The sequence below is a fragment of the Nelumbo lutea genome, chromosome 4, assembly GCF_056320005.1.
Source record: "Nelumbo lutea isolate HS-2025 chromosome 4, American lotus-T2T, whole genome shotgun sequence".
NCBI lineage: Eukaryota > Viridiplantae > Streptophyta > Magnoliopsida > Proteales > Nelumbonaceae > Nelumbo > Nelumbo lutea.
In genome coordinates this window covers 91,729,119-91,843,285 of record NC_142687.1, presented here as the reverse complement: position 1 = coordinate 91,843,285, position 114,167 = coordinate 91,729,119, and the positions used below count along the sequence as shown (strand labels likewise).

Below are 114,167 nucleotides of genomic sequence, written 5' to 3'. Positions count from 1 at the left end.
TCGGTTGTGGCCATGTGTTAGTTTCCTGTTTATTTGTGATAATTATTTAGCTAGTTAGCCCCCTGAATCTCAGATCGTCTGGTTTTAGGCCTTTACAAATAACAAGTCCGATGCTAGATCTCTAACTTATTTGGTGATGCAAGATACACGCCCGATCATCACCATGAATGGGTAGCCTAGCCTATCATGCCGTCATCTGGTAGGAGTTTTGGAGGGCTAGAAATGAGCTCCTTTTAAAGGAAACTTCGTAGCCCAGTTCAAATCCTGCATCGAGCCATGACACTTTTAAGAAAGTTATTTCCAAAGGTTGTTGCCGACTGTCATGGTGAGAGCTTTAGAGGTGGCGTTTGGTGAAGCCGTAAAGAGAAGAGAGATACAGAGATGATGATAGGCAAGAAGCCAAGAAGAGAACTGAGAATTCAGAGAATGTTTACTAGTTTAGATTTCGAACTTGAAGAGACAAAGAATAAGAGAGACCGAGAGAGTGAAACAGATAAGTGAGAACTAAGAGAAAAGAGAGAGAGAGAGAGAAAGATGGCTGAAAGTTTCGATTTTCGAAGAGGCAAACTGGCAGTCACCAATTTGGTAGGCAGTCTGAGACGTTCAGCCTTTCTCTTGAAACTTTTCAATTCGAATTTCAATGGTCGATTCGGTTAACCACCAATTTTTTAAATGGTTAACCAAAATCAAACCGACTGATCCGATTAACCAATTTTTTGTTCAATTTCTATCGGTTTGACTTTTTAGTTTTTTTTTTGGCTCACCCCTACCAATCCCATCTAAGGGTGCAACTTGCCAACTTGGGCAGGTCGGGTCCGATTGAGGGTATTCAGGGATCTTATAAAGCAACTCTCAGGCTTGGGCCATGCCTAGCCCCATGCTAAGCCCGAAATACCAATCTATGCTTAATTTAATATGATTTCAGTCGGGATCAAGTTGGGTCGAACAGGACTTAGCCCCAGTTTTGTTGCGCTCGGTCAAGTTCAAAGACCAAAAATACACAGGCCAATGCAGCCCCAATGAATAATTACGAGTAATGAGTAGTGGGTCTCGTTCTCCTCTTTGGGGTGATTATGGTTAAGCAATTATTGGAATAAGTGCACATGTAAGCAATTATATGAATTTCCGGAAAGCACTAAATCATGCATGTTTTGTTTGACGAATAAGTGGTTTAAGACATAAGCATTTATTTTTCATTACTTATTTGTCTTTAGAAAGTCCTTTTTTAAATCAAATATACTTATTTTAAGTATTAGTAAGTGTTTATGTCTTTTGTATGTGGTAATTATATATGATAATAATAATAGTAATAGTATATTCAAATTTTTTATAAATTTATAAATTTTTTATTTTTTATTATTAAATTGCAAAATTAAAATATGATTATATAAACTTCACATCCAAATATGTGATAATCAGATTGAGTTGTAAAGTTTCAAGTATCATTTACAGGTCTACTTGATTGGTTAAACTCTTCTTTTTGTAGTGTTTTATCTTCTTGGTGTATATTTTTTCTTTTATTCATTTCTCTAAAAAAAACATAAGATTTAAATAGAGTGAATTGAATAAGGTGAAAAGTAGCAATTCAACTTACAACTTAAACCTTATAATTAAATAGGGAGTAAATTCAAAAATGAGTATTTTAGTCAAAAGAAAGTTTCACAATCTTATTCATATTTTTAATATTAGTGTAAATATAGAATTATAAATGTGTTCATTTTTTTGTATTTTTTGTGTAGAAGTAATTTTGATATATCATACTTACTTTTTGTTTAATATGATAAATATTTGATATTATACATGTACCTTTTTTTTTGCAAAATTAATGTATTTTTTATTTTTATATTTTATTAATTATTATTTTTTATTTATGGTATTAAAGGTTAACACATTTAACCCAAAAGTTGAAATATTTATTATTAATTTTTATATTTCATTTTTGGTCAATTCTAAATTATGTATTTCATAATAAAAATAATGTGTTTATTTCACATATTTTTTAATTTTATTAATAAAATATCAAAAGTGTGTCTAATTTTTTCTACATTTTTTATAATTTTTATATTTATTTCTATTTTAGAATTTTTATTACCAAACTATGACTTCGTAGGTTGATCAATTTGATTCGAATTGTTGAATTGCCTAACCATCACTTGGATAAAAAAATGGTTTTTTTTAGTCAGTTTTAAAATATATGGGTTTAGATTGTTAAAATATTGACTTAGATCTAATTATAGCATTTATTAGTGAAAAATAATTTAAAAATATAGGATTTAATAAGAGAAAATGAGATTTAGTATCTCTAAGTATAATACTTAATAAGAGGAGATTAAATGAGGTGGAAAATAATAATCGAAGTTATATTTTTAATCCTTACAATTAGAGATGGATTAAATATACAAATATAGGCATTTTAGTAGTCATTGAAGCTGACATTAAAACTATAATAAAATGGCTTTTATACCTTATAGAGGGTAATTTTAGTCTAAAAAAATTTCATTTTGCATCAACACTTTTATATGTAGTATAGGTTTGTTAGATTGTAATGTTTGATGAGCCACTTAATAAGTACTTATATTTGTGGAAATGACATTTATATATAACGATAAAGAATTGCCCAAAATGAAGGGAAAATGGAGAAAAAGATGGGAGATTCATGTAATTGGAACGATTTTCCATCCTAGAGTCACCAAGTACCATTTCTACTTCACGTTGAAGCTCGATCGTCTTCTTTGAATCAAGGGAACTCGACAAGTTGCCTTTGTAAGTACTTATATCGAAAATAAGCATTTATTCACTCCTTTATTTGTCAAACGCAAATAAGCGCTTAATTGCCACTTATTGTGGGGTTCCACCACTTGTTCTAAATACTTATTCACGTAAGTACTTTAAAAAGTTATACTAAACAAGGGATGAATAAGCTATCAAGTTTGACTTTTCTATGGCGCTTTTGATAAAAATAGTGGCTTTTTTCTAATTTTTTGAAATTAAAGAAAAAGTTTATTGCACTTCCAACCTATCTTAGCCTGCCACATAATTTTCAAAATACATATACTATCCCATTTAAAAGAAGTGTTTTTTTCACCAAACACTCATAAGCACTTATCCTATAAGCACTTGTTTATTCAATAAAATCTCCCAAATGGGGGCTTCTTGATTAAGCCATTTATAAATTTGGGATAGCAAATCCAATGAGAGTTTCTCTATAGTGAGTCATTCACTAATAGATGCATATAAAAGAAGAGTTCCCTTTTGTTTTGACGTTACTAAGGTGTATTGATAAATATATTTAAATAATTACATTAAAAAAACTTTGACGAGGCACCAATATTTGATCCTAGCCGTTTGCAATTGTGCATTAGGAACATCTTCATACTTGTATACTTTTATTCATAGGAAGATATTCTTAATACATGTCTACAAGTGGTTGTGAAGATGGTGTGAGGACCAAATCCAATTTCAAATCCACTAATGTGGAACCCCACCCTTGCTTCATGAATTTAGCATCATTTTATATTCCATGGTACTAGAAAAAACTTGTTCTTCTGCCATTGCTATTAAGACTTCCAAAACAGAAAATTTTATAATTAAAATAGAGATTATCCATTTTTATATATTTTTTTAAAGGTATGAGCTCACTTAGGGGTGGCAAATGGGTGGGTTGGGTTGGGTTAGGTGTGGGTAGAATATCAACTCACCCATATTGGCCCGCTAACCCATTTCCCACACATGTTAGTGGGTCAAAGAGGGTCACAACCCATTATGTCCTTGACCCACCCTAACCCACCCATTTGACCCTTGATTCCAACTAAACTTTTTTATTCTAATTAAATAAAAACCTAAAACTATATATTTGATTTTCAACTAAAAACATAAAAGCTTCATTTTTTTTCAAAAAAAAATATACAAAATAAAACTCATAAATAACACAAAAAATGGTAAAAATATATGTTTAATGCAAAACATCAAAAGCTGTAGAAAAATACAAGAAATTACATGAAAATTCAAAAAATGCAAAATTTTTCAAAAATTTTATAGAAAACTATACAATATATTTCAACTAAAAATACATGAAAATATATAAAAAGTTCAAGAAATATTTTCAAATATAAAATACATAACTACACAATAAATATTGTATAAAAACACCATAAATTATAGTAAAGCAGGAAATTGAAAATAAATAACAAAAATATAGAAAATGAAGAGAATAAAATATAAAAATTATAGAAAAACTCAAATTTTGCAAAAAAAAAACATAGGTTTCAAAATCATGGCTGCATTTTGAGCCACAATTTCAGTTTTCAATGGTCCTTGGGCGGGGATGAATGTCCAAGAGAAGGTGAAGACAATAAGGGGAAAAAGAAGAATAAGAGAGAGAGAGAGAGAGCATAACTTATTTTGTTCGTTAGTAGATGAACTCTACGCTCTAGTTGTTGGTGAGGAAGATGACGTGATGAGGATATAAGAATGAAAGGAGAGAGAGAGAGAGAGAGAGAGAGAGAGAGAGAGAGATAACTTATTTTGTTCGTCGGTAGATGAACTCTATGCTCTAGTTGTAGGTGAGGAAGATGACGCAATGAGGATATAAGAATGAAAGGAGAGAGAGAGAGAGAGAGAGAGCATAACTTATTTTGTTCGTTGGTAGATGAACTCTATGCTCTAGTTGTAGGTGAGGAAGATGACGTGATGAGGATATAAGAATGAAAGGAGAGAGAGAGAGAGAGAGAGAGAGCATAACTTATTTTGTTCGTCAGTAGATGAACTCTATGCTCTAGTTGCTGGTGAGGAAGATGACGTGATGAAGAAGGAGAGAGAAAGAGAGAGAGAGAGAGAGAGAGAATAGCTTGTTTCATTCGCTCGCAGATGAACTCTGCACTCTGGTCGCCACTACATTTCATCCATCGATAGATAAACTCTAAAGGATAATTTGACCCTTTTTCCCAAATCCCAACCCTCTTTTACAAACCTAGAGAGAGATTGAGAGAGAGAGAGAGTATAGCTTGAATTAATTAGTTAATGACCCAATGGGTAGCGCAAGACCCAACCCCACCCCGAACCTAATGGGTCATTCGACCCATATTGACCCACCACTAGAATGGGTGGGTTGGGGTCAAGATTGCGAGCCCTAAGCTCACTTGAGCAATTTCCCCTTTTCCTCGTTAAGCATAAATGACCCCCTTCCCCCTTCCCTTTTATTAATGGAAAGGAAATGAAGTTTGTCTACAACTCAATTCATTTTTCAACTACTACTGAAAATGCTATCATTGAAAATAGAAAAGCGCATAGAACAATGATTTTTTGGGTTGTAGGGAACATTACTTTGTGTAATGGTAAAATCTCGGGCTGTCAAGTATGACCACTTTGGGCAAAAATGCCAAAGGCTACGACCTTATCCAATCTATGTCTCCCAAGACAATAGATAGTTGGGACCAACATTGGTTGGTTACAATTGGTAGTTGATCACCCAATAGCTAAGATTGTTACTTGGTGTTCCTTCTAAAAAGGAGGTGTGAGAATGTAAGTTCAATCCAAGTGTTTTTTTCCCTTTTTTTAATAATCAATGGTCATCATTAATAAAAAATCGCCTTGAATGGTTCATAAAACAAGTATCAACATTCCCTACACCCAAAGGCATTGGTTAAACCACTTAATTGCAAAATTAAGCAAGTAGAGTCATCTATTGTCCTTGTGATGCTATATTTCTTTCCTATATAATGTTGATACTTGTCTTGGTTTTTATCAATTTTATAAAACAATTGTAACGCCAATTATGATGTATGGAGCAAAGTGTTGAGCAATCAAGAAACAACATATTTAAAAAAATGAATGTGGAAGAAATGTACATATTGAGATGTATAGGTGGAAAAATTAAAAACGATACGACAAAAAATGGAACCATTTGAATTAGCATAGGAGTAGCTCCAGTAGATGATAAAATGAGAGAATGTACTCTAAAATAGTTTGGCCATGTGCGTATAGGATCATCAACAACACCCATAAGAACAAGTGATTTGTTGCAAGTTGAAGGGGCTAAAATAGGTTGACTCAAAAGGGTATGGGTCACAATAGTAAGGAATGATTTAAACATCCATAACTTAACAATATATATGACCTTAAACACAATATAATGGCAAAACAAGACTCATGCAACCAACCCCGTAAGTATAAGGTTTGGGTGATGATGATGATATTTTCTCTCTCCCACACAAGGATGAAGCAAGGGGAGGCGGAGGGGAGCCATGCCCCCCCCTCATGTCTTCATGGCTTTACCAAAGCCGGATATGCTCACAACAAAAAATTTGTTTCAACATATACGTTCCAAGTTTCAACATGATTTCTTTTGCACTTCGCAAGTATGGTGGGTCCTAGTCTCATAGAGAGATGTGTGGATATAGATCATGTTGTGAGCAGACCTGTAGGCACCTTGGCAGAGCCAGGTCAAGCCAAAGACCTTGACACGAGGGGCGACCTCTCATCAAAGTCCATTCAATTCGATTCAAATTCGACCACTTAATTATTTTAAGTAATTGATAAATATATAACATAAATATTTTATTTATATAAAGTATATAAAGTATATAAATTGTTTTTATAATTTAATTATTTTATATATTATATATACAAATTAAATAATTGGTTGAATTTGAATATTTATCGAATCGAATCAGTCCATATCCAAATTCAAATCCGATTAGACATTTGATATGAATAGAATATCTGAATTCAACTAATTAGATATTCGAATTATCCTAATTCATTTCAATTATGTCAAATCTTGAATTCGAAATTGGATTTTTGAATAACATTAACACCCCTACTTGCCCGTGTATTAATTTCTACTACCTTAGCCTTTTCTATTTGTAGTCCCAAGTTTTATCCCTTCTCTCAAGTCCATGCATCCGTTTGTTGCTACATGAGTTGATATCAGGCATTTCTAGTGATACCATGACACAATCTGATGTTGTCTGATTTGTGGTGTCCCGAACCAAGGACACAATCAGATAATCTTGCTAACTAGACAAGACCAAGGTGGAAGGATGAAGTTGTACATTGAAGATATCTGCAACCACAGAAAGGCTTAGAGGCCCGATGAGTTATTCCCCGGATAGGCACTCCGACACTTAAGTCAATACGACAATAGGGTCAGTCAGGACGAGCGGAATAGAGTAGTGTTGGTCCAAACCGATGAAGTAACAACAAAGGGTGTTGGGTGAGTGGAGAGTCAAAAGTCCTTTACTTTGAGTTGGGGGTGCCTATTTATAGCCAAGCATTCATATCCTAGTCAGATTAGGCTTCTAGGGTTGTTAGGATGAAGTTATCTGTCAAGGTCTTCGGAGGATTCCCCTTTCCTTGGCGGAGTTTGCTTCCTTGTCCATGTGAAACACTTCTCTTGATCATGCTCTTCCATCACATGGTTTCGGAACCTGCCACACGGTGTCCTCGGCCAGCTCGAATACCACCTGAATAGGTATCAAAATTAATATTTTCAAATAGATATCATTTGGTGTGTTGTGGTCACTATTTTGAAATCTATTTGTTTCTTTCTTTTGGATTTTTGGATTAAAGGAGAATAATTTTAGAGAGAGACAGAGGATCAAGGGAAAAGTCCTTCCTTTTTTCCCCTTGAACAAAGCAAATGGTAATCTCATTTTCTTTGTTCTTATTCTACTACATTTGGTGAAAAATACAAAAATCTCCTCAAATCTTTTATAAAATGTTTACTCTTGGTATCATGTTTCCTTCAAATGGTATCATTCTTCTCCAATGAAGATGGTTTTTTTAATACCTAAGATGGGTTTCAAACGAATTTTGGAAGAGAACTTGAGGGTACTTTAAGGTAATTTCTAAATAGTAGGGGTAGAGTAAGTTAATTTCCTAAAATTTAGAGGATTAAGGGAAAAATCCTTCCTTTTCTCCCCTTGAACAGAGCAAATGGTAACCTCATTTTCTTTGTTCTTATTCTACTACATTTGGTGAGAAATACAAAAAATTTACAAAAATCTCCTCAAATCTTTTATAGAATGTTTACTCTTGGTATCATGTTTCCTTCAAATGGTATCATTCTTCTCCAATGAAGATGTTTTTTTTTAATACCTAAGATGGGTTTCAAATGAATTTTGGAAGAGAACTTGAGGGTACTTTAAGGCAATTTCTAAATAGTAGGGGTAGAGTAAGTTAATTTCCTAAAATTTAGGGGTACTTTAAGAGTTCTTTGTTTAAGTCTAGGTACCAACAAGTTAAAGGTTTTAATGATGTCATGTTGTATTAGCACCTTGAAAATTGACTGGACTCGGAACGATTTTCTCTTCGAGTACAAATACACTAGATCTAGAGTGTATCCTCTACCTATAGCACACATGCTCTTTCACAGTAATTTTTTGTACTTTGTGTATCTTCTCTAGTGTTAGAAAGTCTACTTATTTCATGTAAGAAGTCACAATTGATGGACTGCAACTCTTTATAGACTTCAACCTTGCTTGTGTTGAGCATGGGCTCTTTGTCGACTAGTAATAATATATTATGGTTTTAAATGCATTGGTGCCACAAAATGCAATATAGGATAACTAAAGTAGAAACCCCTACAACATAAGATCTCCCATGGTAAGAGTTCGACAATGATATTGAGAAGATATGATACCTGAAACAACTTATGATCAATCATTTGGTATCACAAATGTTAAACCAATCACAAGGTATTTTTAAAAATTCATGGATGTATTTTGATTGGTCAAATATCTTCGGGTACCATATCTTTCTGACATCATAGATTTCCCCCATTGTAAATAATGATTCACCTATTTTTTCATCTAATAAGTCCATCTCTTCTTTTAGATTGCACTTGGTTGCTTTTCATATCCAACAAAACCATCTTAAACAAATATTGGCATTTGAATTGGAATGAACAATGAAGATTGCTTTGTATAAGCCTCCCTCAGATGGATCTAACCAACAAGAAGTTTTTCTATTGTTTCCCCAATAGGTATACATTTTATTTGTGGTCTATAATGTAGATCTAGTGATTGTTCTGCATTGTTTGACTCTAATCCCATTTTTTGAGTTTGTCGTTTGATGAAACATGGTTTAATAAGGCCTTGAGCAATTGATTTCTTGCAGGGCCCATCGTGCTCTAGTCTTGTTTGTATTTTTTTTCTTTGTAGAGCCCAATTTGAATCAGATATATGCCTTTTTTTTGTTGCATACTCCTCACCTTTTTCTATTTTTATTGCTTGTGCTTTGTTTGGAACTCAATTTCAAACAATTATTAAACTATGGTAGCATGACATTTAACATTTACTTTAATGGAGATGCCCAAACACTTATACATTTATGCTATGCTTTACCACATTCACAAACAAACAAACAAAATGAGTGCAAAATGGGTATGGAAATCTGGACCCACTTTGCATTCTCCCGAATCATAGCCTTTTTGCATCTGTAACGTACATAATTTCGTTTGCATCACTCATCACCACCAAATGTAGTCATATAATCAAAACACACACACAAGATTTTTATAAAGGTTCAGCCAAACCTGGTCTACATCTCCCTAAATATACTACTTGAAAAGCCATTACAACCAATAGGACTTCCCATGTGCCTACAAGACCTTGGATAAACTTTCAAGTGCTATCCCATTGTCTGAACATCTAGGTCTTTGCCTACCTAAACTAGTAAATTTTTTAAGTCTTTACCAAACCTTAATTTATCTTCCAAGTCCTAATCAATCCTCTATTGGGGTTCTTAACCTTGAACACTGCTTGTTACTATTGGAAGGGTTAAAATTCAAAAGCTTCAAAGCTGAACTTGTTAGGGTTGTTGACCAAATTTAAAAAAAGTCAATCGAGCCTGAGAACTAATTTCTTGGTATTTGAAAAATCCGAATGTTCTGGATCGAATTTGCACTAAACTAGACCATATTTGAAACCCAAACTTAATTTTAGCATGCATGATATGGAGCCCAAAAATTGCAACTCCAATAGTGGTAATTCAAACAAAAAAAGCAGACCTACATCAGCCTCCTAATTGAAGATGGTGCAGCTAAAAAACTAAGGCCGATCATGTAACACTACATCAGCCGATTTGGACTCCAATTGGTGGAATTTGATGCAGCTATGTGAACCACTTCTTCTTTTATGCTTTTTTTTTTCAAAGTACACAACATAAATCCGATAGAGAATTAGTCCTCGCCAATGCTGGTCTGAACTTGGGTTTTTGGAAGCAAGGGAGAAGAGAAAGAGAGCAAGAGTGTAAAAAGCGATGTATCGACCTCTCCCTTTTAACCCTTTATATAGAGCTCTCTCCAAATGTGATTAGGTATTGATCCAAATCAATTTGGATTCAAAATTAATTGTAATAATATAATGGAGTTCCATAACCATATTCGATCCAAATCACATGACAATGTGACTTCATTAATTAGTCTTACTAGTAATGGGTTAAGGCCCATTTCCTTTAGTAATTCACATACATAGGCATTGCAAGGCCTCTTAGGCCTAAATAGTGTATAGCTAGGATTGGAAATTTTGATCCCAATCCACCCACCTTGGAACCAACCCAATCCACCCATTCTACTGGCGAGTCAAAGGAAAATGGTCAGGGTGGGGTTGGGTTGAGGGTTACCCATTGGGTCAATTTATGTGGGTTGAGAGAAAATTGGGCAAAAGATGTTAGGGTTCATTGTTCTCAAGTCTCTTCTTCCCTCACTTTGTATCACCGCCAGTATCCACTCCTCTGTTGAATAAGATTGATTGATGACACAACAAGCCCTGAGGCAGAGCATCGCCATGTTTACTCCAAGCTTCAATAGTTCAACTCAGCTAAAAACTCGCGATGATGATTTCCCTCCTCTCTAGTCTCTCTCTCTCTCTCTCTCAATCTTCTTCTTGGATTCTTAAAAAAATCCCTATGTGTGCTTGATCCAGATCTCGACGGTAAACATGGCATTTTCTATTTATTGATTTTTTATGAAATATATAATTTGCACCATTTTCTATAATTTCTTATTTTTAAAAAATAGATTTTTCTTCAATTTTTTTGCTTATGATTGGTGTTTATTGAAATATATGATCATTGAATTTATTTTATCAATTTTTGTTTTTTGATAGAGTACATTCACTTGTTCTACATGTTTTTTTTTTCAAATTTCAGTAATTTTTATACTTTCCCATTTTAGAGTTCTATAATTTCCATTATTTTTATAATTCCTATGCTTTTTCCATATATAATTTTTATTGTCTTTGATCATTTCTGTTGTTTTATGTGATTTTTGTTTTATTAAATTTATATATATATATATATATATATATATATAATATTTGCAATTTTTTGTATTTTGTTGAAATTCATTTGCATTTTTTTTCTGAATACTTGTGCAATTTATTGTAGTTTCCTGGATTTTCTATAATTTTTGATGTTTTACATAAATTATATATATTGCCATTTTATGTGTTTTTATACATTTTTAGTTTTTATTTAAAAATGAACTTTTTATAGTTTTTTAGTGGAAATATATATTTTTATGTTTTATGAAATTAGAATAGAAAAAAAATGCAAAAAATGAAAAGTATATTTTGAATTAAAGGGTCAAACGCGTAGGTTAAGGTGGGTCAGGTGACCCACTAACATGGGTGAAAATGGGTTATTAGGTCAATATGGGTGGGTTAATACTTAAACCATACCCAACCCACCCATTTGCCACTCCTATGTATAGCATGGGACCCACAAAGGTCTCACATAAGTCTATATGGGTTAGCCCAAGTTTGGAAAGAGACAAACTGAATTTACTACACAAGGGTAACGAACCCTTGAGCCATTTAAGTTGGTCTCAACTTAGGCCCAACACTTAAGTCTAAGTGATCCTTGGTTTCAGCCATCTTATGAAGTCTACGTACGGTTAATGGATTAATATGAGATAAACACATTAGGTTATAAGACCTATAATGGTCTCTTGCTCTTAACCTCTTATCCCTAAATGATTAAAACATTACTCACATGGAAGGCCCCTTCCTAGATTGCAAAATGTAGTGTCACATCCTCTACTTAGATAGATTCCAAGATAAAATCTTTTACAAACCTTTTTTAGAAAATGACATAATATGAGCATAAATAGGGGTGTCCTTGAAAAACCGAATCGAACCGAGAATATTGAACCGCAAAATGCGGTTAACCGAACTGGTTGATTCGATTTCGGTTTAGAATTTTTGAAAAATCAAAGGACCGATTTGGTTTTCGGTAAACCTATAAAAAATCGACGGTTAACCGACCAGACCAGCATATATATTTATATGTATATTTTATATATATTTTTAATATACGTCACATATTTTCTATGTATTTTATACAAATATATATTCATTGTATATAAATATATACTTATATTATATCTATAATGATCTATTTACAAATATATTATATATTTTTGAAATATTTATAATATATTATATACCATTTATTATTTATAATACAATATTATACATATATTTATATAATATATATTATAAATATAAAAAATCAAAGAATCGAACTGATAAAAAATCAAAACCGACAGACCGATTAACTGGTGATACCGGTTCAGTTTCGGTTTGGCGAAATGAAAAAACCGGTACCACCGGTTTAGTTTACAAAAAGGGGCCATGGTTTGGTTAACCGAACCGTGGACACCCCTAATTATAAATACACTTCGCAAAACTAATTTCAAATACAATTGAAATTGGTTGCCAGCAATTTTAGGTTTCCATCAGAGATAGTATAAACGTTGATATTCACTTTGTCTAACAAAGGGGTTGATCTTATCACGATGATCACCCACTTAGGTAATATCCTAAATTATTTCAACATACCTAGGTATTTGACCCTAAGTGGATCTCATTGGTTGGTATATCAAAAATAGCTTAGTTCAATACCTAGGTTATACCATAATATTCTAGTTTTGCCCATTTGTCTCCAAGGTCAAGGCATAACTGAAAATTAGTCCATGTTTAGAGATTCTCACAAATACAAGCACATCTACCTAACATACAAGATAACACTGTCAACACTCTAGGTTCAAATGGGGCATTCCTCATCCCTGAAGCATAAAAGTTTTCTTTCTTTTAGCTCATGAGGAAACCAATAGATAAACTTTTTTGATAGCACATGATTCCCTGTGATCTTCCTTGCCAAACCCTTTGAAACTTACATGGTAGTCCTCATTTATCCTTTTCTCATAGATATTTATAGGAAAAATAATATAACCATTTTTTTATCATTATTTGAATGTTAGAGGTTCATCGATGATCTATGTTGAAGTGCTGGCTATGATGATTGGCTATTTTGAAGTCTTATGCTTAGGAGTCCCCAAGATGCAAGTAGTGGAGTCACATTCCCTAAGTATCATTGAAGACATTATCCATACAAATCATTATATTAAGAAACAATGGCTTTTCACTTTCCCATTGTTCAGGACATTCTATAATTGACTTCAAATTTTGAAAGTATTTTGTTTTGCTATATTCCTAGAGTCTCAAATTATGTAGCCCACACAAAAGCCTCTATTGTTCTTTAATATGGTTTGTTTTCTGTTAGAGCATCGTGGCTTTGTAATGGCTTGTGCAATTGTTATAAATGCTTATACTTTTACCCAAAATAATGGAATTCATTAAAAAAAATTAAAGAGGGGGTTTGATTAGTCACAACTCTTTTAGAATTACACCTTTACAACATCATAATTTATCTCTTGTAATATCAAATTCTCTTTAAGGCTTAATCCAAATTGTATGGACTACATTTAAGGCTCCGTTCATTTTCTAGTTTTTTAAAGGGGGGAAATCGATCAATGGGATTGTGGTTCCCATTGATTGCTTTCCCATATTTATTTTCTGGATTCATGTGCGATCCTTAGAAAAATCACTTTCCCTAGGTATCACTTACCCGGATATGATGTGGAGAAGCTTGGAAATAAATACATGCAGCAATTGGATAGGAAGGAACTACCCAAAAAGGAATGAAAGGATGAAAACACATAGTCCTATGGAAACACTCAACTTTCTCATTTGTTTCTTTTTTTGAGTTTTCTAGTCTTAGTAGAGTTCTTATTTGTTTGTTTTCTTTTAGATTAGTTAGGAAAGGTGTAGGAGTTGTCTCATTTCCTATTTGTTTCCTTAGGAATTTGTTCCCTAGTTTGAGTAAGTTTGTAATTCAAGGCCTATAAAAGGGACCCTAAGCCTTTGTTTACAGGCAATGAATTTCAAATACAATTTCTTTAGAGAGTCTCTTATTTTCTGGTGCTTTACCAGAGTTTCAACCTAGTGGATTATAGGTCTTTTCTTATCAATGTGTAGGTTGCATGATATCAAGCTCAACCAGGGTTTCCATCCTGCGTCAATTGGTATCAGAGCAGGCTATCCAACTTGTTTCATCAAAGTTCTTCAATACCCTGATGGCTGGCTGTAGAGAAGATGTTTACTCTAACAATGAATGTGGAGTAAAAGCTTTATGGGATGTGTTGGAGACTCAAGAATGTCAAACGAATGAAAGGTTGGATCACACATCTGAATTGTTAAAGGAGATACATACTACACTTATAGGTTTCGGCCTCGGTAATAGAGGATGTGAAGATAGAGGTAAAGTAATGCTCGTGAGAGAAATCAACTTGCAGAGAGATGTGCTCCTGTTTGTAGGAAACAACAAGTTTGGGAGGATGATTTTGACGATGAAGGAGAGTTTGAAGAGCCTTATGAAGCAGTTAGGCCACAAAGAGTTGAAGAATACAAGATCAAAGTTGAGATTCCTACTTTCAACGAGAGTCTAGACATTGAAGGTTTCTTTGATTAGTTGTACAAGGTAGAGAAATTCTTCGACGTTATGGCCATAGTAGATGATCGAAAAGTTCCTCTTGTTGCTTATAGATTAATAGGTTGATAGGAGCTTGGTGGCAACGCCATCAAGAGAATAAGGCATCGCAAGGGAGGCATCCCATACGACAATGGCATGTGATGAAGCAACTATTGAGAGGAAGATTTTTGCCTGTAGATCATGAATAGATTTTGTTCCAACAATTTCAGAACTGTGCGCAAGGCAAGCGAACGGTGGCAGAATACACCGAGGAGTTTCTGAGGATGCAAACCCGCTGCAATCTCAAAGAGACAGAAGATCAACAGACTATCAAATATATCAATGGCCTAAGGTACGCCATACAAGATAAATTGGGGTTGCAGACTATATAGTTTGTTGATGAAGCCCACAATTTGGCACTTAGAGCAAAGAGGTTGCTAGCACATCAATCAACAAGTAGAATAGAGAATTATAAGTGCACTCAAGCAGAGCCACATAAGTTTTCTACTACCAAGGATAAGCAGCCCTGAGTTGCTAATCAAACCCGACCATTTGGGGCATAACATAGAAAGACTCAAGTAGGGGATGGCTCAAAACCCTAGGATGGAGCTTTTACTAGTAGGACCAATAATAACCCTTATACCAAGCCAATGCTTAATGGTCCTTGCTACAAGTGTGGTGAGTATGGCCACAGATCTAGTGATTGCCCTCTACGAAAGGGTGTTGTTCACATTGGTAAATGAGCAGGATTGGGAGGAAAACAACCATGATCATGACATAGACTTGGACGGAGGTGAATTCGATGATATGGTCAATGAAGAGGATGGTGAACCAGTTACTTGTGTGCTGCAGCAAATCCTCTACACACAAAAGAATGAGAAAATCTCACAGTGGTGGAAGATCTTCCAATCCAAGTGCTCAGTCAACCAAAAGGTCTATAACTTGATTATAGATAGTTGCAGCTATGAGAATTATGTTTTCAAGGCACTAGTTGATCACTTGTAGCTGACAACAGAACCACATCTAGTCCCTTATCAGATCAGGTGAAACAAGAAGGGCCCTACCATTAAGCTGACAAAAATCTATAAGGTTCCTCTCTCATTGGGTAAATTTTATAAAGACATTGTCATGTGTGTGTAGTAGATATGGATGCATGTCATGTGTTGTTGGGGCATCCATAGCAATATGATGTTGATTCTACACATACGGATAGAAAAAATATGTATGTGTTTAGATGGGAGAACAAGAGGATTACTCTTGTACCAAAGGGAGGCTCACCCAAAGCTTCTAAAGTGGAGGGGTAGTCTTTCATTTCAATATCTTCGTCAGAACTTGAAATTTTCGTTGATATCAAGGAGGCCAAGGAGACGTTTGCTTTGGTGATCAAAGGTGAGGTAGAGCCTGATCGTGAAGTTCCAAAGTAGGTGCAACCCCTATTGGACGAGTTTAAGGCCCTAACTATGGAACCAGATCATCTACCCACTATGCGTGACATCTAGCATCAGATTGATTTGATTCTTGGTACCACCCTACCAAATCTGTCGCATTACCGGATGAGCCCAAAGAAAAGCAAGATCCTAAGAGAGAAAGTGGATGAGATGCTACACAAAGGGAAAATTCGAGAGAGCATCAATCCATGTGCAATACTGACATTATTGACACCAAAGAAGAATGGAAGCTAGAGGATGTGTGTTGATAGTCGTGCCATCAACAAGATCACCATCCAATATAGATTTCCCATCCCTTAGTTTGATGATTTGTTGGACCAGTTGGGAGGATCCAAGATGTTCTCCAAAATTGACCTGAAGAGTGGATATCATCAAATCCGTATCAATCTTGGTAATGAATGGAAAACAATATTCAAAACTAAGGGGGGCTTATATTAGTGGTTGGTGATGCCCTTTAGAATGTCTAATGCTCCTACTAATGAATCAAGTATTCAGACCCTTTATCAACAACTTTGTAGTGGTCTATTTTGATGATATTCTGATCCATAGCTAATTTGAGGGAGAGCATATACAACATATACGGGAAGCACTGGTAGTATTACAAGAGAACGAGCTCTGTGTTAATCTAAAAAAGTGACACTTCATGACCGACAAATTGATGTTCCTTGGTTATATAGTTGGTGCTGTTGGGATACATGTGGATGATCAAAAGATCCAGGCTATTCAGGATTGGCCATCTGCAAAGATTGTGATGGAAGTATGCAACTTTCATGGTTTGTCCACTTTTTACAAGAGATTCATCCAAAATTTTAGTAGTATTGTGGCTCCCATCACCAATTGTTTGAAGAAAGGGAAGTTCAAGTGGACAGAAGAGGCTAAAAGAAGCTTTACTGAAATTAAGGAGAGGTTATTTTCTGCATTAGTACTGGATTTATCAAACTTTGACAAAGTCTTCAAGCTAGAGTGTGATGCCAATGGGGTTGGAATCGGTGGTGTTTAGTCTCAGGAAGATAAACCAGTAGCCTACTTTAGTGAGAAATTAAACGAGGCACGACAAAAGTGGTCAACATATGAACAAGAGTTGTACACAATTATTCGAGCTCTTAAGAATTTGGAGCATTATTTGATTTAGCAGGAGTTCGTGATCTATTCAGACCACCAATTATTGAAGTATTTCAGAAATCAACATCACCTCAATAAGATGCATGCCAAGTGGGCAACTTTTTTAGAGTAGTTTCATTATATTATCAAGCACAAATATGGCGCTTCGAACCATGTAGCTTATTTATTGAGCAGATGCTCCACTCTTCTCATCACTGTAAGTAATGAAGTTGTTGGATTCGAACGCTTGAAGGAGCTTTATGAAATCGATGAGGACTTTGGCAATATATGGGAGAAACATACCACCAAACAACCTATGGGTAATTTTCTTGTACATGATGATTTTCTGTTCAAGGAAAACAAGTTGTGTCTCCCTAGAACATCCTTACGGGACAAGGTGATTCGTAAATTACATGTTGGAGATTTGGGTGGCCATCTTGATAGAGATAAGACAATTAATAGCGTGGAAGAAATGTATTATTGGCCTCAACTAAAGAAGGATGCCGGAAATTATGTGAGGAAGTGCCCTATCTATCAAGTCATAAAGGGGCAATCTCAAAACATAGGTCTTTACATGCCACTGCTAGTGCTATCAAAACCTTGGGAAGATTTATCTATGTACTTTGTGTTAGGACTCCCCAAAACTCAGAGAGGAGTAGATTTTGCATTCGTGGTAGTCAATCGGTTTTCAAAGATGGTGCATTTCATTCCTTGCTACAAGATTATTGATGCAATGCATGTGGCAAAATTATTCTTCTAGTAGATTGTGTGCTTGCATGGAGTGCATAAGTCCATTACCTCAAATCGGGATAGTAAGTTTATAGCTCACTTTTGGTTAACTTTATGAAAGTGGTTTAGTGCTGAACTTAATTTCAATAGCACGACACATCCTCAGACGGATGAACAAATTAAGATAATAAACAAAACTCTAGACAATTTGATTAGGGGCATTTGTTGTGACAAGCCTAAACAATGGGACAACGCTTTGGCTCAAGCAAAGCTTGCATTTAACAACACTGTTCATAATTCAACGGTGATATCTCCATTCTCCATCATCTACATGAAGGAGCCCAGTCATGTTTTAGATCTAGTAAAGTTGCCTAATGTTTCTGGCATGAATGTCGCAACTGGAGCCATGGTTGAACATCACCAAGATACTGTAGTAGAGGTGAAGCAAAAGCTAGCAGAATCCAACACCAAGTACAAGGCAGCAATTGACAAGCGATGACGAGCGAAGGTATTTGATGTGGGAGACTAGGTAATGGTGTTCTTGCATAAGGAGCAGTTTCCTATTGGTATCTACAACAAATTGAAGCTGAAGAAGTACGGTCCCTACCAGATCTTAAAGAAAATCAACGACAATGCTTATGTTATTGATCTTCCTAAGAAATGAATATCTCCAAAACCTTCAATATTGCTAATTTTTATGAGTACTTTCCATCTAATGGTCCATCTTAACGAGAAATTAACTCAGGGACGAGTTTCTTTCAAATGGACGGGAATGATATGGAACAACTTGCAAATAAATACATTGAGCATTTGGATAGGAAGAAACTGCCTAAAATTGAATGAAATGATGAAAACACACAACCAAACGGAAACATTCAACTTTTTTATTTGTTTCTTTGTTTTTGTTTTTTTCTTATTTCATAATCTTAGTAGAGTTCTTATTTGTTTGTTTTCTTTTAAAATAATTAGGAAAGGTGTTGGAGTTGTCTCATTTCCTATTTGTTTCCTTAGGAATTGGTTTTATAGTTTGAGTAAGTTTGTAACTCAAGGCCTATAAAAAGAACCCTAAGCCTTTGTTTACAAATAATGAATTTCAAATACAATTTATTCAGAGAGTTTCTCTTATTTTTTGGTGCTTTACTAGAATTTCAACCTAGTGGATTCTAGGTCTTTTCTTATCAACACGTAGCTTGCACAATATAAAGCTCAACCATGGTTTCCATCTTGCGTCAGGATACCACCTAAGGAAAAGTTGATAAAACATGATGGGACAATTTTGCCCATTCTAATAATGACTTAAATAATCATTATATAATTTACTTGAAGGATAAAATATAAAAACCTCCCCTAAGGTTTCACTTTTACAAAATCCTCCTTTATAATTACCTTTTTATCAACTAATGAAGACTTTAAAGTTACAAAATTACCCTTACAACTTAATTGGGCATCTTTCAATATAATTCAAAATATTAAATTTGCCCTTCTAAAATTCATTGGATCTAAGAAATTTATCAAGTAAAATTACTTTACTCTTTTCAATCCAATTCAGTGATTTTTTAATTAAAAGTGAAAATTTTCTTTTGGGGGTATTTTAATAAATTTTCATATGGATATAAGATTAAGACGGGTACTTTCGAAAAACTAACACACTGAGCCAACGTTTTCCCTCTGAAACAATACTTTCAAAAAGGAAGGTAACTGCAGGTTTTGAATACTACAGGGGAAGTTTTTGTGAAATTGAGAGTTGATGGGAGGTTTTATGATTGTCAGAAACCTCCTAAGGGGAGGTTTTTATATTTGACCCTTACTTGAAATCAAAAGAATACATGTCTTAAGCCATCTAATTCATTTGGCAGGTAAGTGCGAATAGTTTGGGTCTAGAGTTTAATAAATAAAACCTGAATCTGAATTCAATGGTAATTTAAAAATCGGATGACAGAAAATTTAATATTTCGAAGTTTCCCGACAGAAATGATCTTTGACGTGAAACTATTTAACAGTGCGTCCAGAATCCAGTTGTTGCTTAGCCTTGCTGGTTCATAACAAAACTAGGAATTAAAGCACGACATTACCATGCTTTTCATTGCAATAATCACGCCCATAAATCCGAAACCATTTACTATCAATGCATTTAGAGGTGCAATTAATCTCAGAAAAGTCAGTGAGGGTTCCCCCGGATCCCCTGCCCCTGTTTCTCTCCTTTCTCTCCTTTCTTTCTTTTTTTTTTTCCTCTTTTTCTACTTCCATCTTTACAAATTTCAGTAGCATTAAATACGACCTCAACAACATGTCCGTGGCAATTTTAGAAATAAAACAATGCATCGATGCAAAAATAATTGGTTAACCAATAAACAATCCATCCTTCTCTACTCAAACTCAGCTACTCATCTCCCTCTGTTTGCGCCTCCAACAGTCAGCAGTTGATAATTTCACATGCAACCACGTTCAACGCTCTCGCTCTCTCTCTCTCTCTCTTGTCATCCAAATCCAATCACCCAGGTCCCTACACTTCTTTGACTGAACAGATCACCCCATCGGCGTATCATGGCAAAATTCATACGAGTTCCATCTATCTTGCGCAGAGGGCGTTCAGTATCACGTGGCCCAGCATCAGATCCACGAAGTATTGGTGCCCGATCTCACCATCCCTCCACTTCAGCTTCGCCGGCGCCCTCCCGTAGTGCACACCGTCGTTGCACCGGTTATCGTAGTGCCACGGAAACGTCATGTCGAAATCGTCGATCACGCCCGATACGATCCCGACATCTTTCAGCTTTTCCAACAACACCCCATTGAACGCCTCCATCTTATTCGGGTTGAACGCCAGCGCCCTAGCGTACCCTCCCGTCGCAACCGTTGTCCGGTACACCACATCCGGCGCTCGCTTCCCTCTCTGCTTCACCGATTCAATTACGTCCCTCCAAAACCCCGCCGCGTACTCGGCTCCTTCTGTGAACCTTCTAAGGTTCTTCCAGTGGACGCCGTCGTGGAGGCCCGAGTTCATCACTATCGTATCCGGCACCGTCTCTTCGGAGAAGTATCGCCTTAAAAGATTCCGGTAGTCCTCGTCTGAGAGCGAATTCAGGCCCTCGTAATTCTGAGTTTCGTTCCAATGGCCGTTGAAGATGCTCGTGATCCGGACCGATTGAAGGCTGTTCTTTGGGTTCGTGAAATTCAAATCGAATCGTCTTGGGACCGCACTGATTTCCGGCAAGTCGAGAACGAAATTCAGTAGGTTCCGTATCGTGTCTACATGGTTCGAATCGCCCCAGAAGAATAGCCATCGGTTCTGCAAGCATTCCCATGCGGAAGCTGGAGTGAAGATCCGAAAGGCGCAGTGGGTGGAGTACACCCAACCATTACTCTCTAGCAATCCCAATGGGCCTTCACACCACGGCTTCTCGCAAGGGAAATCGGGGTTCAGGCACCGGTACCGCCCGTCGTCACTAATCTCGCAGGTGTCGTTCTTGCCGTGTCGCGTCCACCGTCCGGACCATACGTCCCTGGAAAAGTCGGATTTCTCGCAAGCCCGCAGTTCGGACAGCTGAGCTTTCCGTCTGTAGAACTTTATTGGAATTCGACGTATCTGCCTGTCGTAGGCGAATCGGGCCGGTGAGAACCTGAGCCCCTCGAAGTGTCGGAAGAGGAGGATGACTGTCAGATTGTACTCCCCGGTGTATTTTGGATGGACCTGAATAGAAAAAGAATAAGAGCCATTACCGAGGTCTTTCACTGGCGGTCGAGATTTCCACAGCTCGCCGGAGAGGTCAGTTTCAAAATAGTCCCCACCCACGCAACGTGGTTTCCCGGACTCGTCCAACGCCTGGATAACAAATTCATGGATTTCTCCAGCTGATAGTTCCACCGCCGAGTTTCGATCATCCAAACCAGGGATTCTGACACCAACCGTTTGTGAATCTTGACAAGTTTCACGTCCTGAAGCTGACCATCTTGAGAGGAGATTTGACGTGAAGTTCGGCTCTAGTTCCGCAGAGATCCAACGTATACCGAGCGGAGCCGGCGACTGCGTCAAGCTCATCAAGAGAGGCTTACCGGGGATGGCGGTTGCGTTCTGTTGACCGACCATTACCGATTGATCGAGGGAGATATTGTGGCTGAGATCAACCGGCGGAATGTGGGAGCTGAGGAGAGTCGGATTTTCATGGTTTTGAGTCTTATTAACCGCAGCCTGAGGCCTCAGGGCTAAATAATCTTCCTGGTTCCGCCAAAACCTGACGCTGTCTGTGATCGTATATCCGTCAATGCTCCAAATGATCAATATCCCTAAAAGGATCGTCCCTGTTAAGATCGGGAAATGCCTCGGAGACCACGTCTTGGGCCGGAAAATGGGATGTTGCGAGGCGTAATTCACTCCATTCTCCGGCATCTTAAACAGAGAAGATAAATAAAGTAAAGTTCCATCAAATTATTGCAATTCACCGTTCTAAACTCTCTACAGTTTTATGAACTATTGCCAAGGCAACGCACATTCCCTATATATATATATATATATATATTTATTTATTTATTTATTCAAGGAAATAAAAATATATTAAAACCCATGAACTGGAGATGAACATGAACTTACCTTGGCAATGGCAGATCCAAGCTAGCTGAGTCACAATTCACAAAAAAGACAGAGGAGCATAGCTAGCCACTCGCACAGTCGTACTTCCCCATCTCTCCCCGTTGTTGTGAAATGAGCTTGTTCTAGGGCTTCAGGCTGGGTTTGCTCTTTCCTCACTGGTTTTAATGAATTTTGAGCTTCGGATTTGTCATATGAGCATTTTCTAGGGCGAAAAACTGCGTTTTCGCCCCGAAGCTACCATCTGCAACTCGTTCCTCGATTTTTAAAATCGAGGATGGTTACTTATAATTAAACAAAATCCAGACGAAACTCAATCCTTCTGAAGATTAATTGCACCTATAATCTAACGACAATGAAAAGGAAAAAGAGAAACGAATATCTCAAAAATCTTTGTAGAAATCAGAAAAGAAAAAGAGAAATGAGGGCTCCATTTCTGGTCAGCAATGGGGAAAAATAGTGAGGTATTAAAAAAGGAAAATCAGACTAAAATAGAAGTTCGTTAATCGAAAGGAAAGAAAATAGAGGAAGAAATCGAGGGAGAGAAGAATGGAGAAGCTCGACCAGGGAGTAGATGTCTCTGGACACGGACCAGCGGAGATTCGGGGAAACACAAAGACAAGGTGCTTTATTGGTTATTATCATAATCTTCCTAAAATAGCCCTACCTTTTAATCTAATGATTCCAATGCCTCCAATAATGAACAACACAACAGTGACAAACAACACACGGTCTGACGCCACGTGTTCCGGTTATGGGTAATTACGTCTTTCCAGGACAGCGCGTGATCGTCTCCAACATCATGCCGAGTGAGCCACGTGTCAGAAATCGAGCGAGGAATGGTAAATGGTAGAATTAGAGTTGGGTTTGGATCCGAAAGTAAACAGACATCTATGTCGGGGCGCAATCCGAACCGTGAAAGTTCAACTTCTAAAGTACGAAGATTGTGTGCCTCTCCACTTCTCCGGTTCTGAGAGTACTCGGGTCGGGTCATACTTAGAGTGTGGAGACGTCGATTATTGTGGGGAATTCAATGGGTGGAGCGGTTAAACTTAACCGGGTGGAGGGTTAATTTTGCTAGATATGTAAATGGATCGGATATGATCGGATTCAAATCATGATATATCTAAATCCGATCCGATAATTGTAGGTCCGATCCAAAGATCCCATGGCATCGCACACGCATTGATTTGGAATTGAATTCAATAAAACGTCAAACATCTGAATCTGATCCATCTGATTTAATTTTTAAAAGAATTAATAAATTATTAAAAAATATAAAAAACAAAAAATAAAAATAAATTTCAATTATTTTTCATCATATAAAAAAAAGGAAAATGCAATATATTTGCACCCCTAAATTTTGCCTGCAACGTCATCCGGCCAATTATCTTTGGCTTAAATGTGGGACCCATTATATTTATTCCATCCATTGATCTCTTGCGGATCCCGTGGCAGATGTTTCGGTACATCGAATAATAGCCGAGCAATTGCCATCCTCCGTTGTCTAGGCGAAATAGACGTCGACGCCGTCACGCAATTGCCTTGGTACCTTGAAAGCTTTCCAACTCAACACACGTATTGAAATGAGAGAGTGAGAGAGCGCATTCATCGGCTTTAACGTGAGAGAGCGCATTCAACAGAAAAGCAATGTTTAGAAAATCAGACTGGATTAACAAGATTGATCGATAGTTGAACCATGATCAGGGCACTAGTTGATTCAGCAAACTTGCCAAAGTATGATATATATATATAGATTGTTCAATTTGATCAAAACTACCAAGTCAGTCCATGCAAATGCATGAGGTGGAATAAAAATTTGGTTTTTAAGGTTGGCAAATATCAATTATGACATTAATTTGGCCTTTAATCAAATCCAATTCATCTTATTTATATTTTTTTTTATTATGATATAGGGCCTGTTTGATAAGTCTTTTTGGAAAGATCTTCTCATATTTCTAATGGTCAAAAGATACATTGAGCTTTTGCACGAAGATCTAAGCAGCCCAAAACTAGTTTGATGGATACACGTCTTCCCGTGTCTTTTTTTTTTTTGCGAGAAAAAATGTGAAAAACTTCATTTGAAGCTTTCCGAAATCAGCCCAAAATGGGCTTTTCACATCTTTTCGGCACTCCAGCTTTTAGTGGCTAAATCTTCTACAAACCAAATAGAAATAGACCAAAAATTGGTCTGCTCATTTTGTAAACAACCGAAAGGCTGTACAAAAAGATATGCCAAACAGGTCCATAATTAAAAAAAGGCTCAAATAGATTTAAGAGGAAATGAGGAATTTAGGTTGCATTTGGTATCAATGCTGTTTCTAGGTGAAATGTTTATACTTTGAGAGGCTGTTTATACTTTATAATTGAAATATGTATACCTTAAAATGCATGTGTGGGGAGGTTGTTTCTAGAAACATCGAATTGACGATCAAGTAAAAATGATAATGTTGGCTGAACTGACTTTCATATGTGATGCGATAACATATTTCTCATGAATTAGTATCCATTAATACAAAATATTTTAGTTTTTAGATAGAAAAAGTAATGGTACCAAACATAATCTTAACAGGGAGGGGAGATGTTACATTGAGTATTGGAGAGAGAGAGAATGTGTGTATATGTATTTTAAGAATAATATTAGAGTAAACATGGGTTTTATTAGAGAAAATTAAGACTTCTTATATTCTATTAGAGAAAATTAAGAATAATCAATGGTTTTTATTATGACTCTTTATATTTATAATATAATAATTTAATTTAAAAATAAGTAACTACATTTATGAAAATTGAGAGGAAAGGGAGGTCCATGTGAGCATTGAGGTGAGAAGATTCTTGGCCTCCCTCTTGCCTCTTTATAATATGGATATAGATTACTATTATATATTCCCTGTTTTCATTCTTTACTGATAAGCTTCATTTGATTATTCATTATGAACGTAAACCATGGGGACCTCTGACTAATTCCCATACTTGGTTTGAACTGATAAACCCAATTGGATTGAGTGATTAACCCCCCCTTTGTAAGTTGAATTGGGATCTGTTCTTCACACAGCGCACCTCATAAGCACATCTCTCCATCTCTTCATGTGTTGGGAATATCTCCCGTAAATAGTAATACATAGGTATGTGAGATGTTCCTGATACATGGTGGGATGTGCCTGTGAGGTTGATGTGAGGTGCTTTCTATAAGGAGAAGATCCGGTCTCTTGTAAGTCTGCACTGTTCTCCATCAGTGGGCTGACTAAAACATTAAGAAAACGGCTCAAAGTTTAACTCATTAACTACATGCAGGGATTATAGAGTTATTACCCACATAGGGCGTGGGCTCTTGATTGGGGGGTTACTAGCTCTTGTTCAAGCTTTAATTTGGCCTGTGCATCCTCATCAGATTTTTACTCTTGACTATAATACATCTCTACCCATATAATGACAAAAGTGTGGATCAGTAAGTGTAAGACCATGCTTGGGAGTGCTTATTTTGGCCGGGACTAAACACTCATTGATGTTTGGAAAATAAGTCTAAAATAAATGCTTATTTTAAAAATAAACTTATTTTTTAAGCAAAAGATTTCCAGCTTTTTTAAGTGTTTATACAATAAGCATATTTTTTCAGTTTTGTTCTTCCAAAATTATCCCCAATTAAATTTTAAAATACCACTTACTATCCCTAGTTGAATTTTATAAAAGTACTTTCACAAAAGTAGTTTTACTTTACAAAAGTGCTTTTATAAAAAATACTTTCATAAAAGTGCTTTCATAAAGATACTTTTATAAAAGTACTTCCTTAAAAGTACTGTTATTAAAGTGCTTTCATAAAAGTACTTTCTTATAAGTACTTTTATCAAAGCACTTTCATAAATTTGAAAGAAAATTGATGACAAAATAGTTACAAGTGCTTATCGGAGAAAAAGACAACTAAACACCCAATATGAAATAAGTTCTTATTTTTTAAAATAAGCACTTGAAAAAAGTTGGGTGCCAAATGCAACTAAGTGCCTATTCAAATAAGCACTTGTATTTAAGCACTTATTTTTAACATAAGAACTTCCAAGCATGGCCTAATAATGCTTTGTAGCAGATCTCCCCAAATTAGGTTTTTAATCTGTTTCACCTCTCTAGGGCCAATATTGGGTAATGGCCCTTTTAGTTGCCAATCTGATACAACCCTCCTTGTTCCACTAAGATTGAGATCACTAATGTGAGATAACCCACTGTGATTTATTAATAATTTACATTTACAAAGATCGGGAGATTTGGATTATCACACATTGAGATATCTTTGTCTATTTGATTGAGGCCGGAGGCGTTGTTTGCAGAATTTTCTTGAACATCCCCTCCTGGTGCTCAGTTACTTTCTTCTTAGGGGGTGCTCTTTTTTCAGATTTTGAGAGGGGAAAAGTTGGTCAATGGAAATTTAGTTCCCATTGACCAAAAATCCCATGTTATGTTTTCAGATTTATGTGAGGACCAAGGAAAGTTTATTTTTTTGGTACCCATCTCCTAAGTGGGTAAGTAACTTTCCCACCTAGGGGAAAGTTACCAACACTTGAATGGGACAAAAATGCCCCTTTATAACTAAAATGGTTATTGACTTATTTACATAAGAAATGAAAGAATATGGATAAATACATTTACCCGGGTAAGTGTTTCTCAGGAAAAACTTACCCAGGTAACTACATTTACTTGGATAAATAATTTACCAAAAAATGAATAAGGCCTTAATAAATTTTATATTCCTATCAAACGGTTTTTAGTTGTAATGTTGCCAAACTAAAATCCACCTTTTTTATACTGACCAACTTTGAATGCAAAGATTGTATCAATTTTTTTGGATTCAAACATTATTCCCATTTTAAATACAAACACGTCTTGGAAGTTCGTAACTGCTGCCATTTTTAATACACAAATGTACTCTTATCAAATGCTTGTAAAACTAAACCTGTGTACATATATGTATTAAACCTCATTTGCACCCCAAACAAATGCAGCCTAATGAAAGCTTTCACCTTTTTAAACTTAAAAAAATGCTAATTGCAATTCAAATAGATTCATCAGAAAGTCCTAATTAATATATTTTAGTTGCTTATATCTCATCCAACAACGTGTAGTTCAGTCCGTTGCATGACATACATCCTTTGATACGAGGAGGTATGGGCTCAAACCCATTATTAGTATACAGGTTCTCTGTGTTGTTCTAGTAGTGGACCTTATGTGCACCACATTACTAACCCTACTAATCCATAGGTCTGCCATATAGCACCTTACCGGCCCCTCATGGGGTCAAAGTAGGGGTGCAAGTTAGATTCTGGATTTGTAACTTACAATTGCTCCGACCTGTGTCGTCCCAAAATTGAAACCCTACATATTTGCACTTAGACTGCATTTGGAAGCGATGCAAATCAAGAATCGATGTAATATTTGTATCGGTTCGGTTTTGTAGGTGTTTGGAAGGAGTGGGTAATTATGATCGACGTAAAACTCCACTGTGATTCAGTTTTGTATGTGTTTGGATGGAGTGGAGTTTTACATTGATAATTGATGTAAAACCTTATAAAGTAATTTTATCAGTGCATTTTTCAAAAAGCAATGGCCACTTTTACGGTTCAGTGTAAACGTTATCAGTGTATTTTTACACTGATTCCAAACGCAATTTTGAGTTATGTTTGGTTTGAAGGAAAAGGTAGGGAAAGGTATGGAAACCTAAACAACCAAACATAGCCTTGGCTGGCTCTAAAATTAGACTACATGGGTTGCAGCAATGTAATCTCTTTGATTTGAAGAATTTGCACTGTATCGGTCTTGGCTTTTGGGTTGGAACCATTCAAACTGTGATAAAAACCCAACTCGGAACCGCCCAAATTGCACCCTTAGGCCAAAACTGTATTAGAATTTAGAACATAAATACAGCAGCAGCATTAGCAGCAAAAGAAGAAGAACAAGAAGAATAAATTATAAAGATGAATTGGTGGCGCTTACACATCAGATTCTATATTCATCCACTGAACTGAAGGGACCCTCTTTGAAATGCAACCATAAATTATTAAGTTGTCATCTACTGATGGCAGAGAAAATAAAAATTTGCAACCAATTTGGATTGGAAAACGATTTCATTTTGAAATGAGCCATTTAGTCTGCATTTGGAAACAATGCAAATATGTAGAGTGTAAAATGGTTCATATAAATTGCAAAATTTGATTAGTTTTGCACTGACAAATTTACTTTCTTACCAAACAGACTTTTAACTGTAATGGATGCAAACATGAATTCCAATAAAGTATATACTTTTTTTTTTATTAGAAATCCACTTGAATGCAAATTTACTTCTTTTTTATGAATGTACTTTTACGTCTTATTACCAATGTAAATATGCATTGATTTGTCATTTGTCAATACATAAATATAATGTTACTAAACACAAGCAAAAGTGAACTAGACTGCAAATTTACCCTAAATTAGAATTTATACTCCATTTGTATCATTTCCAAACGCAACCCTAGTTTCATGTGTATAAAAAAACAATTTTATGTAATGGAAAGAAATTGATGAGAAGGAGGTTTCATTGGAACTACACTAACTTCTCTAACCATAACAAAACCCATACAGGCATGTCTGAGTGTTTGTCCAGCCCCGTCCATTTCGTGTCTGCACGTTGCTTCTCTCCTCCTGCCAATTTTGGAACGACCCATCCACTAAGCGCCCGTTTGGGAGGATTGATAGAATTGCTTTAGAGAAGCTACTTGAGATAAATTCACTGGAAAAATTGATTTTGTCTCTCATGTAAATTCATTTTCGGCTTTCCGGATTTTACCAAATACAGCTTCATGGCATTCATGGTGTTCCGGGTCTTGCAGCTCATGACATGCCAGAAAAGCCCTCCCACTCCCTAAATATTATCGGTTGATTCAGTTAACCGTTAATTTTTCTTTTAAGTTAATCCATACTGATCCACAAGTTAACCGAATTTTTTATTCAATTTCTTCAATTCAGTTTGGGTTTTGGGTTTTTGATCAACACCCCTAACAGGCACCAATTCAATTTGAAATTTATGCGGTGACTTAAAATCAGGACTATGAACATGAACTGAAGGGCTTATTGTTTTTTTTTTTTCGGGCTCTTAGAGCTTGCCATTTGCTCCATTGGGTAGATCTCCTTAGAGGTTTTTGGAACAGCACCCGAGCTCTTTGCAGAAACTTAGGGCATTTTTTGTCTACTAACAAATATATTTTCTTTATTTTTATTTGATTTTATAGATTTGTTATAGTTTTATACAAGTTTATTGAGCTTTGAATTGGATATTTAGATATACAAATAAATCGAATTTGAACCAACCAACGGCTGGCTTGTTGGTATGTTAGCTGGTTTGTTCCAGCGTCTCGAGGAATCAAATCCCACAACCAGCACTTTGGGAAAAAAAAGGGGCCGGGGGAAGTTATTAAAGGTGCATGACACTGAATAGAAAATCTGCAAACAGAGGGATGCAAACTGAACCGGGTAGAAAATCTGCATCGAGTACATATTTGCACTCAACGTGCATGATGTTTACCTCCAAGGATTTTGGACCGGTTAGGCACGATCTCCTAGAAATCTTGGATGCAGTGCGTGAGGCCTACGCTAAACAATGCCTATATAAAGGCACCAACCCCAAAGACCCAAAGAAGAGAAAAAAGAGAGGTACGCATGATTATTTACTCACTAGCATTCAAGCACTCAAGTATTCAGCTTGCATCCACAGTATAGTACTGACTTAAGCATCGAAGCGACCTCGCTGTTATGGGCCCGGGCGTAGGATCTCGTCACGGGCGGTCTGTGGGGAAAACTCCTTGCCTTCCCTTGCCCTTGGCTTTGCGAGTTGACCCTATGGTGGCGGATTGAGGGGTGATTTGATCAAGAGATCACCTAACTCTCCTTGCTCTCTTTCTTGACTGAAAATTCGATGCCTTTATTGAATAAAGTCAGCTCCTTAAATAGGAGATTACAAGAGGGTTTCCTTCTTGTATTCGGCTAAGGTAGTCCCTCTCTTATCACAACTTAAACTTCTATCGAAACTCAAACTCCTGCTTCTAAGGGAAACACAAAAATAGGGGATAAGGGAAAGGTACAGCCGGCGTTGGCACACAGGGCTGCTGTGGCCGAATAAGTGTGGGCCCACCCGGATGAGCTATCGTGTGGGCCCGCTCTACCGCTGGCGCATGCGTCTCATTTTGTTGATGCTGTGAGGTGTGTGCTGCTGCCGTGTGGTGCGTTCCGCTGCCATGTGGTGCATGCTGCTGCCGGGTGTTGTTGCCGGGCGGTGCGTGCCGCTAGGCGCGCTGCTGCCTGCGATTGTGACGCAGCGTGTTGCCGGGTGTCATGTCCGTAACATTACACCCCTCCTGGACAATGAGCTTGTCCTCAAGCTCGAGGTCAGGGTAGGCGTTGTGCAAGTCGGTCCAGGGAATCCAAGTGGCCTACGCTGATGGTAGTCCATCCCAGTCTACTAGAACCTCGAAGATGCCTTGATTGATGCGTGACCGGACAAAAGCTCTAGGTTGGAGGATGGGTCTGCCGTCCTTGAGAGGGGGTAGAGGAGGCACTTGCGTTGGGGGAGTTCCTATAAAAAGGCTTGAATAGGGACACATGGAAGACGTCATGGATTTTGCTGTGCTCTGGCAGTTCAAGTTGATAGGCAACCTTCCCGATCTGTCAAAGAACCTTGAAGGGCCCGTAGAACCTTGGGGTCAGCTTTTGGGGGCTCCGTCGCTTGAGGGAGAGCTGCCGGTAGGGCTGGAGCTTTAGCCAAACGAACTGTCCTGGCTGGAAGGTGACCTTGCGGCAGTGCTGATCGTAGGTTATCTTCATGCGTGCCTGTGCCTGCTGCAAACGTAAGGAGACTTCAGCCAGTAGGGCAACGCGGTATTGGAGGCTGCGGTCTACTTCTTCCAACCGTGTTGATCCCTGTTTGTAGGAGAGGAGATGAGGAGGGTCTCGCCCATACACCACGCGGAAGGGAGTCATGCCAAGGGACGAGTGGTAGGATGTGTTATAGCAGTATTCGACCCAAGGGAGGCAGTCCACCCAGCATCGTGATTGGTCCCCTACAAAGTAACGGAGGTACATTTCTATGGTGCGATTGACAACCTCCGTTTGCCTGTCCGTCTGTGGATGATAGGCGGAGGAAAAGGCTAGGGTCGTGCCCTGTAATCTGAACAGCTCCTTCCAGAAGGTGCTAGTGAAGACTGCATCCCTATCACTGACGATGGACTCGGGCAGCCCATGTAGGTGGAAGATGTGTGTGAAAAAGGCGTGGGCCACAGAAACTACGCTGTAGGGGTGGGACAACGGGATGAAATGAGCATATTTGGAGAAGCGGTCCACCACTACTAATAAGATGGATTTCCCACCGACTTTAGGCAAGCATTCAATGAAGTCCATAGGGATATCGGCCAAGATCTGCGTTGGGAGTGAAAGGGGATGCAGGAATCTTGCTGGGTGTAAGTTCTCCCACTTTTGTTGCTGACATACGGAGCAGTTCTGGATGAAATCCCTAACCGAGCCTCACATACCATGCCAATGAAAGTCTGCACGGACGCGGTGTAACGTCTTCTGCATCCCTTCATGGTTGGCATTTTGGATGTTGGCGAGGATAGTTGGATATAAGGGACAATCTGTTGGGAGATATACCCTTCCTTTGTACAACACAAGTCCCTCATGGATAGTCCAGTTTGGTTGGGTCGTGCCAGACTGCAATTCCTGCACTAGGTCTCTCCACATTGGTGATTGGGGCAACGCGTTTCTTAGGTCCTCCAGTAGGGTCACGCGGGGCTGGGAGACCACACAGAGGTGTGTCGTGTCCTCTTCACGCCTGCACAGCGCATCAACGGCCCGATTAGAGGCTCCCGCTTTGTGGTCTACGCGGAAGTCAAACCCTAGCAATTTGCTTGCCCAATGCTGTTGAGGTGGAGTAGTGAGCCGCTGCTCTAGAAGATATTTGAGGTTGTAGTGATCTGTCTTGACAACGAAGGGCCTGCCCCACAAATACGACCTCTAATGCTGGACGGCCTTGGCCAGTCCGATCAATTCGCGCTCGTAGGACAGTAGCTTGAGGTGTCGATCTGCTAGTTTGCGGCAAAAGAAGGCGATGGGGTGCTCTTTCTGTTGCAGTACTGCACCAATGCCTATGCCAGACGCATCACACTCCACCGTAAATTCTTGGTCAAAGTTTGGTAGTTGTAGCACAGAGGTAGTGGATAGTGCGTCCCTTAGGTTTGTGAAGGTGGTGTTAGCTGCTTCATCCCAATGAAATGCATTCTTCTTCAACATCTTGGTTAATGGGGCCGCCAGGAGTCCATAGTCCCTTACAAACTTGCGGTAGTATCCCGTGAGCCCCAAGAACCCGTGGAGAGCCCTAATGGTCTGAGGCTTGGGCCACTCCCAGATGGCTTGAATCTTGGAGTTATCTACCGAGACTCCTTCCCTGCTGACTCTATGGCCTAGGTAAAGGACATGCGGCTCTCCGAAGGAGCACTTGGTTCGTTTTAGGAAGAGCTTGTGCTGTCGTAGCAGCTCCAGAACTGTCCTTAGGTGACAAACGTGTTCCACCCATGAAGTACTGTAAATTAAGATGTCGTCAAAAAATACTAGGATGAATCTGCGGAGGTGGGGCCGAAATACCTCATTCATTAGGGCCTGGAATGTAGATGGGGCATTGGTGAGACCAAAAGGCATGACCAGGAATTCAAAGTGGCTGTGATGCGTTCAGAAGGCTGTTTTCTCCACATCTTTAGGGCCCATTTGGACCTGGAAATAACCTGACCTGAGATCCAGCTTAGAAAAGTACTGAGATCTGTGGAGCTCATCTAGCAATTCGTCTACCACCGGGATTGGAAACTTATCCTTGACGGTTCTACAGTTGAGCTCCCTGTAGTCCACACAAAATCTCCAGGTGCTGTCTTGCTTTGGCACCAACAAGACTGGTGAAGAGAATGGAGAGCGGCTGGGCCGTATGATTCCCTGTTCCAGCATCTCTGTACACTGCCTCTCAATCTCGTCCTTTTGTAGGTGCGGGTAGTGGTACGGCCTCACGACAATGGGTCCTGCCCCTGATATTAAGGGGATCCAATGGTCACATGACCGGCCAGGTGGAAGGCCCTTCGGCTCTGAGAACACGTCTGAAAAATCAGCAAGAAGCCTCTCCATCTCTGCGGTGTGCAAGGCGTCGCCATGGAGAGTATGCACCTATGGTTTTCTTGCTCTCATCTTGGTCCCTTTCCAGGTGACCCGTTTCCCATGTAAGTCAAACGTCATGGTTAAGGCACTGAAATCCATAGGATGGGGCCGAGGGTGATGAACCACTTAATCCCCAACACTATGTCGAACTCGTCTAGGGTCAGAAGAAATAGATCTGCGAGGAATGGTTTAGAATCCACCTGGATTTGGACGCTTCTACAGATCCCTGGACTGTGAACTCTCTCCCCATTTGCTACAGCCACCTAGAGCCGCGGTCTGTCTTCCATTGGTAGCTTCAGTTGGAGAGTAGCCTTCTTGCTGATGAAGTTGTGGGTGCTCCGTGAGTCAACCAGAATCCGTACCTATTTTCCTACCACCTGGGCCTGCAGCTGCATGGTTTGGGAGTTTTGGACTCCAGTGATGGCATGGAGGGAGATCTTGGGTTCTAGTGCCGCCTGTTCCTCTTCTTCCTCCTCTAGCTTGTCTACCAGGAGGCAGAATAACCGCTTGCAACGGTGGCCAGCTGAGTACAACTCGTCACAGTTGAAGCATTGGCCCTTGGCCCAGCGCTTTGCCATCTCAGCCCTGGATAAGCGTCTGATGGGAGGTGTTGTCGTGCTTCTACCCATGCTTGATGCAACTCGGGTAGTGTTGTTGGTGAAAGGGCGTTGTTCCCTGTTGGCAGCCATCGAAGGCCCTCCTGTGGTAGTCCTTGGGTTCGCCCAAGTCATTGCGATACGCCCCATGCTGGACAGCCCTCGGCTGATCTGCAGCTTGCGCTCGAAGGCTCGGGCCAGATTTATTGATGTGACCAAGTTGGGTGGGCTCTGCATCTCCACATCGACTCTCAAGGGTTCAGATAGGCCAGCTGTGAACATATCCACCTGCTGGTCTGGCCGAACCGAAGAGGCTCTGGCGAGAAGTCTGAAACTGCCGCTGATACTCCGCAATGGTCCTGGTTTGTTTGAGGTTAATGAGCTCCCCCAAGGGGTTGCTCGTTAATGGGGGCCCGAACCAGAGGAGGCAATACAACTTAAAATGGCCCCAACTAAGGCCTGGTTCTTCTTGCTCCACTCGGTAGAACCAGAGTTGTGCTTCATCGGTCAAGTGAAATGCTGCCAGGCTGACCTTGTCCTTCTCTTCCGTGCGATGATTGCGGAAGAATTGCTCACAGCGGTACAGCCATCCAAGCGGGTCACCGCTGCCGCTGTATGAGGGGAACTCCAGACGACTGTATTTGGGTATGATTGCTGCTGTTGGTGCGTCGTTCTGTCGCTCACTAGAGCCCTCTGTCCAATCTGGGTGGCGGTTGTGGTTAGTGGCTACCCCTTCAGGGCTCCCTTCCTTGGTGGAGAAGTATAACTCCAGTAGACGCCGAAGTTCCCTGACATCCTCTTTAACTTCTCTTACCTCCGCGTGATTTTCCACGAGACGGTGTTCCAGCTCGTGAACCTTGGATGATAGCTGCTCCATATCGCCCATGACGCTTGTCTCTGATACCAAAATGTTATGGGCCCGGGCGTAGGATCTCGCCATGGGGCGGTTTGTGGGGAAAACTCCTTGCCTTCCCTTGCCCTTGGCTTTGCGAGTTGACCCTATGGTGGCAGATTGAGGGGTGATTTGTTCAAGAGATCACCTAACTCTCCTTGCTCTCTTTCTTGACTGAAAATTCAATGCCTTTATTGAATAAAGTCAACTCCTTAAATAGGAGATTACAAGAGGGTTTCCTTCTTGTATTCGACTAAGGTAATCCCTCTCTTATCACAACTTAAACTTCTATCGAAACTCAAACTCCAGCTTCTAAGGGAAACACAAAAATAGGGGATAAGGGAAAGGTACAGTTGGCGTTGAAGCGCAGGGCTGTTATGGCCGGATAAGTGTGGGCCCACCCGGATGAGCTGTCGTGTGGGCCCGCTCTACCGCTGGCGCGTGCGTCTCATTTTGTTGCTGCTGTGAGGTGTGTGCTGCTACCGTGTGGTGCGTGCCGCAACCATGTGGTGCGTGCTGCTGCCGTGTGGTGCGTGCCGCAGCCATGTGGTGCGTGCTGCTGCCGGGCGGTGCATGCCGCTTGGCGTGCGGCTGGCAGCCTATGTAGCAGCGCGCCGCTGTGCGCACTGCAGCCTGTACCGCGGCACGCTACCGGGTGGTGCATGCCGCTAGGCGCGCTGCTGCCTGCGGTTGCGACGCAGCGCATTGCTGGGTATCATGTCCGTAACACTTGCCAGGTTAGCCACCCCGGGTTCTCTGATCTACTATTTTGCAGCTTAGTCCAACTCGCTGTGCAACTGGAGTTCGGATCATCTTCCACCCCGGGTTCTCTGTGGAAAATGCTACAAGAAGCTAAGTTCTCACCTTCTAAAAATCTAAGTCATTTTCATCCAAAAAGCTAAGATCTCACCTTTTAAAAACTAAAGTTCTCACTTTCTAATTTCCATTTTTTTTATGAACTCAAAGGCACTTTTGAGCAGCATCAATGCCCAGAATGAATACCGATTACTAGGGGACAAAAACACCTACGATGAACCTGGAGAACTCCCCCGTGACAAGCAAACAGGTTCAGGTCAAACTTAGCACCCCTAGTGCCCTAGATAAATACACCGCTACTGTATGTGAACGCCCCTCTCCCTGCGGTAGAGCCATCAGTGTCCCATTGGGATTGAAGCGTAGCAGTTCTATGAGATGAAGTATGAATTTTCAGATCTAAGCATGGGAGAAGCCCAATGTAGACAACAATAGAACATCCTCAACTCATCCTCAACAACAGTCAGCCAGGATGAGGCCTCATTAGCCATGTTTCGCAAGGTCGCCTCTACAAGACGAACTCTTCGTGGCTTCCGTAGGAGTCGGCGGCTAATGGACTGCATGGACGCCCTTGCAGGTTGAGCCTTCCAAGGCTCCCATGCGAGCTGGTGACCTAAAGTTAGTAGTGCTGCCCCCGTAGGTCTAGCTACCAGTGGCTTCTTGTAGGAGTGGATGACCGACGTCACTAATGAGGCTGATGCCGTGCAACCGTGGCCTTGAACTGCCGACTCACACCGTCAACAACATTATGCCCTCACAAGGGGGGCAAAACATGTACGTTGTGGTCTCGCAAGCACTCACCCAAGAAGATAATCCCACGGGATGACGTAGAAGTAGCCATGTGAGAAGTTACTACAGAATGACCACCCGCTTAGGCGGAAAGGTCAGGTCGCACGTCGGCTAAATAAGGATAAGGAGAGTGGACCGCGAGTCGCTCCCAGAGCCCAAGGGCTAAGGTGCCGAGCTGATAAATAACCACGGCACCGCATGAGACCCAGTCGCCTCTTCGGCATGGGCAAATAAAAAAGTAGCTTGTGCGTAGGTAGGACGGGCACATACCCTACAATGTCTATTCACTTCGGCGTACATTGAGATCAGGTTATTCCTTTTAGAGCCTAGCTCGTCAGCCCGACACTTCTTTAGTAATCCACACTTATCCACATCAGCTCGGGCATATACCTAGTCGCTTCTTCGACATGAGCAAAATAAAAAAGCAGTTTGCGTTTAGCCTCATCAGTGTGTATACAGTTTGGCACCTTGGGGTAATCCACACTTAGAAAACTTTTACACAATGGAGTGGAGGAAAACATACAACACATATTCGGCATACCAGTTGGGCACCATGACAAACGCAAACTTGGCTTATCTCTTCACAGTAGACCTCTACATCGGTTTTAGGCTTCGTGTCGAGCTCACTGTCTACTCTTTTGAGAACCAGTTCGAGTGACATTGCGTCAAAGTCTACCTAGGTGGAGCGACCTAATAAAGCAGTCACGCGGTTAGAACCCTCCTTTGAGGACAGCATGGTAAGCTTCGCTCTCGAGGTAATGGTTGGATTGCAGAACCCCTTGACGGTTACATCCCTAATAAGATAGATGTCCTTGGGGTACTTGCTTCACTTCTCCTCGAGAGGATGGGTTTGTTCTCGTGCCCCGAGAATCAAGATAGCGAGGTCCTACGTAAGGCAGCAAACGCTCGAACTATTCCAATCTGAGAAGTAAATCAGACCAATGCTTGCGACTACGAACTGATCGAATCAGTCATCTTAGGCCAGAAGGAGCAATCTCCTCCCTTCGCCGAGCTACTCTCAACTCGAGAGTGGGGGGCAATTGATGAGGTTGGATTTGACCCTCCAATGACATCATGACACATGGCATCTTTAAACAACTATTTGACACAGACACCACTAAGCAATGAATTGGAGTCTTAGATCGTGGTTTCTCTTCGCCTAGACCTGGCGACCTGCCTTCACCACCAACCTAACGACCTCGACCACAACTTAGGTCAATTAGAAGCACCTCATCTAGGACTGACCTGCAGCACCTTGCCACTAGTCGAAGTGACCTCAACGCAAGGAGCAACCTCCCTCAAGGGCGTGCCGGCTTGATTAAGGTCTAGGTGGCGACCTGCCAGACGTGCTCACTGACAAATTCGGCATGCATATCCTGACACTCCCACGATTCTTGGAAATTGGCCCACGTACCAAACGTTCCGGAGGGTGATCAATGTGCATGATGTTTACCTCCAAGGATTTCAGACCGATTAGGCACGATCTCCCGAAAATCTCGAATACAGTGCATGAAGCCCACGCTAAACAATGCTTATATAAAGGCACTAACCCCAAAGACTCGAAGAGGAGAAAAAAGAGAGGTGCACATGATTATTTACTCACTAGCATTCAAGCACTCAAGTATTCAGTTTGCATTCACAGTATAGTACTGACTTAAGCATCGGAGCAGCCTCACCGAATTAGCCACCCCAGGTTCTCTGATCTACCATTTTGCAGCTTGGTCTAACTTGCCGCGCAACTGGAATTCAGATCATCTTCCAACTAGAAATATCCATATCGCACACCATCAACTCCCATACCCAAAAATACTTGCATTGAAAAAACGCGCAATGAGATCTCAATAATTACAAGTGGGAAGCCATGTTGTTAGAACCGGGGCAGATGTTAAAGTGGAAGTCTCATTTGGACACACTTTAACTGGTGTAGTTACATAATACCCAAAAATAATGGTAGTCACATCATATATGATCTCCAGGGTCCAACAACGATGACTCGGACTCGCTATCACCGCTCATATATAACTGCCTTCACCGCTTAGCCGTTGTTGGACCCTGGACTCTGCCTTCAAACCGCTTAGCCGTTTTTCAAAATAAACTCAACAACTTTGGAATCATGACTCATCGACTCTATGATAGAGCTGGGCTTTTATAACCAAAACCTCACTCTGAAATGTTACACCAAATAAATGTTTATCTGAGAACAAATAAAATAATGTCTACTCCATACGACGGATTCAAATAGAAAATACAGGAATTGAGGCCGCAATTTGTCCAACCACTTACAAAGAAAAGATGAGGGAATTCAAGAACAAAAAAGAAAATATTAAAGGTGAATGCAAAGCTGGGGCTACAACATGAATTAAAACAAATATGAACAAGTATCATAGAAATATGGGAACGTCAATATTAGCTCCATGGATCATCCCAACCTTTGGGCCCCTCTCTTTTAACAAAGTCCACTATGGCCTCTACTACTTCTGCAACCCTGTTTGACAGGGAATGGTTCCCCCACTCAATTTCAACTTTCTCTGCTCCTCCCATGGCTTTGCACAATCTGCAAGAGACAAAATCACAGCATTACTGGCAGCTCACAAGTCACAAGATTGTTCCATGCCAAGGCCCATAAATTTGTGTACATGTGTTTGTATTAGAAACCATATTAATTAACTAAGAGTCTAAGACCCGTTCAAGGGACCATATTCTCGGCAGGTAGCACGAGACAAAATTGTTACCATGGATAATCCTTTCCAAATAACTTTTGCTCATATAAATTATATCCCACCCCACATTTATCATTATCTTGCAAGACTTGTGCAGAATTCTTACCGTTCCACTAATGCTTTCTTATCAACATACTCTGGCACATATTCATCAGCCATAGAAAAAATAACCTGCAATAAAAAACAGTTTACTCACTATTCTCAAATAAGGAAGAAGAACAAGATTCAATTATGGAAAACATGCTCTTTATAGATGAGAGTGCAAAGCTGAACATTGATGGTTAACCAAGAAGCAACTGCCATTAGGGACACATTTGATTTCCATCTTCTATTATTCTTACAACAAATATGTTGTCTTCTTGGAAAAGGAAAATAAGGAATTAAGAAATAGAAAACAAATACTCCATCCAACTTATGGACTTGAAGTCTCAATACAATATAAGCTTCTATTATGTGATAACCAAGAACTGCTTTCAAGATATGCTTACCTGACAAGGTGTGTTTGACATGTGTCCAAGTCTCATTCTAAGTTGATCATCACTAAGATCTGAACTGAACATGTCATCATCCCCCATATATGCACAAAGAGAGTGATACCTACAAGATACTCAATTTTTCAGCAAAGGAATAAGACAAACATGCACATTTAAGAAATGCACCATTTTCCTTGTGGCCGTTGATAGAGTACTACTTTGGAGATCTACATTGGAGCAAAGTTGAGTCAATTAGGTTAAGACATACATTAGGTCCAGCCTGAACCTGACCCAGCCCAGCCATCACATATACATGAGTACATGACATGTAAAAGGCTCAATCTGGCCCTAAATTACATGTGACTTATCCTGGTTAGGCCCAACCTGTCTCTTTCAAATATAAAAATGTATAAATGTATATGCTATAAAAAAACAAGAAAACAAGTACTAAAAAAGAACAAAAAAAAAAAATCCTAGGAACTGCCTCTCCACAAATTGTCAAGTGGTCAGGAATGAAGGTTTTTTTGTATTTTTAGATGAGAGCATTTTGGTTATTTTGCATTTGTTGGGGGGTGGGGGGGGGGGGGGGGAGATACTCCAGCTTATTGATCAAGCAGTTTAGGAGTTATTTATTTTTCTAAGTCGGAAATATGAGTGGCAAAATTGTAATTTTCAGTATTATTAGTTTAGGATAGAATTTGGCTGACCCTGAAGAATCTATATATGTGCATTGTTCTATGGTGGTTGATGCTAGAATGGTATTTTCTGCATATTATGCTTAAGGTGAGTGATTACTTTAAATCCTAAAGTGAGTCGGTGCCTGTTGAGTAATTACTGATTCTCAACAGGCATTACAGTCTGTTGCATCCTCGCCATCTGCAAAAAAGAAGGCAGTAAGGAGTTGGGATCCTCCTGAATTTGGTTTCCTCAAATTAAATTTTGATGGGAGCAGTTTTGGCAATCCGGGCATGGCTGGAATTGGTGGGGTTATAAGAGATGACACAGGGAGTGTAGTGGGGCTCTTTTCCGGCCCTACTGGGTGGGGGTACTACATTACAGCTGAACTAAAAGCAATAGTCTTTGGAATACAAAAAGCCATGGAGATAGGTGTGAGAAATTTGGTTGTTGAAGGCGACTCCTAAGTGATTATAACTGGCTAAAACAGGATGGAAAGATTCCATGGGTATACAGAAATGAGATCAAGAAAATTAAGCACATTACAAGGGATATCCAGTTAATAGTTCAGTGGACTCCAAGAGTAGCAAATGGGTTTGCAGACCAGCTAGCAAAGCAAAGGGCTAATAGGAAACACTGTTTCTGGGCTATGTTGTAAGAATGTAAAGCAAATATTGGGTGGAATGTTATTGGACATTGGGGTAGCCGAGGCTACCCAATCTATGTACTAATTCTCATACCTTTTATTAATAAAATCATTTTCACTGATTAAAAAAACAGGCATTACAGTCATCCAAAGCCCACAAGTTCTTTGTACCAATAAAAAAAGAAAAAAAGAAAAGTCCACATGTTCTTCATTAAAGGATTTTATTGAACATCTCTCTAAAGGACTGAAATTGATCCAGGCATGTTTTTCTTGTTGAGTTTAAATCAAAATCCAAATACTTCCCTTCTTGGCAGCTTTTGTCCTTTGTGCCAACCCACCATCAAATGTCATCATATTAGATCACAACCCATAAGATTCTATCGCCATTCATCCTACCAAAGTTCATCTCAAAGCTCTATTTAAAGCCTTGTAGGTGCAAAGGAACTCCAGAAATCATATCTGGTTTGGGCTCCCCTAACACCTTTTTCTTGTTCTTCCAACCGAAAAAAAAACACCTATGTTATTCCAGCGACCAGCCTCTAGACCCTGACATTCCAAGTGAAACAACAGGTCCCTCAAGTTCTTTGCTTCTGTTTCTGCACAGTAATACTAGTTGATTTCTCCCAAGGCAAGAAAATGAATAAGGATTTCTCAGTAGAAATCCCTCAAAGACACCATCATGCCTTTCTGGCACCGTTCCCTGACCACCATGAAAATTGATTCCAATTGCTGTTTTCCAATTATCAGCCATAGGTTTCCATAAATTGGCCATAACTTTGTTAGAACACATCCATTTGGATCTCGCTTAAAACTAAGAAAACTGGAATCTTCAGCTTCTCCTTTCTTTTCTTTCGCGTGCTTAAAATAGAATTGTTTTTTTTTTTTGAGAAAAGGTTAACTTTATTCGAAATAAGAAAAGTACATGAGGAGATGTACACAGGAATCAGATACTCAAAGAATTACATAGGCCGAAAACTATCACTGAATAAGTAATCCCTGTAAGCGCCAGATTTAGCTAGACTGTCAGCTACAGAGTTTAGCTCCCTCGGAACCCAGCCCACGTGAGCATTCAAGGAGGAGAGGATGTCTCTCGCTTCAGCCAAGTAGTGAGCTAAGGCCCAAGGCCCACTGTCAGGATTAGTGAGCCAATTAATGGTATTGGCTGAATCTCCTTTAATGGTAAGATTTAATAAACCCAGAGCTCTTGCAATCCTGATTCCGGTTAACGCTACCATGATTTCAGCCTTTGTTGAGGAAGCTATCCCAATCGGCCCACTGAAAGCCCAACTGGTAGTACCATCTCTTCTTCGAATTACGCCTCCAATACCCGCTGCACCTGGGTTTCCAAAAGCACTCCCATCAAAGTATTAAGTTGTCTCCCTTCCTCAGAAAATCAAAAACTGCAGGAAGTGTTGAGGTGTATGTGATTAGAGTGAAGAAAACTTACGGCATTTCTTTGGAGGTCAGCAAATGTGACACCTCTGAAATAATTTGAACTGGAAGTCAACAGGAAGCATTTGTAACAGATTAGAGAAATCAGCTCCTCACAGTTTTTTGTTTTATTGGTAAACACCCGAATTTTTCTCTCTTCCCAAATGCTCCAAAAGATAGCATGTTCAGCAGATTACCATAAAGTTTTCCCTCTTTTGCTTAAACCTCTTCCTGGCCATTGTCCTAAGCATTCAACCACATGTTCTGGGAAGACCCAACTGTAATCAAATAATGTTAGGAATAAGTTCCATAATTTTCTAGTTTCCTCACAGTGAAGCAGGATGTGGTTGGCAGATACCCGGCTTTAAGGCAGAAGCAACAGACGTGAGGAGATAGATAACATCTTTCGTGGTTCTTTTTCTGAAGGAGATCATAAGTGTTGATTTTCTTTAAGCTGGTCTCCCACAAAAAAAAAAAAAAAAAAAACAGACCCTGGAAGTGATGTGAGCACACCAAATTCTCTTGTAGGGGTACTGATCAGTGATTTGTTCTTCCCTAACTGAAGCCTTGAAGCAAGATTTGGTTGAAAACTTACCAGATGGGTGAAGGGTCCACACACGAAGGTCGGGTGAAGCCTTCAAGTCAAAAAAAAAAAAAAAAAACGACGAACATAAAATAAAAAACTGAGCCAAAGCCCAGAGATCGTGTTTAACAACGAACATAATCCATAAACGACACCATTCAACACGCTGAGTGGAAAAAAAAAAAACGCAACATGACATGCTTCTAGATATCCATTCCATCTCTATAAATTTATATCAACCACATCTAATCCAACTTAGCTTAGTTCCCAGTTCCCATTTCCCATCCGAAGGAAAAACCCAAATAAAAGCTAAGCTGAGAAAAGAAAACAAAAGAGATTGGAAAAAAGAATAAGAGAGAAATAAACAAAAAAAGAACGCCTATTAATCCTTACACATCTGAGAACTGATTATGGCGGAAAAGGCTCAGACCAATCCTTTGGCACCACCCGTGGGTCCAACGAAAATTGACGAAGAATTGGCATCTTTGCAGTCTAAGGAGGAGGTCCGTTGCAAGCGTAATATCAAGTGTTTTGCTTATATCCTTGTGTTTGCAATGCCAACGGTGGAGACTCCAGATTCCAGCGGGTGCTTATGGACTTGCAGCAGAGGAAATGGTATGGGAGGAATGAGAGAGGGGGAGGGAGAGAGAGAGGCCCGCATATAATTTCAAGTGGGACCCACCTATTATTTTTCTCTAAAAAGAGGAAAGTTCAAATGGAACCCACTTATATATTATTTTTAACATTTATTAATTATATATTAAATATTTTTATTTCATTTAGTGGGACCCACTTGCAAGTTTTCATTTTTTGAATTTAATAGTGCCACGTCAGCATTTCCTATTATCTTATTCATTATTTAACAGATAGTGAAACGGCCTCATTAACACTAGGTGTTATCTGCCTACGCCCTACGGTTGGCCTTTTTTTGAAGTCTATGGTCTAAATTGGCCTTTTTGTTAGTTTAAGGGCAAAATTACCTTTTTTGCATAGTACAAGGGTTGTCAGTTACAAGTTTAGAATCACCTTCAATGACTAAATTTGTGCTCAATTTTCTTTACGAAAAAATGTGTTCAATTCTCTTGCTCGTTGTAATCCATGATGTACTGTAAGAAGCTCAACCCTTGTAGAATCCAATAGCCAATTGGTCCTAAAATCAAAGCAATGACATGTCCTTGCACATTTCCAAAAGCTCCTCCCACACCAAAGAGACCCAGATTACCTACACTACTCCCATCAAAGTTAAGCTTGATAAAGCCCTCCTCAGGTAAATAATTTGTTAATGAAAACCAAAGAGTGGAAAAATTACAAACAGCCCTTAGGCAGAGTAGCTATTAGTACCCTACCTTGATATCACTATATCAATTACAAGCAAGCCCAATACATTTGAATCCTATTAACCCCTTGCTTAGCTAAAACATCAGCTAAACCATTTGCACTTCTCCACACCCAACATGTCTTTATAAACATACTCCTTGTAATCCACTCAATCTGTTTGGTCTCATATCTATATCCCCATACTGTTTCCCCACCATTTCCTATCCATTCAGTTACAACTTTAGGACCACCTTCAATGATTTAATTGTGCCATTCAGTTCTCTTGACCAATTGGTCCTGAAAACATAGCAATAATGTGTCCTTGCAAATTCCTTAATACACCTCCAACACCTGATGGACTCAGATTTCCAATACTGCTCCCATCAAAGTTTAGCTTGATGAACCCCTCCTTAGGTGGTGCCAATTGGGTATTAACTTTTAATTTCTTTGACGAGGATGCAGCCACTTCTCTCCATTTCATAAATCATTGTGTGTACAGGTTAAGAAAAGCTGCATATCTTTAACCCAGTGCACCACCCAGGCCATTATGCATTCAACGGTTGCTTCCTGACTTCTCTCCACCTCCACAGGTGGTGTCCATTGAATACAGACTTGTGGAAAATAATATTTTTAACAAGTATAAATGTGAAAACTCTCCTAGTAAAAATAAATGAATAAATAAATCTCAAAAAATTTATAGCATCTCTAAGGAAAACACAGGTACATATATAACAAGTACATACAAAAGGTTCTCTATCCCCAATAAAGAATGGTCAATCCAACCCCAAAATATGCAGTCCACATCCTTGAATTCTTTCAAAGTAAATCTCTATCCATCCAAAAGAAACAAATCATATATCCCCCAAAATTCTCCTCAGTGACCATTGTACATCATAAAAAATCCTCCTATTGTACTCCTTCCACATATTCCAAAAAAAAAACTTCGCTTTACATGATTTGCTACTTGACATTGAAAGGAAAAGCTCAGGCCATGAAACAAGAAACCACAAATTATCTGCTGACACAACTCATACCAACCAAGGATAAGAAAAACTTGTCATTTCAATAGCAAGCTTGCAATGGAAAAAAAAGAATCAGTTCATACTCTCTTCATTATATTTGCAAATGATATGCCGGTTTGCAAGCCAAGGTTCCCATTCAAGAAGCAAGCAAACACCTCATGCATTTTCAAATTTAAAGTGATCATGGACATTATTACTATCAATAATCTTAGAAGGATCTAAGTATTCAAAAGGAAAAATGAGAGGGGAAAAAGGATCTTGTTGAGTTATTAAGGGTCAAATGATGGTTATTTTAGGTACACTTAAAATAGCTTAACTCATCATCACTTTGGAACTTAATGAAGGAGATGAGAAGCATTGATAAAACATGGGTTCAAAGATCAGCTAATGGGTTGCTGATGCATTGGCAAACAAACAAACAAATAACTAATAGGGTACTTGCAGCTTTCTAAAGGACCATGTTTTCTAGACCACACACTAATTGAAACACAAATATCCATTGTATGTTAATATTTTCTTTTTCTTCCTTGTAACTTCTGAATCTTGTATACTTTAAGAGTCAAAACTACATTATGGAGTGAGTTCAAGCAAAATTTAAACTTATAGAAAGTGCAACTAAGTGTAGTAGAGCAACCAAATAATTTCTTACTATAAACAAACAAAAACTAAGATTTACCTTTATGTCTGAAAAGAATTTCAAGTTGCCTTAAAGTGGTAATCATGCTCATTAGGCAGGCAATAATACTGCAACTCCACATATCTACAATATTGTCACCATTTTACGTTATACCATCTCATGCACTCCACATGGTGCCAATAGTTCTCACTAGGGAATATGTCGATTCCAATAATATATTGCCTTGGTATCCACGAAAATGGAAATATTAGGAATACAAGCATGTGGAATACCATCTCATGTACTCAAGTTATGGCCTACTGCCCCGATAGGGTCCTGTGCCAGTTCGGGTATGGTGATCTCGGTGCCCAGTTTCTACAGTCCTCAAGGGAAGATGCCTTCTGGACCCGTCGTCATGATCTAGCATTCCCTGGAGGTTCTCGATTCCCTCTTGTAGGGTATGGGAGGGACGGAGGGTCCAAGCTTGTAAATCCCTCCACTTCGCTTACCTGTGCACGTTTTTCGGGGGTTTACAAATGTTCATGCAGGCAAGCCCTCGCCTACGTCATGTTACAACTCCCCTTGAGGGTCACGCCACAGACCAAGAGCAGCCGCCGGTTAGTTCCTCACTGAGCTCACCAAAAGCAGGATTCATGGGCGCCATTCGAAAGGGGAAGCGCCCCACTATTGAAAAGGGTGAAGGCAGCTGCCCTCCTACAGCGAAGAAACCTAGGTCAGCGAGGAGACCTCGCACCACTGTTCCGCCTGCACCGACTATGCCATGCGCCCTTGTGTCAGACATAGCATCATCCCGGGTTGGGGATGGTCAAGATAGGCACTCGCCACAACTAGGCCAACAGGAGGTAAAGCAAGAGCCCTGGTCCCTGCACCCGAAGTTAGGAATGCACCCGATACAGAGTCAGCGCAATCAACGGTGCCCATTCCTGCCGAAAAGGTTGTATATGTCCACGTCTTAGGCGGACGTGTGAAGAAGATGACTCCTTGTCCTCGTAAGAGGGAGCCTAAGAAAGTTGATCTAGTAAGACTTTACATTTTGCTGTATCTGCTTTACTATTGCTGCGATTATAATGCCTTTACTAATAGTCTTTTATTTTCGAGTGGAGGCTGAAGATGCTCAGCCTGATGCAGCAGCTTCACAAGCCCCACCTAAAGGTGTTGTGGGTGAGAGGGTATGTAGAACTTGGGCACTTGTGTAGTTTTCATGTTGCGATTAACTTATTGTGCTGATCATTTGTGGTTTACCTTATCACAGATGCCTTGTAATGTAGATCCTTCCACTGTACCAGTTTCACCAATCATCAGGCTACTGGTACGTAAGTTACAGTCATCGCAACCCCCTAGAGTGACTGAAGACCCCCCAAGTGACCCTGTGGGTGTCAAAGTAACTGAGGATGTCGTTGCCGATGACATCACCCAAGCATCCGTTGCGCGAAGGGAAGAAGCTCCCATAGATTTGTAGAGGGAAATCCCCAGTGAGCCAGTGGGTCAACTTGAGGTTGCCCAAGAAGGACGACCAGCTGACGTGGTACCTAAAGAGCCCGCACATGAGCCAGTGCAGTCTGCCATGGGGGATTAGGGACAAGTACTGGCCAATGTTGATCGCCAGAGAGAGCCCAAGGGAGAAGGGAGTGGCTGATGCTGAGGGTGTAAGTGCAGAACTATCCTTGCGATCCCCTTGTCAGGACGAGAATGCGGGGGTGGACACACTGTTATCGTGACAACTTGAGGTTTAGTCTTCCTCAGGACCCGTGGCCGTTGAAGCTCTCTCACCGTCAAAGCCATGATGCCTGAGGAAGAATTGGCTTATGCATGTGAGGAGCTTAAACGGTATTGTACACTCCGCAAGGTGCGCCTGTTGGACTATTCGATTGTTGATCTTGTCGCTATTCAAGGCGTTTCTGAGGGTGACAAGTATGTGGTGTCCGACTCTATGGCCAGGGCTACCTCTTTTGTCATACAGTAGGGTTGGCAGACTAACACGGTACTTCTTGCGGTCATAATAGGCGCTTCCCTAAACACTATTGCAGGTATGATGAATTGCATCAAAAGTCAGCCCCTAGAGGAGCTCTCATGGTCGATGTTCGCCCGCTGGTTGAAGACATGCGCTTCATTTTCGTTGATGGGTTTCCAACTGGAATGAATCAAGCAAAGGGTAGTTTGAATAGCGGGTTTCCGGCCATGACATTGCAGAACCGGCCGTGGCATCCTGGAACCAGCCAGGGTAAGTATGAGTGCGCCTGGGGTTGCTAGGGCCTTCGCATGGAGCATGCGACATTGTGGAACCGGCCACGACATCGCGGAACCAGTCGCGGCATCTGGAACCGGCCAAGGTAAGTATGAGCGTGCTTAGGGTTGCCAAAGCCTTCGCATGGAGCATGCGGCATCGTGGAATCGGCCACGACATCGCGGAACCAGCCACGGCATCCTAGAACCGGCCAGGGTAAGTATGAGCACGCCTGGGGTTGCTAGGGCCTTCACATGGAGCATGCGGAGGCATTGTCAAAATTCATCACACAAATTGCAGTCAGAGGACTTTCTAGCTGCCTTACAAATTCCTTTCCATACTCCACAACCATAGGTTTGAGGGGGTGTTCCAGCATCCCACCCATTGTTCCTTAGGCCATACTTCTCTATCATTTTTCTCCACAGATTATTTGGTTCAGTTGAGAATCTCCACAGCCAACTTCCCAATAAAGCTCTGTTGAACAACTTCAAATATCTTAACCCTAAGCCACCTTGTGATTGAAGTTTGCAGATTTGATCCCAGCTCACTAAATGATACTTGTGAGTCTCTTTCCTGCCTTTCCAAAGAAAGTTTCTCATCTTTTTCTCCATTTCCTTTGCCACCTCCGATGGGATAGGAAAAAGGGTCATAAGGTAAGTTGGAAGACTAGCTAACACACTTTTGATTAGTGTGACCTTTCCACCTTTAGAGAGGTACCTTGACTTCCAAGTTGAGAATTTTTTATCCGTCCTTTTTAGAACTGTACCCAGATAACTTTGGAAGTACATTTAGCTCCAAGGGGCAGACCCAAGTAGCTTGAGGGCAGGCTTCCCACTTTGCATCCCAATAGCTCAGCCTCATGAATATTAGGGACTTCCCCCATAGCTATTATTTCACTTTTTGTCAAATTCAACTTCAGGCCTGAAATAATCTCAAACTAGAACAACAGATATTTCAGGTTTATAATTTGATACTCTGAAGCATTGCAGAAAAGGAGTGTAGCATCTGCATATTGTAACATGGGGATTTTGGTCCCATTGGGCCTTACTTCAAAACCGTCTATAAACTCCAAATCTGAAGCCCTTCCCACCAGCTTACTTAGGCCTTCCATCAAAATTAGAAAAAGCAGAGGTGATAACGGGTCTCCCCGTCTCAGCCCTCTTGAGCTTGTGAAGTTTCCTTTTTCTGACCCATTTATTATTAATGAAAACCTTGAGGTTGAGATACAGACTTTAATCCAGCTCCTCCATTTTGAACCTGTTGAGTTGGGCCGATTTCTAGTTATTGGGCCCAGTTATTTATTTCTTATTTTTAAGTTATTAAGTTAAGAAGTTGTTGGGCTTTAGGCCCACTAGTTTATGTTTTTAAGTTGTAACTGTTCAGCTACTTACGTAGCCGCCCTACTAAGGGCATTCTAGTAATCTCTTATTCTTTTAAGTTGAGTAAATAATACAAAGAGAGGTTGGCGGCCAGAACTAATTCATTTCTGGTTGACATCCTACTCCCTTTCTTCTCCTCTTTTCTTCTCTACTGCTGAAACTCTTCACCTTCTTCTTCTTTCTCTTCACAAGGAATTTATCTAAAGCTGCAATAAGTGATTTCTACTTGGTATCAGAGCAGGCCGAAAGGTCCTTCAGCTATTCTATCATGCAGCCCTAGATCTGCCGACTACATGGTGATTTAAGAGGCTGGTCGAAGATCTCAGGTAAGCCCAGTTTTTGGATTTTTTGGTGGATCTATTTGCCCTATAGCTGGTCTAGGGTTTCCCATCAAAATCAGGAGAAATTGGAGAAAAGGGGGAGAGTCTTGTTTCTGTTGGACTTTTCAATTTTGACCTAGGAAGTGGCACCCTAATTTTTTAGGGTTCCTTGGAGTTTTCTGAGAAACAAGCCCGGGAGTGAAATGAGATCAGTGGGAGGAGGTGCCGGAGACCTTTTCGGGGCTGGAACCATTGCTACAGTTAAGTTGGATGGTTCAAATTACTTAGAATGGTCACAATCTGCAAAGATGACCATTGGTGCTCATGGGAAGTTAGGGCATATCACTGATGAAGAAGTGAAACCTGAAACTAACAGCTTCCAGTGGGTACAGGAAAACTATATGGCGATGACTTGGCTATGTAATTCGATGCTACCCCATATAAGTAAAAATTTTTTATGGGAAAATACAGCTAAGGAAATATGGGATGGGGTTGCAGAAACCTATTCACAAAGGGAGAATGTTGCTAGGACTTATCAGTTGAGAAATCAGATTTGTAGAGAACACTGATGTGGGCCCCACGGCTGTGGTCCCCACTGTGTTCGTACGACAGCATGTGTAACCTTTGTTAGTCATGTCAGTGTTAGTTGGTAATTATCTTAGACAGCTTGTTGTTATTTTAGTTTGTTATTTATTTCAGTCTTTTATTTGCCATGTAAGTATTAAGGGCAGTTCTGTCCTTTCCTACATTTAGTGAACATAACCTATAAATATTAAGAGAGTGGCGGCAGGATACTCATTCAATCTGTCCCTCCTTTCAAAACCATTGTGCACTTCTGCTTCTTCTCCTTTCTTCTTCCTGTTCCTTCTATTTTTCTCAATCCAAAATCAGTTGGGATTCAAGACTGATTGTAGTCTTGATCGACTACTTGGTATCAAAGCCTATCTAGGGTTTCTCATGTGAGTCTAGTCCAGCCGACCACATGAGAACTATCTAGCGCTGGAAGCTTACAAAGGACTGTTCGTTGGTTGATTCTTGGAGGTTACCAGAAAAGTTTAGCAACTGTTCGAAGACTTGTCGCGGCTTGCAGAGTGTTTTGGTAATCGGGAAGAACTAGAGGAGGTTAGGGTTCAGACCACGATTGAAGGTAGCAATCAGAATTCTCTGGGTAAGTCTTTATTTTTCCCTTGAGATTGCTGTCAATCAAGATAGGTTGGACCTATCTAGGTGGAGCGGCCGAACCCTCCTATTTTCTCTCAGAGGTGATCGCTTTTTTTAGGGTTTGTCATTAACCCTACGGCTAGACTTGAATGTGAATTCTCTTGTAAAGTGTGACTGAGCACTGTTTATGTTCTCACAAGGGTCTTCCTAACCCTATGATTGAAACCCTAATTCTGCTTCAGCCCTACAGAGTGCTTTCTAAGTGTGTTTCAGACCTGGTTTTGGCTTCCGAGCCTGTTTTGAGAGTGAGAACTGTTATCAGACTGCATATATTCAGATTGCCGATTGGTTTCAGATCAGATCTGAACTGATTTCATACAGTTTTCTGATTGTGATCGATTGCTTCAGTGCTGTTTTCTAGTGTGGAAACCCTAATAGTTCTTAACTACTGATTCTTGACCAAGAATGGAGTTCAAAAATCAGGGAGAAGGTGTGTTTGGGAACAGCAGTTCTGGTAGTATGTCTGAGACTGCGTTTCAGATTACAACTGTGAGATTTGATGGATCCAATTACTTGGAATGGGCCCAATCAGCCATAATGACTATTGGGGGAAGGGGGAAACTTAGCTATCTATTGGGCGATGTGAAAGAGCCTTCCAAGGAGGACCCAATGTATACCAAGTGGATTCAGGAGAACTACTTGGTTATAACATGGCTGTGCAACTCGATGCAGCCACATATCAGCTGAAATTACTTGTGGGCAAAGACAGCCAAGGAGATATGGGATGTCATGAAAGAGACCTACTCCCAACCCCTTAATGTTGCTAGGGCCTATGAACTAAAGTGTGAAGTGAATAACTTTAAACAATGAGAGAAACCAGTCTCTGTTTATTTCTCTACACTGAAATCACTGTGGCATGAAATTGACCATCTGGAGACTCTTGAGTGGGAAAGTCCAAAAGATGCATAGACCCATAGAAAGCAAGTTGAGACCAATAGGGTGTTTGAATTTCTGGTTGGCCTGAATTCAGATTATGACATTGTGAAACAGCAGATACTGACAAGAGACAGTGTGACCCTTTCTCAAGCATACTCCCTGGTGCATAGTGAAGAGACCAGGAAGAAGGTTATGATGCAACATCAGCCCTTTCCCCCAGCTCTGGCAGCAGTTAAACCTAAATCTGGGGGTGATACAAAAAGAGACATGAAGAAGGAAGACAAACGGGATCTGGTATGTGAACATTGCAAGAAACCCAAGCATACGAAAGATACATGTTGGAAGCTCGACCCTCATTTAGTCCCAGCAAAATTGAGGAATAAAAGGATTAATGCTCATATGGCTGTGAATACTAATTAAGCATCCTCGTTAGGCACAAAAGGCACACCCCTAGATACCTTAGCTGCTGTTCGGGCTGCCTTGACACAGTTGGAAAAGGAGGTTGGGAATTCGGCCCAGTCATCTCAGTCACCATCAACCTCTGCCACATCTGCATTTGCTCATTCAGGTACCCAGGCCTCAGCCTACCATGCTTCGGCTCCAGGTAATACTGAACACAGTTGGGTAATAGACTCAGGAGCATCTGACCATATGACTAGCTTGCCATCATTGTTCACTATTTATCACTTGTCTTCTAGTAGAGATGAAGTATCCATTGCTGATGGCTCTCTTGTTCCCATTTCTAGCAAGGGTGACATCAAGTTATCTGATACTATCTCTTTATCCTCTGTCTTGCATGTTCCTAAACTTGATACTAATTTGCTTTCAGTCAGTAGTATTACCAAACACCGAAACTATTCAGTAACCTTTTTCCCAGACCGATGTGTTTTTCAGGACTTGGAGACGAGGAAGGTGATTGAGACTGGTCGTGAGATGAACGGGATCTACCTGCTTGGAGAGAGACCTTATTGGAAAGAGCCAGTGGATAAGAAGTCTTTTGTTTCTCAGTGTGTGAGTCCAGTTATGCTTTGGCATAATCGATTAGGTCATTTATCTTTTTGGTCTTTGAAGAGTCTGTTTCCTACTTTATTTGAGTCTGTTGAGATGTCAAATTTGAGATGTGAGAGTTGTGAGCTTGCCAAACATTGTGGAACATCTTATTCCTTGAGTAATAAAAGAAGTAATAATTCTTTTGATATTGTGCATACCGATGTTTGGGGGCCATATCACCTCCCTTCTAAGGGTTGATGACAATACCCGTTTTTCTTGGGTCTACCTTATGTGTTCTTGAGATGAGGTTCCCACTCTGACCCAAAACTTTCATCAGATGATTTTAACCCAGTTTGGGGTCAAAATCAAAGTCTTCGGATCTGATAATGCAAAAGAATACTTGCTAAGCCACTGGCCTCTTATCTACTTGATCATGGGGTTATTCACCATAGCTGCCCTCATACACCAAAGCAGAATGGAGTTGCCGAGAGAAAGAATAGGCACCACTTTGGAGGTGGCTAGAAGCATTATGTTTACCTCCAATGTGCCTATCTGTTTTTGGGGTGATGCTATCCTCACGGCAGTGTATCTCATTAATCGGGTTCCTTCACGGGTTCTTGATATGAAGCCTCCGTTTACCCTTCTATACCCAGACGAGGAGTTGTTTACTATTCCTCTTAAAACCTTTGGGTGCACCTGTTTTGTTCAGCTTCTTGGACCTCATCATTCCAAATTTGACCCTAGGGCCTCCAAATGCAATTTTCTCAGTTATGCACAAACTCAAAAGGGTTATTGCTTCTATGATCCTGTTTCCGGGAGGAGATTTGTCTCGATGGATGTCACCTTCTTTGAGGAGGCACCCTATTATCCTAGGGTTTCGCCTCAGGGAGAGAGTAGTGAGAATGCGAATTTGGGTCTTTTTCCTCAGGGGGAGTGCAGTGAGAGTGGGGTTAACTCATCTGAGGTTGTTCCTTTACCCATACCATTGAGTGATGAAAGATGTACTGGTGAGGGTTGTCAGAGGGATCAGAAGTTGAAAGTCTATCACAGGCGATACAGGCAGGTTGATCTCGGTCATCAGTAGTCCAGGCCAGCCCCAGCTCCTTCTGCAGATCCAGATCCAGGTACTACAATTCCAAGGCCCACTGAGATACCTTCCACTGTTGCTACTTCCTCTCCTTTTTCGGATGACCTTGACCTCCCTATTGCGGTCCGTAAAAGGAATCGGCACTGCACCACATCCACAGCTCACTGCATTTCCCAGTTTCTATCCTATGATCACCTGTCTCCCTCTTACAGGTCCTATCTCACTTCCATTGCCGATATCCCTATCCCCAGAACAGTGCAAGAAGCCTTATCAGTTCTAGAGTGGAAAGATGCAATGAAAGTTGAAATGGATGCCCTTTTGAAAAATAATACTTGGGAGCTAGTTGACCTACCCAAAGGAAAGAAACCAGTTGGATGTAGATGGGTATTCACTGTGAAAAATAATGTTGGTGGCTCCATTGAAAGGTACAAAGCCCGGTTGGTCGCAAAAGGGTTCACTCAGAATTATGGTATAGACAACTTAAAGACCTTTGCCTCAGTAGCCAAGATGACCACTATTCGAGTTCTATTAGCCCTTGCAGCAAGTTATTCTTGGCCCTTGTTCCAAATGGACGTTAAAAATGCTTTTCTAAATGGAGACTTACAGAAAGAGGTCTACATGCAGTTGCCCCTTGGATTCTATGATACAGAGATAGGTAAGAAGGTTTGCCGACTGAATAAGGCATTGTATGGATTAAAGCAGTCCCCTAGAGCTTGGTTTGATAGATTCAGACTAGCCCTTGGAAAATTAGGTTATGTACAGGCCCAGTCAGATCATACACTGTTCATTAAAAGGGTGGACTCTTCTTTGACCCTGCTTGCTGTATATGTGGATGATATTGTAGTGACAAGGAATAATAGTAGTGAAATTGAGTCCCTCAAACAGCTCCTTCATCAAGAGTTTGAGGTGAAAGATCTTGGAGCACTGTGATATTTTTTGGGTATTGAGGTTGCTAGATCTAAACAAGGGATCTTTATCTCTCAGAGGAAATATGTTCTAGATATGTTGGCGAAAACTGGAAAGTTAGGTGTCAAGCCTGCCGATACACCCATTGAACAGAATCACAAGATCAGTGCAGAGGGTGGGGAGCCTCTTGAGGACAAAGCTATGTTCCAACGGTTGGTTGGAAAGCTCCTATATCTCTGCCTCACTCGGCCAGATATCAGTTATGCAGTCAGTGTTGTCAGCCAGTACATGCATTCCCCTAGAACTACTCATCTTCTTGTAGCAGAGAGAATATTAGCATACTTGAAGAGATGCCCAGGTAGAGGTATACTGTTCAAGAACAATAATCACATGAAGGTGGAGATCTATACAGATGTTGATTGGGCTGGGAGTGCTGATGACAGGAGGTCTACCTCTGGATATTGTGCCCTTGTGGGAGGTAACCTTGTCTCTTGGAGGAGTAAGAAACAAAGTGTTGTTTCCCGCTCTAGTGTCGAAGCTGAGTACAAGTCAATGGCTAATGGAGTCGCTGAAATCCTATGGCTGAAATCACTACTTGAAGAGTTGGGTATTGATTATGAGAAGCCATTGATGTTGTATTGTGATAATCAAGAGGCTATTAATATAGCTCACAATCCGACGCAGCATGACAGAACTAAGCATATCGAAATTGATCGACATTTTGTTAGAGAGAAGGTCTCATCACAGGAAGTGTGTCTCCCGTATATCACCTCCAACATGCAGCTCGCAGATCTTCTCACCAAGGTTGTACCAAGGAAGAAGTTAGAGGCAGGCCTATTCAAGTTGGGAATGACAAATATCTATTCCCAACTTGAGGGGGAGTGTAGAGAACACTGATGTGGCCCCCACGGCTGTGGCCCCCACTGTATTCGTATGACAGCATGTGTAACCTTTGTTAGTCATGTCAGTGTTAGTTGGTAGTTATCTTAGACAGCTTGTTGTTATTTCAGTTTGTTATTTATTTCAGCCTTTTATTTGTTTTATTTGCCATGTAAGTATTAAGGGCAGTTCTGTTCTTTCCTACATTTAATGAACATAACCTATAAATATTAAAAGAGTGGCGGCGGCAGACTCATTCAATCTGTCCCTCCTTTCAAAACCCTTGTGCACTTCTGCTTCTTCTCCTTTCTTCTTCCTCTTCTATTTTTCTCAATCCGAAATCAGTTGGGATTCAAGACTGATTGTAATCTTGATCAACTACTAGATTATTGCTACAAGGCAGGGAGATAGACCTATTGTTGTTTACTTTTCAGCCCTTAAAACCCTGTGGCAAGAGATTGACCAGCTAGAGACAGTTGTTTGGGAAACCGCAAAGGATGCAACTGCCTATCAGAAGCTCCTAGAGAAGTATAGGGTTTCTAAATTTCTTGGTGGCCTTAATCCCAAGTATGATATTGCAAGACATCACATTCTTTCCAGGGACAGTGTTACTCTCTCCCAGGCATATGCCTTTGAGTCAGGGGAAGAGAACAGGAGAAATGTGATGATGAAAAATTCTGGTTTTGATCAATCAACCATGGTTAGCACTGTAAGACCTAAACAAAGTGGAGACTGGGGTGGTAGTGAAATCAAGAAGGAAGACAAAAAGGATTTGATTTGTGACTACTGTAAGAAGCCTAAACACACAAGAGATACTTGCTGGAAGCATCATCCTCATTTGGTGCCGAATAGACTCAAAAACAAGAAGGGAAATGCTCACATGGCAGTTACTGGTGACATATCGGCCCCTCCCACTGCAGCTACTCTAGAGTCTGTTGCAACTGCTACAGTGAGGACCGAACTTGAGAGATATGGGCAGTTCCTAAATCAGAGGGATACAGTTCTAATTAAATAACAGGTGGACAGCCAGGTACAGGTGGTTCTGGTGGAGCACACTCTACTTCCTTTGCTCACACAGGTAGTTCACATGCCACTGCAAATTATGTTTCTACTACAGGTAAGGAGGGGTCTCCTTGGATTATAGAATATGAAGCTCTGTTCTGGCAGAGACAGTCTTCACAGCTAATGGATCTCATGTTCCCATTGCTAGGAAGGGGTCTGTCAAGATTAATGATTCCATTTCCCTTCCCTCTGTCCTTCATGTTCCCAGATTGAGTACTAATCTATTATCTGTTAGTAGTTTGACTAAGAACCTGAACTGTTCAGTAATTTTTTCTCCTGGTCATTGTATTTTGCAGGATTTGGATTCAAAGAGGACGATTGGGAGTGATTGTGAAGTGAATGGAATCTACCTTCTGGATGTGCTTCCTCCTCATCAGGGTCATCATGTCAGCAGGGATAGTGAGTCAGGGTCTGTAAGTCAGATTATGCTTTGAAATAATCGTTTAGGTCATCTGTCTTTTTCTTCTTTGAGTTTCTTGTTTCCAAAGCTTTTTGAGTCTGTTAATTTGTCAAGTCTGGAGTGTGAAGGTTGTCAACTTGGAAAACATTGTAGACATTCCTTTAAAGCTAGTAATAAAAGTTGTTCATCTCCTTTTGATGTTATTCAATCTGATGTGTGGGGACCTTATCATGTTCCTTCTATGGGTGGTTATCGATATTTTCTCTTATTTGTGGATAATTTTTTTTGATATTCTTGGATTTACTTAATGAGATCCCAACATGAGGTACCATCCTTGGTAAGGCAATTTCATCAGATGGTGCTAACACAGTTTGGGATACGAATAAAGGTATTCAAATCAGACAATAACAGGGAATATTTGGAAAAACATCTTGCTTCGTATCTGTTAGAATATGGTGTTGTCCATCAGAGCAGCTATTCCTACAGTCCACAGCAGAATGGTGTTGTAGAAAGGAAGAACAGGCACATTGTTGAGATTGCAAGAAGCATGATGATTACATCTATAGTTCCAGTTCGTTTTTGGGGTGATGCAGTTCTCACAGCAGCTTTTTTGATTAACAGGGTGCCCTCCCGTATATGGATTCAGCACCCCATTCAGTCTCCTTTTTCCTAAGGGGGAGATGTTCCATATTCCTCTAAAAGTGTTTGAGTGTGTTTGCTTTGTACATATTCTTGGTCCTCATCGTTTGAAGCTTGATCTGAAAGCAAAGAAGTGTGTCTTCCTTGGATATGCAGAAAATCAGAAAGGGTACTGCTGCTATGATCCAGCCTCTGGGAATCGGTATGTTACTATGGATGTCACCTTTTTTGAGTCCACATCTTTCTTCTCGAAGAATCCTTCTCATGGGGAGTGTTATGGGGAAGTGAGTGAACAATCTATCCCTCTTCCGGTTCCAGTTCATGTGCCCACTCCTGTGTCTGATCCTCCTATGTCACCTACCTTACCACCTCCTTTGCGTCCTGCTTCTCAATGTTACTCACGACAAAGACTTCACAGGGAGGTGGTTGATTCCACTACAACAGAACTCACATCACTTCCTATCAGTTCCTTGGAGACTCTAGATTCAATTACGGATTCAGGTATTCCTCTTGATCCCTTTACTGTTTCAGTTCCCATTGATTCTACTAATCCCATTACAGATAAACCTAGACCTTCCTATTGCTCTCAGAAAAAGGAAGAGAAAGTGTATTGCTCATTGTAATTCACAATATTTATCCTACAGTAGACTTTCTCCTTCCTACCATGCTTTCCTTTCCTCTCTTGACTCTGTGTTTATACCCAAAGGTGTTAGTGAGGCTCTCTCCAAACCTGAGTGGAAGACAGCTATGCAGGAAGAGATGGAAGCCTTAATTAAGAATCAAACATGAGAGATTGTGGATCTACCTGAGGGCAAGGAGACTGTTGGATGCATATGGGTTTACACAGTCAAATATAAGGCAGATGGAAGTATAGAAAGGTTTAAGGCCAGACTTGTTGCAAAAAGGTACACACAGACCTATGGCATAGATTACTTAGAGACCTTTGCACCAGTTGCAAAGATGACTTCTGTTCGAATACTTCTTTCTCTTGCTGCCACATACTCTTGGCCCCTGCTTCAACTTGATGTGAAGAATGCTTTCCTAAAAGGAGATATGCAAGAGGAAGTGTATATGGATCTTCCTGTTGGTTTCTACAGTGATGCTAAAAAGGGAAAGGTATGCAGAACTAAGAAGTCACTTTATGTTTAAAGCAGTCACCCAAAGCATGGTTTGACAGGTTCAGGAAGGCCTTGGTTGCTTTTGGCTACTTTCAGACTCAATTTGATCATACATTGTTTGTGAAGCGGAGGGGATCCTTGGTGTCAGTCCTAATTGTTTATGTGGATGATATTGTTGTTATAGGGAATGACCTAAGTGAAATTGACAGTTTGAAGAAGAATCTACACAGGGAATTTGAAACTAAGGATCTTGGAAAGTTTAAGTACTTCTTGGGCATTGAAGTTGCAAGATCAAAACATGGAATCTTCATTTCTCAAAGGAAGTATGTTCTGGATCTTCTACAAGAAACAGGGAAGCTTGGAACAAAGGCAGTTAGTACTCCTATTGATCAAAATCACAGAATTAATGCATCAGAAGGTGAGCTAGTAAAGGACATTGGGAGATATCAGAGACTTGTGGGGCGGCTACTGTATTTGTGTATGACAAGACCAGACATCTCCTATGCAGTGAGTGTGGTGAGTTAATACATGCCTGCCCCACGAGTCCAGTATTGGAAGGCTATTGACAGGATTCTTGCTTATCTTAAGAGACACCCAGGCAGAGGCATACTATTTGTTGATCATGGACAGTTGAAGCTAGAGGCTTATACAGATGCTGATTGGGCAAGATGCCTTGATGACAGGAGATCTACTTCAGGAGTCTGCACCCTTGTTGGGGGTAACTTAGTCTCGTGGAAAAGTAAGAAACAAACAGTGGTGGCAAGATCAAGCGTAAAAACAGGATACAGGGCTATGGCACATGAAGTTTCAAAACTTCTCTGGATCCGTTCCTTGTTAGGAGAGATTGGTTAAAGGCAAAAGAACCTATGATGTTGTACTGTGATAATCAGGCAGCAATTAACATTGCCCATAACCCAGTTCAGCATGACCGGACAAAGCACATTGAAGTGGATAGACACTTCATCAGAGAAAGGGCGACTTCTAGGGAAGTTTGTTTCCCATACATTGCTTTTGATATGCAGCTTGCTGATGTTCTCACAAAAAGTGTTGCAAGAAACAAGATGGAGCATGATCTATGCAAGTTGTGAATGTGTGACATTTACTCCCAACTTGAGGGGGAGTGTTGAGTTGGGCCGATTTCTAGTTATTGGGCCCAGTTATTTATTTCTTATTTTTAAGTTGTAACTGTTCAGCTACTTAAGTAGCCGCCCTACTAAGGGCATTCTAATAATCTCTTATTCTTTTAAGTTGAGTACATAATACAAAGAGAGGTTGGCGGCCAGAACTAATTCAATTCTGGTTGACATCCTACTCCCTTTCTTCTTCTCCTCTTTTCTTCTCTACTGCTGAAACTCTTCACCTTCTTTCTTCTTTCTCTTCACAAGGAACTTATCTAAAACTGCAATCAGTGATTTCTACTGAACCAAAATGCATCCTATCCAGCATATAGTCTAAGAATGCCCAATTAACATGATCATAGGCTCTTTCTAAGTCAATTTTGCAAATCAGCCCTTTCCTCCCACTTCTTAACCTGGAGTCTATTAATTCATTTGCAATAAGAACTCTATCATGGATTTGTTTATTATGAACAAAGGTACCTTGGTGAGGTGAAATCAGAGATTCCACCACAGCTCTTAGCCTTGTTGCCAATACTTCGGCTAGGATTTTGTATACACTACCAATTAGGCTTAATGGCCTAAAATCCTTCATCTCTTTAGCTCCACTTTTCTTAGGGATCAGAGATAGGAAAGTGACATTCAGACTTCTCTCTAAAGCAGCCGATTCATAAAACTCCTCCAAAACTTTCAACAGTTCTGTTTTAATTAGTTCCCAGAATTTCTTGTAGAAAAGGATAGTAAATTCATCTGGTCCAGGGGCCTTTTCCCCTTCCAAACTGTCAATAGCCTCCTTAACTTCTCTTTCCGAGAAAGGGTTTTTTAGATCCTTGGCCTGCTGATCCATGAGGGTGTCAAACTGAATACCATTCAGCTTTGGTCTTCGTTTGCAAGGTTCACTGAAAATATTTTTGAAGAAGAATTCACAGCTTCAGCAATTTCTTTTTCTTGAGATACAGTCTTATCTCCCACCTCTAGCTGGTTTATGGAATTTAGCCTTCTCCTAGCATTAGCTAACTTGTGAAAGAAAGCTGAATTGCTATCTCCTGCTTTTAGCCACATAGCCCTTGACCTTTGTCTCCATTTAATTTCATTTTGGTAAGCTAAGGATTCATAATCCTTCTTTGCCCCTGCCCTTCTCTTTCTCTTCTCGTCATCCAAAGGTCCAGTTTCCTCCTCTGCATCCAAATCAGCAACTAATTTCAAGCAAAAGTCATTTTTCTCCTCATCTTTCTTTGATCTTTCTTTCTGCCACTGTTTTAGTTTAGCTTTCAGTCACTGGAGTTTTTTGAAAAACACATGGCTGGCTGTGCCTTAGAAGAAATTTTCATGGTTTACCTGTTCTTTAGGAAGTCTTGGGGCTCTAGTTTGGGGGACTTCCTGCAAACCCATGTCCGATACCCCCCATGGGGGTGTCTCTAAGGTGATTTTGTCGCTTTGACAATAATTGATGTAGGACAGAATGGGCTTTGTGGGGTGACGGAAGGGCATTGGATGATTTATGAAGAAGAATATGGATGAAGAAGCAAGTAGACAGCTTGCTGTCCAACAAAGGATAAGCAAATGATTAGAATAAATGAGAACTTCTAACAACTTTAAAACTAAGACAAACCCACAGGTAACCATAAGGATACTTAAATAAGGATTCTAATTCCTAAAACAATTCAAGTAACACCTTACTAATCCTACCAAAACCAGGGTTGCATTTGGATAAGCTTCAGGATGTGTGCTTTTAAAGACCAAAGGCACGAAGTCTCAATTCCGGACTTCGTGCTTTGGGGCTTAGAGTGTTTTGGCTTTAAGTGGTTATGTTTTTAAAATCAACTCTAACCAACTGCTCAGAACACAATTTGGCTCATTTTTGTTTCCCACAACCCAAAGTTCAAAAGCAAAAGTTTATCCAAACAAAGCCTAATTTAACGCAAAGAAAACAGAAATCACAAAAAATAATATTTGCAGTTTTTCTATAGCAATAATTACAGGAATTGCTAAAAATAGCAAGTTCAAAAGTTACTAAAAATTCTAAAAAAAGAAAAAAAATATATGCAAACTGTTTTTTATCAATAAAGAAGATACAAGCTTCAAGTGGGCAAAGTTGGTGAAGATTAGTTATAACTATCCTGTAAATAAAGACAGATCATCACAATCTTTATAAAACCAACAGAATAGACTAGAAATCATTATATGGCAATAAATATTTCTAGAAAAGCAAATGGACGATGATCTTTCTAGAAAGAATGTATCTATGCTGAATTGCTGATCACTAATTAACCAATTCAGAAAATCTTTTGATGTTTGATTTGGGAGAACATAGAATAGCATTTACCAAGCAGATCTGCACATTGGGTAAAAACTATGGAACTTTTCAGGCATGTCTCTATAAATGACATTCTAAGGAATTGGCCTGAAGTGGTACAAATAGATTCATTAAGGGAAAATGTGAGAATGGATTGGAAACCACCTATACCAAACAAACTAAAACTGAACTTTGATGGGAGTTCCTTTGGCAACCCAGAAAGAGCAGGTACGGGGAAGTGTTAAAAAATCATCAAGGAGCAGTTTTGGCACTATTCTCAGGACTCTGGTGACTCAATTCAGGCTGAAACTCTGGCTCTCCTACACGGCTTGAAATTGGCTGAGCAGATTGGAGCAACAGATTTGAAAATTGAAGGAGATTCACTCCTGGTCATATATTGGGCAAAGCAAATCATTTCAGCACCTTGGAAGCTCAAATTTATTTTCAGAGAAATTGACCTACTTGCAAGGAGATTCAACTCTCAGTTTGGATGGGTAAAAAGGACAGCAAATGGTTTGGCGGATGTCCTAGCCAAACAAGGAGCAGATAGACTTTCTTTATCTGGGCTAAACTGTAATCTGTTGTAATCTGGGTCACTACATTGCTGAAACTCTAAAACTCTTGTACTTTAATCAGTAACTAATGAATTAATTAAAGTTTTATTTGTTGATTAAAAAAAAAGAATGGCATTTATGTGAATGAGGAGGCACAATTTGGTAAATGGCAGTATGTTTTGGACTCCCTCCCCCTCAGGCCTTTTCAATTGTGCCTCCTTTTACAACACCCTCATTCACTTAAACTCCATTGGGGAAAACTTTCCAGTGAAAGAAATTTGGAGTAAACCTATCCCACCTAAAATTGAAGCCTTCTGATAAATTGTTTACAATCTGAAATTTAATAAAATACATGTTTACTGATCAAATAAAAAAATCTTCCTTGGAAAGATTTAACACTTGCGATATGCTTCAGAAAAGAAGACTTAATAATTTCCTCTCCCCTCATATGTGCAGTGTATGTAAAGCAAATAGTGAGACTATTCTCCATTTACTAATATCCCTGTCCTTTTGTGCTTTCTGTTTGGATGTGCTTTTCTTCTCTCTTTGGATGCAGGTGGGACCCACTTTTTTGAGGCAAATGAAAAAGGGGAGAATCTTGTGAAATGAAGCAAGGGCAGCAGCTATTTGGACAATATGAGAAGAAAGAAATGAAAGGATATTCAAGGATAATGCAAATCCAAGGAAGACAGTGTGAACAGCATAAAAATCATGGTTGCTCATTGGGTAAAAACAATGGATATCTTCCATTTGGTCTCAGTAGATGATATCCTGAGAAATTAGAAAGTAGCACACTCTGCTGCAGTGAAAGGTAAAATTCTCATGAAGTGGAAGCCTCCTCAAAATAATAGAATGATGAACTTTGATGGGAGCTCATTGGGGAGGCAACCTTTAAATGGGTAAAGAGGACAGTGAATGGGATGAATGACTGCTTGGCTAAACCAGGGGTGCATAGGGAACAACTATTTTGGGCTGACTTGTAAATGGGATTTTTGGCTTGTAAAAGAATGCCTATTTGTATTAATTTCAGTATCTCACTATGCAATATGCTTTAACTTTAATAAATGAATGAAATCATTTTGCTGATAAAAAAAAAGAATGGCATTTACCAACCTATAGGCAGTTATAGGAGCTTCTGGATTTGCTTCACTTGGCATTAAATCCATCCCTCGACCTTCTTTTATCATGCTTGAAGCCAAATCAATCATTACAGCAGTTTCAGGAAGAGTTGCTCTATATTCCCGGTCACTAACTGGAGCCTGAACCATCCTATTTAGCATTAGCAAGTTATTTTCTAAATGCACACAATAAACAACTAATGTTGCACAAGCTTAATTTATTTTAGGCAACTTACATCTAAATTCTAAACTAATAGTATTTCTCAAATATACATAAAATTGCAAACTCCCATGCTTGACTAAGAAACAAAGAAATTAGTGGACCAAAAATGTATAGAAGAAAAAGCAAAGGAACTTTCAAGTTTCCAGTTTCTGCCAAATTATTTAACTTTGTGTTCCCATTTACCCTTGGAACTGTACCATTTTTGAGCTTTTGTCCTCATAATGGTACAATAAGAACCATGCTTACTCATCATAAAATGATGATGATGTAAAGCAAAGTGGATATGAAGAGAGATCCACTATAAGATAGACCTCGATCTCTAGCCTGAAATTGCGGCACCCCTTTTTCATTATGCTTGATCCAACTTGTTACCACTTGTCAATCCCCTACTAGCAAAATCCTTGCCAAGTTCATTTCCCCTCTAGCAGATAGACCTTCATTGTGTAGGCCCTTCTAAATCTCAGAAATTGGCATCTTAAAACACGCTTTAGGAGCATAGTATATGTACCAAGGAAATATATAATCCATGTAGAAGTATATATATTATAATTCTAATAGAAGAAAACTACCAGTAACTCTGACATAAATTGGATGTCTATTTTGGAGGAATGGATATGTAGAGATACTCGATGTACTGTAGTTCTATGGTCCCTGTTGTACCATAGCATTTATTTTCTTTCTTATCTTTCAGCCCTTCAAGGGCCTCTTTGTAAATACTTATAACTAATAAGATATATAGGCTCTTTGGGGGTGGGCGTTGTTTATTCAGCTTGACACGCCTGAAACTCCTGGTGTTCTCTTAACCTAGAAGATTGGCATGGTATCAGAGCGGGCCATATCCTTCAGCTGCTGATTTGTTTAAGTTCTGGGGTGATTAGTGGACTGTTTAAGGAGTGTTTCAATCACTCTCAAATCCTGGTTGAATTTTTTTAAGTGCTGTTTTGGATCAGACGAAGCTGATATCTATTTTTTTCTGGAAAAGACGCCCAGAAGGTCAGATTTTCTTCTTGTTGTTGACAGTCCTGAAATTGATACAGTCCTGAAACTTACCATTTTAGGACTGAGATTGATGCAGCCCTTTTTTTTTAGATTCTGCAGCAAAACCTCAGTTTTTTTGGTGGAGTATTTGTTGTTGATTTGCTACTGATCTTAGTTGGGTGATTAATCACCGTTTTTTTTTACTGTTACCCTCTCTTGAAGTCTGCTAACCATTTGGACTGTGGGTGTGTTTTGAAATGTCCGAGAAGGCTAATATCATTCCCATAAAGTTCGATGGAACTAACTACAGCATGTAGAAGTTCCATTTTGACTTCTTTGTTGAAGGGAAAGGCCTAGAGGGATATTTGGATGGGAAGATTAAGCCAGATGAAACTGATATCAAAGGATATGCACAATGGAAGTTGGATAATGGGAAATTAGTCTCTTGGATACTCAGCTCAGTTGTTTCTCATATTGCTATACCCATGAGACAGATGCATACAGCTTATGAGATAAATGCATATTTGAAGAAAGTGTACGATCAATCTAACATGTCCAGACAGTATCAGATTGAATCTGAAGTCTTTTCTTACTGCCAGAGAGATAAGAAGATTCAGGAATATTATGCCAGTTTTATTGATTTGTGGGAAGAGTATGAATTTATCAACACAGATTCTTCAGATCCCATAGAATGCATCAAGTAACTCCAGCGACACTTTGAGAAAAGAAAAGTGAATCAATTCCTTATGAGACTTAGGCCGGAATATGAAATAATCAGGTCCAACATACTGAGGGATTATTCTAGATCTGGATTCAGTGATGGGGGAATTGTTGAGGGAGGAGACTAGATTTTTAATTGCTGCAAGTTTTGATGGAAAATTAATTGTTTGGGGCTGATACAGCTTTTGTTGTTCATGGAAACAAGAAATCTAGTGCTAAGGACTTCTCCAAAATACAGTGTTACGAGTGCAAGGGTTTGGACACATTGCTTCTCACTATAAGAAGAAGAATGTCTACATCTATTGTAAGCAGCATGGTCACATCATCCCAGACTGTCTAATTAGACCATCTAAAGGTGCTCAGAAGAAGAACCAACGACGTGCATATCTAGTGACTAAGGGCCAAACCACTGATGCTTCCTCTTCCAAGGGTGATTCTTCTACATGGGTCTGCCACATTATCCGCTGATGCTACCTTCTGAATCAGGGCGTCCCCTCTACCAACGATCTCCCATAGTACATGGTACTTCCTCTCAATGTGCTTTGACTTCGAGTGGGCCCGAGGCTCCTTAGCCTGGGCGATCACTCCATTGTTGTCACACAACAACGGGATGGGTGATGTGCTGGACGGAACCACTCCTAATTCGTGAACGAACTTCTTCATCCACACGGCTTCCTTGGCAACTTCACTTGCGGTAATGTACTCGGGTGAATCTTCTGCATCTCCCGCATCTATGGATGAAATTCACAACTGGTATCATCTACTATTTCCTCTACTTTTTCTGCCATTGGCCTATTTGGTGAGTTTTATGGTTACTGTTCTTCTCAGTCTCAAATTTGGATCATTGATTCCAAAGCAACTAATCATATGACAGGAGCTTATTTTGAACCCCTAGACAGCATACCTAAATCCCATCATAGACATATCATTACCGCCAACGGTGAAAAACTGAATATCATTGGTAGCAATGACATTTCCCTTAAGCTATAATCTACTACCTCCTTTCCTCTTACCAAAACCTTTCCTGTACCTAATCTTACTGCTAATCCAATTTATGTTGGTCAACTTGTTGATGAAGGATATATACTTACTTTTTCTCATGATGATTGTTTGATTCAAGACTGGTATACTGGGAAGGTGAAAGGGAAGGAGCATAGGTTGGGCCGTTTATTTGCATTAGAGTTTGAGAATCCTAAAGCACCAGCATCTTCAGCATATCTTAGTTCGTTTTCTTCTGAATCTATTGTTGGACAAAGAAATAATGCTTGGGATTTATGGCATAAATGCTTGGGACATCCTCATTTTGAAAAGTTGAAACTTTTGTTTGACTCTAGTTCTATTAAAAATAAAATTCCTTCTTTAAGTACTTTTGATACCTCATGTGTTTCTTGTTGCTTAAGTAAAAGCCGCACTCTACCCTTTTCTCACACATCTGAACATACCACCTCGCCATTTGAGATTATACGTGATGTTTGGACTTCATCTGTTATTTTTCGACTCGAATACAAGCACTTTGTCTTGTTTATTGATGATTTTTTTTATAAGTAATAAAGTGATTTATTAAGAATGATTAATATGAGCCAACAAAAATTACATAATAGAGATCCCATAGAAAGGCATGAGATGCTGCCTCAAAAAGACAAAGCAAAATTACACTTGAGCGCAGAATAATTCATTCCTATGCACCCCTTGCTTGGCAAGAAAATCTGCCATCCCATTAGCTGATCTCCTTTCCCACTGAACTCTAACTATTAAATTGGATGTTAGCCACTTAAATTTGCTCATCACCCCCTATATGACCACACTACAATCCCTAGCTCTTTAGCCACCCAATTACAAGTTTAGAGTCTCCTTCAATGACCAAACTCGTGAAGTTCAAATCTTTTGCTAGTTGTGCTCCTTGTACGACTGCTTGGACCTCTACACTAACTGCATCCCCTACTCCTATTAGGCCAGAAAACAAGGCAACAACCTGACCCTCTGCATTCCTAAACACACCTCCAATACCGGAAGGTCCAGGATTGCCAAGACTGCTACCGTCAAAGTTTAGCTTGATGAAGCCTTCTTCAGGGGCCCTCCAACCAACAACTGGTTTGTTTTAACAGAAGAGGATTTTTCAATTACTTCCCAGTTTCCCCACAAGTCAAGATAGAGAGTTTTTTTTTTTATCAATGAAGTCAACTAGAGAGAATTGTGCAAAGAGTTCTGATGCTTTAGCCCAATTAATGGCTCTGTTTAGCAAACAATCCCAAACAGAACCATCATCCCTCTCTTTATCATTGAAGATTCTATTATTTCTTTCCTCCCAAACTATCCAGACCAAAGCAGCCCTAGCACATCTCCATAAAACTCCCCCTCTTCTGTGAGGCCACCGAAAGCTTGTAGGGTCAAAGAGTCCCCCAATTTGCAACGGCATCGTCCACCTGCAACCATAGAGACCAAAAATCCTCTCCCAAAGCTACACAGTAAAGGGCAAGAAATTAGGAGGTGGTGATAGCTTTATCCATTAGCTTTACAAAGGATACACCAACTTGGGGAAATACTAAGATGGGGTCTTTTCTTTTGTAGGATGTCCAAAGTGTTTATTTTCCCAAGAGAAGCTTCCCAACAAAGAGCTCCAACCTTGGGGTGGGGTGGAGGTGGGGGGATGGGTTTAGACCAAATTTCTTTACAAAAGAAAGATTGAGGGTTAGGGGGTACACAACTGGAAGAAGAAGGAAGCACACGAAAAGATGCCCAAAGAGTTGGGAGTCCAAATTCTAGCATCTGGTTTGGAATGGTCTAAGCAAACTGGGTCAAGGGTTTTAAGAAGCAGAGCGGTTTGGTCTAGCTCAAAGTCTCTCAAATTCCTTCTAAAGCCCATATTCCAACTTAATCCAAAAGACTGAGAGAAAGACACAAAACTCTTAATGGGCTCATTTTTGAAGAGGGAGATGGAATACAAAGGGAAAAAAAGGTCCTTAAGGGTGGAGTTTCCAATCCAAGGATACTCCAAAAAAAGAACCTTATCTCCAGTACTAGCATCATACCTGATAAGTCTCAAGAAGAGGGGAAGAATGCCATTAATAGCCTTCCATGGAGAGTTCAAAGTAGCCTGTCGAGATACTCCAGCATCCCAACCATTCTCTATGCGTCCATGAATACTCCGGTACTAGCATCTTGTTTATTGATGATTGCACCAGGTATACATGGTTTTACTTTCTGAAACATAAATTTGAAGTGTGTCCTACATTTCGGCTTTTTCATACCATGATACGAGTCTAGTTTTAGTTTCATATGCATATTCTCCATTTAGATTCAGAGAGAGAATACACTAATGAAGACTTTTAACCTACTTGAGAAGTCACGGGATACAAGTTAAACAAAATTGTCCAGATACACCTCAATAGAATGGATTGGCAAAGCATAAGAATGGTTGTGTGCCCAGTGTTGTGGGAACCCTATTGCAAGAATCTCATGCACCTTCTTCATTTTGGGTAGAGGTTGCTAGTACTGTTGTTTTCTTGATTAACTATGTTCCTTCATTAGTTCTTGCTAATATGTCCCCTTTCATAAACGGTTTGGCCATTCACCAAACTTATCTACCCTACATGTTTTTGGGTGTCTTTGCTTTGTTCATCTTACCCCTTGTGAACGTTCCAAGTTATCTGCTCAGTCTATTATGTGTGCCTTTGTGGGATATAGTCCAAATCACAAAGGATTTCTTTGTTATGATCCCTCTACTCGTCGTATTTGTGTTTCTCGAAATGTTGTTTTCCTTGAGCATATCTCATTTTTTGTTGATGTTGCAAAGTTGTCTGCTCCATCTGTTTCTGTCTTGTAGAATTTTAACTCATAGGATGCTTCTCCTCCTGTTGATGTGAAGGACTTTCTCGTCTTCTCTCGCAAAAGATTGCGTGCCCCAGATCCTATGCCTCCAACCCCACTTTCTCCCAGCTTGGATCATCCCCCCACTAATGCTCCTATAAGTGAGATTCCTTCCACATCTCCTCATCATTCTTCTCGTATTTCTAGACCCCCTGACCGCTATAGCTTCCCTTCAAACCATAGTTCTTTCTCTGTTGTGCTATCTGTCACAGATATTCCCCGCTCATATAAGCAGGCCATTACCAGTCCCCATTGGAGAGATGCCATAGATGCAGAAATTCATGCTTATAGGAGAATGACACTTGTTGCTCAATGCTACACTCAAGAGTATGGCATTGACTATGAGGAGACATTTGCTCCTATTGCCAAGATTACAACAGTCCATATCCTCCTAGCTTTATCCATTACGCATTCATGGGTCATTCATCAGTTAGATGTGAATAATGTTTTTCTTCATAGCAATTTGAAGGAGACAGCATACATGAATCCTCCTAGATACAGTGGTGATCCCCTCTTGTTTGTCGGTTAAAGAAATCCTTATATGGTCTCAAACAATCTCCCCAAGCCTGGTTTGAGAAATTCCGAGATGTTGTAGTGGTTGTTGGCTACAAAGAGTGCCTCTGATTATTCTCCATCCATCAAAGAGCTCAAGGCATTACAATCTTGTTGTATGTAGATGATATGTTATTGACAAGAGATGATGAGGTTGGAATCCAGGAACTTAAGTCTCTTCTCCACAGCTCCTTCCACCTTGGGTTCTATTACTTATTTCTTGGGGCTAGAAGTACATCGTAGCAACCATGGTTACTTTGTTTGTCAGCACAAGTATACATCTGATCATATTAAGCTTATTGGCCTTACAAACACCAAATAGGTTGATACACCTTTGGAACTCAATGTCAAGATGTTTAAATCTGATGGGACCTTGCTTCCTGATGCTACTCTATATCGGCAGCTGGTTGGGTCTCTCACTATCTCACCATGACTTGTTCGGACATTTCCCATGCGGTTCAAGTAGTTAGTCAGTTCGTTTTAGCCCCCCACATGACTACTGTCCACCGGATTATCCGTTATGTTCGTGACACTCTATCTTAGGGACTATTCTTCTCTTCTTCCTCTCCTCTTTAGTTGAGGGCTTATGTTGATGCAGATTGGGAAAATTGTCCCAACACCAAACAGTCTACTACCGGGTGGTGTGCCTTTTTGGGAGACTCTTTTATCTCTTGGAAATGTAAGAAACAACAAACAGTTTCTAAGTCATCTACATAAGTCGAATACAGGGCTAAGTCATCAGTATGCAATGGGATTGTTTGGCTTTAATTTCTCCTTGCTAATCTTGGTGTTCACCTCCCCACGTCTACTCCTCTCTATGCTGATAACATTAGCGCTATCAAGATTGCATCTAATCCAGTGTTTCATGAGATAACCAAACACATTGAGGTGGACTGTCAGTCGTCACTTCATTAGGGATCTATTTCTTGCTAGCTCTATTCCCCTTCCTCATATAGCTTCTGACTTACAGACTACCGACATTCTCACGAAGCCTATAACAAGATCCAGACATCTATTTCTTGTGGGCAAACTGATGCTTATGTCTCAACATCAGTTTGAGGGGGAGGGTAGAGATACTTGATGTATTGTAGTTCTATAGTCCCTATTGTACCATAGCATTTATTTTCTTTCTTATCTTTCAACCCTCCAAGGGCCTCTTTGTAATTATTCTTTTTATCTTTAGCTCTTCAAGGGCCTCTTTGTAAATACATATAACTAATAAGATATAGGGCAAACTTCTTAAACTACCCTTACTGTTTAGCTAATTGACTAACTCTACCACCCTTGCTGTTTAACTGTTGTCTTAAACTACCCCTACTATTTCTGACAATGGCCATCGCCGTTAAATCCGTAACAAAAAAGATAAAATGTCCTTTTTGCCCTTAAAAGAAAAACAGGAGCTTCAATTTGTCCTACTTCTTCACTGTTAATAGACTTGTCCAAGCAATCCTATTCCAGATCGTTTCTTTGCAAGGTGAATTATCTGATTGTTGTCGATCCCAAGAGGGAAATCATCAAACATCAAAACCGAAGAAGTAAACATTGAAGAGATACGCTACTTCCCCATAAGAGTTGCAGCAGCAAAGAGGGCTAAAGGCTTCTTGGGGGCTGAATCCTTCTCCATCTTTTTCTTCTTGCATCTATCACGGCCTCCGTCCTAGTCACTTATGATCTGGCAAGCAAGGCGATGAAGTTGAGGTGGCTGAGGGTGAAGGTGGCTGAAAGTGGAAAGCTTTTGAGCGGTGGAGGAGGTGGTGAAGGTGACTACTAGTTTGCTTAGCGCGATTTGGCGGGAAACTTTCGGATGTTATGCTGGCCGGATTGGTGGGAGAGAGGATGACCTCAAGGGAGAGAAGAGAGAAGTAGAGGATTGGGATTTGGAGACTTGATGGGGAGAGGATGAAGGCAACATTGCCCTTGGAAAGACTGATTGTAAATTGCAGGGAGGCAGTTGTGGATAGCTAGGGCTTGGAGGATTCAGTACCAAGGAGGAAGAGGAGATGGGCGTGCTTCTTCTTCAGGCGGAGAGTAGGCTAACAAGACTCCCAGCTCCTCTGGTATTGCTGGTGGTTACAATGTGGTGACAATGCCTTCTTCTAGGGGGAAGATTAGGACTGAGAAAGAGAAGTGGCAGAATTTCTCAACCGACATGGAGTTCAAAGAGACGCAGAGACAGCTGGGACAAAGTGGGACAACGGGTGAATTTAGGAAGGTTTATGAGTGGGAAACAGGTGGTGAAAGAACAAGGAAGAGTTACTTTCTATAGGAGAACAGGAACTCTCTCGTCCTCTGTAACATGTACCTCTGTAAGCTGGGATAGTAGCCGATCCACCAGCCTACAGGATCCAAATTGACATCCCTGACTTGATCAGTCTCCTCTCCTCTCCACAAACAGAAATTTCTTATGAAGCCCATCATGTTAGGCCACTAACCCTGCAATGCCTCCGTCATCATTGGAGATGAAGATAGCGTTCGTCAACCGCCATGAAGGAAAGCTTTTGTGGTGGCCGTCATGCCCGGTTGCTTGACCTTGCTGCAACCACCCAAATAAAATTCAATTCACCAAAATGAAAGAAAAAAGCAAAATCTTCCTTTGGTTGAAAAAGATTGTTTTTGGTTACAGCTATAACAGTTAAAATGAGAGTGATGGAGACGGGTTCGAGCAAATAGGTGAGCTTCCGTAGGCAGTTCCATTTGATACACCACCATAAATTGTAGTGGGTGGTGCACCAGTGGGAGAAGAAAACTGAAACAGGGGCGGCTGTTGATGCTCCATAAAATAGGGGATCAGCCCTTTTGATAAATGCCGGTGACCAGAGGCAGCCATTGATGCACCGTAAAATAGGGTTTTGATGGAAGAGGGACGGTGATTCTTACCCGACTTACAGAAGAGGGATGAAGGGTAATATTGGGTTTTAAAAAAAATTATATGTTATGTGTTGTCATGTGTACAGATTTTGACAGAACATTAACAGACATTAATGGTAGGGGTAGAGCTAGTCAATTGCCAGAAAACTTAGGGATACTTTAAGACAATAGTTAAATAGTAAGGGTAGACTTAGTCAATTAGCTAAACAGTAGGGGTAGTTTAAGAAGTTTGCCTATGATATAATAGGCTCTTTGGGGGTGGGGGTTGATTGTTCAGCATAACACCCCTGAAACTCCTGGTGTTCTCTTAACCTAGAAGGTTGACAAGATATGCAAGTATATACAAAAGATCCTTCTATGCAAAGACTAGAATGCATTTCCTCTCTTAGTATGTAAAGATATTAGTATGTAGTTCATTCAAATTTCTCTTTATTATCATTGGAAAGATAAAAAGGAAAAATACCAATAATGAAAAACCTCGGTAAGGACAGTTCAAACCTAATTAAAACTACAAATTTGTCATAACTATCTCAATCACATGTTATACACCTAGAGTATTAATACTAACAATATCATGCTGCCAAAGAACTAACTATTAGCTTCAATGTGGACTAGTTTCATCTAATTTAGTAGCAAGAAATGTATAAAATTAAAAATATGAATTACCTACATTGCGCAAAGTTTACCTGCAAAATGGCTGCACGAACTGCTCTGGAACATGCTGCATTTGTACGCATGTAGTGAACAATATCCTACATTTGTTTTCATTCAAGATTGAAGTTACTTCATCAGGAAGTTCAACAAAAAAGTGCCAAATTTTAATTTGCTATTGCTCCATAACACAACTATTCACCTGACAGCCAGTACTGTGCCCAAGTAACACCACACCTTCAGAATCTTCCTTGTTGATAAAATACCCAATTAGTTGATCAAGTTCTTGGGCATCCTTCAAGAACACATAGGGCAAGAATATCTTGAGTTAGTGAAGAAAATAACCATATGTACCAGCACACAGCTTGGAAAAGGTATAGTGTTATCCTACAATAAGAAAGATATAAAGACAAAGAAGACAAGAAAAACATTATATGACCTCCCAACCAATTCATTCCAAGTAAAAGGTAAATTCACCCACTAGATTACTAGATTTAAACACAAAAAAAATGTTGGGATACAAAAATTATTACAGGTGCATGTAAAGCATACAACACTAGTCCAACCATGTTATGGAAGAAGAACAGGAAAAGAAATTGAAATACAACTAGAGCTAAACCAGAATGCTCTCTCAGAATAAGCAAGCCAACAGACAACTCCTTTAGCAAGCTAATCTTTCATCACTTTGACATAACTTAGAGTGGACACTGCTACACCTACTTTTTTCATTTGCTTAGAAATTATAATCTTCAAGTCCCTAGAACTTTTCTGTACCCAAAAGCCAAGACATGATTCCACCATCTAAATTATATATGCTAAAGCTGAGATCCTCAGATGGGTTTCTTTCTCATCAACATGGCTACCACCTTTGCCCATAAATAGGGTTTTCAACACTTGCCATGTGGGCAATGGGTCCACATCAAACAATCCATTTAAATTAGTCCATATGATAAGTTTCTTAATCCAAATCAAAACAGGGATAGTAATCCAACCATCTTTCTTTCGATTCAATGTTCGTGGATATGGGTACATTGCAAATCTTCTCAAGAAACAATGTTTTATCCCAGAGGAGTCCCTCTCTTTCTAAAACTCTTTTAGACCTAAATAAAGATTAAGAAATTATTTTGTTTCAGATTTCTTAGAAAATTGAAACTAATTAAAAAGTCACAACTATAATTCATTATAAGTTACCAAACAGAGGCTGATGATATTTTAAATATATGTGCTGAAATTTTTTTTTTTATTTTTCAGGCATTAAAACAAATAGTTCCCAAGTGCTGAGTACAGGGCCATTTGCTAATGCTATTACTGCATTCCTATCACAAAAGGAAGGATACTTTTATAATCAAAAAGAAGAAATTACAACATTTCATATTAGAGAAGCTTTAATCTCCAAAAGTGGAATTTTTCCCCTCACATAATCATCAGAAGCTGACAAAAGAACATATTATGAAGAACTGGAAGGAAGTGGCTTCTTCTAACTGTCATCGGGCCGAGATGAGGCCTTTATGGTCTCCACCAGCTAATGATTTTTTTAAGTTAAAGTTTGATGGAAGTGGTGCAGGTAACCCAGGTCCTTCCAGAATTGGTGAGGTGTTTAGTAATAAGGAAAGCAAAGTTATTGGCTTATTTTCTGGTCCAATTGGTGCAGGAGACTCATTGAGAGTCGAAATTCTGGCTGTGATGGAAGAAGTGCAAAAGGCAAAGGAAATAAGTACGAAAAATCTGATTATAGAAGGTGACTTGAAGCTGAGATTTAAAAAAGGTTACCTCTCCTCTGTTATGTATTCTTATTAATTAATGAAATTATGTTATTGATCCAAAAAAAAAAAAAAACAAACTGTCATTGCTACAAGGACCAATGTTTGGCTACTCTCTATGCCTAAACCAGGCAGATCAATCAAAAAGAATGCCTAAACCAGGCGGTGCGGTGGTGGTAGTAAGAGTCTCCTATCAAGTGGTGGTGGTAGTCAGAGTCTCCTATCAAGCAGTGGTGGGATGATCTCTTTAGATGGTGACCATGCACTTATATCTACAGCATTTGAGAGGCAAGATCCTTCTCATCAACGATGAATAGCTTGTTTAGATAGACACCAGCATCTACCAATGCTTTTACAGATAATCTTGCAAGCAGTGTCTTGAAAATTGTAATCCTGTCGTAAATCGCAGAGAATGTTGAATTGAATTGAATTGTGAATTGTATCATAAATCATAAGATTATTTGTCTTTTACCAACTTATCAAAAAACTAAATTCAATATACAAAAAGGCTAAATATTATATAGAAAAGTGATTTTACACTATTTTAAGTCCATATATACCATATATGTACCTAAAGCAATAGAATTTGCCACTTGTACAATAGAAGCCTAAGTGTAAAATCCACAAGACACATGTGTAACGCATGAGCATTTCCACTAAGGCTATATCTTACATTTAAGTGTAAATTCCATATGACATTTCTACTTTCTAAATTCGCATGCCTTTTGGCCTTCCCTCTTTCTAAAGCCTTTAACCTAAACCATACCCCCCTTATTGGTGGTTCTGTCAATGGCTACCATTTCATATGCTGTAATGTACAAAATATTGAAACATTTCTTATTTTAACAACCCACCAAAACACACACAGAAACAACAAAGAGACATGAATAAATAGTGTGCTAATGAACTTTCTAGGTTCCAAAATGTAGAGTATATGTTTTTCTTTATCTTCCTTTTATCTATGTATAAATTTGTATAGAGATTAAATGCTGAAAAGCAAGACCAGTACATTTGCACCACCATATAGAAAAGTCTTTTATGTGTACTTTTATTTTCTCTATATACACAACAACAACATAGATTTTAACCATCTTAAAAGAAATGATCTAGTTCACAATCCACATTTCTTCCAAATGCACCAATAGGATTTGACTGAAAAGCATGAAACACTACTTGCTGTAAGCTGGAGGTGCCATATCCAATGTAAGAAGATGACAGCAACAGTTGCACCAAGGACCATTTTTCTTTCTCCAAAGCAATTGACAGAGGTTCCAAGTACCTGCAAAATAATAGAAAACATCAATCAAATTTAAGAATCTTAATAAGCATGAACTACCATCCAGTCTTGAAGAATGTATTTATAATTATTGTTGCTTTACTATTAATCCTACATGCACTTGTAACCAAAACCATGCTTAAAATATGCCTGGGTAAAGGTGATGCAACAGAATAATGGGTACTAAAAGTCTTTTTTTCACTTTTTCCCTTTCAATTAGTATGGACTGCAGACCTCTGCTAGAAAATTGTCGGCATATGATGGAAACATTTTTCCGTAATGTCTAAAATAAGACACTTCTATAAGCAATCTAAACACTCAGCTCAACTTAACAATTCCATAGTTTTCAAGGTGCCAAGGTGAGACTAGGTGACAGGGGGTACCATGTCGCTCACCTAGCTGATGGATTTTTTTGAATAAAAACCATGAATCCTAGGGTAATTCCCTAGGTTCCATAGAAAGCAGCAGTCACCTTTCACTACTAATTGTCTATAATCTTCATAAAAAATGTACAAACTTCATTTAAAACATAAAAAGATCAACATATTCATTAAAAATAAAGAAAAAAAAATTCAGAAATAGAGGGGTTGAGCCCCTATAGATAATGATCAATAATTCAATATGTGTGGTTGGACAATTTTGAGTTCTTCCTTATCAGTTCAGGTTTTTAAGTCTTTGAGGGTTCAAGACTGAATAAAAACAATAAAAAGTAGCTAGTATTTTAACTTACAAACTGACTAATTTACTTCAATAATATATGATTTATTATTATACTCTCAACAAATTAAGAATATAGATGTGTGGAGGAATTGGTTAGCAGTGGATAATTGTTCATCCAAAAAAACTAAAGTGAGCATGGCTTGGGAACCCCCTCCTGAAAGATTCTTGAAGCTGAATTTTGATGGGAGCAGTCTTGGTAATCCTGGTCCGTCAGGGGTGGGAGGGGTACTGAGGAATGAGAGTGGGAATGTGGTCTTTATTTTCTCAGGACCCATAGGAGCTGGAAACTCTACTAGGGCGGAACTTGCTGCCGCTATCCAGGGAGTACAATTAGCAGTGCAGATAGGTGTGGAACAGATGATAATAGAAGGGGACTCCAAGGTAGTAGTGGGCTGGCTACAAAATCCGGAATCTGTTGCGTGGTGTTTTAAGAATGAAATTAAAAAGTTCAACTGCCTAATAAGAAGCTTGACTGTAAGAATACAATGGGTGGGGAGGTCAGCAAACTCTATGGCTGATGGTCTTGCAAAGCAAGGGGTAAATAGGGAAAGTTTGTATTGGGCTCAATTGTAGACTAAATTTGTCTTCTATCTTTTGTCTTTATTCCTACTGGTAGGAGAGGATGCAGCTCGTGCCTCTCCAAAGGAAACTTGTAACTGTACTAGTTTTTATTAATGAAATTGATCATTTTTAATTATAAAAAAAAAAACAAATTAAGAATACAAAAGTATATAATAGCACCATGTACAAAATACCTTTGCAACTAGGCAAGGCAACCCTCCATAGCCCAAAGTACTCTTGGGCTCCTTGTCAATCCCTTACAAGTTGTGTTGCATGCTTACTAGCAAGATCTTTGAATGGAATTGCTCTAAAGATCTTGATACCTCATAGGCCAAACTTAGAGGGGCCATTAAGCTTGTGAATTTGCATTTTAAGCCCTACCAAAACAGCTACATCACCACTCGTATGCTTGGGAAAATAATAAATGTTAATAAAGACCTAATACAGTTAATGCATACTCAAGGTAAACCCCAAGAACTCTGCTGAAGTCAACATGCAATCTATGATCATTTTTGGTTTTCCGTCTCATCAGGGAATCAAGACAAACTCCTTGGTGAGTTCCTGATATTCAAGCACAACTTCAATATAATTTATCCTATTAAAACTTGAGAAAGCTTTAACAGGATTTTTTTTTTTTGGTGAAAGAGAAATCTTTGATAGGATTTGGTAGCTAGAGCTCCTCCTAGAGTTACTTCTGATCATTGTCCCATTAAACTAGGACAAGAGCCTTTTAGGTGTGGCCCTCAAGCCTTAAAGTTTGAAAACATGTGGCTGACACCTTGATTTTGTGAAGAAGATCGAGGAGTGGTGAAGGGAAGATATAAATGGGGTGAAGTGGAAAGGGGTGAGATTCCACAAAAAGTTGAAAAGTTTGAGAACAAATTTAAAAGAGTGGAATAGAAATCATTTTGGGAGATTAGAAGAACTGAAATCATCTCTGTCAATCCAGATAGAGGAGTTGGATACAAAAGAGTCCCAAAGAACCATGAATTTGCAGGAACAAGAATTGAGATGGAAGTTGAATAGGGAGTTAGAAGAGGTACAACCGCGAGAAGAAATCTCTTGGAGGCAGAAATCTAGATGCAAATGGATTAAGGAAGGAGATGGAAATACTAAATTCTTCCATGAGATGGCCAATGGGAGGAGGAGGAAAAATCTGGTGACTAAAGTTGACGTGGATGGAGTGGTACATGAGTCTCAAGAGGAGATAGCCAATTGTTTTGTTGCCCACTTCAAATCTATTCTTAGGAGGCCTCTAGGTAATAGAGTAGTGATGGAAGGTGTTACTTGGCAGAGACTTTCTGAAGAAAATAAAGGATGGCTAGAAAGGAACTTTGAGGTGGAGGAAATTAGGCAAGCCGTTTTCTCAATGGATAGATCTAAGGCACTGGGGCCGAATGGTTTTACTACGGCTTTCTTTCAAGACTGCTGGAATATAGTTAAAGAAGACTTGTTTGAGGTTTTCAGAGAGTTCGAGGATAGTTCAATAATAAGTCGTGGAGTTAATGATACTTTTCTAGCTCTGGGTCCTAAGAAGAAAAATGCCAAACATCCAAAAAACTTTAGACCTATCAATCTGGTGACCAGCATCTACAAGATTCAAGCTAAGGTCTTGTCGTTCAGGATCAAAAAGGTGCTCCCATCTATCATTATCCAAGCTCAAGGTGTCTTTATTCAGGGGAGACAAATAATTGATCAAATCTTAATAGCAAATGAATGTGTGGAGGAGATGAGAAGATCAAGTAATCAAGGTTTTGTATGTAAATTAGATCTTGAGAAGGCCTATGATCTAGTGGATTGGAGTTTCTTGCTAGAGGTGCTTAGGAAGTGTGGTTTTGGGGATAGATTGTGTGAAAAGATTAGTGGCCGCATTACGTCCTACCATTACTCTATTTTAGTCAATGGGGTAGTCAATGATTTCTTCCCAACTTGTAAGGGCATAAGACAAGGTGATCCATTGTCCCCCCCTTCTTATTCACTTTGGTTGTTGATGTTTTTATTAAACTTTTATCAGAAGCATATAGGATTGGGTCAATAAGAGGGTGGAGAGTTGGTAAAAATAGAGTTCTGGTAACTCACCTTTAGTTTGCAAACGACACTATAATTTTTTGTGAGGGTGGTGACATGGTAAAAGTGAGAAATTTGAAGAACCTTTTTTTTTTTTTGAGAGCGCCTCTAATTTGAAAATCAACTTTGAGAAGAGTTGTGTTGTTGGACTAAACTTGGACCTATGTGCTAACCCAAAGGACAACCAGTTTTGGAGTCCTGTTGTGGAAAAGTTTGAGAAAAGGTTGGCAGCCTAGAAGAAGAATTACATTTCTTTGGGAGGCAGAGTAACCTTAATCAAAGCAAGACTTGCCAACCTGCCAATCTACTTTCTGTCGATCTTTAGAATACCTAATAGGGAAGCTAAGAGGATTGAAAAACTGATGAGGGATTTCTTGTGGGAGACAAGGGAAGAGAAAAAAAGGATCATTTGATTACATGGGAAGTGGTGAACCGAAATAAAAAAGAAGGGGGTTTAGGGCTAGGGAAGTTAATTAGTAAGAATAAAGCTCTTCTAGGCAAGTAGCTTTGGAGACGGCCATTGGAAAGAGAGAGTTTATGGCATGAGGTGGTGGCCAATATTCATGGTGGTTCCGAGACAAGTTGGGATGCTAGGGTTTCTCAACAAGCTTTGCTCGCATCACCTTGGAAGGCAATTTTTGGCGTTCTCCCTAAATTCCTCAACTTTGTAAGGTTTGATGTCTACTCTAGTAATTTTATTCTTTTTGAGAGATATTTGGGTAGGCACTCAACCACTAAAAGATCGTTTCCCCTCTCTCTACTCTATCTCCCTTTTTAAAAAGAAGCCAGCCTCAAGGCTTCTTTCACCCCTAGTTCTCCCTTTGACTCTAAATTGGGACTTTGGGTTTCGTATAGGTCTAAAGGATGAACTTGCATGTGTTTCTAAACTCTTGCTTCTTCTGGACTCTGTTTGTTTGGACCTTTCTCAACTTGATTGAAGAATTTGGTCTCTAACTCTGAATGATTCCTTCATCTATGCTTCTTTCTTCAAGTCCCTTTGTTCTACCACTTCCTCTTCGGTTTTCCTTGCCAAAGAATTTTGGTCTAGGCCCATCCCTCCTAAAATAGTTGTTTTTGCTAGGAAACTTTCTATGGTAAGATCAACACTATGGCTAACCTGCAAAAGAAGAGACCTTATCTTTGTTTGTCCCCAAATTGGTGTGTTTTGTGTAAGGAACATGATGAGAATTGCTGCCACTCTAATATTTGGAATTGGGTCTTTATGCATTTGACATAAAATAGATTGGTAAGCCCATCTGGCCCTGGTGACTTATCACCGCCAACATAGATATGGCCACTTTAATTTCCTCCTCCGAAAAGGGTCTCTTGATGAGATAGGACTGCTCTTCATTCAACTGTTTAAAAGGAAGGCCTCTTGGAAAGGGTTTGATAGGCCAATCCTCTTTATAGAGGTTTTTATAGAAATTAGTAGCCATTACCTTTAATTCAGCATCAGATTCCCCCAATCTGCCCTCCCACTCCAGCTTACTGATTAAAGAAACTCTTGCTCTGGCATTTGCCCTTTTATGAAAAAAATGAGTGTTTTTATACCCCTCTTTTAACCAGGTCACTTTAGCTCTTTGCCTCCACTTGATTTCTTCTTTTACTGCCAACTTATCATACTTGATTTTTGCTTGAGACCTCTTCATTTTGCTTTCATCAGTTAAAGGACCTACTTCTTCTGCAACATCAATTTCCCTAATAAGACCTAACAAAGATCTCTTTTCAGTTTCAGAATTCAAATTATTGTCTGCTTTCCAGATTTTCAGCCTCTTCTTAACTGCACCAAGTTTGTTTGCCAAAATGAAAGAGCTAGTACCCGCCACCTACAAATCATTCCATACAGTCTTCAACAAGGGAATAATCTTCTCATCTTCAAACCAGGCATTCTCAAACTTGAAGGGTGCACTGATTTTTCCTCTAAATCCACAGACCATCTGAATTGGGCAATGATCTGAGACAGGCCTAGGGAGAGCAATCTGCCTAAAATCAGGAAAAAGTTCTTCCCAATTTGAGGACACCAAAAACCTGTCCAATCTCACCAGGGTGGGAATGCCTTGATTGTTAGTCCAAGTAAATTGGCTACCCTGAAGAGGGAAGTCAATCAGCTCAAATCTATTGATGAAATCAGCAAATTGAAGCATCCCTCTTCACCTCCTACCATTGGTTTTTTTTCTGCAGCAGCTAGAATGACATTGAAGTCTCCACCAATGACCCATGGATAAGATAGATTACCCCTCACTTCAACCAATTCTTTCCAAAAATCCTCCCGAAGATTTCCCTCTGTCAGACCGTAGACATTTGTGACTTGACAAATATTACCATCAGGAAGTTTCAAAATTAATGAGACTGAGAATCTCCCAACATGAGCAGAAATTAAACTGCAGATAGAAGGATCCCAAAGACTCAACAACCCCCCGGCACTTCCCACAGCCAATTTAGCTTTCCATCTGACCTCTCCCTCCCCCCCAAATACTTCTTGCTATTGCAGCATCTAAATAATCCAATTTAGTTTCTTGCAGCATGATAACCTTCGAACCTGACCTCTTCAGAGAAGCACACACCACAACTCTCCTCCTTCCCGACCCCAGCCCTCTTACATTTCAAGACAGAAATTTTAAATCCATGATGAGAACAAAAAAAAAACAAACCACCCCCCAAATTACTCCCCCCCCCCCCGATCCCTCACTACTGCCGGCCTTATCATTTAATCCCCAGGTCAACCTCATCATCTCTCTACTCCTCTTCGAATTCTTACTTCCTTTCTTTGCTGTCAGCTTCCCTCTCTCTAAGATAACTCGCTATTCAATCCCCTCCAGATATTTAATCGTTTCCTCCTCCATCCCCTCCATTGAAACTCCTAAAAATTTCCCTAATCCCAAGAGCTTCGACGAAACCCAAGTAGAGGAACTAGGAAGATTGGACAACATACCTCCCTGGAACAGTAATTCAGGATTCTTTTCTTTGGTATTACCCAACTGTGCTGGACTACCATCCACTTTCCTTGAATCGAAATCACTTCCCCACCCCCTCCTGTGGAGAAAGTTGATAAAGCTTCTCCCTCCTTTCTTCGAACTGCTCGTTGGAATCCACCATTGCAATTGGATCAGCTTCAACTGTGTTTTCCACCCTCGCCAGTGCAAGTTGAAAGCGATCTGGGCGACTTCCCTCCAAGAAATTTGAAACATCCTTTCATTGAGAACTAGGGGGGTTGACCCTGGACGAATCACACATCGGCACCACCATTCAGCTCCACCAGCAAGGGTGCCTACTCACGACCCTGGTTGTCCCAGTTGAACTCGGTCCTCTTTGGAGGCTAACTGAATCAACCAGGTTTGTTTTGGTTCAGGCGACACGGATCATCCCTATGGAAGAGGGGCCTGGGCTCACTATTTGCTCTCGGCCCACCCCCACTGTTTAAGGCCTGCGGTGTACCCCTATCCGGATTTAGACAGTCCATGTTCTGCGTCTGAGACTTCATTAACTCTTGTTGGCCCAAGCACTGCTCAATACCTTGGGACTGTCTTAATGTCTTTTGACTTTCCAGCGCACTTTGCTCCATGGGAGCCACGTGCATCTCCACTATGCACTGCTTTATTAACTCCTTTAATTCATCAAGTCCCAAGCTCCACCCATTTGTCCCAAGGCAAGAATAAGGACCGTCACCTTCACTCTTCTTCCTACTCCGCCCATCCTGGCCCTTCAAGTCCTCCAAGATCGGATGGCTAGGATTAGAGCTAACTCTTTCTCCTTCCCCATCTTCACCAACAGCCGGAGAAGTCGTCGGTGACCAGAATTCTGGAAGACGAACATTCTGGTTCGTTTGATGCTGCATGTTTTCTCCAACATCCTCCAGAACAAGGGTTCTTGAAATCTCCGATTCCCATTCTCTTTCTCTGTGTGACTTCTCTCCTCCCCAATCCTCCCGTTTCCATCAGCTCACAGACGGTAGAATCTCAGGCCATATTTGAACTGAAAACAGAGCTTCTCCCACAGCGATCTCCACTTTGTTCAGAATAGAGTCTCCCCTGTGCACCTTCATTCTCACCCATTCACACGTTACTACCTCTGAAGGAGAATCATCAGCCTCAATGAAACCCCCACACACATCTCCTATAGCTCTGATAACACTTGGACACCAAAGCAGGAGGGGAAGGCCAAATACCCTTACCCAAATCAATTCTTGATAATCCAAAACTGAGTCAGGCTCCGGGTAGATACATCCCGCACTTGCACCCCACCAGTCAAACAGGAGAAAATTATTCCCCATCCGCCATGGACCATTTTGTAATATCCACTCTGCATCAGCTCTCGAGGAACATATGAAAAGGAATAAATCGTCAGCCATTTTCTTCACCCTTACTCCCCCCACCTCCTTCCATAATCTGCACGCCCAAGTTTCCACCTCATTAACTCCCATTCCCCATCTAAATCTTCCCACCAGACAGTTACGCGGGAAGCTCCTTCTCTCTTCAACTGGTTGGGACTTGGGACTCTGTCACTACTATCACTCTATCTTCCAATTTTTTCAACTCCGAAGAGCCAAATCCAGGCCATGCACCTGTAGACACTGCTTTGCTGTATGAAAAATTAACTCTCGCCCTCGCATCCTCCCCTTCTCTTCAATACCAGTTATTCACTTCCCATCTCCTCATCCCTCCAGGAGATTTCTTAGAATGGGCTTTACGAAGCATCAGTACCAACAAAACTTCCTCCACTACCTGGTAAAAGAAGCCAGCGGAATATCCCCAGTCGGATCTCAAAGGATTCTCAATGAAGATTCGGGGAAGAAACCATCGTCGGAATCAACCATAGTTCGCTGGAATATCCCCATAAAATAGGCTGGTAAGCCCATTTCTTTTTATTGCTCTGATTTCTGGTGGAAAGTGTAACAGCTGTGATTTTCAGGCTGTCCTTCTGGGTCTGAACCCAGCTTATATGTTTTTGAGCTGAATAAAATTACTTTACCTTTTCCAAAAAAAAATGTTATTTGGGTATAGGTGGAACTTGCCCTCTGAAGTAATTCTGCTTTTTGATCCATCTACTTTTGGGTGGTCAACTAAGGGAAACTAATGTGGAAGTGCATCAGAGCATCCACTTTGTAGACTATCTGGGAGGAAATGAATGCTAGAATATTCCAAGAAAACGAAAGAAGAATCGAAAAAGTAAAGGAATGTATTTTGACAAGGACAGGCTGAAAACTTCAGATTTGTTTAGGGATTACTCCTTTGATGATCTTTGGAAAAGTTGGATAGAGGTGGCTTCCACAACCTCCAAAAAGAATAGATTAAAAGCAGTTTGGAAACCTCCTAAAGAGGGTGTGGTAAAGCTGAATTTTGATGGGAGTAGTCAAGGTAATCCAGGACCTTCATGGATAGGAGGGATCTTAAGAGATAAGGACAGCAACATCCTATCCCTAGTTTCAGGTCCAATGGGATCTAGCGGTTCTACAAGAGCTGAGATACTGGCTGCGGAAAAAGGAATACAGGTTGCCAACCAACTAGGAGTGGAAGATTTGATAGTCGAGGGAGACTCTAAGGTAGTAGTGGGCTGGTTGTTGAATCCAGATACAGTATTTTGGGGATACAAGGATCTTCTCAAGGAAGTTAAGTGGCTCACAAAGAACATGTCAGTCAGTTTTCAGTGGGTTAGCAGATCGGAAAATGCTATGGCTGATTCTTTGGCTAAACAAGGGGTCTCAAGGGCTGGATTATTTTGGGCTACCTTATGACTGTATCCTGTTAAGAGTGTGGTTATGTTCTCATCTCTAAGGGGAGGTAACATCTTGTGCCTCCTCTTAGGGAGAATGTATACTTCCTTCCTTAAGTAATAAAATCATTATTCATTTATCAAAAAAAAAAAAAACTTGAGAAAGCTTCAAGGCTTGCACTTCAGTATCTCTGTCCACATGATGGCCACGGCATGTTCAATTTCCACATGACCTGGCTGGTATCACCAATTAATAATAATAGGCATTCAAAACTATCCTCTTCGTCACCTTAAGAGAGAAACTTTCTAGAATAGACCTTCCAGCATGTCCCTAGAAACCTTTCACACATCAAACACAATTAGCAAATCACCAATTTTAAATTTACAAAATGATGAATTGATTATTAGTTTGACCTTGAAGCCGTAAAGATCTGAACAACTTCAACTTTGCACCTTCCAGATTGAGAGGTCTCCATACTATGCACAAAAGTAAGGAACCCCATTCTAGAAACCCCAAACCCACTGAACTGGTGTTAGAACTTATGTGGAACCCACAAGGATCCCTAGAATATTTAGTAAACTTACTTTTTCTAATACCTCACTGTTTTCAGAGATTCATTCTTAGAAATTCATTAGGTCTGGAGAGATACAAATGATCTCCAAATTGGTATTGAGTGATTAAAGATTTCTAATGGGGCCCCATGGATGCTGTTGCATCCAATTAGAGAGGTTGAATTGCTGGCCTCTAGAATGAACAACTGTTCACATAGGCTCTTAGTTCAGCCATCAAACTTGATTATGACTGAACGGAAAGTAAAGTTCGTAGGGGTATTTTATATTGTGGACAGGCCTACCAACAGCATTGGTTTTCTTGTTTCAATTATTTTGTTTTCCTTGCCCCATGTGATTTAAGCCTTCTGGAGGCAACATGAATTTAATTGGAACAGTCTTTCAACATATTGGTGCACATAAGGCATTTATAATAGTCAAAAAAAGAATAACCATTATTTGGAAGAGAAGTACCTAAATGCAAGTTTTTTATATTTAAGGCAAAAGCATGCAGCCATATCATAGAGGCAACTATTTAACTAGATTATCTTTCTTTATATTTCTTCTCTTTTCATCAATTGAGGTTGGGAGGGCTACCATATTAGTTGGGATTCCCGGGCATTTCTTTTTCTACAGATTAGGATATTGACTATGCAAAAACATACTCAGTTGCTAGAAAACCACCAGTTAGTTCAATGTACAAAATGATGATAATGGAAGGAAAGGTGGAGTCCCAGTACATGGAATATAGAAACTATCCAAAAAACAATTGCAAATACAAACTCGGTTGCTAGAAAACCACTAGTTAGTTCAATGTACAAAATGATGAAAATAGAACAAAAGGGGGAGACCAAGTACATGGAATATGCTAACTATCAAAAAAATCGCAAAAACATACTCAGTTGCTAGAAAACCATCAGTTAATCCACCAATAAAAATGACTTGCTGTTTGAAGTCACCCGTTTTGAATGCAACCTGTTCAACAAAGAAAAACATTAATTACAAACTCATATCTATGACTCCATAACCTGCTTGCAAGGACCAATATGTTTTTCCTTTAGAAATAAGTGATGGATGAGGTTGGATGCTGAACAAACTAACAAAAACTAATAAATGATATTTGGTAAATGGTAACTGTTTTAGCAAACAATTCTACAAACTCCTCCAACTACTTGAAATTAAGGCATTAACAAATACACCTTGCTCATGCTCCCCCCCCCCCCCAAACTGAAATGAAAATAAAATTTTATCCACAACCCATAATATATTTAACAGAATTCACCATGGTTTTCAAAACTGGACTGGACCGGACATTCGGACCGGAAAAACCGGGAACCAGTTAGGTGACCGGTTTCCGTTTTTCCCCAAAACCAGATTTTCTCCAAAAACCGTTGATTTTGGTCAGCAAACCGCTGACACGGGCGGTTAACTGTTCGAACGGTTTTGACCCCATTTTTTTTTGTCAGAACGGGCCGACCGTTCGACCTGGTAACCGGACCCCAGACCGGTTCGGTCTCTAGGTTGGTTTTAAAAGCCATGGAATTCACTACTATTAGGAAGCAACCACAACTTTATGTTGTCCAATGATAGAATCCAACGGAAAAAGAAAAATAGAAACAAACAGATCCTAGGGTCCCAGGGCTTAAGGCTTAGGGGTGCAAATGGATAGGATCACAATTTGACCCGATCTGAGATCCAATCCTATTTGGTCGAATTCGAATAACCCTTGTGTGGGTCTTCGGATCAGATAATAGGATCCAATCAAAATTCGGATCGGATCGGATTCAAATCCCCCCTGTCCGATCCGAGAAGATCCAATCCGATATATATTATATATTTATAAATACAAATATATAATGCATATATATATACATATATGTGTGTGTGTTATTTGTTTATTTATAAATATATTATTTATATTGTATTTTTATAAATTTGTTATATTATTTTTTTATAAAAACGTGTATATATATGACGAAAATAATTAAAAAAATACTTGTATTTTTGTTTTTACTTTATTTAAATTGGTATATTTTATTTTTCTTTTAATAAATTATTAATTTTTAAAGAAAACAAGTCGGATCGGATCAGATCCAATGATCCGAATTACCAATAGGATTTGAATTCAAATCAAGGCCTATCAGATCCGACCAAATCAGATCCGGCATGAACAGTGTCGAATTGGACTCGGATATTACCCTGATTCGAATATGATCCGATCCCTTTGCACCCCTATAATGCTCTTAAAAACTAAAAGTAATTAATAAATTAAACGTATTTAAGTCTTGTAAAATTGATCATTTGAAGGCTTTTTATTTTCATACTGAACACATACGAATATGCCACTATTGGGATCACAACCTTAATAACGATCTTCTCACACCAAACTGATGGAATTATTTTAATACAATTTTCTACCATATCAATCAATGCAATCGAGTTTAGTTTGCAGCCTTGAATCAGCTGATCAAGTAATTCTAATTCAAATAACGAAACCCAATAACCCATGAACCACGTGAGGGAAAAATAGTTCTTGGTCGAGCAAAGAACAAACTATAATCCTCCCTCTGAGTTCTCCATATTGAATGACCAAATCTATTATTTTAGTCATCCCATGAGCAAGCATTCTATCATCGTCATGGTTAGAAAAATAGCATTGTTTAGAGCATCTAAATATCAAAATCACACTCCACAAATTAACATAACGCGAACTTGGAAACCAATTGTCCGAACTCCGAAGCGGAAAGAAAAAGAGAGGAGCACTCAAGAGCAGACCTGTACGGGTTTGGGCCCGTACTTAAATAGAACGCCTCGTAACTGATTATTCTTCCGCTTCAAAGAACCACTTCCATCGGCTGCATTTGAGTTGTTGGACATGTTAGGGTTTCCAGGGTTACCAGAGCGACTGCGAACAAGGTTGGAGAACCACGAAGTAGAGGGAGAAGGAGAGACCGATGCAGTAGAAGAATTCATTAGAGAGACTCCGATACAAACATCATCAAAAGTAGTTTTCCTATGATCTCTTTGTTTTTAAATATTCTTCGCCTCTTCGGATCAAATTGCTGGCAAGACAGCGAGCAAGGTCGGAACCCGGAAGGTCCCTCTCCCCACTACTCTTTGGCTTCAACTGACTGACATATCTGTAATTTGTTAATTAATTAAAATTAAAATTACTGCTTCCGAGTTCCGGCCTGAGTCTTCTGACGGCCTAGTCTCAACTCAGTATCACCGTTGTCAGACTCAGATCGGACATTGACCCGATTTGCCAACTGGACCACGGACCAGGCAACACAGACATCCGGCTCAACTATACTAAGATGGCGTTGGGTAGTGTGTTCATCTCGTGGATGGACCATTTCGGTCCATGCCACCGGGTGAATTCACCGTTCTATTGGTTGTGGATGGGAGGGTTGGCCTACAATATGTCGTGGACCATCCCCGCCCACAACTCAAAATATCGGTCACACTTATATCTCATGGATGTGACCGGTCCATAACATTTCCACATTATATTTTGATACAGTACATCTCTTTTACATATTTTTCTTTCTTTTTGATTTTTAAAATTTAAAATGATAATATTTTAATTTTATTGTTTTAATATTTTATCAAAAAAATAATAATTTTAATGTTAATTCTAGCACAAGTCCAATGGTGCTCCTTTTTCACTATTTTTTTATTTATTTAAATATTATTATTTTAAAGTTTTTATCAATAAAATAATAATTTTAAATATTTAAATTATTTTTTATTCTTTAATTATTTTACTATCATTTTTATTAAAATTGATATTTATTGATTAATGTTAATTTATCAATGCCTTTTTTCAATATATTTATCATATAAAATGCAAAAATTAGACATTTATGATCGATTATGTAGATCATTCATAAAATGTATATGAGATACATGAAATCAAAAAGTGTGGTACAGAACAACATTGTGGGTGTGGACTGGTCCAACCCACATAGTTTGTCCATAGTTCAAAACAACTGTGGATTGTAGTGTGGTGCACAAATTTTTCATCCACACTACAGAACACCCCTTAAGTAGGTGTTTGGCATTGTTGCTGGGAGTATGGCACCATTTTCTCACATGCTTAGAAAACGGTGCTAACAGTAGAATGTTTTTCCATAAAAGGTATTCAATGCTTCAAGTTTGTTTTCTGCACTTGTACCCATTATCTAGTGCTTCTCTTGGGTATATGCTATCCTACTCCTCTAACAATGGCCATGAGCAACGTTAATTGATGATACAAAAATAACCATAACAAAAACTTCAGCAGCTGAAAAATAGCAGTGGGAAGAAGTTTGGCCTCTGGCGGCTAAGAACGACAAATGGTCTAAACACAACAGCCCAACCTTGGCGGTTCCAAAGAGAAGACAAAATGGTCTAAGCATAGTAGTCTGACCTCCGACAACTAAAAACAACAAGTCCAGCCTCCGACGATGAGTTCAACGTCTACTACTGACTAGGAGAGCAATAACAACAGCCTAACCTCGACGATTCTAAAGAGAAGACAAATGGTCTGAACATAGCAATCTGACCTCCAGTAGCTAAAAACGACAAAAAGTTTGACCTTTGGCAATGAGTTTGACGTCTACTGCCGACTAAGAGGGCAATAGTAGTGGGAAGAAAACAAACTGTGTTAGGGTTTGTTTAACAAGTGAAAAACAAAATTTGTGGTGCATTGAGATGCACCATAAAAATTCAAAGTTGTGCCACATTGGATGCCACGTAATCGCCACATCATGTTATTGTTGGCAGCAATGATAAGTAATTTGGGGAAATGTCAACTCCATCATTGCTTCTGACCACGTCTTCTCGATTTCCAAGGTGTGGTTGTTTTGTCCCCGTTTTTTAGAAAAACGAAACCAAACAACCATCTGGCCATCTGTTGTTCCAAGCACCATTTTCTTTAACATAGTGCCTATGTGGCACCGTTTTCTTAGAAAATGTTACCAATGCCAAACACCACCTAACTCAACCAGACATCTGGTACGACTATCTGACTAACTCAAAATTAGAACATTTACATTTCGCATGCCTTCAGGTCTTTTAAACCAGTAAACCAACACCAAAATAAGATATAACTCAGGGCACGTGTCGGTTAGGTTATAACTCGGTCAATGTTGGGTTGGGTTGAGGTCAACCTAAGCTTAAACCTGGTGTAAGGGTATTCAATCTCAAATCGGACACATCCCGATTTGTAATTGTGTTTGGCTGGGTTAGCCTCATAAAAAAAATGAGGGAAAACCTTTTTATTTTTTGTAAACAATGAGAGGGAAAGCTTGAAATATAATTATTTGATCAGTTGATATTTTTCTTTCTTTAAATATAAGGGAAAATTCCATGTTAGTAGGGTTAGTTTCAAAATATATCACTACAATATCCAAATTTTCAAAAACTATTCAATTGGTCCTCCATTAATAGTCCGTCAGTTATTTGTATCACGTGATGATATGTACTTGAAAGTTTTAAAAATGTTAAAATTATCCTTAATAAAAAACATCGTTCATGAAGAATTGCTATGGGCATCTGCATGGCTCCACCAAGCTACAAATAATTAGGTTATAACTCGGTGTAAAACCTGGTGTAAGGGTATTCAATCTCAAATCGGACACATCCCGATTTGTAATTGTGTTTGGCTGGGTTAGCCTCGTAAAAAAAACGAGGGAAAACCTTTTTATTTTTTGTAAACAATGAGAGGGAAAGCTTGAAATATAATTATTTGATTAGTTGATATTTTTCTTTCTTTAAATATAAGGGAAAATTCCATGTTAGTAGGGTTAGTTTCAAAATATATCACTACAATATCCAAATTTTCAAAAACTATTCAATTGGTCCTCCATTAATAGTCCGTCAGTTATTTGTATCACGTGATGATATGTACTTGAAAGTTTTAAAAATGTTAAAATTATCCTTAATAAAAAACATCGTTCATGAAGAATTGCTATGGGCATCTGCATGGCTCCACCAAGCTACAAATGCGGGTGACCGACTTAGTTAGAAGCTCTAGGAGAAAATTAATGGTATGAGAGAGAGGGGGGACAAAAGGAAAGATGGTCAGATTTACAATGCACTATTTGTAGTAAGTTATTGGTTTCAAACTGAAGACATATTCAATTTGTAGGGATTTATTTAGGGTTAATGTCTTGAGACTCGAGAGTTTGAAGTTCTAATTTTAGAATGTGTTTGGGTGGGTTTGTACTAGTCCTTGTAACTGGAATACTACGAGGGTCCAACCACATTTCTATGCTTCCTATGGTGACATTCTAATTAGTTTCAAAGAAACCCACAGATGAAATGGTACTTGATATCTTGATGTAAAACCCTAATCCCTCTATCAACTAACACACTATGCATCAATATAAAAACAAAGATGGAAAATTGAAATCTGATAAGGCTTAGAGATGATATAGAAAAGGTTTAAGGAGGGGGAAGCAAAAAGCAATGAAGCATTCAGAGCCTTTTATACTTTTGATTCCTCGTCCCTTCTAGGCAACACTATTTATTACTCCATCAAGAAAGCCAAAGATGTCATTTCCTTTTCCACAAAAATGTCAGTAGCGAGGCAAAAGAGGAAAGTATTGGAGGTAGAGCAGAGGTATCACCTCAACCTCTTTGCCCAAGAAAGGAAAGACTCACAGTGGCAACCACCACCAAGGCATCAGCGGCGGCCGTGGGTCCAAGTCGACGAAGTCCCCACCGCCTTCGCCAAAACCTGGATAAGAGTACAAAGGACCAAAAGAGAACTACGGTACCACCGAGAAAAGGATTCAATGGTAACCATGGTGCAGCGTTCGATATGTTGCATTTCGATGAGAAAGGCAACGACAAGACTAATGGCACAAAGGCGATAACTTCAATTTCTTTCTTGTCCACATAGACCCATTTGGTTATTTTGTTATAATTAACAAGTTCTAATCCCAACTTAAGTGGGTTTATATTCATTTCACTAAAAAATATCTATCAAACATTGGACATTTTGTTTTTTCATATATGCAGAATAACCTTCATGGCTATATCTCCATCTTAATGTTCTTTCACAGTCACAGTCAGAGGTAGAGTAGTGTAGTGTAGAGATTGTAGAATAGCATGTTGTGGTCTAAATTCATCTAAGCTGTCATAGAACTCAGGACATTTTGGCCAAATAAATTCTCACATTGGTCACGATGATTGAAAACAAGAGCAGAAAGTAATCGCTACAATGGTTGTTGATTTTTTGGTGGTAGTGGTAGTTGTTATAATTGTGGGGAGTAAAAGGCATTTTGCGGAGTGCCCTAACAAATATAGGTGTTTTGAATGGTCTGGTGAGGTTTATACGGGTGTGGTAAATAAAGAAAATTATATGATAGACAAAAGACATTTATGTCCTTTTATATGTCAATTAACAATTGGTTAATGATAGGGACTAACTTGACAGTGTTTTAAAGTTTTTCTCATACTAACTTGAAACTACTCCCAAAGGTTAGGGTACTGATATGGAATTTTCCCTAAATATAATTAGTTAGGAGGTGTTTGGAACGGGGCATTGTATTGTCAGTATATTTTGGGTTATAATACAAAATATCAATGTAGATTGATATTTTTACTTAAAACTTCAAATTTGATGTTTGGCATACACATGTTTTTTTATTTGAAATGACACTTTGTATATGATGTGACAATACATAGGGCCCGTTTGGTTCATGAGAACATGGGTCTGTAATTGTTTGGTTAGGTGGAATCAAAACCCCATTCCCATTCCTCGTGGAATGGCATTCCCCCATTTGAGGGAATGGCCATACCCCCTCCCTTGGGAAAGAAATCCCATTCCAACTAATTCTAATTCCCACTTTGATTCATGTTTGAACCAAATAGACTATGGCAATAGACCATTCAGATTCTTATTTTAAAGGATTTCAATTTCAATTTCAACCACAAACCTTATCACACACAACATAAAACCTATACATTGAGATAACAATTCTTTTGCCTTTTACCAAATATCCCATTGATCAGTTCATTTTTTTATACATGTCAAATGCAAATATATTAACAGTTTAACCAATTTACACATGTTAATGTGTAATATCTGTATTGATTGTATTATTTATTGTTTTAAGTTTATTTTGATGCAAAATAGTTTGTTTTGATCTTAACTCATTTTTTATATTTTAGGATATTATCTAAAAACTCGCCATGACTTTTTTGCGTTTCTCTTAAACTCATCATAACTTTTCAAAACCTCTAGAGAGCCCCCTACGAGTTGTCTAGCATAAAAAGACAAACAGTGTTTTTAGATTCCACATTACACCCCTCCAAATAATGTTTTTGAGAACCATTTGATTGATTCAAATGATTTTCAAAAACTTACTCAACATTTCATTATATACACCATATGCATTGTATTTGTCAGGTCATTTCTTCAATTACATCAAAATGTATATGACCCATAACTAGTAGCCCTATTCCTAATAGATTGATCCCAATTGCGGAATTTTCACATCACAATTTTGTATTTGTTCTAGCATATAAATAAATTTCGAATATGGTCCAAGTAATAAATGCCCAAGTTTCCTTCAGGTCCCAATTCCAATACAACCCCCATGCCTTGTTAGCTAATACCGCTCTCGAAAGAATATTTATGGTTAAAAAGATAAACCCTAGACTAATGACTCAAATGATCCAATTGCTGAATCAATTGATGCCTGTGATAATTTCTAAAAGTAAAAGAAGTTTTTCATAAAACATTTATTTTTTCATTCACATATTGGATCTCACAAAAGTAAAATGACCCAATTAATAAATGATTGATTGTACTAAAATTTTCTATCCTTTTCAAAATGTAATGATTAAAATATCTATTGACAATAAAGATTCACATAAAAGAGATACATAACTCAATACTAGTATACTTACAAGCATCATTCACCATTGGCATTGAAGAACGGGCACTAATATTGTGGATTCATGCATTTTAGTTAAAATACCCGAAGTGGCAAAGCCTTGGGTAAAAATAGCACTTTGTGTGATTATTTCTCTTAAATGATTTTGGTTTCCTATTTTAGGAACCATATGACTAATGGAGAAACTCCATAAAAGGAACATTAATGATTCATATAAATCACTTAACAGAAAAATGCCCTAAATGAATCCAATGAGTAACTATGAATCATGTTATACAGAAAAAAGAAAAGTAGCTATCATGCCTTTTTTTTTACAAATCATATAGTCCTCATCGATTGATAAGGTCATCAAATGAATCATAATTACAATTGAAATGATCGAAAATGAAATGTGAGTTAATATATGCTCTAAAGCCAAAAATATCATAAAAAATGTCCTTTAGGCTTTGTTTGGTTGCGATGCAAATACAAATATGTACATTGCATATTTACCATCTTATCAGTTCATGAATGCAAAGTTGATCATTTTTGTACTCTTCTTGTTTGTCTGGGGTTGAGATAAATGTGGACATAAATTTGTTGGCATTTGGTTGACATCAATGCAATGTATGAGAGTAAACATAAATGCTCCAACTACCTACTCTCCACTGCATTGAACTTTTGATCAAATGTGTCAACAAAAATGGTTGTCTCTACTATTTGCATCAAAATGGACTGTCAAACAATTGTATAGACTCAACCGTGCATGCATTTGATCCACCTAGGGCATTTGAACCCAGTTGACCAGACATTTGAATTAAGAATGGCAAGCTCTGTCTATTGAATAAGTAGAGCATGACAAGTTACCTAGTGATGAAACAAATTGACCCTTAAATGCTTTTGAGAATGGCAAGCTCGGTCTATTGTGAACTTGTGATACTTTGGTAGTTCAGACATTAAATGCTTTTGAATTAGAATCAAACCAATTCATTGGGATAATTGGATTTTAGACAATTTGGAAATTGTTTGTTAAAAACATAAATATCAAGTGGATGTAAATAATTTTGATATATATATATATATATTATATATATATATATATAAGCTTTTTTATTAAAAAGAAAATTATCATTTATATTATTTAAGAACCACCCTTTTAAAATACATAATATAATAGTAATTACAAAAAATTCATGAGAACTGAATTTTGGTTCAAAGCCTTTTGTCATTCTTAATTCTCTATTCAACATTTATAAAAGCAAAACATTTGTTTTGTACGAATCCATATTGGGCATCTATGGGCCCAAGAGTGACTAATTAATCACTTGCAAATTGGATACAATCATCAAACCATATGGGTTACCATCCTTGACTCAAACTCCTGAGTGTTGGACATGCACAAATTAAAAGAATACCCCCACAAAGGTCCCTACTTTGGATTAGTAGTTACCTAAACATTTGCCATTCAAGATTATAATCTAATAAAAAATCACTACATCAACACTACCAAACAAGTAAATAAGAGCTTTAAACTTTCACACCCATTAACACCATTGAGTAAAGTCTAATCAATAACAACTCAAAATTTAGTTTTCTAGTAGACCAACTTCAATGTCCAATTTCAAACCAATTCTTAGTAGTCTATACTTATATAGTTGTGTTTCAGAATTGGTGATTTGTAGGCTGACCAAGGGATCCAAGTATCAAAACCATAATCAATTGTAACCCTCACTGTTGGTAATAACTGACATGATTAAACTGGCTAGTAAAGGGATCCTAGTATCAAAACCCAAATCAGTCCAGGTGTACTCTCACCACCAACTATTTCATATGGGATCCAACATTCAACATAAACCCATTTAGTTTAGTGAACCAACAAAAATTTTCAATCTATCTTGTTCCATAACCTTGTTGATTCCATGACTGTATTCAAATATTTTTCATCTATGTAAAGAAGTTAGCATAAAAAGAGCTATTGTTTTCTTAATATCAACTACTATACATTACTCATCACCAATGAGTGAATCATCACTAATGAGCTATAGTTTTCTTGGCCTATTGAAAGGTGAGTTTTCTAGCAAGTGCATATGGCACGACTTATATATAAACTCATTCCAGTAGCTAAGGGTGTCAATGCACAAGTTTTGGATTGGACCTCATCAAGTCCAATTTCAATTTGGAGGGATTGGATGGACCAACAAGACATATTGGATTGGACCAATCCGGTCCAAAATATTTATTAGATTGGATTGGACAAAAATGGTCCAAAATATTCATTGGATTGGATTGGACCTGGTCCATTTGTAATGGATTCACACTGGACTGGATTGGATTGGACCAAATCAGTCCAATTGATACCTGTATCAATAGTAGGGGTAAAAAGTGCATGGCATGACTTATATACTATAGTTTTCTACCAAGTGCAGAGTAAGAAAAACAATAGTTAGACAAATGCTATAGATCTCTCACTCTCTTTCTCTCTCTCTCTCTCTTTGTATATATAATATCATTTTCACATAAAGTTGCAATCAATCTATTACCTTCCAATATGTAGTAGGTTCATTAAACATCCCCCATGCCACAATCCTAGTCAAGAATCCAATGATGTCTCCTATCAAATATGATTGTTTATGTGAATGGCCTTGCCACCAATTTTTTAAAGGAAAATGTTGTATCCAACTTTACTTCACAATACTTATAGTATACCTTGTCAACTTTTCTCGATTGTTATATGAACAATATGAAATCCCCATTAACTCAACAACTTGCTTTTGACACTTGAGCTATAAAAATACACACTTGGCTTTCTCCCCTTGAACATAACATATGATTTTTTTCATCTTACAAAACTCATCACAAGGACACATTGATATGAATATAAGGCAACAACAATATAATTAACTTTAGATATTTCAAGTAAAACACACACACACACACACACACAGACACACACATGAAAAAAAGTACCATTATTGCAGTGACTTCTAAAGAGTTATAATACCTATTATAGTTGCCACCAACTAGTTAGAGATAGTTTCACAGCCAATATGTTTTATTAACCAAGCACATGATGATGTACTACAAAAAAATAGATGGTGGCTAATCATCAAATGTATCAACCTCATTTGTTTATAACAAAAAAGGGTAGAATATGATAAAATTCAACCTAGAAAAAAAGAATTGTAAAGTTCCATTGTCTAAACTTCCTAACAAGCCAAGATGTCCAATTGCACACCAGAACTAGTCATCTTAGATATGATGGATATGACCATATAAGCCCTAAATGGATTCTCCCTAGCAAGGAAAATATTTTCTTCCTTCTCATGTTCACCTAGGTACTCAAAGACAGTGTTTCGAACTTAAATGTCAAATCCTTCAAAGTCCATAACTTCCCTCTATAAATGCTTTAAGAAATCCATTTTAATCTCCATAGTGAATGCAAATGCAATCTTTTACATTGTGATATTCATTATGTCAATTGCATCAATAAAGTCCTAGTTGGGCTTTGATTTTGATCCATGCACTCTTTTCTTTGAACTTGATGAAGCTACCCTACAATTGTTGGAGACTAATTAAGTACCATCTTCACATACGAATTCATTAACAGTTAGTGGGGTTGTTGCATCATCATTGATCTCTGGGTCATACACCTCAGCACCATTAACATCAACATCACACTCAGTCATGGACTCAAATTTGGCTATAGCCTTGTCACCTATAGAATGATTATTTCCCATAATTGTTTGTATCTCCTAAAACATCTCCATCACCTTGCATTTTACACACACTACATTTGAATTGGCCTGCATTATAGGTGACATCATGACCAACTGCTACATTTTCTAAGTATTAGTTTAAAAAAACTACCAAATAAGCCAAATTTACCTTAATGTAATCATCCAAAACAACTAGGTTAACTATGATTTGATTCTTGGATTCATTCCAACCAAAGCCACTAGTCCTAAATAGCTTATTGGTTTCCATGTATTTGGGCATTAATGTTCTCATTCTACTCTTAATGTGGGGTGTTTTCATGTTAGTATTGAAATGAGCAATCATCTCATTGCACACTAATGTGTATATAGATATCTAAAACCCCTTATCAACTTTGTTGCCCAGTGCTACTTGATTAGCAAGTAGCTTAATCAGTGTCTTGTCCATGGCATCATTCCATCTTACTTGTTGATTTCGATCACCCTTGTTTGATACAATTTGAGAGACAGCCAACACATCCTTACCCGTATGGGCATCTTTCTTGTTCCCAATAGATGCTCTATATCTCTACTAGAGACCATCTCTACCAAGGATTCCATTTCATGCAATAAATAAGCAACATATAGACATGTACATACACCGTCACAAAGAAATGTTAAAAACACCTATAGTAGTCCACAACATGTATAGTTTAGAAATAAAGCTATCAAAGTAAAAAATTGTGTTGTTGTAACCAAAGTTTATACCAAGTCATGAATATCTAAAAAAAAACAAATAACTTGGAGGTTTTAAACATAAGAACTGCAATTAATAAAACTTGGTTCTAAATGATGAAAAGTAATTCAAATAAAACAACAACTCCTAATCATCTTCGCAATCTCCTCCAGTCCCGAAACATATCTAACCCAATTTAGTCCCTAAATGATGACCACCTTGCCAGTTCATTTCTTTGCAGCTTTAGTGCAAGAGAATTTGCATTGGCGTCTTCATCCACAAATTCATCTCCAACAAATGTATTCTACTTGTTTACCTCACATGTCCCTTCTTGGATGTATCGGTCATGTGGATCAATTCCTACGATATGTTTGTTAAGCACGCAACAAGCTATAATAATCTTGACATGCATGTCAAAGTTAAAAATTTGTGTTGCATCAAGGATTTCCCAACGCTTATTCAAAACATTGAAAGCACGCTCTACTGCATTCCTTAGTGATGGATGTCTATGGTTGAAAATCTCCCTAGGGGATTCCGGTAACTGCCCTCATATCTCATTGAGGTTGTATCTATGCCTTGGTAAGGTGTTAGGAAGCCTGGCATGTTTCTGTATCCGACATTTACTAAGTAGTACTTTCCTATATTGTGTATAGTAACCATTGGCAATAAGCAATTAGTCAAGACAATGGAGTCGACTATTCAAGTATTAGAAAGGATGAAGTAGCAATGTAAATTACCTTCTGAGACATGGAATTTGCATTCCCTTCGTAGGGAATTATAGTGGATCAAGGCATCAGTTGTTGAAACCTCCCACCTAAAGTGAATTTTAAATCAAATGTCACTGTAGCCATTACATTTTGTGTTGCTTTCCCCTTCCTACCACAAAACTTGCCTTGCTCTTCAACAAGCACTTTGCATGGGATATGGGTCCCATCAATTGTACCTACATAATCCTACATTTAACTAAAGTTTGTCAATTTCATGATTTAGGGGGGTTTAGAAAATTGTAAAAGACTATGTTTAAATCATTGTTACTTACCTTAAAGTATGGCATAAGCTAAGAGTCATTCCTAATCTCCAGGGGTACTTGTTCTCCAGTTGGTTGTATAACCAATAAAAGGTACAATCCGAGTACAATATTTAGGACTTTGTGAAAATACCAGCTCACAGTCTCTTATGAATGCCCAAAGGTAACATATATGACATTATTCCTTTCATTATGCCCTATAGTGTGCAAAACATTGCAACTTGCTCTTCAACTGACATATTAGTGGTTATCCAAAGTCCACTATATTTCACAAGCAAATGACACAAAGAATCAAAACATGGCTTTCTCATCCTAATTTGAGATAAACAAGATGCCTCACTACTAAATATATTGTTAAGTAACACTCATTTCCTTAGGATTTTGACCTCTTGCACCCTTCGACTCATAGATTCAGTATACTATTTAACGATGACAAGCACTGCAAATATAAGACAATATAAAAACAAATTGGGTGTCTAATGTGTTGCTTCCTTTTATCCTAGTTTGAACAAGAACTTTGTGCTATGGAAATAATGTCGCAAATATAAATGAATTGGAATTTATTATGGGATTTGGAAATAACATCAAAGTGAGCCTGGATTAAGTCTAATGACCCAAGTTCATCATTCTTTTAGGGATTTAATGTGTAAGAATATCCAGAGAACTTCTAGTAGGGATTTCATGAGTAACCCAACAACTTGTAAGCTAACCATACTAATACAAAGAGGTGGTGGATTGGTAGAAATGGTCATGCTAGCAACTTAAGTAAAAGAGTTTTTAGTTTATAGTTTCTACCTTCTAAGTGCTTCCATTTCCATAAAAGGGTCAAGCCAAATACTTGAGTAAAAGAGTCATTCTAACTCGAGACACCTTCTTTTCTTTTTTAGGTAAGACTTAGATAGCTATGTTAGTCTTACATCATTGTTGTAAATCTCTTGTAAAGCTTCTTTTTTACTTTTGCCCATGCTAGTTTTAATCTTTTTTATTCAAATATTTGGAATAAGAAAATTGGAGGAAGACATCAGATGCATGTCATAACCGATCCAAGTATATCTGAACCAACAAATTAGTTTTCCAAACTAAAAGAAACCATTCTCCAATCTGTTATCCATAGCCTAAAAGAAGCTCCTAGTTTAAACCATTCAAATGAGATAGAGCCATAAACTAAAGGAAACTATTTTCCAAACTGTTATCTTATCCACATTAGGAACTACCAACCATTATTCAAAATAAATTATTACTAGAACAACCATTATTTAAGCTACACCTGACTATAAATTAGAGGAGGTTTACACACAAATTAGAATGGAAGTTCAATGAATGGGTCTTAACCCCACATGACAAGGTTGCACCCAAAACAATAAAAAAGCACAAAAAAAAACCTATTATTAATAGATGAAAACATCAAATAGGAGATAATCATTGACTAATTAGACTGTTGAAATTCTCACTACAATCTCGCTATCATGAATGTCATCCAATCCACAACATAACAATAAGAAGAATGAAAAATAAACACAAGTAATGATGAACTGTGCACATACTCGTTTGTTGGAGACAAATTGGATAGATGTGGAAACTTGTCTAGATCTGAGAATGAAGTAACAAAACAAGGAAAAAACAATATTACAATTGAAGCTTTCTTGTGCATTATATCTGGAGCCCAGATCTATGCATGTGTATGGATGAACACAAATCTATTAGATAGAAAAAATTGAGAAAATAGTAGAACTATAGAAGCTCAAGAATTTGTAACCTTAATCTATTATTACCTTAGGTCAGGTCTACAAGGGAAGACACAGCATGAAGACACAAAGTCAAAAAACAAGAGGAGATGAACAAAGGAATATGCTACTTGATTGGCGACAGGCGATGACCATGCCATGGCTAGAGATAGGGTGAGAAGTTACCATTGGGGGGGGGGGGATGCAAGTGGCTCTCCCTCTTCGGTCACAGGAACAACACAAACGCATAGCCTATTTACAACGTTAGCTAGGAGAGCACAAGTTTGTATCCAAAAAAGGGGTACAGTGATGCACTCTCGAAATGACACAAAGCTGTCAGAAAAAAACAAAATTTCCCTTTTAATCAATACAATTATGTATGTCAAACAAATGCTCGCAAACACGAATCAGGGTGCATAAATACCCCAGTTTGGCGCTTGCATTGCAAACAAACAGAGCCTTAAGTGCGGAATGGAAATTATAAATTGAATTCATTATAGGATTTATTGTACATCTTTTAGAAGATGCCGCCACTCAGACTCGAACCGAGATGATATAGCATTGCTTCTTAAGAGTAGCGTGTCTACTAATTTCTCTATGGTGGCTTGCTAGAAATCATAATAGCTCCTTCATATTCAATATTTTGTACTCTTTCATAACCTAACATAAATATTGGAAGAATACTTTTGATGTGAAAACAAAAAATTTTGTGACGCTAAAATGAACACCCGATAGATAAGAACAAATAAAAAACAATCTGTCTCATACTACTCTCTCGACATATAATCTCATGCTATGAAAAAGAAGAAAATTTGCTTATATTGAATTCAAAGTGCCATGCTATTATTACATTATTTTTTCTTTCATTTTTTTTATATACCATACGACGAAGGCATAGTTTCCTTTTTTTTTTCTTTCAAATAAAAATGCATTAGTGTCAAACATGAGGGAATTCTAGATGTTTGGAAATTTCTAATCCGATTAGGATAAATTGAAGCGACTAATCCCATGCATATTATATGTAATTTGGCTGCACAAATTGCATAGTATCATAAATAACAATTTTGGGTATTACCCATCCACAGGGAGAGTTTATAAATAAATACAAATCTTTGGTATCACCCTATATAATGAGATATACCATGAAACCAATAAGTTGATTCGAGATCTCACTATCAACCTCTTGGCCTAAAAAAAATAATATTTCTCGATGAAGTTGGTTGATTAAGACAAAATTGTGTTCTTTAGGAACTGTACATGCACCTTTGGATGCATATGGCTCAAAAAATGACGAAAAAAAAACAATGTGTCAATTCTAACCCTCTTTCTTTTTTCATAGTAGGCCTTTTCTAATTCCTAATGAAGGGACTTCTCTTATATTTTTTCAAGAAATACGAGTTTTGCTTCGCTTCCCTATAAAAAATAAAAAAGAACTCACTAAACTTATCGAACTAACCTCTCATTGGTGTATTGTTTCATCAAGATCGAATCCAAATCATGATGTAATTTTCTTGTTCCCAAATGGGCCTCTTCAATTCATTTAGGTTTATGCTCTACTCCATTTTTCGTACCAAAAAATCAACTCATATCAATACATCGAATTTGCTGAATAAATAGTTGTAATAAAATAAATATATAAAATTGATATTATTAATAAAAATAGTAGTAATCATATAAACAAAGAATAGAAATAGAATATTCACTAATTCAAATTAGCATATATGACACGCATGACCATTTTTGCTAAAACATAAGAAATCAAAGTATCTTGGCGAGATGCCTCTCTCTCTCTCTCTCTCTCTCTCCTCCTCCTCCCTCTTTTCCCCTTTTCTCCCCCTTCCTTGACATAGAGGACTCGTTTGAAACCCAAGGTAGAGAAGAAGGTCTCTAGTAAATCAAACACTCCGTTGGGTCAACTAATCTGTTTAAGAATACAAAGAAGTTGAGGCAATTTGATGCATTGTTCTTAAGCCAATTTATTACACAAGTTAGGGTGAGTGATTTCAATCCTCAAAATATGAAATGAGACCCATTGACCCCTTGACTAGGTTCAGACAAGATGCCCTTGTCCATGGCCACTAATTTGTTGGTTGCAACAAGGTCCTAGCCTCGATGTCCTTTGTGCATAAAGCACATGGCCTATGCTCTCTTTATCTGGACTGCACATTTGAACCTATGTATTCTATAACTTCCAAAGGTTTTCCTTGAAACCCACTAAGGACCCTTTCCGAGAGATTGAGAGCCCTTGTGCTTGACTTATATTGAATATTCTTTTACCAATCCATGTATATATGAATTGTTTCATAGTTCCCACCAATTTGTGCTCAATTGAAGCCATTTGACTAAAGCAATTTAAAGTCATTAAAAGTGACTAAATGCTATTAAAATAATCTCATATTCAATAACCTTTGCTAGATTTGGTTACCATCCTTTAGAGGTAATTTGGTTCCAAGCCTTCTATACAATAATGATTATTGGCTTACTACAAGTCTACAATCTAAAAAGTACTTTTTTGCACTTGTCTTCATTACCTCTACATGCCTTATTGATTAACATCCATTGATCATACATTAGCCGGAATTTGTCTACTCCAAGAGCCTCACCAACCTACAATAATGAATAAAAAATATACAATTGTTGTAAACGAACATTACCAAATAAAGTCATCCTCTATTTCAATGCTACTTCAACTTATAACCAAAACAATAGCATTTATCTCCATCAAAGCTCCATAATGTGGACTTCACTGGTAAGCCCTCCTACAACAGTCACCAAGTGATTAAAAGATGAATCTTGTAATATGTATTGCACTGCTACAACTTCTTCCAATTGAGATGAATCTTGTGAGCACTTCGAACTATAAACCATTCATGACAATCATGATTTTACACCCATTCACTTTCTTCTTCCTCTGTCGTTTCATATCAAGTTTATGCCATCAACAAAATCGCCAAAAGTTAATTCATTCACCGTTTAGTGGTATTTTGATCACATATATTGCTTAATTGCCTATGTGGACAACTTCTGTCAATGATCACTAACTATGATCTGATGGAAGGTGAGTATTGGAAAATAAAAACTATCTGACATGGGGTTTTGGGGAAGTTTTGAAAAGTTGTGGTGAGTTTAATAGAAATGTTAAAAAGTCGATGGTGAAATTTAGAAAAATTCCCTTATAGTTTTAACATCTTTATTTGAACCAGATGAATTATCCAATGGTTTAAGAAAAATAACATGTCTGCTACTACTGCCGCCATGGTTTCAGCATTCCTTAGCAATCCCCCATGAAACATTGATAAGTTAGAAATGAAACTACATATAAAATATCAAGTGAACTGCTTTTTCTTTTTCATTTTCATGACCACGGTAATTGGCAGACAAACCCATATTGCCATTTGGGTGACAAGTTAAGTAGGTTGATAATTTGGACTGTTGTCAGGTTGAAAATTATTAATTTTAACTTTGAAGGTTTTTTAGGAATACATTGGCCATTATTAATGTAGTCAAGCATTAAAAGGATTAAATGGTCAAATCAATAGGTTCATCAAAGGAATGCATCATATATCATATTAGACAGATCCCTGCAAGCAAAAACTTTGTACATACTCTAAAAGTACGTACATCTAATGACACATTGTTTGGAGCATCTCCCCATGAATTTAATATAAATGTATGGGAGACATTTTCAATGTATGACACTATGATTAGATATTTTATGCACAAAGTTATTATTTTTAACAGATCAAGACACATATGTACACCCTACACCAAAATAATGTTAGAGTCACTACGACAATGCTCTGCATGTGTTGCCAAAAGTAAGAATAATTGGGAAACATCACATCTTTTGTAAATCATCCATGCAAAGCCCTCAATTAAACAAGAGGGTTTCTCCTTTTGACCATTTGGTTGGTTAGCCTCCTATAGACTTGTTTATGGATTAGGTAGCCCGACGGTCTAGCTTGACTCGAGCCATTATAAGTTGAGCTTGGACATGAATTTAGGCTTGTGGGCTTAGGCTTGGGCTCAAAACACCAGACCCAAGTTTTTTTGGGATGGGCTTGAGCTTTCTAAAAAAATCTTGGCCTAACTTGATAATGTATTATATAATAAAATACATACATACATACATACATACATATATTTTTGGGTTTTGAGGTCTTTTAATGTACATAAAACAGTTTTTTATTGAAAAAATGAAAAAAAAATATAGTCGGGCTTCAGGCTTTATATGAGGGCTGGTCTCGAGCTTGGACTCAAGACCTAGGCTTGATGGTTGAGTTGGGCTCAAGCTCTGAACTGAATGCATTTTGTTAATACAGAGACAATCCTAGTGTGGCCCATGAACAAGTCTAGCCTCCTATTAAAAAAAAAAGCAAATCATTTGACGATGATATTGAAAAGAATGTAACCAATCAACAAGTATGATGAAAGTGGTAACCAATCATGTGGTTATTTATCAAATTCAAGGGGGCTCATATCGTACACCCTATACTAAAAGCCCTTCTAGTATCATGTATTTCCAGCAACATAGGTTTTTCCTAAATAATAAGGTATATATGAGCAAAGCCATGGAAAACAAAGCTTTTCCTTCAAGTAGGTGGCTAGCCTCCTATTCCAAAATTAGGTAAATAAAAATTTAATTAAGATAAAAAAGTTACATTATAATATCATCAACTGATAACAAATCAAGTTTAAGTTGCATGCAAGAAAAGACCTCATTGTAAACATGCTAGCATACCTCCTTGCATGAAACAACCATGCTGGCTTAGAGGCTTCTTCCATTTGAGTGATGAGCAACTCTGACCATATTAGGCTTGAAGATTAGTGGGGTCACACAACCTTGAGATTTTGTTGAGTGCTTTTGTGCGAAAAAAAAAGTTCAAAGGCTTTCAATACCAAGGTTTTAAAAGGCAAAAGATGTACTTGAGGCGTACTAGCCCAAAAAAGTGAGGTGTAAGCCACAAGGTATTGCGAGGTGTAACCCTCAAGTAATAGACAACATGACCAGTTAGAATGATAAAAGTTACCAGTATCCACAAGATAGAAGTTTATAAGCAATAAGTATTAAATAAAATAATAACTAATCTGCCAACAATTATAGGCATTTTACTTTTCATGTTTCAAAATGCAAAGTTCCAACTTGGTTTATTTGATCTTTGCAAAAAAAAAAAAAAAAACAATAAAAAAATAAATCCAGTAAGAAAATAAACGAGAAAAATATCAAACTTGGTTTGTTAGATTTAAAATGATATAAAAAAACTCACTTGATTTGTTCAAGAGAAGCTAAGAACTTGATTGACCCTTTTTTGCATTGAACTTCCTAAACATTAAGAGAAACTAATAGAACTTGATTTTCCATAATGGTTTTTCATTTTTACTCTTTTTTTTTGGTCCATAAATATTGAAGTATCTTCCATATAGTTTGAACTATAAAAATGTATTTTTTTGGCATAAAATCACTAAGTAATCATTGATACACTTGAGGCTTATACCTTTTTATGCCTTAAGTAGCACCTTACGCCTTAAGGCTTACACCTCATTTTGATAAAGGCTTAACCCTTAGCCAAAATCTATACGTCTCACCTCATGGTGTATGCCTCACTTCTCAAGGCTTAAGCCTTTTAAAACAATGTTCAATACCTTATATTGATTTGGGTCTAATCCTTGTCATGTAATTATTTTTATCCACTAAAAGACAAATAAATAAGCCATTCATTTCAATCAATTTAGTTATTACCAAATGGCCTCTCAAAGAATGAATGAGATGGATCTTTCTTCATGTAAATAAAATACATGTAGGAGCTTTGGCTTGAAAGAAAGTACAAGGCTTCAAGGATTGCAACTTGGGAGGGCTCATGTTGGGCATTTGCTAAAATTTCAATGAGGGCATAGCGTCCATTGGAACATCCTCAACCATAATCATCACCATCATTGTTGCTGTTGTTTTTATTGATGTGATAGTTGTTTTTGTTTTTAAAACAAAATCAACATGTTATTGAAGACCCCCTTAATTTGTAATACTATTTATTGAGGCCAGACCTTAATCATGGCATACAAATACCTAATATTGCAACTTGGAAAGGCGTTTTTAGGACTAGGGCCAACTAAGCCCAACCTTAAGTTTTGTGCCCTTAACCTTGTTAGACAACGTATGCTTTTAGCTCAAATCAGATTGACATATATAAACATTTATAAATGAATAATATAAGTACATCATTGTTTTATGTTCAAATTGGTTTGTTTCTATGAATTATTCCTTAAATTTGACACTTAGGAGGCTTGTGTTAATTTAGAATGTTCTCAACCATTGGATAAATTTTGTGAATTTATTCTAATAAGGCTAACACTAATGTGTTGTCGAAATAGTGGAGTAGCTTGTTTTAATTGGTAGGTTAGGCCTTAAGAGTAGTTAGTGGGTGTTTGGAAGAAACAATGAACTTGGACTAATTTTTAGTTATGCTCTGGACCTTAGAGACAAATGGGCAAAATTAGAAAGTTAAACTTAACCCCAAACTTGAATATGATATTACATTAGGTCTTGGACTGAACTACTTTTGATATACCAACTAGCGAGATCCATTAAGGTTCAAATAGTTGTGCATGCTGGAACAGTTTGAAAATCACTTGAGTGAATGATCATAGTGATAGAATCAACTCCTTTGTAAGACAAAGTGAATATTAGGGGCCACTACTCTCTTTGATAGAAACTTAAACTGTTGGTAGTGGATTTCGATTGTAGTTGAAATCTACTTACAAAATGTATTTATATGTTATATTAATATTTTATGAAAAATATTTGCAAAAAGGTTTTAATCTCGGGTTTCATCTAAGTAGAGAGTGTGCCATTGCATTTTGTAGTCAGGGGAGAAGTCCTTCCTTGTGAGCAATTTTTGATGATTATGGGCCAAGAGGATAAGGACAATAAACCATTACAAGGCTAATTACCTAATGAGCTTCATCTTGCATGTCTTTTATCCTTGGGTAAGGGTGGACATGAATTGAGCTTTTCACAAGATATTTGAGTTTGACTCATGAAAAGCTCAATTTGGCTCAGTTTAAACCAAGCTTTGAGTTGAACTCGAGCCCAATGAATAGCCTCACTTGCTAATCAAGTTGAGCTCAAGCCTGATAAAGCTTGGCTAGCTTGTGAGGTTCGCAAGCCTAATTGAGCTTTTACATACATACATACATACATATATTATAATATAAAAATAATAAATAGAAAAAGATTAGATATATATAATATTTCTATTTTGTATATGTATAATAATAACTAGTTTTTATAATTATTAATTTTATGAGTAAAACAAAAATAAATTTTTTTATATGTGTAATTATTAATTTTATAAGAAGTTTGCCTCATAGTTGAGTTCGAGCTGAGCCAAGCTCGAACTTACAAGCTTTTAAGCTGAGTTGAATTCGAGCTTAAGTCTCTACCTTGAATCAAGCTTGAGCCTCATAGTTTTCAGGCGAGCCGAGCTTGAGTAGCTAGATATTTGGCTCGACTCAGCTCAAATCCACCCCTATCCTTTGGTAAGGGCGAGCATTCGGTTTATTCGATTAAAAATCGAGCTGAATAAACCAGATTTTTAAAAACCGAACTTATAAAATGTAAAACCAAACCAAAACCGAATTATTAAGAAACCAAAAAAAATTGAAACCAAATTTTTTGGTTCAATTTTCGACTATTTTGGTTAAAACCGAATTTATTAATATTATACTAATACATATTATATTACATATATTAATGTATTTATGAATATTATAATATATGTATATGTTAATTTATATTATATATAATATATATTATATACATATTATAATATATTATGTTTTACATATTAATAATATATATTATATTATGTATATAATAAATTTTAGTTTTTTGGGTTAACCGAATTTCTAATCCAAAAAACTAGAACCGAAACCATTTTTTAAACCAAAAAAACCGAACCAAACAAGCTGAAACCGAAAGTTCCAATTCGGTTTTAACCAAACAATGCTCACCCCTATCCTTTGGTCTTCAAAGGATGGTTGAATCCAATGATCATTTATGTTTAAATGTTCGGCCCAAATTGAGCCCAAACTAATTGGGTCAAGGGTTTCACTATCCTTAGGTAGTGAATTCGGCCTGCTCCTTTCTAGGGGTGGGGCCGAACCCTTGTGGACTTTATATGAGACCTTTCTGGGTCCCTCGCCATACGATATTCAGGCCTAAAGTGGCTATGAAATGCCTTAGGCCGTGAATCATTAAAGGAAATAGGCCTTATATATATATATATATGCAGAAAATCCCCATTCTAATTTTCTGTATTTTTCATTTTCTTATTTTTTTATTTCATGTATTTATTAAAACAACCAATTAAATAAGCTTGAATTAAAGAGTGGGTAGAGACGTTTGCACTTCCAAAGCGTCTCCCGCGCACATCCACTGTAAAAAAAAAAAAAAAAAAAAAAGCCTCTCCTTACATACGTGCTAAACCTTTGGAATCAAAATTTTAAACTTCCGTACTGAAACTTTTAGATTACTGCTCATCAGGTTTGTTTCATTTTTTTTCTCTAAAACTCTGAGTTATATCAACCATTCTCATCCGTCCACCACTATTTTCCAGGTTTGATTTTACTTGCCCTGGTGTCATTAAGCAGTGTAAGATCCTTCTTTGCGTTTAAAACATATTGGTGATGTTTGTATATGATTGGAAACATAAAATGATTAAAAAGTGACACATTACCATGGAAAAAAATGCGCGTGTCACTTGTAATAGCTTTAATTTTCACATTTATCTCCTTTGTTTATAGTTTTTTCTCTGAAAATATTGGAAAAACATAAAAGAAAAATGATTAACTACTAAGTAAAAAGTATATTAAAAAGAAAAAAAGTGAAAAAAGAAGCATTTGGGTTGACACAGGACTCGTATTAATGATTGGGCGAAGAAGATGATCAAAACGGGTCCAGCGCAACCCAATTTCGATACAGTTTTGGGTTTGCCTGAAACCAAACCATGTGGCTCATGGTTAACATTTGACCGTGTGCCACACGATTTACTTATACCGTGTAGCCATGGTCCAACCCAAGCTGTACACCGCATGATTTTCACATACTGTGTGATGCACAGTACAATAAGAATTACTGAAAATAATTAAAAAATGCTTTAGACTAAAAATAATTATGGTAATTATTTAATTTATTTTGATTGAAAATAATTAATGCACATTAATGAAAAATGACTAAAATGCAAAAAATGCTGAAAATATGGAAAATTCTAAAAAATATAAAACTTAATTAAAATAATGAAAACAATTAAAATAAGTAAAATTAACAGTATTTTATTCCAAATTTTTTTAAACTTATTGAAACAATATTGAAAACTAGCAGTATTTTTTTATTGATTACAGTATTTATTTAATAATCTAATTCACATTATTCATTAAAATATTGTATTTTAATAAATACATTAATTTGAATAATTACAGTATTATTAATTAATTAATAGTACATTTAATAATTACAGTATTTTAATAAACACAGTATTATTAATTAATTAACGGTATTTATTAATTACCGATACTTTATTAAGTAACAGTTTAACCATATTTATTAATAAAATCAGTAGTATTTTATTAAATACTAACGATTAGTTTTAATATAAAAGTATTTATTAACTAAATTAATTATGGTATTTGTTAATTAGTATATAATTAAATTAGTAATTATTAACTACGGTGTTTATTTAATTTTTTTACAGAAAACAAATGCACATTAAATTTGTAGTGGAAATTAATGAACAATGACTAATATGCAAAAAAAAATGCTGAAAATTATTGAAAAGTGATAATGCTTTTTATTAATTATGATATTTATTGAAAAGTGACAATTCCTCAAAGTGCTGTAAATAATTATTAAAATTTATTTTTTGTATTTTCAATAATTACTGAAAATTATTGCATTTTCAAAAGTTTTCCGAAAATTTTTTATTTATAGTAAATTATTAAATTTCTATTTTTTTTAGAAAATCATATTTTGGAAGGAAAAATATAAATTAGTGTACTTTTCAAAAATTTGAAAGATTTAATATAATTTATTAGATTTGTGCAATTCTGAAAATTTCTTGAAGAAATGTGTAGTTTTCATAGTAAATAATTATTGAAAATTGGTTTTTGTATTTTCAATAATTTTGATTGTAAATTATTGGATATTGGATTATCCATGTGCGAAACACTCAATTAATTAGTAGCAATTTATTATTTTTGTTAAAAATTATTAATATAATTAACCTAAATTATTAAATTATTTTTATAACAAATTACTAAAATTATTAATATAATTATCAGTTTCCATTGTTTCACTTTCCTAGCTAGTTATTATTAATAAGGTTAATTAAGTGGTCATGTGACAATTTAAGTTGTCATGTGATATGGGTTGAATATACACCCATGTCTTTTAAAGAAGACAAGGCTGATCTAACCATGGATAAGTCATGATCCAAGTTTGAACTCCAAGGAGGTTGGAGTTTGAGTTTTGTTGAAATTGCATTGCTGAATCGACTTCACACATATTGTTGTGCCATCTTTAGCAGGGGCTGATCTAGGTCTGATATTGGGCGTAAGCTACCACTATGGAATTGCTTTTGTGGACATTGTATCAGGTTTGGACAACATTTAATTTGGGTTTCAAATTTGTACAAGATCGATCCGGAAATTCAGATTTCAAATTACTGGAAATTCGGTTCTTGGGTTCGGTTAGCCTGATCCATTGATCAAACAATTATTTTTCAAAGGCCCAAGACCACTTGATCGAGAGAGAGAGAGAGATCTATAAAATTTAAAAGAATGCCTTCTTCCTACCACTTAGTCAACTATTGGAAAATATTCATTTTCACAGCCATTTTAAATACAACCAAACCCCACTAAATAAGAATCCCCAAACTATTGAAAAAGTTGAGTCCAATGT

General features: G+C 38.4%; 2 protein-coding genes across 2 annotated transcripts; both read right to left on the bottom strand.

The window, feature by feature from the left end:
* Positions 1 to 20,193: 20,193 nt before the first annotated feature.
* LOC148861788 (uncharacterized) lies at positions 20,194 to 23,291 on the bottom strand. Its single transcript, XM_088982304.1, has 2 exons — positions 22,681 to 23,291; positions 20,194 to 22,479 (listed from the first exon to the last, which is right to left on the bottom strand). The coding sequence occupies exon 2, from the start codon at positions 22,477 to 22,479 to the stop codon at positions 20,662 to 20,664; it is 1,818 nt and encodes a 605-aa protein (XP_088838430.1). The 5' UTR covers positions 22,681 to 23,291; the 3' UTR covers positions 20,194 to 20,661.
* Positions 23,292 to 39,079: 15,788 nt separating this feature from the next.
* Positions 39,080 to 90,357, bottom strand: LOC148861787 (alpha/beta-Hydrolases superfamily protein). The gene is made up of 9 exons (XM_088983699.1): positions 89,940 to 90,357; positions 88,063 to 88,139; positions 77,456 to 77,561; positions 74,725 to 74,817; positions 74,558 to 74,623; positions 64,659 to 64,804; positions 40,184 to 40,292; positions 39,802 to 39,866; positions 39,080 to 39,529 (listed from the first exon to the last, which is right to left on the bottom strand). The coding sequence occupies exons 1-9, from the start codon at positions 90,135 to 90,137 to the stop codon at positions 39,382 to 39,384; spliced, it is 1,008 nt and encodes a 335-aa protein (XP_088839825.1). The 5' UTR covers positions 90,138 to 90,357; the 3' UTR covers positions 39,080 to 39,381.
* Positions 90,358 to 114,167: the final 23,810 nt, after the last annotated feature.

Bases quoted from the DNA above. Each gene is read 5' to 3' on its own strand.
- LOC148861787 (XM_088983699.1), bottom strand. From the start codon at position 90,137: ATGAATTCTTCTACTGCATCGGTCTCTCCTTCTCCCTCTACTTCGTGG. The intron at 74,624-74,724 runs GTGAATAGTTGT...AAACAAATGTAG, and splicing joins GGCACAGTACTGGCTGTCAG to GATATTGTTCACTACATGCG. The intron at 39,530-39,801 runs GTAAGAATTCTG...TGTCTCTTGCAG, and splicing joins AAGAAAGCATTAGTGGAACG to ATTGTGCAAAGCCATGGGAG.
- LOC148861788 (XM_088982304.1), bottom strand. From the start codon at position 22,479: ATGCCGGAGAATGGAGTGAATTACGCCTCGCAACATCCCATTTTCCGG.